Below are 136,193 nucleotides of genomic sequence, written 5' to 3' on the forward strand. Positions count from 1 at the left end.
CCACTTGATACCATTTATAATGTGATTTAATTTAGTAATCAACGTAGGTGTACAAAATAATGTAGTTTTGAACGTTATTGTTAGAAACAGGTACTGTAGCAGGTAGTCCTGCCTACCTTCTCTTGTGAGAGGGGTGAAAGCACCCACCCTTATTTAAGTCGAGATATAGCGGTAAAAACCAGAGTCTACCACTATCCTTGGTACTTAACACTTGTACATCAACATTTTGTCATACAATAAAGTTTTTAAGTAGTTATACAAAGACGACTATATCATTTGAACGGCTAATATCACCACCCAACAGTGATTAATCGTTCAGTAGGTATGTAATTTGGCTAAAAATGTCACAATGACGTTTTCCTGTTCTGATTAATGAAATCAAAAATTAAATTCATCAACTGTCATTTTGACATTTTTAGCCAAATTACATACCTACGTGGATTACTAAATAAAATCACATTATAAATCGGTACAAATTAAATGATCAGTATTTAACTTTTACGGACAGTACACTTTTCAGTTATTTTATTTCAAATGGTCAGTATGATAATAAATGGACGGTGAAAATAATAAACAGTCAGTAAATTAAAAAATTGTCAGTATAATAATAAATTGTCGGTGAAAATAATAAACGGTCAGTAAGATAAAAAAAAAACAGTTCAATTAATACATGATCGGTGAAAATAATAAACGGTTAGTAAGATTATCAACTGTCAATAAAATGCATAATCGGCCAGTACAAATTAATAAATCGTCGGTAAAATAATAAATGGTCACATTTTTTTCCTATAAATACAAAAACATATAAAACAAAAAAAAACATAAAGAAAAATATAAATGAAACAATAATAAAGCACAAATTAAGTTCAAATATTAGACGGATTTATAGAACCTATTTTGCCAGATGAATTTCGATAAAAGAGTTGCAGTTAAAAAAACTAGACCGAGATTTAAATTTATAACTCTCTTGTACCTACATCACCGATGACGTGCCAGTCTAAGACCTTAATAAACCTATCAGTGTCAGATCGTGAGACCCATTTTATAATTGCATATTGGGTACTTTTAACTCAGTTCAGATTTTTAAACAGCATGAGTTTGTTATTTTATCTTAATTTTTACTAATGTTATAAATATCAAAACCGAAACACTGTAGTGACCCAGTTTAAAATTTAAAATTTTTAATTCCCGGTACCGCCACGAGAGCGCGCCAAATGGGAAGGTACTAGCGGCTAGACTAGGAACTAAGGGATGGGGTTGGTACTCTTGGCGAGTTGGGGACGCTGTTGAAAAGCGGAAAGATAGGGGGGATGAAACGGGCTCGCGCGGGCGGTTGAAGGGGGTAGGTCACTTTTGTTTAGTTTTTCGAAACGAACACACCTTGCGAAGAGCGATCCAAGTTTCTCAAATTTGTAAGTTAAATCTGAACAATTACACTACCGTTCCGAGTAGATATTTGTGTCCCCGTGAGGAATTCGACATTTTTTGTATTCACCTGGGTAATTTATTCCACTTTCGTTGCTTTTTTTTGTGTTTTGTTTTGGGACCAGGACCACGTGGTAAGGGTATGTTGTAGATTTCATTTTGTTGCATGCTGTTCCTTTAAGAAAGCGCCCATTTGTTAATTTTAAGCGTTATCTTTCTCCCGGGAGGTTCATTTTTTTTGCAATCTCGTTATTTCGAAAATTCGGAGCCGTCGTCCAAACCGCGTGCGTCCATTTTGTTTTTTTTTCTTCACGAACATTTTCTAACGGCACTCGACCCGCCATTTTCTTTTGTTTAACATTACCAGCGATTATTGTATTCGTGATTTATGTTGTTTACTTATATTTGTGCCATTTAAAGTGGTTTTATTTTATCGTTATTTAACTTCACGTTTTGTTCTCTTTTATTTCCTCATTGTTTAATGTTGCGGTTTGTTTTGCTTATGTTATCCTTGTTTAATGTTGCGTTTTGTTTTGTTTATTTGATCCTTGTTTAATGTTGCGCTTTGTTTTGTTGGATTTTTTCATCGTTTAATGTTACGCTTTGTTCGATAGAGTTAAACTCGGTTTTTTTTTCCTTCGTGTTGTTGCTAGATTTCGGAAAAGTTAAAGTAAAATGTTGTAAGTGCGCCCCTGTGGGAGCTAGGTGACAATCAGGAAGTCGTGGGGTTGTTTTGTAAATTTCTGTGGAAGCTACGGTTATTTAGAGCCGTTAGCGGGGACGGACCTTAGTCTTTGCGGGAACGGCGTCGGGATGTTTTCGTGAAGCTTCCGTCGACGGTTATAGAGACTTCAGGGTTTTGTCCGGAAACGGTTGGTTGGGGACGGCGGACCTAGGTCTTTGCGGTTGCGGTCTAGGAATGCTAATCGTACGACCCCGAAACGCTCTGTCAATCTTGCTTGGTCGGTGAAATAGTCTGACGCTCATTAATACCCCGAATATCTATAAACGTCGCTTGATTTCAAGATGATTCAGATTATTCTTCTGAGTCCCCCCGCGGCCGAAAGTTTGTTACCTCCAGCTCTAAGCTCCCGTTGGCGTACCTTGACCGCGTAGTTTCAAATAACCATTGTTTTTGTCGTTAATCTAACTGTGAAATATGAGTAACACCTGGGATACGGTTTTTGAAGAGGGTTTTTCATCCGTCCCTGTCTGTAATAACTGCCTTATAATTTGTTTACTTGTTTTGCAAGCTTTAACTGTCATTTTGTCTGTCATGTGCCCGTTTTTCTGTTATTTTAAATATTGTTGCATTCATCTTGTCGTTTATCTTTGTGATGTACTCAACTAGTTAATTTCTTGTACCTCGTTAAACTTAATTTCTGTCCTTTGTATTAGTTTCAATTTCTTTTTCATCAAAGTTATTACAGGCATTTTTAATAAAAGGTATTTTGCGTCCCTCACATGTGTGTTTTATTTGCGGCACTCTTCCAACTGGAACCCTCATCGTTTGCATTCCGAACCTTTTTCCGCCAAAAGAAAGACACAACGTAGGGCTCCTCCGCTTCGATGACGATCACGACCACATTTGTTACCGTTTTGCGCAGGTTCAAATATTTGGCGGAAAAAGTAATGTATTCAAATCATTACAACACACATAGCCATAACCGACAAGCGTGAAAACGCGAGAAAAGTAGCAAGCAACAAATTAGTTAATTAGTAGGTACTATCGGTGGACATAAAAAACTGGGACAAACATGACAATTGTATAAAGTCAAAAATCACAAATATACATCAGGTAAATTTGGATTTTTACAATTAAAAATTGTTAGATACTAATAAGGTAGGTATTGTCAGAAACATTAAGGTAAAGTTCTGTTCTTTGATGTTGTCTACATTTACAAAGATTTCATACAGAACACAATTAATCTAGCATCTTTTAGGTTCAGAGAGTTAATTTTAAAAACTGACAATTTTTATTTTGAGTGAATTCAAAAGGCTGATACACAATGGGCAAATTTTGGATTTCCCATCTTTTAATGTTCACCGATAGGAGAATTTGAGAATTTTTTCCCGTGTGAATGGATTTTCATAAATGTCAAAACTTGTCAAAACGAAACGTCAAGCTAATTTTAAAGATTTTAAGCGATTTGGAGCTTTTAAGGGGCTCGTCGAAAAAAAAACGTTGTATTTACCTCGTTCGTATGTAAATTGGAACGAGCGTTTTAAAAGCCCACGAGTGCCAAAAAAAGCCCAATTTACACACGAACTCGTTAAATAAACTACTAGTTATGTAATATGAGTTTCCTTTTTTGTAAATTTCTCCAAAGGGCAGCGAAGTGGTTCACTCATTTATCAAAAAAGCGCTTCGTTGATTTCGCACACAGGCGCTTGCCATGGTCGGCGCGGCACTGCAAATAATAGTATTTATGTATACCACATTTTCAAATTTATTACCCACTAATGCATACTGGCCATTTATTAATTCTTACTGTAGATTTGCAGATTTATTACCAGCCAATTCATACTGATATTTTATTAATTTTTACTGCCAATTATAGTCACAATAGTGAACATAGAAATACTGGCCAAATAGTTTTTTTACTGCTATAAAATCTCATTTTTACTTATAAAATTTTATAAATTTACTGAGTCTTTTACAATATATTACTGACTGTTTGTAATATTATACTGTACATAATGAATTAAATACTGTCCAGTTTATTACAACCCATTATAAATGGTATCAAGTGGTCAGTGTAATTAGTATTCTTGGTTGCGTACAAAATAAATTCAGAAATAAACCTTATGTAACTTGCCCTGTATAACAGATCTTCCCACCTATAAATTCATTATACAGTTCAGGATTTCATCGAATACAAATTCATTGTTCTCACATTGAAGATATCCATCAATCTGTTCTAGCTCTTCAACACACCACGTTTTGTCTCGACAAACCCAACTTTTGGGATTATGCACTTGTAGTAAACCCTTTAAATTATTACTTTGTGTTGTCTAATTTAAAATAAACTAAAAAAACGTCAAAATGACATTTATTGATAACTTTATTTACTTTTTGTTTTAGAATCATCTTGCAACATAGCACTTCAAATTTAGTTACAAAAGATTTACAACCAAAATGAAATGAAATATAACTACTACTTTCCTCAATACTGCCAATTTAACAAAATTAAAGCATGGCAACCTATCGTTTTTTTAAAGATGGAATAGATTATAGGAGAAGATTCTCAAATTCTGACAGTGTCAAACAAAAAACATGTTTTCTGTACCTTTAATTCAGGATAGCGGCTCGCGCTTACAACCCCCAACCGCGAAAATTTGTATGTTTTATCAGGGTCACTACTCAAACAACATACATATTTCAAAAACTACCTTACCTTTTATAAGGCAACAACCATTTTTATTCCCCACTGACTGGACTTATTACGACAATTTCAAAATTATAACAATTGTTTTTACAGTATTTGATTTGTTTATTTTTTTCAGTGATTGATACTATTATTACACTCCACTATTGTATCAGACAAAAAAGTTATTTCTTTATTATCTTGTCCTGCCGGTTTATCAATTTATTTGTTTATTTCTAGTAAACTTGATGACCTTCTGTTCGGATTGTTAGTGCAGAACTGCAGTGTAACATTTTCATTCTTGTTGTGCAGCTTAACCGTCAGACATTCTCACTAATACATATATATTACGAAATTTTAGTTTAAGAATGAGTGTTTTTACTGAAATAATTTTGTCGTTTGGACTTGTAACGTTCATCCTATGGTTGTTGCATCACATAAATAGAAACAAACAATTTTATAAAAACATTCCTAGAGTTCCAACAGTTCCCATTCTAGGCAATGCTCTGGATTTTGGATCCACAAAAGGTGAGATTTTTTTTTTATTTTACAAACTCATTCGTATTATTACAGCATTGTTGAAAACATTGGTAAAATATACGGAAGAATATGGAGAAATCGTTAAAGTCCAAATCGGTCCCTTACGTAAAATTATACTAGTGTCCGATTATAAATTTCTGGAATGTATTTTGAGCAGTACAAAAATATTAACTAAATCTGACGATTATCGGTTTATGCAACCGTGGTTGGGAACTGGTTTGTTGACAACTGACGGTAAAATTGTTAAATTATTAATTTTCTTAAAATACAATGAAAAATAATAGGTGCAAAATGGAAAACACATCGCAGGGTTTTAACTCCCGCTTTTCATTTCCAAATTTTGGAACAATTTATCGACGTTTTTGAGTCTTGTGGAGAAATTTTTGTTAAAAAGCTTAAAAAACAAGTTGGAAAATGTAGTGTTGATATTTATCCATTCGTGACATTGTGTACTCTAGACATTATATGCGGTAAGATGATAGTGTTAACGAAAAGTATTGGTTTTAGTACATACTCGTACTATGTTTTAGAAAGCACAATGGGAGTACCCGTGAATGCCCAAATTGACGAAAATTCTGAATATGTTCGTAGTGTTAAAGACATGTGCAAAATTCTAATGGATAGGTCCATTTCACCTGTACAAATGTACGATTTTTTGTTTCCTTTGACAAAAAACTATTATATCCAGAACAAAGCTTTAAACATTTTACATACTCACACTAACAATGTCATTACAAAAAGACGAAATAAACGAATAATGGAAACAAAAGATCAGGCTAAAAAAGAAGATGATTTTGCAAGTAAAGAGAGAAAGGTGTTTTTAGATATTCTTTTGGATGCGACGATCGATGGAAGACCACTCACTCATGAAGAAATCAGAGAAGAAGTTGATACGTTTATGTTTGAGGAATCTATTACTGTATACTTAATTAATGTATACTTGTTTAACAAAATTTTTTACAGGGCCATGACACTACCGGGTCGGCTGTAAGTTTTATATTGTTTTCTTTGGCAAATCACCCTGAAGTTCAGGTAAAATTAATTTTTATTTTATTTAATAATGCAACAAACTGTATCTTAGGCGACTGCGTTTGAAGAACAACAACAAATCTTTGACAACAATAAAAATCCCGAAGCTACATATGCTGATTTACAAAAAATGAAATACTTGGAGCAGGTTATCAAAGAGAGTTTAAGACTTTATCCGTCGGTACCGATGTATGCTCGACGAACTACTGCAGACGTGGAATATGGTAAAATCTTGTTCAGTTTAATACCATATTACTCTTTCTCTTCTATTTTAAGAGAATACAAGTTTACCGGAAGGTGATACAGTTATCGTGTTTGCATATGGCATTCACAGAAATCCGAAATATTTTGAGAATCCAAATGAATTCAACCCCAGCAGATTTGAAAGTATAGACGGTTCATTGCCATATGCGTACATACCCTTCAGTGCTGGACCAAGAAACTGTATCGGTAATTTTTCATGTTGTCCTTTAGTCGTTGTCTTCATTGTTATGAACTTCAGGTCAAAAATTCGCAATGTTAGAAATGAAAAGTACCATTTCCAAAGTACTCAGAACCTTTGTGTTGGAACCAGCCACTCCCGAACATAAATTAGAACTGATTTCGGAAACCATTTTGAAGTCTGCTAACGGCATCAACATAAGTTTAAAACTGAGATAAATTATATATTTGAACTGTATGGGTAAGAAGAGGATATAGAAAGTTATATCGCGAAAAGGGTTAATTGGAATTTTAATTTAAATTGTAGATCTTATTATGTTATTTAGAGTAAACAATAGTAGTTTATTTAACGAGTTCGAGTGAAATGAGCGTTTTAAAGACCCACGAGTGCCAAAAAAGGCCCAATTTACACACGAACGAGTTGAATACAATGTTTTTAGAATTTGCGTCTCTAATAGGTCTATTTTTGTATTCAATTTGGAGTCGTTTATCAATATTTCAGTGTATTATTATCATTTACACCAAAAAACTTCCAATATTAATGCTCAAACTCTACTTTCTAACATCTGTTGCAGATGTAGTTGCATCCATTACCTTGAATTACCAATTAATACAAAATACCCTAGAATTTGAAAATTTGATTTTTTTATTTAAAAATTAAAACAAGGGTGCAAATTCTGAAAAATAACATAAAAAACTCGTTTTATAAGGGCATTGGCGCATTCGTACCATAGAAAACTCCTCTACGGCAAATTTTCTACACTTGGGACTCGTGCGCCAAATCAACCCTTATAAAACTCGTTCTTTAATATACTATTTTTTGTTCGACAAGCCCCTTAAAGGCTCCAAATTGCTTAAAATCTCTAAAATTAGTTTGACATTTCGTTTTGACAAGTTGTGACATTTATCAAAATCCGTTCACACCGGAGAAAATTCTTAAGTTCTGACAGTGTCGAACAAAAAAAATGTTCAAAAATCTTCGTGCTTTTAAGATTCTGCAGACCTGAAGCACGAATGAAGATCATCCATAGGAAATAACATACTCTTTAAACTTCCTATCGTTTTCTAATACATGTGATTAAAAATATTTGTTGTGCTTAATTATGGTAATCTGAAGTTACGTCACTTCACTTGAAAACTATAATAGAATTAATTTTAGTTGCTAGAAACTTGATGTTTTAAACATATTGTTACATTATTTATTTTCCCTGATGGTGAAATTTTCCCAAAATAACGATTTAAGGTTGTACAATGCCCAAAAATATTACGTTTCACCAACGCAAGATGGCTCTGAAGTTTTACACTCTGATAGTTGGCGTATAGGCAACACACCAACCTTCTATCTTTCCCTTTACAGATTTCAGTTTCCTTATAGAAATAAGAAGGGTTGATGTCCAAGCACAATTGTTGTTATGTCTATTGACCGGTAGGTGGATTCAAACTCGACCGCTTCCCTTCACCTCCTTTCCGCCCGAAGCTATGGGTATAATTTATATTTTTACTGTGGGTATAAACCTGTTAACACGTATACGTCCAGCTTCAGTTGGCCCACTTACACTCGCTCCAGAGAAAACTAAATTATATTTTGATATAGGTATTTTTTTCATCACCAATTTAAAGATTTTTAATACAACCTAAGACCTACTAATATAATTTAGTATAATTAAGATGATAAATTAAACAGAAAATAAAAAATATTATTCAGAGTATTTAGACGAACGTGAATGTATTTTTAACAACAATTGGCTAGTCTTTTATCTAAAGTAAAATATTCGTTCTGAAAATTCCAATAATAAATTTTGATTTGTAAATCTTTCTTTAAGGATGAACTGGAGTAACATTGAAAAATGGCGAAATTTGCTTAAAATTGGTACAATAGTCCTTTCATCCATTCTAAAGTACTGTGCCAAATTTAAAAAAATTTGGTCGAGGAATTTTAAAGTTTCGGGATATTTTACACGTGTTCTTATGAGAAATGGAGCAATGGTCGCATAAAAATTGATAAAAAACATATTTCAAAAAGGCCAATTTTTCTTAAATTTTTCACACATAAAGTATCTATGTCGTAGAATTTTCTAATGAATTTACAAAAAAAGTTGGTGGAGGATTTTCCTTGTAATCGCTAATTACATGTGGAAAAACACGATTTTTGAGGTTATGTATCTGTTTTAATTTCAATAAAAGTGGACAAAATGCATATAATTGACGTCGGTATGCAACATTATACTCATATCGCACGTTTTACTGCAGTTACGTTAAGAACTTTAACAGAAATCAATGAAAATTGAAATTCAGTGTGCTTTTGTTTACTTTCACGTACAGTCTTAGTCAAAAGATTGTAAAATCACATGTAAGTAATTAACTAAATATCAAGAAAATAAACACAAAATTTACTTGCAACTCATTACAATTCGTTTCCAAAAATTAAAAACTATTTTTTCAAATATTGATTTCTCGTAATAAACGTTTCATAGCATTATAAGAATTTCGCAACTTTTTGCTGAGATTGTTACTACAGTTCATCCTTAATGTGCAACTCCAAAAACTTTCCTTTTTCTGTTTAATTCCTCGTTTACTCCCCGGCAAATTTTCAAAACCTTCTTTCAAAATTTTCCGTACTTCCCCTTCAGATATATGAAAGAGATTGAAGCTAACTTTAAATAGGTCAATTTAAATTAAAAGTGGATTTGTCAATTTACGGCAAAAATCTCCTCAACCATTCGGTAAACTAGCATCTTCCCCAAAGTTTGACCATTTACTTTTTACAACACCAATGAACACTTTATTTTGTCTTTAAAGTGAGGCATTTTCTCTTTATAACCCTGCCTGTGGCCTCCAGGATATCGTTACTTAATTACTTAATCGTATTTTTTTCATATACAGTGTGGTGATAAACCAAGGAACAAAATTTATAATAACGTTATTTAATGTTTTCAGGCAAAACGCTCGGACAAGTCAATTTTATTTTTTAATTAGCCACCTTATGACATAAAAATTTTACTTATGACGTCATGTATTTTTGCACAATGAAGTCCTGATTGTTTTTTTTAATTTTTAATTAAATTTTTTAAATTACAATCTTCACTTTTTTCTTCTCTTTTTGATAGACCATCCTACTACTACCTAAACGATGAATAAAGAAAAATTGTTGCCTTACATAACATTTTTTTCGAGAAAATGACAAATTTTACTCCAAAATATTTAATTTAGTTTTTAACGTAAAATTGTTTTTTATACAGGGTGTTAGGGAATGGTCTCCCGAGAATTTCAGGGTGAGTTTATCAGGGAAAATGTGGTCGAAAACCTTTATACCGTTTTTGGATAAACTGGACCGTTTTCTGAAAATGAAATTGTTCCCTGCTGTTTTGGGACTGCTGCTTTGTGCACAAAAAAATCTTGTATGTTTCGATTTAAAAATGATTGCTTGGTGACGATTCCAAATTTACTACTGTCAAAGTCTCCACTTCACTCAACCAACAATCATTACAATCGTTTATAATGCCCGAATACTCCATCGAGGAGTATGCAGATATGCATTTTGTGTATGGGGAATGTAGCGGAAATGCCAATGCTGCTGTCCGAAGGTATGAAGAACGTTTTCCTCAGCGGAGAATCCCAGACAGTAAAACCATTCTTAGTGTAGCAGAACGTTTGCGTACAACCGGTTCTGTGTTACCTAAAAATCAAGACGTAGGTAGAGGACGGAATGCAGGAATGGTGAATGTGGAAGAGGACATTTTGCATCAAGTTGATGAAGATTCCTCAATAAGTACCAGACAAATTGCTAGGGAATTTGGAGTTAGTCATTGGACAGTGTGGAGAACTTTGAAGGAATCTCTTCTTTATCCGTATCATTTCCAACGAGTTCAAAGCCTAAGCGAACATGACTTTCCTCAAAGGCAAAAATTTTGCGAATGGTTATTGCAAAAGTTTAACCAAGATCCTTTATTCCATAACCAAATTCTTATGACTGATGAATGCTGCTTTACCCGGGGCGGTATTCAAAATTTTCACAATACTCACACGTCATTCACCAAGGCCGTTTCCAGCATCGTTTTTCCATAAATGTTTGGGCCGGGATTATTGGAACTCATCTGATAGGACCGTTTGTGTTACCAGCAAGTTTAACAGGAGAAAATTATTTAAATTTCTTAAATGTTGATCTGCCAGGTCTTTTGGAGGAAATTCCTTTGGAGATTCGGAGGGCCATGTGGTTCATGCATGACGGTGTAAGACATTTTTTAAACGTTTCATACGGACCCCAATGGATTGGACGAGGCGGACCAACTGCGTGGCCTCCTCGTTCCCCTGATCTCAACAGTTGCGACTTTTATTTATGGGGTTATATGAAATCTATGGTGTATAGAACTGCAGTAAATACTCAAGACGATCTTTTAAACAGAATCATGTTGGCTGCAGAACGAATTCGCAACGATCAAGATGAGTTAGCACGGGTTAGCAGGTCATTATTAAGACGTGCTAATGCTTGTATTAGGGCAAACGGGGGACATTTTGAACATTTTGAACAATACAAATAAATAGTTTATACAGAAATTAACGAATCTCATTATAGTTGAAGGTACCTAGATGTTGTATCACAAATGAAGCTGTAGAAATAATTTCAGTTCTTTGCAGCAATAAAAGAGGACTTACCTCAAGGCTGTGGTAAATACAGATAAATATTTTGAATATACTAAGATATTGGTGTAAAGGAAAGGAAGGTGGCTAGAAGTCTCAATTTTATATGTAGTAAAAATTTAATTTATTTATAATTAAACAGTAACTACACTATTCTTTTTATATACACTGTTTGCACTTACATGAGTCCCTCTTGAGAAAACCGATTATTGTCATGACCGCGCGGTTTTATTGTTACTAGAGATTTTTCTTTGAGATCAGTGAAAATTTAATCTTGTTCACCCGTATCTGTTGTTGACAAATGGATGATGGAGTCTTTCTTACTGACACCTCCTCATGAGGCGGAAATTTCAAACAGAATAACATGAATTTTTGATGAGATATTATCCAAGGGGACTTTTAAAATTGAAACGTCATTGTGACAGTAGGTACTCGATAAAATTTGACATAGAGTCATTGTTGTTTTTGGTTGCTAAGCAATTAACATTAATTACAAAACGTTAACTATTTATTTAATTATCACAACAATAAAATGGTGCAAAAGTTCCCAAACAGTGGGGCACCGTTTTAAATTTTTATTTTTGAGAAAACCATTCATGTTAGGAAAAAATTGTACTAAGGTTTTCGACCACATTTTCTCTCACAGACTCACCCTGAAATTCTCGGGAGACCATTTCCTAACACCCTGTATAATTGATTCAAAAAATTGAAATTCACGCATAGTTATCTGTGCCTGAAGTGGGTAATTTTCTAACGTGTATTTTTTTTGCATTGTTAGTAAGATCGAAACCATAGAAACCATACAAAACAGTGTGTGAAATGCAATTTCACGCATACGACTATTTCTGTTTTTCATTTCACGCACTGTTTTTTTATTAGTTACCTAGCAACATGGTCACTGCATTGAAACTTCAGAGTTCCTTCAAAAATTTGAATTTTTAATTTCAATTTTTTGAATCAATTATATAAAAAATATTGTTTATATTAAGTGCGCGAAGAGAGTGTTTTTTGTGCATGAAAAGGTCTTTTACGCCGAGACGAAGGTCGAGGCAGTATAAGCCTTTGAATGCACAAAAACATCTTCGCGCACGAAATTTCAGTGTTTTTTTGTACCGTTGATTTTTATACATACATAACCTACAATTTTGTCGCTGTTGATTCCACGTCAAATTTCTGTCAAATGACGTATCCGGTTGCAGTATTGCAAACAGCCGAATAACAAAATTCTCTTAATTGTATTGCCAACTCAAACAGTCTTTTTTGATCACCCGGTACATATATTGAAAATGAATAAACTTTAACTATAATTTTTTTACAAGCGTCAAAAAACAATGACATTTAAGTTTCAATAATCAAAAAATTAATTTGAATCTCGTAATTTCATATTACGTTCGTGTCTGCTGTCGTCCAGTTCGGGGCTAGTGCTTCAAGCGTTTTTGAACACGTGACCGATAAACAGAGAACGAATCTCTATGCTCGTCAAATCTTAGATGGCCGCTAAGGATGCGCAGAAGAGGGAGTGCGATGCAAGATGTGGAACAGTGATGCGACAAGGTGAAGCGGTAAAGTGGGGTAAAATTCTGAAAAGTACACTCAGATACAGAAATCGACTTGTTCTAACTCCGCGTTGTCGACGAGATTTTAATCCTGTAATCTGTACTGACGTATTGCGGGTCTTCAACGCATTTGTGATCGGCAATTTTTAGTAAATAATAATTGGTCAGTTAAAAATTTGTTTCGTACTTTGCTTTTAAGAGCCATGATTTGGAGTGTACCAGTGTTTCCACTGCTGCGACGCTCGAACAAGTGACGTCCCCACTCCTACCGTTACCATTGCGCATCCGAATCTCAGCGGCCATCTAATATTTGACGAGCAGTACAAGTTTCAACTCTGGAGATCTGCACTGGACAAAATATTTGGATGGTATTTATACATTTCCAGGTAGCCGGAAGGGCCCGGCACCGCTAACTCGGGGTAAAGGAAGGTATCTAAAGATTGAACAGTGCTTTTAAAATAAAAATGTTTTCATTTTGGAAGGATATTTTTGATAAATTGATCACCTACCACTATCGTTTCAACAGTTTCAACGTTGATTCCTTTTGGAGTCCAAACTATAAAATCGCAGTATTTGCGTTGGGTCACAAATAATTGTCCCTGAATTTGAAAAAAAAAGTTTTTTGTTGAGTTTTAGCTTTTGGTCATTTTCTTTCTGCGAACCAATCGTCGCATTAGTGTTTAGGTTTTTTTTTTGAATAATTTTCTGCTCATCAACAGACACATTTAAAAGTTTTATTTGTTTATCAATTAAAAAATTGACTTCGCTTTTCTGCATATCAGGTTTGGCACAGGATAAACCGTAATGCGAATCGTTGCCTTGATTTTTTTTAGAAGTATTTCTTTCAAAAGACAAGTGTGATTTTTTACTTGGTTTTTCAGTCGTTAACCAGGTGTTTTTTGTTTAACAGACTTTTAAAAACCACTCGGGTGTAAACTGATAGGCGCCTTGGGATTTTATGTTAGCCATTCCTTCTTTGTCTTTCATAGAAAGTTGCTTTGGTCCCATTATGTCCTCGTCCTCAATGAATTTGTTTAGAATACAAAGGGCCATAAAGCAATAAACAGTACCCAGTGGACGTATTTTGGGAAAAACCCAATCCATTTTACAGTTCCTTGAAATAAATAAACTGTTTGTCTATCTATCAGTTTGCAGATGGCACTGATGATATTGGAGGTAGTAGTTGAGGAGATATCCGTCCAGGCTATGGGGACGCTACTGTGCAGTGTTGCATTAGTAGTGTCGCATTTTGAAATTACCGTGTGAGCAACAAGTACTGATTGAGTTGGCAATAAATTCTGGTGATTTTTGGTGACTTTTATGTCATGTTCCAACGAGAAACCCATTTTATTAATAAAAGATTACAAAAACCAAGACGTTTAAATTTGAAATGTATACCAGCTGTCAATAATATCAATAAAAGAAACCGAAATAGGTACAATTCAGTCTTAAAAATTTTATGTAAAATTTTTTTTTGCCAACTGTAACAGTTATTGTTGCTCACCCTGTATAATCTCAAAATGCTTTTTTTGAGGAAAAAAACATTATTGCAGCCAATCATTTGACTTACATCTTCTTTTCATTGTATTTACAAACTGTACAATGGGTTTTTAGTTTTAATTAATGTATTTTAGCTTGATTTCGAATCGTCGTTTTTTTAATTTTTTTATGCAAAAACTGTACATTCAAAATCACTCAAAAAATTGGAACATCTACAGAAAAGCTATTGTAACCTGATGTTGGATTTTCATATATAATATACCAAGGGACAGATATATTGCCGGAAATTTTTTCGAGCAGTCCTCACACACGAATGTTTGTAGCAAGAAAATTACACGAGGGCGCTAGCCCGAGGGTAATTTTGAGCGACAAACACGAGTGTTGGACTGCAAGAAAAAATTTCTGGCGATATATATCTGTCCCGAGGTATATTCGGAAGAGAATCGCCCGAAAAAATTGTTCCCTAGGTCAATTATATCGGAAATTTTCCCTAGGGAAAATTTCCGCTTAATTAAATTGTGATTGGTTGCTATTCAAACAATTCGGAGTTGTGATTTGTTGTCATGTGACATTTGAGGGCGATTCTCATTAAAATTTATCATCCCATTTTTAATATAAAAAATAAAATGTGGTTAAAAACATGGTTTTTCTAATTTTTTTAAGAAACTGTACGGAAGATTTTTTTTAATTAATCTTATATTAAACTTGAATTATTTGTAAGCGCTGGTAATTTTTTCAGATTTTTTGAATGTAAGGTAACTTTTTTCTTGACCATAGTACAACCTTAACAGACTTTGGGTCGAGATGCACTGGAGACTGCTCGAGAGTACAACCTAAATGTGGGGGTGGGTGGTGATAACCGGAAGAAAGAAAACCCCGAGTGGTTTTAAACCAAATGAATATATTTATATCATCCCCTGTCGAACTTTCACCCCCCGCCCCTAGCGGTCGCTGACGGTACCAACATTGCTTTTTTTTTGTCGGCGGTTGGTTTGAATTCAAAAGCGGTTACCTCAACATGTATCTTTTAAAGTAAGTAAAAAATAAATAATAAAATACGTAAACAAATAAAAAATTAATCATCATCTGAATCAAATTCACTAGATGATTCACCAGTATTGGCAACAAATGGTAATGGTTTCATTTGGTCTTCTAAAAGTTGATCTCGATCCCACCATTCTTTAATTTTGGACCCGAATATATTGAACATAGTTTTAGATTCACTGAGTTTCGGACAAGTGTCAAAGCAGGCAAGTTTTGTTACAAAACCCAACATTTAAAATGAATGCACTATAGTTGAATGTTCCTGCACAAAATGCGGTTCTTTTAGAGCCTGACGGTCCGGGCAAACCGGCTGGGTTACAGAACGGCCATCTTCTTCGACGGGATGCATCTGCTATACAGGGTGGTCCCGATATAACCTGCCAAAAAAATTCTGGGTCATTAGAAGGATCAAACAAGTCCAAAAACCCCCCTTCGTTAGGTCCAAAATAATGGGGATAAATTAACCCCTATCCACACCCATTCGACGCTGCTGACCACAAAAATACGTACCTACTCAGGAATTAATTGTTGGTGTTTGTAAGGATGACAGTATCTAAGCATCATAGGTACCTGAATCGTTTATGATATGACAAATCTCAAATCTGACAAACTAAATCAAATTAATGACATTTATTGAAAACGCTGTCCACTGTGTGCGTTAATTCACCAGCTTATTTAGGTACAAAAGCTGATTTTGTAGACTGAGATGAATGAGTAATAAATAAAGTGGTGTTCCTCAATGTGTAAATAAATGTAGAGATAGTGTGTGCAAAATTGTGGAAGAACTGTGCAATAAGAGTATAGTCTTAATTGTGGTTAAATAACCAAAATAATGTATTGAATACTCGTAAATTTATTTACACTTATACATATTCGTACTTTCAACTCTAACTGAGAATATCTACTAACTAATGAAAGGTAAACTAGACTAGAAAAATTATTTTATAGTAAATGTTGTGTGTCTTCCGTTGGCATTTAAGCACATTTGAGTACGCCGGTACCAATTTTCATAAACAGAATTCAGCATTTCTGGGTTTTTACGAATCCGGTTCGCGCCGTCTGTTACGCGTTTCTGGAGTTGGCCTTTTGTATTTATTTCAACTTCGTATACCAAATCTTTCGTGTGGTCCCAAAAATTAAAATCCAGAGGGGTTAAATGGAGGATCGGGGACGCCATCGTATTGGAATTAGTCAGAACCAATCTCACATAAATGCAGATGTAGCTCCACAAAAGTACAACGAAACAGAAGGACTCCTTCAGGAAAACGCTCGCCGTATGGTCGCCTTGCCGGTCTTGAATTACCACGCGTTTCGCCATAAAGTAAATGCAAATCGCGCGTATTCTTGTTTTGTGAATTTCATAACTTTTTGAAGGATTCGCAAATTTAAAATTAAACTTGACAAATGTCATAGGTGTTGCAGGTACCGTTGCTAAAGAAATTGCAGCCAAGTAACCAGAATTACCTTTTTAAAACCGATTAACTCATTAGCGTACAGCAAATTTTGACCAAATTTTCAATTATTTTTATCTCGAAAACGAAAAGACTTTTATTAGAAACTTTTTTTGTGTATGAGTTCTACTCATCGTCACCTATTACTGGATTTCTTCTGGCAGGTTATATCGGGACCAGCCTGTATATACCCGCGTTAATAGACATCAGTCAACAAATTTCGACACCGGCCTCGAAGATGGACTCGACAGTTCGACCGCTCCAGAGGGCCAGTGGCAACACTATGTCAAATTTCATATTTAATAAATATCGATTTATTTAAGGAAGTTCTGGAGATACAATCGGAGGCAAAAGTGATTATTTATTGATAAATTAATGAAAAATTTGTTTAATATGCATTCTTTTTTATCTTAGAAATTTAATTATGTAATTTTAAAATTCATATACAGGGTGTTTCTGAAATAAGTACATTAATTTTAACTGGTAATAGAACTCATCAAAAGGAACAACTTTTCTCTCTGCCATTTTGGCGAAAAACGTTGCGTAGTGGCTTAAAAAAATAGGAAAAATAGGAAAGATTTTCCTAAAACCGTTCATATCTCCAAAACTAAGCTACCTAAAAACGTGAAACAACCAGATTCTTACAAAGTGGATTTTTTGCTATACGGGTAGATTTATTTGAATTTCGATTTCGGCGTTAAAACACGTTTTCTGGATGAAAATGGATGTTTTTTTCATATTAGCGCTGATCTCAATTAGCCATTGCAGTATTTAGTGGCGTAGAGTTATTTTAGTGAAAAATCTCTCCAATTTTTTTTTGGAATTAAACATCGTTTTTCGGCAAAATGGTAGATAGAAAAGTTGTTCCTTTTGACGAGTTCTATTACCAGTTAAAATTAGTGTACTTATTTCTGTTACACGTTGTATTACATAATTACATAAAATTTTTGTTTTAACTATAATACAAAACTGTATTTTCACTCAGTTCAGCACACGTACAAATCTGATTATTTGACAACAAAAATGTTTCTCACACTCAATAATTAGGTACAAAAATGAAGGGTAGTGCCCTCGCCGCGACAAAAAAAAAGAAAAACTCTCGAAAAGTAAATTGAATTCAAGAACGAAATAAAAAAAGGGGGACAGCCGAAAGCGAAGCCCGATATCGTCCTCGACGCTATTCTTCTACGCCGCCCACGATCGGCGGGACCGTTCTCTCGGGTCTCACCTCGTTTCCCAAAAAAAAAGCTAAATTCAAAATAGAAAAGGAAGTCGCGCGGCGGACGAGGACACAAAAGATAATGAAATAAAATAAACAAGAACTCTTACAAAAATAGTTATTTGTATAGCAAGGCTGCGAAATCTTACTTTGACGAACCGAGAGAAAAATTGTCGTCAAGGCCGCTTTGCGGTCGAGACAAGACAATCTCGAGGTCGTCAAAGGATTTCGTAGCCAAGGTGTACACAACATTTTGTGTGCAACCCGAAAATTTGTAATTATAAAATGAACAAATAAAATTTCCTTCACTGTCAATAAAAATAAAGTCGGTCTACATGTCGCCAAGTCGCTATGGAAACGACATAAATAAAACAATTCATTTTGAGAAAAATTGAAAAAATGTCGCAAGAAAATTACAACGTTTTTATTCCGTCTACTTCCCCGGAGTTAAAAAATATTGCAGATTGTGCAGTGTCCAATTTAATACCAGAAAAGTCCAAACGGCACACAGAGGAGTATTAGACGCAGAAAGTTGATCAAAAGTCGAAAATTTAAAATTTAATTTCATTAAATTGAACCATATACTGGGGTAGTAGATAAAATATGTTGTCATTTGCCAGTTTCAAAAAAAAAAATGCACGATGGCGGACGCCCAGACGAACCTTATTGTTTCTCAGGGCTGCGTTCTGACCTGCTACGTTATTGGTTATACAAAGTTTCAGTGTCAATTTTTTCTGTATTTATAAAGTTTTCTGTGATGGACTTGAGTCAGTAAGCATTTTGATAATTTTTTTAATACCATTAACACAAAGGAACTGCAACTGGAAGTTATAAATAACGTATGTTATAAAAGTGGTGTGTTTTAAACTAATTTCCAAGGTCTTCCAAGGCCCACTTCTAATTTTTACGTGTACTAACCTCTATACAGAAGTGACTTAAAAAGAAAAAAATCACCAAAACACACCAATTATTTTTAAATATACAGGGTCGCTAGAGGTATGGATACAGCTAAATATTTTCAGAACGGTTTAGCAGAGCTCCTTGAAATTTGGCACACAGTTAGAAGTGTTTAAAATCTATCATCTAAGATTTTTTTCAATTTTTCAACATCATTTATTTTGAAGATACCAGGCTAACTTGATTTTTTTTAAATGGCATGGGGGGTCAAATTTAATCTTTTTAAAAAGAGTTTAAAGAGCGGTGTAATAAAAATAATGTGAAAACGGTAGCGGAGCACATATTCAATGTTGAAGGTCACGCTGAACATACGGGATGGCATTGATGTTACGAAGTTTCTGAAATTGGTACCTTTTTTGAAAAAAAGGTCAGTTGGTTATCAGGCGAAAAAGTCTAAGGTATTGACACTTTTTTAGATCATTTTAATCATGGGAATATCAGGAGCCATGCGAAGAGACGAACTAATCAAAATGTCTATCGATGACATCAAGGATGAACATTCTGTATTAATAGTGGCCGTTCCTGACACAAAAAATGGCATAAAACGAACTTTTACTGTCACCAATCCAGTATTTGTAAGATTATACCGCAAATATGCAGCTCTTGTTCCGTGTACTCATCCACAGTTAAAAAAACATTATAAATTATGCAGTGTTGCATTTGAAACCTGAAAAATCAAAACAGCAATAATATAAAAAATGTTACAGTGACTTTGAGACTGATGTAACAAGAAGAATGTGAAAACCGTGTCGGATAATGTTGCATTGGCTTACCTATTTACTGGAATTTATTTATTGTGGCAGGTAAATGTTAAGTTCTGTTATGATAAAAGTTGTATCATCTGCTCCCTTTTAGGTTATTTTAATCGTGGAAATATCAGATGCCGTGCGAAGAGACAAATAAACCAAAATGTCTGTTGATGCCATTCAGGATTCAGGATATGTTAATAGTTACTAGATATTTCCTTTTTTGAGCGGTGAAAAATTAACCAAGTTCACACGTGTCTGTTCTAGATCGATAATGGGGATCTTTTTTACCGGCTCGTCATTGAGGCGACCACTCCATTTGAAATTGGCGGGAACTTCAAACCGGATGAAAATTCTGTACTAATAGCGGCTGTTCCTGACACATAAAACTGGCATAAATCAAACTTTAACTGTACCTAATCCAGATTTTGTAAGATCACACCGCAAATATAGGGATAGATATGTTGTAATTGTGATAATAAATAAATATTGAAATGACTTTTACTTTTACGGCCGTCGTCAAGGCAACGGCTGCGAAATTCAATTTCGCGGCCTGCTCTAGACACGCGAAGTGCTCATTTCGCGTACGGTTGCACACAAAAACTGTTATCGGCCTGACCGGCCGTTTGCAGGCGAGGTCACCAGCAGACCAATAACTCAACCCGAACAAAAAAACCGTTCTGCCTGAAACGACGCACTGGCTTCGCAAAAACTAAAAAATGTTTCTATCGCGCTGGCCTTGATCGTCACGGGGCGATCGATGTCTCTGGAGACCTGAACGTTCCTCGGGGACTTCCTCGGGCCCACGGTGGACGACGAAATCCAGGCGTGGAATTGGACACTCCGCACTCCGGCGTTTGGTTTTCACAAACCTTTCGTCGGGGATCCGTAAATCCGCTCCTCGGCGTCTGGACTCCTGGACTCTTCTTCCAGCCTCACCCTTTTCGGACCCTCGCCGTTTCAACCCCTTTCACAGTCCCGCACCGATCTGACCTCCCTGACCAAAGACCAAAGACAAAAAGCCTCTTCCCGCACTCCCTCCTGTCTTTTATAGTTTCGCCCTTCTCAATTCGGGTTATTATTATTTTTAGCGGAAAACATCGTGCGCACGATGATCGAATCATGTAGAAAAGTTTTTTTTTTTTTTAAATGTAACACAGTATAGGGACTTACACAGCTGCAGTCTCTACAACTTATGTTTTGGTGTTAATTAAATTTTTTTGACTCTTGGTAGGTAGGCATTTCGTAATAACTCTAATTATTATTAATATACAGGTGATTCAAGTAGCCCGTTCGCTAGAAACTTTCTAATTTCACAAAATCGTATTAATATGAAAATTGGTAGCCGTCAAAAATCCACTGCTCCCAACTTCAAATAAATTATTTTCAAAATGGCGACACTTCCGGAAATACAGAAAATTGACACCATCTTTGTTTTTTTAAATGGAAAGGCCCCATTGTGATTTCAAACGTGGATTTAACGTTAAATTTTGATTTTGGAACGACCTTTTGTCACCACTTATCTGTCATCATTTTTGACCTATGTCATCCTTTTTATAAAAACCGCGGGGTTGCAAGACTTCATTAAAAAATTTATAAATCCTGCACCATTGGAAATAAATAAATTTTTAATTGAATTCTTATAGGTTTGGCCTATCTTCTGTGTCATTAATGATGTTTTTTTATGTTGCATACGCCTACTGCAATTTTTCAAAAAAATTTCGGAAACTTCATTTTTGAATGGCAACAACCATTTTTGATACTACACATTAATGTAAAATTTAATTCTAAGGGCACTTTTATTAACATTGTGTATGCATAGTTCCAGCCGTTTTGGCGTAATTTCCATTTTTTTTGAATAAAATATTCTTTTTTTTTTTAATCAAGCAATTGTTTTATTTGAATTTTTATTCAAAAATCACATAGCAATAAATAGTAGATAACAATGAAAAATTAAAAATTAGGAAATTAACAAACAAATACACACACCGGCACAAAAAACGACTCATTATGATTTCTTTAATAAATTATCTTGAAATTATATTTGTGCTTATTTTTCTTTATTATAGTTAAATTGGGATATTTTCAATGATCGGGAGTGCTATGGTCACCATGGCAACCGAATTGTTTCGTTTAAATAAATTATTAGAAAATTTGCGTCACTTCCACGTTGTGTTTTTGTCGGTTGATTTACGTGTTAAAAGATTTAATGTGACAATACGAGATACTAATTCAAAATGCTGTTCAAATTTTGGCAATTTTTCATAACATAATTTTTTTTCTGAAAAATTACTTTTATTTTTTTTTTCATTAAAATTTTATTTGCTGTGTTTAATGTTTTGTTTGTCGGATATTCTTTGGCAAAGAATAACTTAAATAACACTTATCAATACAACATGATATCAAAAAAATTTTCTAAGACAATGAATTACTCAATTATATTAATACAATTCAAAGTGAGTCGTTTTTTGTGCCGGTCAGTGTATATTAATCCAAAGCTCACTGTGTAGTAGAAATGTGTGTATAAATGAAATGATAAGTTAACAGTTTTCAATCAGCTGATTTCAAATGAAACTACATTAAAGTGAGACGAAGTGAGGTGAGGTACGATTATCTAAGATTCAGGAGTGGCGGCCCTAGCTCATTTCTTAGGTGGTGCAAGATCCTGTAATAGCGCCTCTACTGAAACTTTTTTGGTGTATTATATTATCTTTGAAATGTACATTGAAATCATTTGAATTATTAGGAAATTAGGCTTATAGTGCAAATAGAAGATAAAATAATTATAATAGGTGTGTCAAAAAGGATGGACAGCAAAGTAGGTACAAAATTTAGGGTACCTAATCATGGAAGAAGAAATTTTTTTTTTGCTTTTGGGCTTTTGTTAACGCGCAAGAGCTTTTAGATTTTTAGAAGCTAAAACTAAACTACCTGTAAAACTAAATAATCCTGTTATTGATGTGCGACGATGTGGGAACATAATTATATGTTTCAACTTTCAAAGGTGCTATTACAGTTACCCAAAATTCCTTTCACGAATATACAGGTGTCTCAAAATTGGCGTACAAACTACTTACTACCTTATCGAGGATGCTTAAAGGGTCGTTTTCATGATGGCTTTACAAGCGTGGCTCGCTTGGCTTGGAAGCCGCTCGACCAATGGGAGCACAGCTTTTAAAAAACGCCGCGGCGTGGCTCGGACTTTGCTAGAATAGGAAATATTTCTATTTTTCAAAGCCACGCTCAGGCTTTGGAAGCTTGCGCATGCGCTCGAACTCGCAACTACATAATCAAATCAGCTGATGTGACAGTTCAACGCTAGCTCGCTCAATAGCGCATGCGCGTTGGCGTGGCTGTCTTGAAGTAGCAAGCCACCATGAAAATGATAATGACTCTTCCAAAGCCAAGCTAGCCGAGCGAGCCACGCTTGTAAAGCCACCATGAAAACGACGCTTAAATGTACTATCGGTGGACATTAAAAGCTGGGACATCCAAAATTTGCTCATTGTGTCTCAGACTTTTGAATTGTCACTCAAAATTAAAATTGTCATTAAAGAACTGAACTTTAACTTGATGTTTTTGACAATATGTCATAATTTTCATAACCTTATTTGTAAAAAGCCAAATTTACACAATGTATATTTTTGAATTTTGACTTTATACAAATTTGATGTTTGTCCCAGTTTTTTATGTCCACCGATAGTACATGAAAAAAATATGGAAAAAATGATTCCGACAAAAAAATTAATTATTTTTATTATTCTTATTAACGGTAATACAATGTAAACAAAGATATATTCGTACATCGTTACCGTAGTAAATTTAAAATATTTTTTTCGATTTTCAAAGCTTCTAAATTCTCTATTATGCAGGATTAAATATTGGTAGTGAGTGATCTTGTACTTTGTGATAATATGTACGATTAGAGGTAGCTGTCACGACAATTTCATACATACAGGCTGTTTGATGAAAAACGCCTCAACCCATAACTTTGTTATTTATTACCCGATTTTAATGAACAAAAAAATCCAAGATATGGTTTTTCAAGCGCTACAAAACAGCCGTAAAATGTTTTTTTTGGCGTTATCTTCAATAGCTAACGATAGTCAACTTTTTTTTTTAAATGGACACATGTAGTTTTTTAGGCTTGGTCTGGTAAAGTTTTTTTTTCTGGATATAATGATGTATTGAAAGTTATCATTTGGTTCATAGCAAACTGAAAAAAAAACCATTTTTTTGTGGTTCAGCTTATTATAAAATTTTTAAGAGTGCCGTGAAAAACAATCTGAATACAAAGTACGATAAATGTCAATCTAAACATCAGCTTAGAAATTTTCATCTGCTTTTTTAAACTTTTTTTATTTAAGTATAAAATAACATTGTCAGTCATGCAGGATAGCAGTCATTTGACTATTATTTTATGTTCGAGTGTAATAAAAAATCGTAATTAGTCAAAAACAATAAAGTTAATAGAAAAAATAATAATTTTTATTTTCCTGTTCTGAATAATGAAATCAAAAATTAAATACATCAACTGTCATTTTGACATTTTCAGCCAAATTACATACCTATAATGCATTCATTTTTGTAATGACGAACTAACTGGAACATTTTTTTTGTTAGATTTTTTTACAAAATAAATGAAAATCAGACAGTTGGCAATGATTTAAATTGTTATATTATTGTCACTGCCAAAATGAATGAATTTCCAAAACGGAGTAAGCATCAATAAGCAAGTAGACAAACCAGCACATTTTAAAGGCTTTCAACAAAATAAAAGAAATTACTCATGGAGATAATGGAAACGCAAGTACGAAAAGTACAAAATTGTAGAAACAGCGGCGGATGTTTTTTCGGTAAATTCTAATCTAAAATAAAACTGTTCCTAAGTGCTGTACAGGCTTCAGTCCCAGAAGTATGTACAAAATTTTAGATGAAGGACAAGAACAAGGCTTATGGGAAACTTTAGCATCCATGACATATCCCCAATTAGGTATTGTTAATTTGGTTGAAGATTCCGATTCGGACTTAGAAAACAGCGACGATGACGAGGATGAGTGCAAAATTCAAAATTATTTCATTGTTACGTAGGTTCAACTGCCTTTTCGTATTTGTTTAGTGCAACTTTGCTTTTTTTTTTCAAAATACATAATTAAACAACTTTAATTTCACTATGCTTTGATTGGGATCAGTTTTGACAGGACAAATGACGTGACCCATAACCTAACTTTTTAAAAGCCCAAATTCGCGGTAAAAAGATGTGTTCACAAGACAAAAGTTACTAAATTTAGTAACTTTAGTTCGTCATTACAAAAATGAATGGATTATACGTTGATTACTAAATTAAAACACATTATAAACGGTATCAAGTGGTCAGCGTAATTAGTATTTTTGGTTGCGTACAAAATAAATTCAGAAATAAACCTTACGTGACTTGCCCTGTATATAAAAATGAATCGCCGTTCGTTAGTCTCGCTAAAACTCAAAAAATCGCAAAAGTTGCCCGGAAAATTAGAAAATTCGGGAAAAACTGAAAGTGTTTTTTTCTGTGGGAATGGCTGGAACGATTTGGCTAATATATTTTTTTTAATGTTTGTAATAATCCGTATGAGGTTTTTATGTAAATAAAAATTGGAAAAGTTACCCGGAAAATTGGAAAATTCGGGAAAAACTGAAAGTATTTTTTTGTGGTGGATATGCATAATTCTTTTTTTTTTGTTTTGTTCGTTATAGTCGTGAAAAAGTTTTCAGGAAAAAAAAATCGGAATAATTACAAAGGAAAATCGAAAAATTGGGGCAAACTGCAAAAATTATGATTTTTGTATGCATTCTCGATCATAACTGACGATAGGAACGATGTATTTAATTAATTCTTTTTTTTTTGTTCGATATGGATGGAAATAACTCAATTGAAAGTTTTTAATAGAAAAAAAAATCTGGAAGATTTGGAGAATAATCTGGAAAAACTAAATTAAAATAATTCGAGGAAAACTGAAAGTGGTTTTTTGTTTGAACTCAAGACCATAACTCAGGATTCGAACGATGGCTATGCGTAATTCTTTTTTGGTTGTGTTTGTTGGGGTTTTGGATAAGTTTTCGGGAAAAAAATTCGGGACAATTACAAAGAAAGTCGGAAAATTCGGACAAATTTAAAAAATTATAATTTTTGTATGCACTTTCGATCATAACTGACAATAGGAGCTACATATTTGCTTGATGCTTTTTTTTTTGTTTTCAATTGAAAAAAAACCTGGAAGATTTGAAGGAAAATCTGGAAAAACGCTATCCAGTAAATTAAAATAAAATTACATTTGCTTTTACTTTTGTGTTGTTACGCGATCTGTCCGACAAATAATGTAGTAGTTGTTTTATTTCTATTCCAATTTATTTGCCTACATGCACAAATATCATGTGACAGCTGATTGTGAAATTGGGAATCAAACCAATCGGATTGTTTGCTTGAACATCGATCTTGCAATCGAAATGTAAATATTGGGTGATTCAAAATAATTGTGGATAAATCTGGCAACTATGTAATAATAATTTATGTGTTGACATTTTTTTGACAGTTCATAGTCGCGCAATTTTGAAAGTTGTCAAATCAATGTGTAATGAAATTTAAAAAATCAAATGCACGCTTATGAAATTTTATACAAATGTCAACTCTATCCCATTCACACAGTTGCCACATAAATTTTCGTACATACTCTCGTGTCAAAAATGGATTACTCCCTAGGATTTAGGGATATTCGTTACTAGGTTGCCATAAATTTGGTTAGGTTGAAGGCTATGTGGTTTCTGGTGACAAACAAAAGATATCCCAAAAATGTAAGACAGCAAATTAATTGTAATAGTTGCAAATGACTAATTTCTCGCTAATTGATAGATGATTTTTCGTTTCACAATCAATTTTTGTTACTGGCGGCATATTTATTTGGATTTAATCTCTCAATTTAAAGTAACCAATCTTAGGCATTCAAAATAACTTTTGAAAATTCTAGTTAGACACAACATGAAAAACGTTATTTCCCTAAAAGTTGGAATTCTAGGGAGTAATCCATTTTTGACACGAGAGTAGTTGCAATACTTATTCATAATCATTTTGAATCACCCAAGAAAACTGCTTGAGATTCATTGTAATTTCAAATTTAATGGAAGAAAATAAATAATTAGTTTGGACATGAAATTCTGACTTAATTAAATTGTGACTTAAATTCTGGAACAAAACCGCATGGTTCCAACTCGATCACATTCCAGGCACATCACACATTTCCAGCATTTCAGCAGTGTAGAATACTGCCGATAGAATTCATCTCCCATGTAAAATTCCTCATTTTTACTTTGTTTACACATTTCCAATAGCTTTTCACAAATTCACAAAACGATCACAAACAAATTTAGGTATTGAAATTTGGACAAGACAACGTCGGTCGAGTCAGCTCTTCGCGATGTTATAATATTGGGTTACCCTCCGCATCGACCACTCTTCTTCTAATTTGGAAAGAATGATACCACGTAAACGTCAAATTCGCCTGTCAACTCTGTCAAAGCTGACAACCGGAAATCAGAAATGCGTTTAGATCACAGTGGTACCAATTGTATTTATATTTCATGTACATAAAAGACATCAAATTCATTGGAATTGTAAACAAGTTTCATTTAATAACCGAACGAAATTCAAACCGTATAAGATATAGCCAGTACTATTGATCTCAATGAATTGAAGTTGAAAGGTTGATTAGGATTGATTATGGCTAATCAAAATGTTACAAAAAAAATCACTAGTGTCTTATAAGTAATATAAGACACCACGACCTGCTAGATAGTCAGAGTGTCTCTAGCGGCCTGGGCGTAGACCGAAAAATCCTATGTTCTCATGATTCTGACGTTTAGGGTTGATTTCGGGGGTTGCTGTTAGCAACTAACTGTCATGCTATCACATCGTCATGTGCATCGTGACAATTTTGACATGCAGTCCACACACATGTATCTGCATGATGCATGCAGTCATGTGTAGTTGTCCAGTGATAAATGATACTTTACTTTAATTGTAATTACAGTTTGGATATTCCAAATGGCAAAAGCAAAATGTTGCGCACTGGTTCGGTTGTGCGGGAGGGACAAAGTTTCGGCGCCGCGTTTTTTGAAAATATCTCGGTCAGTGGCGAGTGCAAATTCATAGAATAATAATTTGCCCAAAATGATATTATATTCAAAACTGTACAAAACTTAAAATATCCTTTCCACTCACTTCCACCAAGAATGGCACGGATTAATTAAGCAAATGTAGGTAATTCTTTTGTTGTGGATCCATCTTTATCTGAAATGACCCGCTTAGGAAATAATGTAGGTACTGCAAATCCAAGAATGAGATTATAATTTTAATATTAATCTAGAAATAGGTTTACAACTAACGGAATTTGTTATTGCTGCATATACCGCAATATCAGTTCTAATATGATAAAAAAGCCAGTTCATAAACACGAACAGCAAAATTCTAAAAACCAGAAACACCACACAGAACTAGCATCAACAAAATTAATGAAATTTTGGTTATTAAACCTACTTTTAAACTGCGACACTATTTGACACTGCATTTTGACAACTTCACTGAATTCATTACATTTGTTTATGAGGTTATGAATTATGATTATTTAGTGACATTCCCCCCTAAAGTGGCGCCGTGGAGATCACAGGCACTAAAGCTTCGCCCAGGCAGATGTATAGTGAAATATGCCAATCATCCAGACGGCGGTGTAAGACACTATAGCGCTAAAGTCAGAATAACTTTATTTAGATCTACTTAAGATTTACATTAATATTCACATTAACAGACGGAACATTGGCGTTGTTTCCTTTTAAAAAAGAAAATATTATCGGTCTTTTTTTTGTTTCATTGGCGAAGACAGATTAACTGCAATAATAGATGGAACTGTAGTCTCACCAGAAGTTTCGGTGACCTTCAATGTTATCTTTAACATGGAGACATTTGTCTACGACGATGAAGGTACTACACACTTTTTACTGACATTGAAGAATTACGCCGATAGGAGCTCTGCGGTTATCACTGATGTTACATTTCTTTTTTTCTTTCTAATTAATAAAGTTTGCAAATTTTTGTAGGCTTTTTTCTCAGTAATGACTCTGAAGTCGCTTATTCAGTTTCTGCAAGTATTTCCGCTGAAATATTCTGATTTTTGCCAATATTTTCTATTTTTCAAAAATGAATGTTTGCAAATTACAAATGGGGTCGACAAAACAATCGGAAATAAATAGCAACCGTTCCATGACTTTCTGGTATAAATTAATTCATCGTAAAATGACAAACGTTATTTGAAAATATCAAATAAAATTTTTCCAAAAACATAAAGGAAAAACGTGATTCTTTGTATGTACTATTGGGGAGAAAATACTTTGGTCGTTATTTTTCTGTCACTTCAAAACAAATTAATGTAAACCAAGCATTAACGTCAAGTCAATAGTGATGAGACAATTTCAAATTATTGACTTTTCTCTTGTCAAAAATATGGCACCATCCACCATTCAAAAATTTAGAAAATCATCTCCCTTGATTCTGGGGGATTGTCCATGGGCCAAATTGCCTTGTGGAAACCTTTTCAATTTTTCCTCTTTGAAATATCTCCGTCGGTATTTCGGTATTTAACATTTTGCAATGATGAGTTTGACACTGACAGTGGTTGACAGTAGTAACAAATAAAGTTAACCGTCCTAACGCTTGCTTTACAACTTTATGTCAGTCAACTGACTTTGACGACCAAAGTAATTTGTCCCCAATAGTGGATAAAATTTTGTATTGCATTCGTTGTCTTATTAGCTTAAAACACTCAAGAAAAGCGTAAACAGCTCGAGTTAACGCTCTCGTGTTTACCTTTTTCTTTCGTGTTTTATATGCTTAACAAGACACTTATACAGGGTTATTTTAAATGATTGTAGTCGAAGTAGGCCATGCCCATGTTATGACAGTTTTGCCGCTTTCATGTGAACTGTCAGTTTTGTCGCTGTCACTGTCATTTTTAGGTGAAAAGTGCGGTGATGACAAATTGATTTATTTTTGTTAAATTAACGATTGAATCCAGAGATATTGAGTTGTTTTGCAACCAATTTTAAAAATATTGAGTTGTTTTGCACCCAATTTAACTGCCGTGTGAGAATGGTGTGTCCTATGGCGGACAATAAATTTAGGCCGGCCTGTCATTGGCTTGACATCAAAATGTTAAGCTGGAATTATGTTCAACTAACCCCATTTTCGATTTTTGTCATTCTTGTCATCGTGACAGCAATAATCAAAATTAAAATTGGGAAAAGAAGCGTGCACCAGAGAGAAGTGCTACTACAAATCAGATATGCTAGTAGGTCATGATCTGTAAGTTACGAAAAGGGCCAAGGAAATGCCAAACAGCTTGAAAACCTTCAGTTTGACAAACTGACACATCAGTCATAATGACAATAAATGGTCGCTTGCATTGACTTTTTTGAAATGTCAGATATTTGTCGGCCTAAATTTATTGTCCGCCATAGTCAAGGAGGTTAAAGTAAGAGGAGGGAAAGCAAGTTTGAAAAAGTGATGCCACCCGCCAAATCGTGCAGAGCCATAAAAGGTTGCTAAACAAGGGTGGTTGGTGGGGATGGTACCAGTGGCGTATAAAAGACGGGTCGCACAGATGCATTTATTGTAATTTGTAACATAAAGTACATGAAAAAAATTAACAAAAATAAAAGAAGTAAATTTATAATTCAGAAAAAACTATAAGTACATGACGGGGCGCACTAGAGCATTTGTTGTAACATAAAAACGCTTAACCCTTGTTGCGGGGGTTAAAGGAACGCCACTGGCGCCAAAGCGATGCGATACCCGGTGGGCCGTTCAAGGACGTTCGCGGTCATGAAAGGTTGCTGGAGAAGGAACGATTGGCATCACTTTCAATGCATTACCAGCATAGGGTGCTTTCCCTCCTCTTACTTAAACCTCCTTGGCCATAGTACTCCTTATTCACATCATTTTGATGTTTTTTTATGTGGAGCGGCAACCATAAATTTTACATTCAGTTTTCACGCCTACTTCGACTACAATCATTTAGAATAACCCTGTACAATAAATAACTAATTTATACGACCCAGTGATACTACTGGCAGATAGGATTAACAGTAGTTTTAACTGATTTGATTAAGACCCACTTGATTTAATTTTCTTGAGCATTTGCTCATACAAGTGAGGTATTTCCTTCGAAGTAAAAGTAAAAGATTATTCATACAATCCGAAGCAGATTATTTTACCTTTATCTTCTACTTCGAGCATTTGCTTTAACTTTATAATTATACTTTGATCAATTGCTTTAATTTTATTCACACGACTCAATGACCCACTTCACGCGTAGATCACTGTGCGTGAATATCAATTTTTTGAAGCAATTACAGAAAAACAAATAAACATTTAAGATTTACAATAAAATTTAAAGTAAATGTTGAAACTGACCCCCGCCAACCTTTTCACACTTACTGACACGAATATAAAAACTTTGTATACTGCGCTTAATAAGGTCAGGGCTGATTTCTTCTATTTCAGCACGAATTCTCAGCCGTAAGTCGTCTAAATTGTTTGTTCTGTTAAAATAAACCCACGATTTTAAATAACCCCATAGAAAAAACAATTACATTAAAAATTAAATACATTTTTGAAATAAAATTTATCATTTTCTCAAAAAAATTGTTATGTAAGGTATACTTCGTGCAGCAGAGATTGGGAGATTTGTATCCCAACACTACAAAATGCACTAGAATAAAGCATAATTTCAGGCCAAAAATGTTACTGCTTCAAGGATATATTTCAAATGTTACGTGCGCTAGGTACTACGGGGTCATTATAAATGATTGTCTCATCGCAGTAGGCGTTCGTGACGTAGTTGAATGTGCCGCAAGCTTTATAACATGAATGAGACTAGCATCGCCGATAGGTAGCGCTGCTGGCGGTAGTGTAAATTTTTCTACTAGTTTGTCTAACGTTGCGAAGCTAGCGGCACATCCTAAATTTGTGTGGGTTTTCAACGCCAACTGCGGTGGGACAATCATTTATAATGACCCTGTACTTTCTCTACGTAGAATTTAGTGATTTTTATGTCAACCAATCTCTCGCTGGACAAACTATACCAAATATTTTGATTCATCGTTTAAGGAGTAGGAACAATAATATTTTAGTTAGAGTAAAAATTTCGTTAAATTGCATCTTTTCGTCCATTGTATCTCAGTCCCTATTAAACTTAGAAGAAAAAATGTAAATACAAAAAACTTGCCCAATTTTATCCTTTACAACTTTTATTTATACATTTTTCTCATATAATGAACACTTATCAAGTCATTCTGTGAAAACATGTTTTCTGTACCTTTAATTCAAGATGGCGGCTTGCGCTTACCACCCCCAACGTCGAAAATTTGTATGTTTCATCAGGGTCACTATTCAAACAACATACATATTTCAAAAACTACCTCACCCTTTATAAGGCAACAACCATTTCTATTCCCCACTGACTGGACTTATTACGACAATTTCAAAATTATAACAATAAATAATTGTTTTTTACAGTATTTGATTTGTTTATTTCTTTGAGTGATTGATTATTATTATTACAACACACCACTATTGTATCAGACAAAAAAGTTATTTCTTTATTATCTTGTCCTGCCGGTTTTTCCATTTATTTGTTTATTTCTAGGAAACTTGATAACCTTCTGTTCGGATTGTTAGTACAGAACTGCAGAGTAACACTTTCATTCAAATAAAACAATTGCTGAATAAAAAAAAAGATTATTTTATTCAAAAAATAGAAATCACGCCAAAATGGCTGAAAATAGGCATACACATTGTTAATAAAGGTGGCCTTAAAATTAAATTTTACATTCATATCTAGTATCAGAGATGGTAGTTGCCATTTGAAAAAATGAAGTTTTCTACATTTTATTAAATTATCAAATTTGAAAAATTGCAGTAGGCAAATGAAACATAAAAAAATGTCACTAGTGGCGTAGAAGATTGGCCAAACCTTTAAAAATTCAATTAAAAAAAATCAGTTTACCTACTATTTCCAATGGTTCAGGAGTTATAAATTTTTTAATAAAGCCCTGCAACCCCGCTTTTTTTTTAAAGATTACATGGGTCAAAAACGATAACAGATAAGTGTTGACAAAAGGATGTTCTAAACTCAAAATTTAACATGGAATCGAAATTTGAAATCAAAATGAGGCCTTTCTATTTAAAAAAAACAAAGATGGCGTCGATTTCCGGTATTTCCCGAAGTGTCGGCTACCAATTTTCATATTCATACGATTTTGGGAAATCAGAAAATTTCTAACGAACGGGCTAGATGAATTAGCCTGTAGGTAACGGTAAATGACAATTTAATAAAAACTATCTCAATGGCAAGTACCAGTCAAGAACAAGAGGCGGTTGTCGCGCCTGTTAACGTCGATGTTAGAAATTCGAAAGATATTTTTGATTTTTTGATAAATAAATGCCGATTTTGTAAACTTTGTTACGAACATAAGTTTTACATTAAACAATAATTAAAGAGACCCTGTCCTGATCTAAATAAAACTTTGGTAACTACTGGTAAACAGAATAGGGCTTTTGCTAATTCGTGGTATGGGAATTATGATTGGCTTGGAAGTAAATTACTTAAAAACAATTTTTCTCGAACATGTATTCTGTTCGTTACAAATAGTGAGATAGTTTGGACGGGGTATTCTGATTTGAAAAATTTAGGACGTGCATTAGAGACTCACAATAAGAGTAAAGAACATATTGCTTCTGCTTGTAAATTCGTTCTTTTTGGTAAACAAAACATTGCCACCGTAATGGACATCGTTCGGAAAATAGAAATAGAAAAGCTTAATAATAATGTACGGAAAAATCGTGAAATTATCAAAAGTCTAATTGATATTGCAATTTTTTTGTATAAGCAGGAGTTGTCGTTCAGGGGATACGATGAAGACGAAGGATCTTCCAACCGCGGAAATTTTAAAAGATTAGTTTTATTTTTTTATTTCATACTGTCCGGTAGATGCTCGATTGCATCATCAATTTGAGTCCGGTAGGTGAGTTATAACAGTATCAGAGCCGGAAAGTGTCACTTAGCAACACCTACCGGACTGTTTTCCTTTTATACATCAAATCTGACATTGAAAAGTGAAAAAGTCAAAAAATATTCGATCTAGAAAAACAATAGCAACGGCCGTTGCCACAGGAAAAAAGGTGATGCTATTTTCACAATATAATGTGATTTTTTAATTTTTGAAATAAAATGATGATGCACAAGAGACTTCCAGTATGAAATAAAATACATTACGATATACATCCGGTAGTACTTGTAACAGGTACTCGTTTAGACATTCTAGACTCGGCTCCTAACGTCGCCTCGTCCATAATGTCTAACTCGTACTGTTACAAGTAACCTACCGGACTTATAACGTAAATTACTATAGTAAACGTGATGGTAATTTAAAAAAATTGATAGTAAATCTGTTTTTTGTCACTTCTAAAACTATTCAAAATGAATTAATTGACAGCATTAATTATGTTTTAAATACAAAAACTGATAATTGCGAAATCCGAAAAGACTGACCAAGTGTACTTAAAAAAAATTGCTGGTGCCTACCCGGTTGTGATCTTCACGAGCCGCTACTGATTGAAAGTGATGCCAATCGTTCCTTCTCCAGTAACCTTTTATGACCGTGAACGTCCTTGAACGGCCCATCGGGTATCGCATCGCATTGGCGCCAGTGACGTTTCTTTAACCCCAGCAACAAGGTGTTAGTGTTAAGCGTTTGACAATAATAATTTTTCATGTACAGTCGCGGAATCAAAATTTTGGCCAGCATTTTTCTGTCATTTCAACAAAATCTCTGCAAACCACCTTTGGTCATTGTTCACTTTAGCTACTTCTCGAATTTTCCCGTTATTTCTGGCTAGACAGCAGACAGCCTCAAAGCGTCCTCCTGCATCGTTTTCCACCACTCAAATCTTGTGCAAATGAATTTTCCTTACCCTTTAGTTATACTGAGACATTGGCGCGACCTTGACGCTACCTTGAAAAACAACAAGAGAGAAAAAAAAGGCATTTGCACAAGGTTTGAATGGTGGGAAACGATCTAGGAGGACCCCCTGAGGCTGTCTAGCCAGAAAAAACGCGAAAATTCCAAAAATAGTTAAAGTGAACAATTACCCCACCTTTTACTGTCATCATGACTGACATTCAAAAATTAAACTTTTCTGTGTCAGTCACGCAGTCACATTTTAAATTTTGGGTCTTAAGTTAATTGCAATGGGTGTAATGAAATCATCGCTTTCACCTGCTGCCTACCCGTTATTATGCCACAAATCACTATTTTGTAATGCAAATAAATCAACATGACAAGAGTAAAAAATGAGGTTATATTAACGTAAAGGTTGTTTTAGAGTTTAGGGTATGAAAATGACGATACTGCCCGCAACTATACTTATCGTTTTTTCTGAATTATAAATTTCCTTCTTTTATTTTTGTTAAATTTTTTCATGTACTGTCGCGAGCAATAAATTTTGGTCGTCAATGTCATTTCAAAATTTGCTGAGATTGTCACAAATTAAAAAAAATTCCCTGCCTGATTGTGCCCACGTCAACAAATTGTCAATAAATGAGAAAAAAATGAGAATTAATGTCATACAACATGATGATAGGTTATGAAATTTACGACCGTTTTACAATGGAGCATTTTACATTGCGTCAAAGAATGACATTGACGACCAAAATTTATTGCTCGCGACTGTACCTACTTTATGTTACAAATCACGATAAATGCATCTGTGCACCCTGTTTTTTACAGTGGACGATACGCCACTGGTAACATCCCCACCAACCACCCTCTAGGGCTCTCCACGCTTTGGCGGGTGGCATCACTTTTTCAAACTGATTTTCATGATCGAAGATTTTCCCTCTCCGCTCATTTTAACCTCCTTAGCAATATCCTAATTGAGAAGGCACACGCCGGTACCTCGTATAAACGGTATAAACACAATGTTATCAAAGTTCAAGGAAGTTGTTCGTATTTATTGCGTTCTTACTATAATCTAAAAAACATTGTTTTGTATCTGATTTATTTATTTGTTTGAGTGATTGATTATTCCACTCCACTATAGTACCTACCTATGAGACTACATATTTATTTCTTTATTATCTTTTCCTGCCGGTTTTTTAAATTTACTTATTTAATTACTTATTTTTAGTAAACTCCTAAAAAAACATCTCGATAACCTTCTGATTCGGCTCGTTAGTGCAGAGTAGGTACAGTTTAATTCTAGCAGCGCAGCTTAATAGTCAGACAATTCTCACTAATACATATTACAAAATCATAGTTTAAGAATGAGTGTTTTTACTGAAATAATTTTGTCGTTTGGACTTGTAACATTCATTTTATGGTTGTTGCATCACATAAATAGAAACAAACAATTTTATAAAAACATTCCTGGAGTTCCAACAGTTCCCATTCTAGGCAATGCTTTGGATTTCGGATCCACAAAAGGTGAGGATTTTTTTAAATTTTACAAAATCATTTGAATTTTTTCCTAATCCTCCACCACCCGGCGGTACGGCAATTTTGCCGGAGTACATACACTATTACGGATAATACTATCAAGTAATAGTGCAGAGCTAATCAACATAATTACCGGCTGCTAATCAACATAATTACTAAGGCTGGGACTTTCTTGGATTTTGGTATTCAAATAGTCAATTGAATATTATTATTCGAATAGTTATACAGCGTTCACGTTGTATTGAGCGTTGCTAAATTTGCATTATGTTGGTTCCCTGCATGTCATTATTTACAAGACATACCTAACCACATAGCCAAAAAATAAAATTATTTGACATTGAAATTCCAAATCCATACTGAATGTACTACGCTAAATTCGCATTATGTTGGTTTCCTGCATCTCACTATTTTAAGAATCACATTGCCAAAAAATAAAATTATTTGACCATGAAATACCCAATTCATCCTGAATTTACTTTATTCGAATATACGAATAGCTGACTATGTAAAATTCGAATAAGTGTAAGTTCTAATACTTATTCGAATAAAGAAAATTCAGGATGGATAATTCGAATACGATTCCCATCTTTAATTATTACAGCATTGTTGAAAACATTGGTAAAATATACAGAAGAATATGGAGAAATCGTTAAATTCCAAATCGGTCCCTTACGTAAAATGATTGTAGTGTCCGATTATAAATTTCTGGAATGTATTTTGAGCAGTACAAAACTATTAACTAAATCTGACGATTATCGGTTTATGCAACCTTGGTTAGGAACTGGTTTGTTGACAACTGACGGTAAAACTGTTAAATTAGGAATTTTCTCAAAATACAATGAAAAATAATAGGTGCAAAATGGAAAACACATCGCAGGGTTTTAACTCCCGCTTTTCATTTCCAAATTTTGGAACAATTTATCGACGTTTTTGAGTCTTGTGGAGAAATTTTTGTCCAAAAGCTTAAAAAACAAGTTGGAAAATATAGTGTTGATATCTATCCACTCGTGACATTGTGTACTTTAGACATTATATGTGGTAAGTTGATAGTATTAACGAAAAGTGTTATTTATAGTATGTATTATGTTTCAGAAAGCACAATGGGAGTACCCGTGAATGCCCAAATTGACGAAAATTCTGAATATGTTCGTAGTGTTAAAGACATGTGCAGAATTCTAATGGATAGGTCCATTTCACCTGTACAAATGTACGATTTTTTGTTCCCTTTGACAAAAAACTATTATACTCAGAACAAAGCTTTAAACATTTTACATACTCACACTAACAATGTCATTACAAAAAGACGAAATAAACGAATAATGGAAACAAAAGATCAGGCTAAAAAAGAAGATGATTTTGCTAGTAAAGAGAGAAAGGTATTTTTAGATATTCTTTTGGATGCGACGATCGACGGAAGACCGCTCACTCATGAAGAAATCAGAGAAGAAGTTGATACGTTTATGTTTGAGGAATCTATTACTAAAATGAATGTATACTTGTTTAACTAAAATTTTTACAGGGCCATGACACTACCGGGTCGGCTGTAAGTTTTACATTGTTTTGTTTGGCAAATCACCCTGAAGTTCAGGTAAAATTAATTTTTATTTTATTTAATAATGCAACAAACTGTATCTTAGGCGACTGCGTTTGAAGAACAACAACAAATCTTTGACAACAATAAAAATCCCAAAGCTACATATGCTGATTTACAAAAAATGAAATACTTGGAGCAGGTTATCAAAGAGAGTTTAAGACTTTATCCGTCGGTACCGATGTATGCTCGACGAACTACTGCAGACGTGGAATATGGTAAAATCTTGTTCAGTTTAATACCATATTACTCTTTCTCTTCTATTTTAAGAGAATACAAGTTTACCGGAAGGTGATACAGTTATCGTGTTTGCATATGGCATTCACAGAAATCCGAAATATTTTGAGAATCCAAATGAATTCAACCCCAGCAGATTTGATAGTATAGACGGTTCATTGCCATATGCGTACATACCCTTCAGTGCTGGACCAAGAAACTGTATCGGTAATTTTTCATGTTGTCCTTTAGTCGTTGTCTTCATTGTTATGAACTTCAGGTCAAAAATTCGCAATGTTAGAAATGAAAAGTACCATTTCCAAAGTACTTAGAACCTTTGTGTTGGAACCAGCCACTCCCGAACATAAATTAGAACTGATTTCGGAAACCATTTTGAAGTCTGCTAACGGCATCAACATAAGTTTAAAACTGAGATAAAATTTTATTTGAACTGTATGAGCAAAAAGGGGGTATAGTTATATCGTGGAAAAGGTAACTAACTGGAAGTTTAGTTTAAACTGTAGATCTTATTATGTTATTGAGATTAAAAAACAATTTTCATTGATTTTTATATGATTATTCCTTTAGACTGACAAAAAGTTTTAGAACATGGCCACACAAGTTGAAGAAACTGACAAATGATGTCACAAAGAAGAGTAAAATTGAGTAGATACGTTACGAGTTCAGAAAAGTGGAAGTTTGCTAGACGAGAATGGCAAGTTTAAGTACGAGTTCAGTAAAATCACTTTTCTGACGAGGAGCGTATACTATTTTGTCGCATTTTAAGAATAGTAAAAATTTGTTCGTAAAAAAGTTGAATTTTACTCAAAATCGTACAGTAATACTGTATGCTTTAAAGTGACAAATTACTGCACGATTTTACAAATTCGTACAGTAATGGTTGCAATGCTGTAAAGTGACTTATTACTGTACGATTTTGAGTACAGTAATATAGTTCTATAATGTACAAAATGCGAAAAAAAAAAACGATTTAAATGAATATGGTGTAAACTTTCTGCGGAAAAGCGAGAAATTTAGAAACCCATTTATTTTTCCAATTGTTGAGGAGTGTAAGCGGTATTAAAACAATTTTGCCTACACCGCAAATGCAGTGTATTAAATGCCAACGAAGTACCACTGATTTTGGTACAGATTTTAGCAACATGGATGTTCGTTATATGTTTAAATTTTTATTGAAATAAACAATATTGATAAAGTACCTCTATAGCGTCTCATTATGGAAAACTGCTGTCTCATTGTGGAACAAAAGTTTCCACAATGAGACAAATTATCTTCAAACGAAAAAAAAAGCTGTTAAGATACAAAATTGCAAATACCTAAGAATGACCTTTCAAGAAAGAAATTTGTAGCATTTAACAGATCAGATTTCAGTGAAATAATTGTGAAATGAAAGCAGCTTGTAGGATTTGAAAAAAGTAAAAAGGATTTCATTGTGGACCACCCTCCCCTACTACTAAAAACAAATTTCTTGAAGGAAAATTACCAAACCAGGTGTAGTATACTTATCATACGAGTATATTATGCAGCGCAGACTGCAAATATTTTTGTACTCAGCCACAAAACAGGTATTTCCCGGTTATTCTCGAAATGAGAGAAAACGTTTTTTACTTTGCAACAGAAACTAGAGTAAATTGGTTTGTAAGGTTGATGTTAAATGATAAAAGACGGAAACGTTAATTCATTCGAAACAATTATTATTATCGTTTTCAAATTAGAGAATCAGCAAATAAAGCATTGTCGAATTTGATCCCCTAGCTCAGGTGGTCAAAATACGAGGTGATCAGGAAGGACTGTTTGAGTTGGTAATACTGCATTTTATTTTTAAATGATACAACTGGAGTAACTTGCAGTTGTTGTATTTCAAATTTAATCTCTTTTTACCGTTAATTTTTACACTCATAACATAACTTACCATTTTGTAGCTGTTAGGCTAGGGCCACACTACAGACTTTTCATCGGCCGACAATTTACTTGGTTCTTAATAAGTATGAGGATTTATGTGAGTGCGCACACTAAAGCGATTGTAGTCGGCCGACAGATTGATCGAAAAATAGTTGGAATTCCCTTCCAACAAGAAAGTTGGCCAACTATTGATAGAGCATGGTGTACAATGCGAGTGCGCACATTCACCGACTATCCGGTTGGTGATCCACACATATTATGCGTGCAGTGGCTCTCTGCAGTGCAACAATTTTGATTTTTAATTTAAACCAAATTTAATCCAAACTATGATTTTCAGGTCCCTTTGTGCCTTTATTTGGTTCAAAAGTATTGAAAAAATGCTGTTGCAAATGACAACTGGTTTTTTGCAACTTGAGTCAACTATATGTCAAATCTTATATGTATTTAATTAATATCGCGTAAGATTTATTAAGATACCGACAAAAGTAGGAAATATTCCAGCAAAACATGAGACGTGATTTATTATTTAAATATCTATAATTCAGAATACCAAAAATGAAAAAAGATCATGAATTCGAATGAACTTTCAAATTCTATTAGGACCCCTCATAAAGTTTAAATTTTTGTTTTTTTTTACTTTCTCCTTTATTGCTCCGACACGTTTTTTTAAACCACCTTTGCAATCCCTTTTTTATTGCTGTCTTCTCCGCCTTCACGTTACCCTTATTCCTTAATTAATGACTCGTTATTAGAATTGAAGAAATTGAAAAAAGACCAGCTTTATGTAGTAAATCAGCAGTGACTCCTCGCACAGTGCAAAAATTTTGATTTTTATTTTATGATTATGAAAGTTGTTCAATATGTTGAACTAAAGGATATCTTTATCATATGTCAGATGTCATATTTATTTAAATTGTGTTGATTTTATCAACTATGCATAAGCAGTCGGCCGATTAAGAGTCGACTGTCTGCGCACCAACGCCACCAACAGCCAACCAAACAGTTTAGTTTGCGTTGTGTGCGCGGAAGCTACCCAATCGGACTAAATTATCGGCCGATTATTTAGTATGTAGTGTGGCCCTAGCCTTAATGTTATATGTAGGTATATCTGGTTGCAGTGTTGCAAATAGTCGAATAAAAAAGGTTTTTATTGTATTGCCAGCTCAAACAGTCCTTCTTGACCACGCCGTACTTTCGTTGGAGTCGCTTATTTTGACAAAATTATAGCAAAAAAAAAAAATGGACCAAGATGAACCGACACCACCGACGGTTTAAATTTTAATAATCAGCATGGAAAGTGCTATAAGTAGAAGTAAAAAAGTTACTAATGTTAAATTATTTGTTTTTTAATATCATTTTAAAATATTTTTGAGTTATTCGTTATAAAATAGTTATTTTTATATTAAGTGCGCGAAGAGAGTGTTTTTTGTGCATGAAAAGGTCTTTTACGCCGAGACGAAGGTCGAGGCAGTATAAGCCTTTGAATGCACAAAAACATCTTCGCGCACGAAATATAAACAATATTTTTTCTATAATTGATTCAAAAAATTGAAATTAAAAATTCAAATTTTTGAAGGAACTCTGAAGTTTCATTGCAGTGACCATGTTGCTAGGTAACTAATAAAAAACAGTGCGTGAAATGAAAAACAGAAATAGTCGTATGCGTGAAATTGCATTTCACACACTGTTTTGTATGGTTTCTATGGTTTCGATCTTACTAACAATGCAAAAAAAATACACGTTAGAAAATGACCCACTTCAGGCACAGATAACTATGCGTGAATTTCAATTTTTTGAATCAATTATATAAAAAATATTATACATAACTTTTGAGGGAAAAAATTTCTCGCGTTTGGACTAAACAAAGTGGTCGTGCGGGAAATTTACCTTCCTGCATACGTTCGTTAGGTAAATAACTGTTACAGTTAGTAAGTAGGTACTTCAGTCACGTTGTAAAATTCTTTACCGGTTTCAGTATAGTAAGCCTCGGTTTTCATTCACAAAAGTTGGATGGTAAGTGAGTCATAACTGAACTAGTACAGTTATGCTGTAGGGTAATATTGCCATAGTGACATATCAACAACTGAGGACAATATCTAACTTTATTCATCATTAATTCAAACAGACGGAATTAAAAACAACAATAATTACTTAAATGGACGGAACTCTGCCATAGTAAAAATGAACTGCACTTCGTAGCATCGGGCATCGGGTATTCGGGTAGTACCAGTACGTCCATAATTATGAGGGATGCGGGGCTATATTTCTTCGACTCTATAAACAAAAAGATGTTACGGAACTAACACTATGAGCACTTACCAGTTCATGAAAAGATGCCACATCACTTTCATTTACAGTTGTAGCCTTATTTAGATCCTGCCGTTGTTTGAATGTCTCTATGATTTCAGATAAGTACCTGCCGCTGCCTTTTGATTTTTCCGGTATTAAGCTATTTTTTCTAACACTAATATCTTATACTGTTTCTATGGTGCATTTGAGCTCACACCTTATGTTTCCCATAAAATACGCTTTCCTCTATAAGACACGTCGTCAATAGCAACGTATCTTATAGAGTCATAAAATACGCTCACACATATTATTCAAGTAACATTTTATTCATCATTTTTACAGTAATTATCACAAAAGTGAAACGTACAATTATTGAATTGGAACTGCCACATTAGTTTCGTGCTCTTGTTCCTAACATCTTCTTCTAACTTCTGCTGTTTCATCCAATGCAAGTGCCCGGCCATCGAAAACTGGCAATCTTTACATTTTCTTCAAATGATTCTTGCCGTAATGTGAATTAACTTTTAATGAAGTTCTACACGCTTACCCTATATCAAGAAAAGCCAAAATGACATCTTCCGTTACCTCCGTGATGCTTTTTTAATTGTTCCGGTCTTGAAACGAAACATACACCTTTTCGTATGCACTTTTAGACTTCATTGGTAACAAATTGCCCCTTTTTTCTTATTTCTTTTGGAACGTTTTGGCATATTTTAACGATGAAAATTGTTTTTTTCCAAATTTGTTGATATTATTACCATAGTACCCACGGCAACCTTCGCATTTTGTGTATTGTGACGCGCCTCGAATAATTTCTGAATTTATTAAAATTTCTGATAAGATGTTAGTGTTAGAAAAAATCTTGAAGACAACGCGTGTTTTATAGTTTAAAAATCTCGATCTATTAAATCCTTGCTCCCTGCGGTCGCTCTGATTTAAACTACGATCTCGATTTTTAAATCGTCTATAAAACCCTTGTTGTCTTAATAGCTAGAAAGCTTGTTCTGCTTCATTTAAGATGTTTTCCGGTGAAACACTATCATTCAAACTCATTTTGCGAAATGTCTGTTTGTACAGGGTGATTTACGAGGAATAATGAGCCCGATGGAATAGAAAATGTAACCCGCAATTCATCAGGAGAAAAACCCGGACATTTACCGCTTCGATATCCGGCTTTTTGTTCCAATGTATTGTGGGTTGCATTTTCTATTCCATCGGGCTCATTATTCCTCGTAAATCACCCTATATAAACAACCAAATGTAATTATGACCTGACCTGACCTGAACATATCATGCAAACGTGATCAACTCAATCCATTTTAAAACGAGTTTTTGGATTTAATTGTTTTAAATTCTCTTCGGCTTATTCTGAAACCGGAAGCCGGTAAACTATTGAACAAACCACGGATGTTATGAATCATAATAACCTTAGATGTCCTAAAATCCTCTCTCTACGAGCTCGGATTTCAAACCGACATCTGCAGTAGTTATGATAGTCATAACATCGCTAGGTATGTTAATAGCTAAAATCTTATTACGTGCATGCAGAATTAGGATAAAATACTAATAATTAGTTACATTCTGAAGCTAGGTATTAAAATTTTTGCAAATATACACGGTGATAATTTTCTGTGGTTTGTGCAATAAAAGAATTCTAATTTACGAATATTAATTATTAAAAAAATTACCGATTCTTAAAGTATTTTTTTGCCAAGTCGCATATTAATATTCACAATTTTTAATTTTTATAAGGAGAACATCTCATTTTCAAATCGAATGTTAATGTCTTAAGGTGACTGTTTAATTTCAAAAACATTTGTAGTTTTTTGTTAGTTAATTAATTGCAGGAAACAATTATTATCTTTTCATATGATATAACACCAAGAAACATATTTGTGTAATTAATAATTATGAGCTAAAGTTCAAGACTGTAGCTAACCTTGTTGGGGCCTCGCTCCGTAGGTAATCATTCTTCCAGAAAAAACAATGAAGACACTGTTGAGAAGTAAGTAATTCGAAGTAGCAATAGCAATTAGTAGCAGTAGCCATCATTACAGAATTATTGAATAATATAAGTACTACATATTTTGAACCACCATTTAAAAAATTGTTGTTTAATGAATATTATGCGTCCAAATTGGGCTTTTATTCATAGAGTAATAGTATATTATTCAATGAGCGGATAATGATGGCCGTTACTCGTGAGAAGGTTTTTGTGTCACGAGCCGCAGGCGAGTGGCGTAATTCATACAAGCGAGTAATAGCCATTATCCGCGAACAGAATATTATACTTTTTCTATGACAATGAAAAGAAATTGATAAATAAGTTTCATTATTAAATAAACTGAAACTGACGTTTGACAATTATTACTTTGTACTCACACTTGAAACCATTGCATTAAAATTTGCAATTGGACTTCATAAACTAGTTGCTATGATATTTGCATTGAGTTTTGAAATTATTATTCAACGGGTCGTGAGTAATGAATCCTGTTATCCAATGAAAAACACCTTAATAGTTACAGCATTATCGAATGGGAGTAGAAAAAAGAAATTCCTATTTTACACTTTTAAACACTTGAACTTGACTAAGTTTAGTTTAATTTGCTACAAAAATTTAAAAAAAAACATAAAGAGGACAAATCAAAAAGAAAACAAGTCAAGAGTGCTACCTTTGTTTTATCGAAAAGTTTGTCTGATGCGTAATATACTGTAAGTAGAGGGTTATTCACGAATAATAATTGGCCTTACAATCATTGACACGCAACCAGTTATACATTTTTATCGCCTTCGGGGAACTTTATATTTATTAAAAAAAAAACATAGTTTGTTTTAGTTTTTTTTTAAATTTGACATGTTGGCATCTAAATTAATGTAAATTTTTTAGGTTATTTTTATTTAAACGCAAATACATGATAGATGTCACGCAATGACAACTGAAAATTGTCTTAATAAAAGCAGTCTTGGATTCACTAAAAAATAAAAAAGTCAATTGGTATCTACTCGTTTGAGAAATATGTAATTTTGTAATTTGCCTCCATTTTGATTCTCTAATAGACATATTAACGAACGCGACGTCATCATCTGGGATGTCCTTATAGCCATTATTTCACGGAACATTTTACGAACATTTTTAGGTTGGCAAAGCTTGATCCGTCATGCGTGTCAGTTTAAATTACAAAATGTGCAAAGAATTATTTATCAGGATTTATCAGGCAACAAATTCGCGACCGTATTTTTGGCAATTTCAAGTATTTCAGCGGGCGTACATGAAAGATTATCTTCCATATTCGTTTTTGTGACAGAATTTGGATAAAACAAAAGGCGACTTTGAAGACTTGATCAAATTTTCACTTTCAAAATTAAGACATTACCAACCGCCACAAAAATCCCTAAATTGAGAAAAATAAACATTTTTGATTAAAAACGGCTTAAAAAGGGCAAATTACAAAAAATAGTATAAAAAACTCGTTTCATAATAACTTGAAGCACTCATTCTTTAAAATAACTCATGGCTACGCCACTCGCTTTTCAATCTTGAATTCGTGCTTCAAGACTGCTCTTATGAAACTTGTCTTTTAATATACTACGAGTATTATTTGGTTGCGTCGGGACGTTGTTAGGCCCATTATTACCTACTCGTGAATGCCCCTGTATATAGATACGTATACTTGCTATGCACAGTCGTTTTATTGGTTGCCTACCTCTCGAAAATTGATCAAAAATTAGTTAATTAGTAATTAATGCTTTATCTTCAATGGTAAAACCCATTTTACCACTTATTCTGGAATAATTGTTGTATACAATTGTTATAGTAAACGCCTGTAAAATCGAATAGTTGTTATCTAAGTCAGCAACAGTGCATTGTTGATGTTTCTTTGACATTTCACCAAAAAATCTGCTTACCAGTGGCGTCGCGTTTGGCAATAAAACTGGTGAATTACACATTCTTACGAACGTAAAATGTTGCTCTTGTTTATTTTATAAATTTTCTCCATTATCATATAATAATAATGAAATGCGCAATTATAATTCCAACGTCTAAAATTCATGAGGTAGGTATGATTTATTAGTAGCGTTTGAGACCACAAATTGTCTACGGCCATGCATTGAATGCTTATTTGCATAGGATTCCACTGAGGGATAATTTGCTGCTCTGCTCTGATTTGTTTTCTTTTTGATCACATTGTAGACCATCAATGATCTATATTTTGAAGTTTTCTTAAATATATTTTCTTCGTAATAATTTTATTTTATAGAGACGATGATGTTGAAAACGTAATTTACTAAGCTCATGTATGTAAACTTTCCACCTGTACAAAAAGTAATACTTTATACACATGTTTCATAAATAACTATATCATCAGTGCCCGACGCTTTTATTAGCGGTATATTTTTTTCCATATTGTACAACAGCAAATATTTTCACTTTTTAGTGTATTTAAATAAAAGCGTTATCTTAGATTTTCTTAGATTTTTATGTTTTTATTAACTAACTGTAATTTACTACAGGAAACAGCCATAGCCTCACTATGTAGGTACACACATCATCTCGATTACACAGTTACTCAACTCCTCAACTTCAGTCTAATTTTTATTCCATTTAGAGACTTCAGAACAGTTTCAGAGACTAGTTTCAAGGTATGTTGAGGAACAGCTGGTTGCAACTCGAACGTCCTTAATATTTTAGAAATTACACTCTTCATCTCCAACATTGCAAATTTCTGACCTAAAACAAGTCGTTAAAGGAAATCTTGATAATTATATAGAATTAATAACGGGTGTTTTTTTAAATTTGGCGTCGAAGTAGGCGTTAAACTGTCGGTTGTGAATGCACTATACAGGTTACGGATCACGGATCAGCTGTTTAAATCTTACGCTTTTACACGAGTGGTGCGATCTCAATCGACTCTCCAACGCTTACTTCGACGCCAAATTTAAAAAAACACCGTTTATACTCATACCAATGCAATTTCGAGGACCGGCGCTAAATGGTATATAAGAATAAGGAAATTTACCATCAATATTGTCAAATCTGTTAGGATCAAATTTTTCTGGATCAACAAAATATTTTGGATCTCTGTGTACACCGTAAGAAAATATTAACACTGTATCTCCTTTCGGAACTATTAAATCGCCTGGAAAGCAAATTTGAGCTAACAAGAACATTAAGTAGAGACTAACGTCATTATTACCACATTGTATATCTTCGATGGCTTTTCTTCCATAAATGGGAACTGACGGATAAAGTCTTAGCGACTCTTTAATAACTTTTTCTAAGTACTTCATGTTTTGTAGATCTGCATAAGTAGGAGTTCTGTTGCCTTCAAAAATGGCTTGTTGCTCTTCAAATGCAATTTTCTGCAACGAGAAGAAATAATTTTCATTTTAATACAGTACCTACATTAGCGTACCTGCACATCTGGATGATTTGCCAAACAATATATTGCAAAACTCATGGCAGAAGCTGTAGTATCATGACCCTACAATACTTTATTAGCAAAGACATGGCACACAAACAATTGTTATTACCGCAAACATGAAGGTATCAACTTCTTGCCTTATCTCTTCTTGAGTAAGCGGTCGACCATCCACTGTAGCTTCCAAAATTAAATCTATAAATGCCTTTTTCTTCTTAATCGTAAATGCCTCCTCCTCAATCACTTCTTTCGGTTTCTTCTCTAATTCTTCACGCTTGTGCTTGATGACACTGTTGGATTTTTCGTGCAATATGCGCAGCGCTTTCCTTTGTATGCGATAGTTCTTTGTGAAAAAATATGGTAAATCAAACATTTGTATCGGTGAGAGTGCTCTCTCCATAATAATCCGGCACATTTCTTTCACACTGTGAACGTACTCTGACGTCACATCATCTTGGGCGTTTATACTTATGCCCATTGTAGTTTCTGCAGAAAACGTGCGACATTATCCTGCAAAAATGATGCGAAACTTACCGCAGATCACATCTAGGGCACATAAAGTAATGAATGGATAGACGTCAAATGAGTCCTTTCCTACTTCTTGCTCCAATTTCTTCAGCAGTGTATTGCCACATGACTCGAAAACGTCGATGAACTGCTCTAAAATCTTGAAATGGAAAGCTGGTGTTAACATTCTTCGGTGTTTTTTCCATTTTGGACCTAATTCGAATTACAGTTGTCACTATGTACAATAATAAGACCTAAGTTACCATCGCCGGTAAGGAGGCCGGTGCCTAACCAAGGTATTGCAAATGCGTAACCCTCAGATTTTGTTAACTCTTTAGTACTGCTCAACATACATTCTACTATTTTATAGTCAGCTACAACTATTGTTTTCTGAATAGGTCCAATTTCCATTTTGAATATTCCTCCATAATCTTTTATACACTTCATCATCCTGTCCAATATTTCTGAAAATGACCAAAATAAAATTTTTAACGGATTAATTTCTCTTACTTACCACTGGTAGAACTAAAGTATAGAGCGTTGCCAATTAGAGGAAGAGTGGGTGGTCCAGAAACATTTTTGTAATATTTTCTATTACTGGGTGCCCTAAGCCATCGCCAAAGCGCGAAAAGTACAATTCCTAACGGAACAATTAAACTTGTCACTGTTAGTTCCATTGCTTTATATTCTGAAACTAACTAAACGAAAATTGTTACGTAACTAAATGATAATACCAACCTGAGGTGTCACTTTGTTTTTACTAAGTAAAAAATTGATTTTAATAAGACCGATCCATTCGTCACATTCTCGCCCAAGCGTATTCTGCGGCAACACAAACACTAATGTGCGTTTCACATTTTCATTTACATCTTCCTACCAATCAGAGTCCTTGAAATGAAGAAAGAGTTGTAGAAAGTAAAATTGCTGTACTACGATAGCTCTGATATCCCGCTATCTGCAGCTTTGTTCTGATGTGAGGTTTGGTGGAACGTGAACAATAAACTGCATTGACGTGCGCGGAATGCACTCAGTAATATTGACTCTACGAAACAGTACTTAACTGTGTTGAATTGAAAGCAGTTATTAATTTCCGGCTATTTTTTTTTATTGTTTTAAACGAAACAGATTGTTAGTTAAGACCTTTTAAATGGTATACCTATCTTATTTGTATAATTTTTCGCAAAAAAAATTATCAATTTGTAAACAGTGATTAAGTGCCAGATACTTGCAAAAATATATGAGTAGTGTGACGAAGCAAAATTGTTTATTTTACAATGATAACGGCAATCACGATCGAATTTTGTGTTTAAAAAATATCAAAAAAATTCTTAAATCAATGTAGGTACATCAAGCTAACCTTGGAAAAAACTGAATAAAAATAATGATGGTGGTGCATACTTGTAACTTGTTACAGACTCCTTGAATTAAAGCACTTGTTTATAATAATTTAAATCTTGTGTACAAGGTAACTCAAATAAAATCTCTCGTAATAATTTCAACCCACTTTCGTGTTTCCTAAAGTGACGTTCTACTATATTTCGCTCGACAGGTATAATAACCTTGTAATAATTTAAAAAATACTATCTCCAATTTAAATTCTTTATCAAGTAATTACTTGATTACTTGAGATTTCATTGATTTCAAATGTTATTGTTGCTGACTTACGCATTTAGTTTAGGTCTTTTTTTCACTATGCGACTGTTCCTTATATTAAAATTACGATAAAAGTAGTCAAAGGAGAGAATTTTCTTAAAAAATAATTTTCACGAATGTTTTACAAAGGGATGGAATTATAATTCCGAGCGGTTATTTTGAAAAGAACTAATTCATATTTGCATTTAAATTAAGAAGTATTAGGTACCTATTCAATGTCGTAATCCACACGTAGGTACTTGTATCGGGTGTTCATTTAAATTCTTCTTCAAAGTAGGCGAGTGCTGTAAAACTCACATTTCAAAATTATTAAAACATGTGAAAAGTGCGCTGCAATATTATAATCTACAGAATACCTTGTTGTTGCAATTTTCCGATTGGTTATTACTCGTGAAATAATAAATAATTACTCACGGCCGTGAGTAATGAAGATAATTATTTAAGAGTCCGCGTATGCATTATGACGAGTGGTAAAAAGCAGACTCCTGTGAAATATAAACCTGATGGACTACAATTAAGTTAATGTCAACTTATTTGAAAAAATTAATAAGCAAAAACTAGTTACTATAATATTATAGGTAATAATGATCACTATACTAAATTACTAAAAATAATCCAACAAATAATAATTGGTTCATAAATGTGTGAGTCGTTTGTAATATGAATATACATCTGTATGGTGTAAAGACAAGACCGACGACGAATGTGATCTTTAGAAATTAGAGCAGCTAATAGAATTACAAATCATGTGAGTCAATGTCTAGGCAATAGCTTTTTACTATGACCGTGAAAGGTGAGGCTGTTAGGGACGCCTATGTATAAATTTTAACGACTTATAATATTTGTGGCAACAATTTTTTTACATTTCTCCAATTTCCAATATGACATTACGAAGATGAAATAATTGTCAGTGGAAATGTAGAAGAAAGGTAAAATGTTTTTCTACGACTGTTAATAAAACTGTATCTACCGTATTTCACGTAAGTGTGCAAAGCATTTGTGTATTGTAATGGCCCGAATAGGTTCGATAAATTAGGAATTTTAATTTTTGAATGGAGATGAAGTACGTTTGTTCCACCCTGTAGGTATATACGTATACACGATCTTGTTGGTTGAGGTTTTGCTTTTAAATATTCTTGACGCAAGTGGTACACGTCTTCCTGTAAAATACTTTAACTGTAAAATTTTTCATTCATTTTGTCTCTTATTCGTTAAGGTACTTCATTAATTAGAGCAAAATTTCAGGGCACAAAGTTTTACTGCTTGAAGAATATACAGGGTGTCTCAAAAATGGCGCCCAATCTCCTAAGGGTCTTAAAGAATAGAAGTCTAGGAAGGTAAATCTCAATACAAAATTTGATCGGACCAACAGATTTTGTATAACTTGTTCTTAAATATGGTAATTTCAAAGAGATGTATCTCCTTTATTACCAAATTTTACAGCTGAATTATAAATTACTTTATCTACGGCTGCTTGTATAAGTCGTTATTACCACACTCATTTACAGTCATTTGAGTTGCGTAATGTAGTTCATTACCGCACTGGTTTGATTACGTAACGCATTTTTATTTAGAAGCAAACAGACAAAAATTTATTGAAAGACAAAAATACAAATGAAAAGCTAGGTACTTATTGTAAATACATAACACAGTCCTTGCATTTTGTTCGCCCAGTAGCCGGCATCGACTTCGTTTCGGTCTTCAATCTCTGGGCTTGGCACAAAAAGACTCATTTCCACTTTTAATGATTTCATCTACTACTCTCTTTTGGGTTACTCGCACAAGAGACCACTTTGTAATACACGTCATACTGGAAAAACGACGCAAACTGCAGTGACACCTCCAGAGACGCTCGTCTCTTGCACTCCAGGCCGTCCTCGAAACAGGATCACACACGTTTCCATTCCAGGTTCTGGTACTTTTCTCACTTGACGTCGGGGTAACCCCAATGTACATTTTCCGAAGTCACTTCACTTCCGAGAGCCGCGATAAGACGTAAACGACCCGGTTCTCAATTATGAAAAATTTAAAACAACGCGTTGTTTACAAACAGCATTAGCTGGTTGTCCTGGTATTGAGAAAATTGTTTCAATCTTGTTGCTTTGATTTTGAATTAAAACGATTGAAACTGACATTTAACAATTATCAAAATATATTTTTGTAAATGTCAAATTTGACGTTTTTGCCAAAAATTGATTTTTTTAATTAATAATTCGCAGCCGTAGATAAAATGTTGTACATAACACGTGGGTTAAAGCATATTACAGGAAACTCGTGTGTTACAGATGAACTCGGGCTAACGCCCTCATCATCTGCAATCTTCACACTCGAGTCCTGTAATATTGCTTTTATCCCACTAATTATGTAACTGTTACTTTTTCCAAGACCCCTTTAGGTAGTGGAACAACACCGAAGTAATTCTTTTTAGAGTAATGACCTACCAAAATACGCTAAAATAACAGTGGCAACATTGACCTCAAAGGAGAATTGGTTTATTTTAAAATGTGTATAACTTAGAAAATAATCAAAGGAAAAAAAATTCACAACGAATTTGAACTCAACTCTTCAAATAGTTTAACCCCTCAAGAGATTGGGCGCCATTTTTTAGACACCCTGTATTTCAAATTTTACGCGCGCTAGGTACTACTTTCTCTGCGTACAATTAGTGATTTTTATGTTAACCAATCTCTCGCTGGACAAACTTTACTACATGTACTACATATTTTGAACCACCATTTAAAAAATGGTTGTTTAATGAATATTATCCGTCTAAATTGGGCCTTTATTCATAGCGTAATAGTATATTATTCAATGAGCGGATAATGATTGCCATTGCTCATGAGAAGGTTTTTGTGTCACGAGCCGCAGGCGAGTGGCGTAATTTATGCGAGCGAGTAATAGCCTTTATCCGCGAATAGAATATTATACTTTTTCTATGACTATGAAAAGAAATTGATAAATAAGTTTCATTATTAGATAAACTGAAACTGATGTTTGAAACTGACGTTTTACAAACTAGTTGCTATGATATTTGCAATGAGTTTTGAAATTATTATTCAAGTAATGAGTAATGAATCTTGTTATCCATTGAAAAACACCTTAATAGTAGTTACAGCATTATCCAATGGGAGTAGAAAAAAGAAATTCCTATTTTACACTTTCAAACACTTGAACTAAGTTTAGTTTAATTTGCTACAACAATTAAAAAAAAAACAAAGAGAACAAATTAAAAAAAAAACAAATCAAGGGTGCTATCTCACCTTTTGTTTTATCGAAAAGTTTGTTTGAGCTGTAGTAATACTGTAAGGCCCGGTTGGATAAAGCGATGTCAATTCGTTGTTAAAGTTAACATAATGTCAAGCGATCTGATTGGGGGATATTTAACATTGAATTTGAATCGGCCAATCAAATGGACGGATTTCCGACTTGACGCGTTGTTAACTAAGCTTTATGCAATCTGGCCAAGTATACAGATACGTATAAATACGGGGTGATCAAAAAGGACTGTTTAAGTTGGTAACACTGGATCGTATTTTAAATCGTATAACAGGAGTAACTTCCTGTTGTTGGTGGCTTGTCGTTGTTAATGCTATACCTACATCAGATATTTGTCAAATAAACCAACAAAATATATTCGGTTGCAGTGTTATAAATAACCGAATTAAAAAATTTTCTTAATTGTATTGCCAACTTAAACAGTCCTTTTTGATCACCCGGTAGATAAAAATTAGTTAATTATAGTATTGTTGTTATAACTTTTTATCTGCTTCGCCCACATAAATTGACCAATAAGAATCAAAGCCAGATTCAATCTGTATTATTTTTCATCACATTTGCCACGTAAAAAAGTTAAAGTTAGAATTTTGCTGTCAAGTCCACAATTATTGTTTTAGGTTTTAAAAAATGAAATATCATTAAGACAATTCGAATGTCAGAATTTTTTTCTGTGTAAATCAGATCGTCTTAACAACCTACTCTCGTGTCAAAAATGGATTACTCCCTAGGATTTAGGGATATTCGTTACTAGGTTGCCATAAATTTGGTTAGGTTGGAGGCTATGTGGTTTCTGGTGACAAACAAAAGATATCCCAAAAATGTAAGACAGCAAATTAATTGTAACAGTTGCAAATGATTAATTTCTCGCTAAGTGATAGATGATTTTTCGTTTCACAATCAATTTTGGTTACTGGCGGCATATTTATTTGGATTTAATCTCTCAATTCAAAGTAACCAACCTTAGGCATTCAAAATAACTTTTGAAAATTCTAGTTACACACAACATGAAAAACGTTATTTCCCTAAAAGTTTGAATTCTAGGGAGTAATCCATTTTTGACATGAGAGTATTTGATTGGTAACTAAGAAAATGTACCTAATGGACGGGGCAGATAAAATGTTACGTTGTCCTTAGTATAGTAATTAATGCTTTATTTTGAATGGAAAACCCATTTTACCACTTATTTTGGAATAATTGTTGCATACAATTGGTCAATTGTTACAGTAAACGTCTGTAAACTCTGCCGAAATCGAATAGTTGTTTTCTAAGTTAACAACAGCGCATTGTTGACGTTTCTTTGATATTTCACCAAAAAATCTGCTTACAAGTGGCGTCGCGTTTGACAATAAAGCTGGTGAATTACGTATTCTTACGAACGTAAAATGTTGCTCTTGTTTATTTTATAAATTTTCTCCATTATCAGATAATAATAATAAAATGCGCAATTATAATTCCAACGTCTAAAATTCATGAGGTATGATTTATTAGTAGCGTTTGAGACCACAAATTGTCTGCGACAACGCATTGAATGCTTTATTTGCATCGGATTCCACTACGACATCTGCGACACCTGCGCTGATTTGTTTTCTTTTTGATCACATTGTAAAACATCAATGATCTATATTTTCAAGTTTTCTTAAATATACACACCGCACAACAATTATCGCATGACTTTGTTTCTTAAGTACTCGTATATAGCAAATGGTCTGCAAACATTTCGTATAAATAGACTAAATTTAATCTTTAAGGAGATTTCAATCCTATATGGAATGATAATTGATTTTTGCACTGCTTGTGTTAATTTTTGTTGACAGTATTCAAGACATTGCAGAACCATCTCGTTTACCACAATACTTTATAGCGAATTAATCAATGACTGTAACTCCTTATGTTGATATGTGCAATATTCTCGGAAGATAACACAGAAAAAAAATTAAGTTAAAGTTCAAATTTTACACGTACAAACATATGTTATGCGATAATTGTTGTGGGGAGTGTATTTTCTTCGTAATAATTTTATTTTATAGAGACGATGATGTTGAAAACGCAATTTGCTATGCTCATGCATGTAAACTTTCCACCTGTACAAAAAGTATTACTTCATACACATGTTGCATAAATAACTATATCATCAGTGCCCGACGCTTTTATTAGCGGTATATTTTTTTTGATATTGTACAACAGCAATTATTTTCACTTTTTAGTGTATTTAAATAAAAGCGTGTAGTGACCCAGTTTAAAATTTAAATTTTAATTCCCGGTACCGCCACGAGAGCGCGCCAAATGTGAACGTACTAGCGGCTAGACTTGGAACTAAAGGATGGGGTTGGCATATCTGGGGAGTTGGCAACTCTGAGAGCGAAAATATAGCGGGGGTGAAGCGGGCTACTGCGCGAGTGGTTGAAGGGGGGTAGGTGACTTTTGTTTGGTTTTTCAAAACGAACACACCGTGCGAAGAGCAATCCATATTCCCAAAAGTTGTAAGTTAAATCTGAATCAATTTCACTACCGTCCCGAGTAGATATTTTGTGTCCCTGTGAGGAGTTCGACGTTTTAATTCACCTCGGGTAATTTATCCCACGTTCGTTGTCTTTTTGCTTTTGTTTTTGGAACCAGGACCACGTGGTAAGGGTATGTTGTAAATATCATTTTGTTGCATGCTGTTTCTTTCGAGAAGCGCCCATTTGTTAATTTTAAACGTTATCCCTAAGTTTTCCCCGGGAGGTTCATTTTTTTTTTGCAATCTGGTAATTTCGAAAATTAGTAGCCGCCTGCATCCATTTTGTTTTGCTTTCACTAACTTTTAACGGCACTCGACCAGCCAGTGGTTATTGTATTCGTTATTTATGTTGCTTACCGATATTTATGCCATTTAGGCCCGTATTCACCAACGCCAGTTAAAGTTAACTGTATGTTAAAATATACGAAAACATTGTTATAACAATAGGTAACTAAAGTAACGAAGTATTTTAACCTACAGTTAACGTTAACTGGCGTTGGTGAATACGGCCGTTAAAGCGTTTTTATTTTATCGTTATTTAACTTTGCGCTTGGTTCTCTTTTATTTGCTCAGAGTTTAATGTCGCGTTTGGTTTTGCTTAATTTATCATTGTTTAATGTTGCGCTTTGTTTTGCTGAATTTTCTCATCGTTTAATGTTACGCTTTGTTCGATTGAATTAAACTCGGTTTTTTTTTGTGTTGTTGCTAGATTTCGGATGAGTTAAAGTAAAAATGTTGTAAGTGCGATCCTATGGGGGCTAGGTGACATTCAGGAGGTCGGGGGGTTGTTTAGTCAAATTTCCGTGGGGGCGACGGTTATGTAGGACCCTATAACGGAGGCGGACGCGGCTCTGGGATGTTGACGTGAAGTCCCCGTCGCAGTTATAGGGACCTCAGCAGTTTGTCGGTAAACGGTTGGTTGGGGAAGGTGGAACAAGTTCTGCTCTACGCGACTCTGGGAAGCTCATCGTACAACCCCGAACGCTTATATCACTTGGAATTGGTCGGTAAACAGTAGTCCGACACGCGATACCCCGAGTACCTATAAATGTCGCTTGCTTTCAAGACGATTCAGATTCCGTCGAGGTTATAGAGATTTCGGGGGTTTGTCGGGAAACAGTTGGTCAGGGACGGCAGACCTAGGTCTTTGCGGCTGCGGTCTAGGAATGTTAATCGTACGACCCCGTATCGCTCTGTCACTCTTGCTTGGTCGGTGAAATAGTCTGACGTTCATTAATACCCCGAATATCTATAAACGTCGCTTGATTTCAAGATGATTCAGATTATTTTTCCCCTCGCGGCCGAAAGTTTGTTACCTCCAGCTCTAAGCTCCCGTTTGCGTACCTTGACCGCGTAGTTCCGAATTAAACATTGTTTTGTCATTAATCGAATTAAAATATGAGTAATACCTGGGATACGGTTTTTGAAGAGGGTTTTTCATCCGTTCCTGTCTGTAATAACTGCACCATAATTTATTTACTTGTTTTGCAAGCTTTAACCTGTCATTTTGTCTGTCATGTACCCGTTTTCTGTTATTTAAAATATTGTTGCATTCATCTTGTCGTTTATCTTTGTGATGTACTCAACTAGCTAATTTCTTGTACTTCGTTAAACTTAATTTCTGTCCTTTTGTATTCGTTTTAATTTTTTCATCAAAGTTATTACAGGCATTTTTAATAAAAGGTATTTTGCGTCCCTCACATGTGTGTTTTATTTGCGGCACTCTTCCAACCGGAACCCTCATCGTTTGCATTCCGAACCTTTTCCGCCAAAAGAAAATCACAACGTAGGGCTCCTCCGCTTCGATGACGATTACGACCACATTTGTTACCGTTTTGCGCAGGTTCGAATATTTGGCGGAAAAAGTAATGTACAGTCGCGAGCAATAAATTTTGGTCGTCAAGGTCATTCTTTGACGCAATAAAAAATGCTCCATTGTAAAACAGTCGTAAATATCATAACCTATCATCATGTTGTATGACATTAATTGTAATTTTTTTTTCAATTTTTTGACACTTTGTTGACGTGGGGATAATCAGGCAGGAAAATTTTTTAAATTTGTGACAATCTAACCAAATTTTGAAATGACATTGACGACCAAAATTTATTGCTCGCGACAGTACGTATTCAGATCATTACAAGCGTTATCTTAGATTTTTATGTTTTTATTAACTAACTGTAATTTACTACAGGAAACAGACATAGCCTCACTATGTAAGTAGTATGCCGGACAAAAAATTTTGAACGACTTGTTATTCCTTTGACATATAAATGTAAAACTGGCTTTATGGTCAACTAACCTAATTTTTTATTTTTGCCTTTCTTGTCATGTCACCAGTGAAAGGTTAGTCATCATCATAGATTAACACAAAAATTTTGGTGTGCCTATGTCGGCTCACGAATGGTGAACGTGGATGAATCTTAATCGTTTCGTCTTTGCCGTCGAAATTGCGAAAGTCGCTGCAGCCCAAGGCTATCGAGTGGTGTAGAATGTAGATACGTACCTATCTAGTTCTTAGAGGTTTAGCATCAACACAAAATCAGGAATGTCTTCATCATAGATGACACCAAATTTAGTTCTATTTACATCAAGACAGAACGACCCGACAGGTTGTATTTTGGTACGCAAATATCAAAAAATGCAAAGTAGATATCAATCCACAATACGAACAAATTATAACATTTATTTATTAAACTTAAAATTAAAAGTTTAAAATAAAAACAACTTTACAAATAAAACTGAAGAAGTCAATATTTGATCATTGCTCCATTTTGTTGTACAACCAAGAGCAATCTATTCCTCATGGACAGGCACAGTTCGGGGGTGCCTCGTTCTGTTCCACGGACGACACCCGCCTTCTTCCAGAACCTGGACGCCAAACCACCGTCCCAGTGTGTTGCCACTTCCGCATAATGGCATGGATAGTGCCCTTCGATAACCCTAAATTCGTCGAAATTTGCCCATGCGACATACCCCTCTGGTGAAGGGTTACTATTTTATTATTATAAACTTGATAGACGTTTACTTCAAACCGTCAATTTTTCGATTTAATTTATGAACGTCATAATAACAGTAAAGGGCAGCTTACAATAAAATTTTTTGATATGCCAAAATTTTGGCCGTCACTTTCTTGACATTCAAGTAAAGTGTAAATAAACCTTTAGGAATCGTAACCCCACTTTCGATTCTTGTCAGTTTGACAATCAATTTAAACTGTCTGAAGCTCAGATATTCCAAAAATCCGACATGAATGAACAAAATTAGAGCAATCGTACATAGATAACCTGAGGTAAACGTTCTGTGTAGTAGAAATGACAAAATAATTTTGAGTTTTGAAATTTACCACTTAAAAAATAACGTTGATAATCAAGACGGTAATCATGATGACAATAAAGTACGGATTACAATGTTTTTTTTTGAATGACAGACAATGACGGCCAAATCATTCGAAACAAAGACAACGTGTTGTGCTCTAATTTTTCAGAAACAGCAAATGCATTTGCAGATTTTTTCGCATCTGTTTACTCATCAGACTCAACTGTATCGCTGCCTAATATCAGTAGTTTCAAATATAAGAATTTATTAACTGACATAAGTATAACTAAAGAGATGGTTAGACAACAAATTAACAACTTGTCTGAAAATGTTGCTCCTGGTCCGGATAAATTAATTTCTAAAGTTTTAAAAACAAACTGCGACCAAATTTTGGAACCATTAACAAAAATACTGCAAACGTCATTTCTCACTGGTAGACTTCCCAAACTGTGGCGACAAGCTATAGTTACTCCAATTTTCTTGTATCTTCACTTAATAGTTGGACTAAGATCTTGGATCAAAAAGGCTCTCTTGATGTCGTATATTTAGACTTTAGCAAGGCGTTTGACAAAGTTTCCCACATCCTGTTGCTGCACAAATTGCAAGCTCTTGGTGTGAGGGGTAGATGCATTGAATGGATAAAAGCGTTTTTGTCGGCGAGAACATTTGTGGTTCGTGTTGGTAGTCATTTTTCTTTAGAAAAGAGTGTTGCCAGCGGCGTTCCCCAAGGCTCACTTGTAGGTCCAATATTATTCCTTGCTTATACGTCTGATTTGTTACTGACACAGCAAACTGGTTATTCAGCATATGCTGATGATCTTAAATTATTTGGTTGTCCAACAGACAAAGAGTGTGACCTACAGTACAAAGTGAATATACTTCACGAGTGGTGCATAAACTGGAAACTCCCACTTAATATAAACAAATGTACAGTGATGCATTTTGGCAAAAAAAAATCCAAAGATCACATATAAAATAGACAACACTGATCTTCCAATTGTAGCATCACAAGTTGATCTTGGAGTGACGGTAACGCAGGATATTTCTTGGACAGAGCAAACAAATAAAGCCGCTAGGAAAGCTGTTGGCACCTTATACCTTTTGAAGAAAATTTTTCCTTCCCTATCACACAGTTTAGTGAGTAATTTATATAGCACCTATATACGACCTCAAATGGACTTTGCCATATCAGTCTGGCGTCCCCTTTACAAGAAAGACCAACTTTTATTAGAAAGAGTGCAACATGCAGTAACTAGATGGTCGCCCGATTTGTCACACCTGCCATACGAAGAACATTTAAAAATATTAAAAACTCCGCAACTTGAAGAGAGATTCGATAGAGCTGATTTGATTCAAATGTTTCGATTAACGCATAATCTTTTTCCTGAAGAAGTGGAAAACTTTTGTTTATTTAGTGATGGAAGACGATTACGTGGGCATGAATTTAAAGTTGCCAAGGAATCATTTAAAACAACTACCAGGCAACATTTCCTAACAAACCGTGCTTTTGGAACTTGGAACGCTCTTCCAAGTTTGATTGTCAATGCTGAAAATGTTAGCCAGTTTAAAAAGCGTTATGATCAACACAAGGGGAATCATGACTAAAATTTGAATATAACCAGCCTCCGCTTTAGTTCATCCGACTTATACTCCATTCTTTATCTTAGTGAGTGGTGTTTGGGAAAATTTCAGCCGTCAAGTTGAATTTAGGGATTTTTGAAAGTTCCACTGGAAAAGTGCGTTGGTAGTTGTTGAAAAATATTCAAATATTACAATAATGTACTTACAGAGACGCCGCAAACTCTTTCTATTTATTATTTTCCGGGTTAAATTGCTCATCATTCATATGCACGATATGCACCGAGACGACAGAGACATAACCTCAAACGTGTCATCTTCCTATCGCATCGTTTTCTAAAATTTTAATAACTTGCTTGCGAATTTCAAAATGTTCTAGACCGGCTACACACTTTCCGGTCAAATTTGGTCGGGTTACTGGTTACTTTCTCACACCCAAACCCAAACTTCTTTGCAATATTGCCCGGCACGGGACGGGAATAATGTTCGGTCGGACTGACTGACGACGGACGCCGATAATTTTCATATCGGGAACGGTTAAATTTAAGAATCGATGTGTACGGCTTACATATTTACATTTCGCGACATAAGATCGTGAGATTTGGACATGAATGCTTGACGAAGATTCTGAATCTGAATGACAGCGATGACAGTTAATATTTGATTTACACGACACACAAATTTGGTGGGAAAAGTAAAACTTACAAAGCTACCCATGGCTTGCTTGATCGCATCGACCACTCACCAAGATAAAGAATGGAGTATAGTAATTAAATTTTACGTTTTAACTGCTTAATCAAAAATTGCGTAAAAGGTTTGCCTCCGCAATTTAACTTAATTTAATAATAATAATAATAATAATAAAATTTTTTGGCTGGCATAGTACATACATCATCTCGATTATACAGTTATTCAACTCCTCAACTTCAGTCTAATTTTTATTCCATTTAGAGACTTCAGAACAGTTTCAGAGACTAGTTTCAAGGTATGTTGAGGAACAGCTGGTTGCAACTCGAACGTCCTTAATATTTTAGAAATTACACTCTTCATCTCCAACATTGCAAATTTCTGACCTAAAACAAGTCGTTACAGAAAATCGTAATCATTATATCCCATTACTCTTACCAATGCAATTTCGTGGACCTGCGCTAAATGGTATATAAGAATAAGGAAATTTACCATCGCTATTTTCAAATCTGTTAGGATCAAATTTTTCTGGATCAACAAAATATTTTGGATCTCTGTGTACACCGTAAGAAAATATTAACACTGTATCTCCTTTCGGAACTATTAAATCGCCTGGAAATCAAATTTGAGCTAACAAGAACATTAAGTAGAGACTAACGTCATTATTACCACATTCTATATCTTCGATAGCTTTTCTTCCATAAATGGGAACTGACGGATAAAGTCTCAGCGACTCTTTAATAACTTTTTCTAAGTACTTCATGTTTTGTAGATCTGCATAAGTAGGAGTTCTGTTGACTTCAAAAATGGTTTGTTGCTCTTCAAATGCAATTTTCTGCAACGAGAAGAAATAATTTTCATATATAATATCGGGTGTCCCAGAACTTGCGCGTCAGCCGTAAACCACAAATTCTGTTCTTCCATCTGATAAAGGATTTTCAAGATTTTTTTTCTTAAACCATTTAGTTTTTAAATTACAGCAATTTTAAGATAGCCAATCACAGAAGAATGATTAGTAAAGTGTATCAGGTGAATTATTCCGTGTTCTGTTGTTACCAGGTAACAAAATTAATGTTAAAAAGTCAATATTTGTCTGGTCAACTATGCAAACGTTTTATACTAACGTCAAAGTGACATTAATCAGTACATTTGAAAAGTGTCGATTTTTAGACAGCAACACAGTAAGAAATATTCACTTCCGAAGAATACACCGAAATGATGATATTCTACGGGGAAAGTGGCAGGAATTCTAAAGCGGCTCCAAGGTTGTATCGTGAACGCTTTCCACATCGTCGGCATCCTAGTTCGGACGTATTTTTAGGTTTAGTGAACAGAACACGAACCATTGGTTTTTTGGTTCCCGATAGAAAACGAGTTGGTGGTGTTGACCGCACGGTTCGCAGTTCTGATACGGAAGGAGTCGTACTTGAATCATTTACGGAAGATGGAACGAGAAGTATTAGAAATGTGGCCGACATCCTGAATCAATCAAAAAATACTGTTCAAAACATTTTAAAAGGTAACCACATGCACCCGAATCATTACACCAAAGTTCAATGTCTATTATCGGAAGATTATGCACCTCGATTGGAACTCCAGGAACACGAAATGTGTTACTTACGGATGAATCCTATTTTTGCCACAAAGGGACTTTTAATAGTCACAATCTTCAGGTATGGTCAGGAGAAAATCCACAATTTGAACATTTACTTTAAAAATGTACTTTTCGTTTAATGTTGTTTCCGTTTTCCCTTAAATGTCAAAGTGACAGAATTTAATAAAAGTTGTCCAAACATTTCATCACACTTTTTTAGCAGCAACATCTAAAGTCATTTCCTCGGAAACGCATACATTTAGTAGAGTTACCTTCGGGAAGGCGTGTGTGATTGGTTATCCTAAAATCGTTTTCATTTCGAAACTAACATACTTCTGGCGTTTTTTGTTGTAGAATCTTTGTCGGATTAAATATTACAATTAGCAGTTAACGGCTGACGCGCGAGTTCTGGGACACCCTGTATACCAAGGGACAGATATATTGCCGGAAATTATTTCGAGCAGTCCTCACACACGAGCGACAAACACGAGTGTTGGACTGCAAGAAAAAATTTCTGGCGATATATATCTGTCCCGAGGTATATTCGGAAAAGAATCGCCCGAAAAAACTTTTCTCTAGGTAAATTATTTCGGAAATTTTCCCTAGGAAAAATTTCCGCTTAATTAAATTATGAATGGTTGCTATTCAAACAATTCGAAGTTGTGATTTGTCAATATAAATCATGTGACATTTGAGGGCGATTCTCATTTTAATACAGTACCTACATTAGCGTACCTGCACATCTGGATGATTTGCTAAACAATATATTGCAAAACTCATGGCAGAAGCTGTAGTATCATGACCCTACAATACTTTATTAGCAAAGACATGGCACAAAAACAATTGTTATTACCGCAAACATGAAGGTATCAACTTCTTGCCTTATCTCTTCTTGAGTAAGCGGTTGACCATCCACTGTAGCTTCCAAAATTAAATCTATAAATGCCTTTTTCATCTTAATCGGAAATACCTCCTCCTCAATCACTTCTTTCGGTTTCTTCTCTAATTCTTCACGCTTGTGCTTGATGACACTGTTGGATTTTTCGTGCAATATGCGCAGCGCTTTCCTTTGTATGCGATAGTTCTTTGTGAAAAAATATGGTAAATCAAACATTTGTATCGGTGAAAGTGCTCTCTCCATAATAATCCGGCACATTTCTTTCACACTGTGAACGTACTCTGACGTTACATCATCTTGGGCGTTTATACTTATGCCCATTGTAGTTTCTGCAGAAAACGTGCGACATTATCCTGCAAAAATGATGCGAAACTTACCGCAGATCACATCTAGGGCACATAAAGTAATGAATGGGTAGACATCAAATGAGTCCTTTCCTACTTCTTGCTCCAATTTCTTCAGCAGTGTATTGCCACATGACTCGAAAACGTCGATAAACTGCTCTAAAATCTTGAAATGGAAAGCTGGTGTTAACATTCTTCGGTGTTTTTTCCATTTTGGACCTAATTCGAATTACAGTTATCACTATGTACAATAATAAGACCTAACTTACCATCGCTGGTAAGGAGGCCGGTGCCTAACCAAGGTAATGCAAATGCGTAAGCCTCAGATTTTGTTAACTCCTTAGTACTGCTCAACACACATTCTACTATTTTATAGTCAGCTACAACTATTGCTTTCTGAATAGGTCCAATTTCCATTTTGAATATTCCTCCATAATCTTTTATACACTTCATCATCTTGTCCAATATTTCTGAAAATGACCAAAATAAAAATTTTAACGGGTTAATGTCTCTTACTTACCAATGGTAGAACTAAAGTATAGAACGTTGCCAATTAGAGGAAGAGTGGGTGGTCCAGAAACATTTTTGTAATATTTTCTATCACTGGGTGCCCTAAACCATCGCCAAAGCGCGAAAAGTACAATTCCTAACGGAACAATTAAACTTGTCACTGTTAGTTCCATTGCTTTTAGTAAATATTCTGAAACTAACTAAACGAAAATTGTTACGTAACGAAATGATAATACCAACCTGAGGTGTCACTTCGTTTTTATTAAGTAAAAAAATTGATTTTAATAAGACCGATCCATTCGTCACATTCTCACCCAAGCGTATTCTGCGGCAACACAAACACTAATGTGCGTTTCACATTTTTATTTACATCTTCTTATCAATCAGAGACCTTGAAATGAAGAAAGAGTTGTAGAAAGTGAAATTGCTGTACTACGATAGCTCTGGTAGGTATCCCGCTATCTGCAGCTTTGTTCTGATGTGAGGTTTGGTGGAACGAGAACAATAAACTGCATTGACGTGCGCGGAATGCACTCAGTAATATTGACTCTACGAAACAGTACTTAACTTTGTTGAATTGAAAGCAGTTATTAATTTCCGGCTATTTTCATATAGTTTTAAACGAAACAGATTGTTAGTTAAGACCTTTAAAATGGTATACATTTGATATTTGTATAATTTTTCGCAAAGAAATTATCAATTTGTAAACAGTGATTAAGTGCAAGAAACTTGCAAAAATGTTTGATTTAAATGTGTGAGTAGTGTGACGAAGCAAAATTGTTTATTTTACAATGATAACGGCAATCACGATAGAATTTTCTCTATCGAATTTTGTGTTTGAAATTTGAAAAATAATTCTTGATGGTTTTGTGATATGTTATCTGACAAAATTAAAATATCATTTTTTTTTAAACCACTGTCATTAAGTTAACGTTGGACAAAACTGAATAAAAATAATGATAGCGGTGCATACTTGTAACTTGTTACAGACTCCTTAAATTAAAGAACTTGTTTATAATAATTTAAATCTTGTGTACAAGGTAACTCAAATAAAATCTCTCTCGTAATAATTTCAATCTACTTTCGTGTTTCGTAAAGTGACGTTCTATGATATATCGCTCGACAGGTATAATAACCTTGTAATTTAAAAAATAGGTATAGTTTTCCCATTTATAATTTGGTTTTATGGCAGTGCAATTGTAATTATTAAGGGCTGGGGTTGTGGTTTTGGCAATAGACGTGAAGATATTGTAGCCTAGTCAGACAACAGACAACCGACCTTCTTTTACAGATTTACGGCGGTAGTTGCCTATTGTCGGGGTATTTAACTCCCTGATAACAGGGCTGGTAGTAAAACCAAATTATAAATGGGAAAACTATACTATCTCCAAGCGAAATTCGCTGTGACTAGCCTCCCGGCTCCGGTATTCAATTATTCATACGAATCCCGGTCACAGATTACTCATATAAGCAGATAGTGCACTTGACCAGCAATGCATTGATTGTAGCGGTCCAAGATTCTTACCGCGGTAGCTTTCGTTTGGTTCGCGCGAATTTAAAATGTGAACCGATCGACGCGGAATTCTAAAATTGTAAATAAAGCAAATAAAACCAATATATGAGTTCTAATCAATTCTATTGATGTTATGTCCATAAAAATTATACAGAAAATAAAACCAGAATAAAATATTAACGTAATATATTTTTCAGAAAAAAAAAATAATGAAAAAAGGTATACAATTCAAACAAATCAATTATTCTAAATTAAACAGTCAAAATGGAAACGGGCTAACCCATACAGACTTAATTGTGGCAAGAAATAAGTTTAAATTTTGTTGTAGTGAATTTAAACTACAGTTTTATTTATACCAATTAGGTAATTGTAAGTTATTATTAGGCTTTGGGTCATTGGTTCTAAAGATATTATGTTATAGTCAATTATAATTATTATATTATAGCTATTAACATACCTAGCGATGTTATGACTATCATAACTACCGCAGATGTCGGTTTGAAATCCGAGCTCGTAGAGCGAGGATTTTATGACATCTAAGGTTGTTATGATTCATAACATCCGCGGTTTGTTCAATAGTTTACCGGTTTCAGAATAAGCCGAAGAGAATTTAAAACAATTAAATCCAAACACACAAATAGATTGAGTTGATCGCGTTTGCATGATATGTTCGAGTGTCATAGTTACATTTGGTTGTTTATACAAACAGAGATTTCGCAAAATGAGTTTGAATGATAGTGTTTTACCGGAAAACGTCTTAAATGAAGAAGAACAAGCTTTAAATAGCTTAATACCGGAAAAATCGAAAGGCAGGAGGTACTTATCTGAAATCATAGAGACACTCAAACAAGGGCAGGATCTAAATAAGGTTACAAGTGTAAATGACAGTGATGTTGGCGTATTTTCATGAACTGGTAAGTGCTCATAGTGTTAGTTTCGTAGCATATTTATCTTTTTGTTTATAGAGTCGAAGAAATATAGCCCCTCTGCCCCTCATCATTTTGGACGTAGGTACTACCCGATGCCCCATGCTATGAAGTGCAGTTCACTTTTACTATGGCAGAGTTCCGTCTATTTAAGTAATTATTGTTGTTTTTAGTTCCGATTGTTTGAATTAATAATGAATAAAGTTAGATATTGGGTAGTATGCATAAGAATAAGCATTTGCTTTTACTATATATTTGTCTTTTTCTAACTAATAGAGTCCATGTATTTCTATCTCTCACTAATACAAGTAAAAGCATTTGCTAATGGTTTATGCATATGACCCATTGTCTTCATTTGTTGATTGTTGTTGACATGTCACTATTGTCACTATGGCAATATTACCCTACAGCATAACTGTACTAGTACAGTTATGATTCTTTAACTGTACTAGTACAGTTATGACTCACCTACCATCCAACTTTTGTGAATGTAAACCAACGCTTAACTATACTGAAACCGATAAAGTATTCATAAATGCTTACTTGATCACATTAACGGATTTATTAGGGAACCTAACACATTTCCAGAGTTTTTGGCCCATGGTATAACATATCTGAAACCAAAAGATTCCGATACTAAAAATCCATCAAAATATATGCCAATCACATGTCTTCCTACAATTTATAAACTTATGACATCTTGCATTAAAGTAATAATTTACGACCATTGTCAAAAATTAAATATACTTAATGAAGAACAAAAAGGTTGCGTTAAGGAGTGTTTTGGTTGTAAAGAACAACTCATAATAGATACGGTAATAATGGAACAAGCTAGAAAAAATAATAGAAATATTTATACCGCATTCATAGACTACAAAAAAGCCTATGATTCAGTACCACATTCATGGTTAATTAAAATTCTTAAAATTTATAAAATTAATTTGGATTTGATTAACTTTTTATCCCATGTTATGACATTTTGGAGAACTACTTTAAATTTATCAATAAACAATACTAAATTAAAATCCGAGCCTATTCAAATTAAACGGGGAATTTATCAAGGAGATTCTTTAAGTCCTTTATGGTTTTGTCTAGCCATTAATCCTTTGACAAATCTATTAAATAGCACTGGATATGGTTTCAATATTAGACTTAATAATACCACACTATCCAAATTAAATCATCTTCTTTATATGGATGACATAAAACTTTATGCATCTAAAAAGAATCACATTTTATCTTTACTAACAATAACTGAAAATTTCTCAAATGATATTGGCATGAGTTTTGGTATTGATAAGTGTAAAACGCAATCAATATGTCGCGGTCATTACGAAAATTTAGAATATATAACTAAAGAAGGAGAAATCATTAAAAATTTAAATAAAGGAGAATTTTATAAATATTTAGGTATTAATCAATCAAATCATATTCAACATTCAATTATAAAAGAAAATTTAGAAAAACAATTTTATTTAAGAATTAAATCTATTTTAAAATCAAAATTAAACGGTAATAATTTAATTAAAGCAGTTAATACATATGCTGTTCCATTACTGACCTATTCTTTTGGTGTTATAAAATGGTCAAAAACTAATTTACAGAATATAAATATTCAAACTAGAGTTCTCTTTACAAAATATTTTAAACATCACCCCAAATCTGCCATTGAAAGATTTAATTTACCACGCGAAAATGGTGGTAGGGGTTTTTCAAATCTAGAAATTCTACAACATAATCAAATTGCTTCACTAAAAAATTATTTTCTCAATAGAGCTCGTGATAACACTTTTTTTAATGCTTTGGTTTCAGCGGATAAAGGTTACACACCTTTAAATTGAAGCGATAAAATAATTTCAGATATTGTTGAACCAAATATACCTGACACTATAGCAAATATAAAACAAAAGTCTTTACATGGGAGATATTTTAAAGAACTAGAACAACCAGAAATTAATATTCAAGCTTCTCATGCATGGCTTAAAAAATCAAATATTCATCCTGAGACTGAGGGTTTTATATTTGCAATACAAGATCGTGTTATAAATACAAGAAATTATAAAAAACACATATGCGGATTACAATCGATCATTGATAAATGTAGGATTTGCGGAACTGAAGGGGAAACCATTGAACACATCATTTCTTCTTGCACCGTTTTGTCTCAAAGCCAATATAAAAAACGTCATGATGTATTCGCAAAAATTATACACATGAATTTAGCAGTTAAATTCAACTTATTAAAGGATACACAACCACATTATATTTATAAACCCGAAAGTTGTTTGGAAAATGACAATTACAAATTATATTTTGATCGTACAGTTTTAACCGACATTCATATTCAGCATAACAGACCAGACATTATTATTTTAAATAAACAACAAAAGCAAGCATATCTTTTAGATATAGCTGTTCCAAATTCACACAATATAACACAGACATATAATACAAAAATTAATAAATATTTAGAACTCTCCGTTGCTATGAGAAATCTTTGGTGTTTAGAAAAAATTTCGATTTTACCATTTATAATTTCAGCAACAGGAATAGTACCGCAATCTCTTTTTAAAAATTTAAAAATTTTGGACTTAGACAACAAATTGGTGGTTGAAATTCAAAAAGGTATATTAATATTATACTCATGTCATATCGTGAGGAAATTCCTTAACATTGACACAGAACATAAAACACAAAAAAGTCAAAATGTGGAGGCGAGACGCCGGTAATTATGTTGATAAGCACTGCACTATTACTTGATAGTATTATCCGTAATAGTGTATGTACTCCGGCAAAATTGCCGTGCCGCCGGGTGGAGGTGGGATACGTAGTACATAATATATTTCTTTATTTTCTGGATTAGGCCGTTTTATCTTTTACACTACCTCAAATAAATGCTTCACAAAGTCACAAATGCGATACATTCGATAACTTTCTGTTTTTAAGTGTTGGGCAATTTATGTTGCGGTTATTAGTTATTTACACAATTAGTGGGATAAAAGCATTATTACAGGATTCGAGTGTGAAGATTGCAGATGACGAGGGCGTTAGCCCGAGTTCATCTGTAATCACACGAGTTTCCTGTAATATGCTTTAGCCCACGTGTTATGTACAAAATTTTATCTAAGACCGCCCCGAATTAAAAAAAAAAAGCTAAATCTTATTTATTTCCGCCAGTTTCATTACACCACTCAGTGGAATAATGACTTACTTATCCCACTGAGTGGGGTAATGAAGCTCACTTATCCCACTGAGTGGAGTAATGAAATGCGTCCGGTAATGAAGTTCCTTATTCCACTCAAATGAGTGGGATAAGTGTCATTTATCCCACGGGATTAGATAAAATATTTTAATGCATAATAAATTCTCATGTGGAGATACAGTTTTAGAGAATAATCTAACGGAAAATTCTTCTTTATCGTATTTATTTACAAAACCAACTAAACAGGTTTTTAAATTCGTGCGAACCAAAAGAGAGACTTGCGCACTGAAACTGGAAACAATTCGAGGTCCGAGCACAGATTACTTATACCAGATCGGACACTCTTGTCGGAACCTTTGATGAATTGCATTCGCCGTCAATGACCTTCACTAGCGTGGCCCTTTAAACGGGTTACTGCTGCTGTTGCCGTATTGAACAATATGTCAGCGATACAGTGTTGCAATGGTCGCAGATTTAAAATAAAAAAATGGAAAAAAATCCTAAAGTCTAATTCCACAGGTTTATTCGAAACGTCGCGTCGGAGTGTTAAAAGACAGGTTTAAAAATATTTTTTAATCAAAATATGCTTAGACAAAAGCGGGAGAAAGAGTCCTCCCTCCTTAACATTTTAAACTTATATACCTACTACCTCCATTCCCAATATTTTACCCACGTGGGCCCGTGGCCACGTACACAAAAATGTTGCCCAGGGCAGGGAGATGACCATTATTTATGGTCATAACAACTATCACACCACCGTGTTTTCCATCACTTGGGCCGGAAGGGGTGAGGTGTTTTCGCATCATCTTCCACGTGGACATCCACGTCGACTTGATGACGACGACGAATTGTGTTGCATTAGTCGAAGATTTTCTTACAGATATTATGCTAAACAAAAGTGCGAATACTGCGATAAAGTAAGGATAGATCGAAATTGTCGTCAGACGCCGACGGTTTTTCTCGCTACGGATTTTCACATAGCACATGATCCGAACATGCACGATGTACTCGTATATTATTTTGGGACAAGCGGCTGTGCTGCGCATGCCTACGGGACTTTTAAATTGGTTAATATTCTATCCTTTACAAATTTCTTAACATCTCTCTCGAGTGTCCGATCTGGTATAAGTAATCTGTGGTCCGAGTGCACTATCTGTTTATATGAGTAATCTGTGTCCCGGTTTTATGCAAGTGACGTCATCGACGACCGGTATCTCGGCTGGCGACGCAGTGCTTGTTTTCACGTACCTAATTATCTGTTGAAACTAGATCGGAAATCATTCCTCATGCGGGCAAAAAAAGTGGGACATCAAATTTCTGTCAGTTTTGAAAAATTCGATGTAGCGCAAGCTTTATTGTAATTTTTTTTGACACAATTCCGGCTGAGAGTTTAAAAATTTATTTTATACTCGTATTTTCCTTTTCCAAATGCCCTCTTCTTTTGATAAAGGTAGATTTTGATTGGAACTTTGCATTAAATAAATTTCACTACGTGCGTACTTACAATCATTCCCTGCAACCTACAATACTTAATGACAACGTCAATCAATTCAATGTAGGGTTAGAATCAGATAAGGGTTATTTCACATTAAAAGTCAAGACAATGACGTTGATGTCCCACTTTTTTTGCCCGCAATAGTAACGTGCCTTCAAATAAATTTATATTTAGAGCAACCTATGAAAGTTCAATTGTTTGCAACATTTTTACAACGTAGAAAATGACACAAGAATCGTCTGGTCTGACATTTAACGAAATAAAATTAGGTTAGAAAATATTTTTAATTTTTGTAGCGCATTCATCTCAGATTATTGAAATTCACATTAATAAATAATCAAACATTATTCCAATCACAAATTATTTGCTAACTAATGGCTTTTCGCCAATATACGGAAGATGATGTTTCAGCTTTCGAAATCTTTGCGAGGCATTGCTGCAAATTTTAGTTAATCTTCAGGAGAAAAATACCCCAAATTCGAATGGAAAGTCGAATAAGATCGCAAAAGTTCAAAAGCACCAAAGTCAAGTAACTGTTAACATAAAGGGAACAAGTAAATGGGATGTTACACGGTTAGTTCATATTCTCCATTCAATTTCAGTATTTATATTAAATGAAAACTCAAACTGAACATGGAACTAAACAGACAGTCTGAAAGTACCCACCTTAAGCAAAGTGACAAATAGTTAGTCGTATCAATTAATTTATTTCTTTAAACCATAAAAGAAAACATAACATTAACATTGCTGTGAACACTAATAAGAATTGTAAATTATAAATTAAGTATTGCACATAACCTCACACAATAGGAGATAACAATTTTATACATAATTTAGAATAAGTGTTGAAAATGTGCACCCTGTTCTTGTAAACACAACCTAGTCCTTCACCTAATTGCATTAGTTACATTTTCTAAAACAATAGGATTATTATTAATTTCATTAATTTTCTGTGTTATCCTATTTCGTAGTTCTGCCAAATCATTTATGGGTGTTGTATAAATTCAATTTTTGATGTGTGGCAACAAGAAGAAATCACATGATCTAGGGGGCCAGTTGTTTGGTGTATTACGGCTTATAATTCTGTTGTTATAAAAATGGAGTCAAAAATTCATTTCTGTATCTTGCAGCATTGATATTTCCTAAAAAACATTGATTATTATTTAATTACTAAAACACTATTACAATTGTTACCTTCAAGAAAGATTGGACCAATAATTCTGTGTTAGCTAATAGCAGCCCAAATGCCTACTTTCTGGGGGTACTGGGGTGTTTCAATGAAAAAATGTGGATTTTCTGAACTCCACATTCTTGTATTTTGAGAGTTGACATATCCACTAAGATGGAAGTAGGCTTCATCAGTGTAAAAGGTTTTATCAAGGTAAACATCCAAAGTATTCAGAAACCATTGACAATATTCTAATCTTTGGGGGAGATCAACTGGATGTAATTCTTGAACAGATGTGAGACGGTAGGGAAATAGGTGAAGATCTTTTTTCACAATTGAATGACAGGTACCAACAGACACACCAAGTTGTTGTGATAAATGCTCAATTGAAGTGCCTAGGGCTTCTTCCATTGCTTGTCTCACCTCTTCAATCACTTCTGGAGTTCTTTTCTTTGGCCTGCCGCTTCCAGGTTTTCGTCCCACAGATCCATTTTCTTGAAAATTCTTTAAGGAAACGTTTAAAGTTTGTCGAAACTGTGTATATTCCACTGCAATGTCTGCAATGAAGACTTTATGTTGTTCAGTGAAAGCCATTGTTCACAAAAATGTCGGAAAACAGTAAAACACTGACGCAGATTTCGTTTTAGTTCTGACAAGAACTGATTTTTTGTACGCAAGACGAGGAATAAAACGAATAAAAGCACAAACACAACTCAATTTGAAAACGGGAAATAGAACGAATGTCAAATGTCAAAATTTTAATATGAAATTGGGACAAAACTTACTATGCAACCTGTGTAACTCCGGAGAATAATTGATTGCCTACGAAATTATCTACACTGTTAACAGAATTAAAACGTATTCAACGCCTACTCTAAATATAATTATTTTTGAAGGCACGTTACTATGGCGGACAATAAATTTAGGCCGGCCTGTCAATGGCTTGACATCAAAATGTGAAGCTGGCATTATGTTCAATTAACCCCTTTTCGATTTTTGTCATTCTTGTCATCGTGACAGCGATAATCAAAATTAAAATTGGGAAAAGAAGCGTACACCAGAGAGAAGTGCGTAGTACAAATCAGTTATGGTAGTGCGTCATGATCTGTAAGTTAGGAAAAGGGCGAAGGAAACATCAAACAGCTTGAAAAACTTAAGTTTGACAAACTAACACGTCAGTCATAATGACAATAAATGGTCGCTTGCATTGACTTTTTTGAAATGTCAGAAATTTGCCGGCCTAAATTTATTGTCCGCCATAGTACTACAGCGGACAAAAATTTTTGAACGACTTGTTATTCCTTTGACATAAATGTAAAACTGGCTTTATGGTCAACTAACCTAATTTTTTATTTTTGCTTTTCTTGTCATGTCTTGTCACGTCACCAGTGACAGATTAGTCAATCATAGATGAACACAAAAATTTTGGTATGCCTATGTCGACTCACGAATGGTGAACGTGGATGAATCTTAATCGTTTCGTCTTTGCCGTTGAAATTGCGAAAGTCGCTGCAGCCCCTAGGCTATCGAGTGGTGTAGAATGTAAATACGCACTATTACGACCCAAAAGACCTAGAAGGTCGGGCCGGCCACAAAACACAAATCAGGCGTCCAGATTGGGGCGCGGAAGGGAGAGAGATACAAGTTTTGAAGGACAACACAACATTTATTTCCGTCCGAGATGTACAGGGGCGGTTTGCCCGGTTCCTGCACCTCGCAGGGTGCGATGTCGCGCAGGACTGGTCACTCCTCGTTTCCGGTTTTTGATGATCGAGTCGTGGTTCAGTGGGACCTAGAGTGTGGCTCGAGAAAGACCGTCCTGGTTTTCGGGAAAGTGTGTCGCCGGCGGAGCTCCTCCGGAGTCTAGGCTCGCTTCCTCCCTGGCCGGGCTTCACCGGGTGGTGCCTCCACGAGGTGGTGTGGCTGGGTGAATGATGACGAATGAACAGGAAGAGTCCTGGAGAGTTGGGTTGAGAATCTTGCTGGTCGTCTTGCTGAACAGTGAAAATTTTTCAGCTGCGAGAGCCGCCATTTTGGTTTTGGGGTCGTCCTTACTTGCGACGCTAGTACCGAGATTTATCCGTCTTCGACGATTCCGGTTCCGATCCCTAACTAGATCGCGAGCCTATCTTTTCGCCGGTTAATTTTAATCGGTCCTTTGACCTTCGCCTCCGGGACGTTATTACCTTGAACGCTCGGACACTAAATTTTAACACGGCGAAACGGTACTATGTGCTGTTCGGTGGACCTTTGCACGGAAAAGAGAACGAGTTCTTCCGTTGCAGGTTTTGCATCGGCTCTCTTCACTAATTAGTGGGGACGAATTTGCGGGTGGTTTTACCGACCGATAAAATCGTCACAGTACCTATCTAGTTCTTAGAGGTTTAGCATCAACACAAAATCAGGAATGTCTTCATCATAGATGAAACCAAATTTAGTTCTGTTTACAAGACAGAACGACCTAACAGGTTGTATTTTGGTACGCAAATATCAAAAAATTCAAAGTACAGATCAATCCACAATACTAACAAATTATAACATTTATTTATTAAACTTAAAATTAAAAGTGTTGGGGCTCGTCTTCTTTTGCTCTCCTGTCAGGCGGCTCCAGTTGTGATTGGGAATTTAAGAAAATTCTTGAACAGTTTTAGTATAAAGATATGTATTGCAAAAATGAGGGAGGTCACAATAGTTCATCTGCACTTGGTGGTCGTTGCTGGAGGAAGAGGCCGCAGTCCGGTCTTGCACCGTCCAGCTGCGGTTCTCTCTCCTACAAGGGTAGGGGTGGTTCGCTCTGTGTCGCAGCCACATACCACCCGCACTACTCCTACTAGCTAACACAGTTGCCTAACCTACATTTCTTAAAGCTAACAAAAGTTTAAAATAAAAAAAACTTTACAACTAAAACTGAAGAATTTGATCATTGCTCCATTTTGTTGTACAACCAAGAGCAATCTATTCCTCATGGACAGGCACAGATTTCGGTGATAATTCGGGGGTGCCTCGTTCTGTTTCACGGAAGACACCCGCCTTCTTCCAGAACCTGGACGCCGAACCACCGTCCTAGTGTCTTCCCACTTCCGCATAATGGCATGGATAGCGCCCTTCGATAACCCTAAATTCGTCGAAATTTGCCCATACGACATACCCCTCTGGTGAAGGGTTACTATTTTGGCTTTAGTAAATTTAGATACGGCTGCCATTGTATCACTAAATTATTATTATAAACTTGATAGACGTTTACTTCAAACCGTCAATTTTTCGATTTAATTTATAAACGTCATAATAACAGTAAAGGGCAGCTTACATTGACATTTTTTAATATGCCAAAATTTGATCGTTCAAAATTTTTTGTAGAACGGCAGATCGTATTTTTACAAGGGTAATGCAAAGGTAACTAGATGAAGATCATTTTGTTCCACACTACCACACTGTAAAACTGTAGAATTTAGTTTTGTGCTGCTGAAGATCTACATATAAAACTTTTTTGTTTGTTAATGATGTCTTCTGAGTTAAAAATTTATTTTTATTTTCGAATTGTATACTTAATTCATAATGTTTTATATGTATATTTTTCTAGTTTTAGTATTAAGATATTTACCGTTTTTGAATAAACATTATACCGGGATATTAAAAATTATCTTGGTCAAAGGTGGTCATGGATTGGAAAACGTCCGTCTCAATTTATTTAGTGTGACGATTTCTTCGGTACGAACGATTGGCCTACCAGCACCTTTTTTATGAGTCACAGAGTCAGTTTCGCGAAACACATCAACACAATTTGTAAAAATCCTTCGACATTACTGCAAAGTATGGGAAAAAATAAAACTATCTGAGAGATCTTGACATTCAAAAAATGATTGACACAAATGCTTTGACAATTATTTGAAAATCCATGACCACATCTGACCAAGATAATTTTTGATATCCCACCTAAGACTTTCGAGCCTAATTGGTTATTTGCCAACGGATTTTTATGAAATTTAAAATGCAGATATTTTAGACAGTGAAGAGTAAAATCCCACCCAAGTCTTAAAAACGTAATTTTTACATGCCTTTTTAAAATGTTAAATCACTTAAGATTTATATCAAAAAATTGATCGTCAATAAAAAATGCTATGAGGAGAAACTCGTCCTTGAAAAAACATCTGGTTTGCAAAAAAAAAAAAAAATTTTAAATAAACTAGGCCAAAATGAATAGGGAATTCCACAATTTTTCTTGGAAAGCAAAATAATTGCCCCAATCCTCCTACGTAATCTTAAACACTGGATAAATTTAAAATGTTACAGGTACTTGAAACATTACATTTAATGTGTATATATTTATATTTCTAACACATTTCATTACAAATTTAAAACTGCATTTATAAAAAATTCAAAAATGCAAAAATTCCCTATTAATTTTTGCCTAGTTTATTTTCTATAAATTTATACAATTTTACTTTTCTAATAAAGCGCGCCCACTTTTTACAGATTTTAAGGAGTGTACAAAATGTTGCTCATCAATTATTTCAAAAGATGACTGCTCAAATACCTTCAAAATTTAGATCAAATTTTTAACAAAATCTAATTTTTTGGTTGGATCAGACGAGCGATTTAGTTAATTGTTTGTGTAGACATGTATTTTTTAATGTTTAACAATTTAATAATAATCCGCTTAATTTTCAATAAAGAAACATGTGTTAAAGTTACATGTTTTAACTTTTAATATCACTAATTGAATCTTTACCGTCTGACATATCTAGATTTCTTAGATGGGACACATGTACTACTACTGCAACTGTTGTTGTTAATGTTATCACCTCTACCTTGCATATTTGAACTTCACTGGGCCGAGATCCGTATATAGGCGAGTATTGCCCATCCCATCTAGGTGCAAATATTACGTTCCCAGCCGGGATTTAAATAATCCCGGTCATCGATGACGTCACTTGCATGATGTCGTAACAAAACCGGGATTCGTATGAATACCGGTGCCGGGAGGCTAGCCACAGCGTATTTTTTACTGTTGTCAAAATTATTTTAATCTATCAGTGTCATACAGGTAAATCCCTGCTGCGGAGGCAGGGTTCAAAAGCAAAAGATCAACATGGTCGCGGTTTAGACAACCTTCAGAAGCAAGTAAGACGATTCTATATTTATCAAAAACTGAAGGTGCCATATTTTTGACAAGAATAATTCGAAATTGTCATGTATATTGTCATTAATACTTGATTTACATTTGAAGTGTCAAGAAGTGACGACCAAAGTATTTTGGTCGCGATAATACACAACGTTCACACACGAGAGTTAAATTGTTTGCAAAACAACTCAATATTTTTAGAATTGGTTGCAAAACAAACTCAATATTTCTGGATTCAATCGTTAATTTGACAAAAATAAATAAAATTCACATCACCGCACTTTTCACCTAAAAAATGACAGTGACAGCGACAAAAATTGACAATTCACATGAAAGTGGCAACCAACAATACACCAAATAAGGGAGAAAAGTTAAATTTCGGGAGAGTCAAGAAAGTCGAAACGTTTCAGTACATGGCCATCGTGAAAAAAGGAAAGAATGGTGAAAAAATTGCTCTATCAATCTATCATTATTTCACTCTGGCGTTACACCAATACGTGCACCAAAATATCTGAATCATAAGAGTGTATTGAAAACAATTGATGTTGTTTCGCAATCTTGGCTTTAGAAAAGTCAAATTTTGATGTAAGTACATATTTTGATTATTTTTGTAATGGTAACAGTGACTTTTCAAAATGTTTGATTTAGAACATAACATTTTTCTTACTAAGAGTTATTTTAAAAACGCTAAACGACAAGAGAATGGCGAATGGAAGTATTCTCTAGAGCACTGCGTTGATAATTTTCAAAACGCATTCCCTAATTTTTCTGTAGATTGGTCCAACAAATTTATAAATGTGTGGCGAAATTTCGTAATGGAACTGTTGGTCTAAAAACCGGTAACGGAGCGCCCAAAAAAAGAACTCCTGAGATTATGGCAGATGTTCCAGCAAGAATGGAGCAGTCTCCTAAAAAACCTCTCCACAGATTAGCCCCAGAGATGGACCTCTCACATGGAATTTGTCACAAATATTAAAACAAGATTTAAATCATCATTCCTATAAAATTATCGTCGTTCAAGAGCTGCTTCCAGAAGATTACTGTCGGTGGTTTTTGAAACATCTAAATTTCTAATTTAGATTATTTCTAAGCAATTTCTAATGCATGCAACGCTATAACCGTTCAGATGTTGGAAAATATTCTTTATTGCTTTCATTTCCTTTAAATTAAAACGATTGAATATGAGTACCATAAACGGCATAACCTCACAATTAGTCAATTGGCATTCTGGGCAAACGTATAAAAACATCCCGCCTACTTTAATTTATAATGTAAATGATCGCACGGTAGATTCTTTTGCTTTAGATTCTCGCTGCGATATACTCTTACTGTCCTATTTCAGCCAATTAGAATCGTTGAAACTGGGTCATCTGACACATGAATTAAGAATAAAATTATTATTTAATTTTATTCTTAAGTATTATTACTATTATTATTATTATTATTATTATTATTATTATTATTGAAGTGAAACTTTTTATGGGAGGGTCTTGAAATTCTGATCGGCAACCTTTTTGTGTGACGAAAAGTGGTGGGGGTAAACACTATTGGATCGAGTGAAAGCAGTGTCTCTGTCTTTGTCACACTCACGGCATTTATCGATAATGTGATTTGGAGGCTTAAAAATGAACAATGAGTTATGCATTTCGATATTGTTTAGTGTTATCGTTGTTTATAATTTATTTTCTTCATTAAAATATACAATTTTGTTGTGAATATGCTATTTAAAAGTGATTGATGGATAATTACAATGTTTCCCTGTAATACAAAAGTTTCACTTCTATCGTGCGTCTTTACGACACATTCTGGTTTTTATTCGTATCCCACCTCCACCCGGCGGCACGGCAATTTTGCCGGAGTACATACACTATTACGGATATTACTATCAAGTAATAGTGCAGTGCTTATCAACATAATTACCGGCGTCTCGCCTCCACATTTTGACTTTGTTGTGTTTTATTATGTTCTGTGTCAATGTTAAGGAACTTCCTCACGAGTGACATGAGTATAATAATATACCTTTTTGAATTTCAACTACCAATGTGTTATCTAAATCCAGAATTTTTAAATTTTTAAAAAGAGATTGCGGTACTATTCCCGTTGCTGAAATTACAAGTGGTGAAATCGAAATTTTTTCTAAACACCAAAGATTTCTCATAGCAACGGAGAGCTCTAAATATTTATTAATTTTTGTGTTATATGTCTGTGTTATATTATGTGAATTTGGAACAGCTATATCTAAAAGATATGCTTGCTTTTGTTGTTTATTTAAAATTTTAATATTATTATTCAAAGAACCCAACAGAAGAATTCCAATTATAGAGTTCTGTTAAAATTTGATGACATCAAGAGAATAGAAAAGTACCTGTATAGCCCGAATGCTCTAGATTGACATCAGTTGCATATGCAAGTGTATCAGATACTGTTAAAGTTTCTCGATTTGACGCAGTTCAAGGTACAAGAAAATAGGTCCAATTGGCAATGCAGGTCATTTGCCAATCTGCACATGTTGCACTATGGTGAAAATTTGACTACGTCTGTTCTATGAGCTGGCAGATAAAAGAGTCTATAATGCCGCGATTTCGTGCCTCGAGATCCAGCATTAAATGCTAACTGGGATAAGATTTCCGAACAGTCTAAAATATTATGCAGGAGTTTGAAAGCAAGTTAAAAGTAATTCGACTAAATTGCTCAATGGGTAGGTATAAGTAGGTAGTCCAAAGTTTGATGTTAAAACGAAGTTGTTGATTAAATGTAAATATGTAACTAAATTTCGTCGGCAAAAGAAATTTCCAATTACAATACTCCTCACTTCGACATTATAATTTTTTCAGAAATAAGACCAAACCAAATGTGAGATTATTTTTGTTTCAGACCCTAATTTCTTTTCCAACTGATTTGTACAGACATCTTCATCTATCAACACATGCACAAAACATTAGTCTCTCAATTTTAAACTAATTTTAACGCCATTCGCCGATTTTAAAACGGCCTCTAACGACAACTGCACTTTGTGTTCAGGTGTAGATGGCATTAATTCGAAGTGTCGAATAATTTTTGACAGAGTACTTTTCAGTTCCAACATTGCAAATTTTTGACCTGAAACTTGAATTATTAAGAAATTCACATCGTATAAGTATGACACCCACCTATGCAGTTTCTTGGTCCAGCACTAAAAGGTATGTAACAATAAGGAAGTGTACCATCGATTATTTCAAATCTGCTAGGATTGAATTTTTCTGGGTCTTCGAAGTATTGAGGATTTCGATGAACTGCATACGCACAAACAGTAATCGTAACACCTTCCGGAATAATGCTACCATCTACAATGTCTTCGTTAGTTTCAAAAAGTTGCACAAGCTGTAATCTTACTGAATTCTACAGGTTCGTTAGTTTTTCTGGCGTAAAATGGTACAATTGGATACAGTCTCAGAGCTTCCTTAATAACTTGTTCCAAATATTTCATACTTTGCAAGTCTGCATATGTGGGAGATGGATTTTTGTTTGAACCAAATAACTCTCGCTGCTCTTCTAATGCTTTAGTCTGAACTTCAGGATGATTTGCAAGACAAAATATAGTAAAACTTATAGCTGAAGCTGTAGTGTCATGACCCTAAAATCTGTATTATTTTTAAAGTCACAAGGACGTCCCCTTGTACCTCGAACATAAATGTATCGACTTCTTCCCGGATTTCCTTTTGGGTAAGTGGCCTACCGTCCACCGTGGCGTCCAACATCAAATCAAGAAACGCTTTCTTAGTCTTGGGACTAAATTCGTCATTTTGCGGTTCTTTGTTGGTTGGTTTTGTAATTCCCTACGTCTCTTTATAATCATACTATTTGTATGTCCATGTAAAATTTTTAAAGCTCTTTTTTGCACGTAATAATTTTTCGTCAAAGGATAAGTCAGATCGAACATTCCCAAAAGAGAAAATGTACGTTCGATTCCTATTCTGCACATGGACTTTACGCTCCGAACATATTCGGAATCGCTATTCTCTTGTGCATTTACTTTCGTACCCATTGCAGTTTCTAAAAATAAATTCAATAGAGTCGAGTACCCGTCAAGTTTTGCATTGATTATTATTCTGAAGCCGTTAAATGCAAAAGTGCCAAAAGTGGGATAAGTCAATGTTTGAGCAATGCACTTCAACACCTCATATGGAAAGCTTTACCTCCATTCTGTTTTGTGCAAGAGTAGTGCGAGGCAAACTCCAGTACTTTCTCACTGCATAACATAGATATGAAATTCATCGATCTTATTGCATTTGACAGAACTCTTACATTAACCCTCATTATCTAGGAATCTACTTATTTGACTTACACCAGATTCGCATTAAACAGCTCAATATGAACGGAGAAACTCGCTTACCACAAATAATATCCAAAGTGCATAGTGTAATGAACGGATAAATGTCAAAACTCTTTTTTCCCACTTCTTTTCTGAGCTTGTTTATTAAAATGTTTCCTGATGATTCAAAAACGTCAAGGAACTGTTCTAAGATCTGAAAATGGAATGCTGGGGTTGCAATTCTTCGATGTTTTCTCCATTTTGGCCCTAGAAAAATTTTAACCAATAGATAGGTATGTTTACTTCTATTTAAAATTTGGTTTTATTACCGTCACTGATTAATAAGCCAGTTCCCAACCATGCGCGAAAGTAGTTGTAGTCGTCAGACTTGTTTAATATTTTCGTAGAACTTAAAACAAATTCCAGGAATTTGTAATCGGAAATCAATAATGCCTTACGGATTGGCCCTAAATGCAGTAGTAGTACTCCTCCATATTTTTTTACATAGTTATGCATAACATCTATGAAGGCTGGGAGAATGTGAAACGTTCAATTATTTTATTTCATTTAGAAAATATTGTTTATGTACAGTTGATTACAAGAAAAAACGGTAAATGAAAATTTTTCTAGTGTAAATTTGGTTTTGTCCATTTGTCAATTAATTGTCTACTTGACAATACCTTTCAAATAATTTTTTAAAATGTCATTGAATTGTGCCCATAATTCTAACCTATATCTCGTAAACAGATTTTACCCTATGCACAAATTGTAAAAATATGTCAGTTTTATTCTGACAGTTTCCGATGTTTTTTGCAACCAACTGTATACAAGGTGAAACAAGAGTATCAAATATTGGCTGTAACGTTTTAATTTGACAATTTATGAAAAAATGCTTAATATGAAAGTTGATTGGTGTATTATCCTGCATCATCTGGTCTTTCTAGTTTGTTCCTATGTTCTTTTGTTTTGCTACTATGGCAACCAACTTTGGTTTTAAATAGCACCCATACATTTTTTGTGTGATTTTCAAACAAGCGTATCTTTCTGTATTCATAAATACAGTTTTGCCATTATGGGGAAAAAGAATGAAATTAAAAAAAAAAACAAAGGTGATAAAATTAACTTACTAAGTAATAACATGCAATATCAAGAATGTTAACAATTTTTGTTGAACGTCATGCATGATAATAAATTTTTATATTAAACGTTTTTTCATAATTTTTCAAATTAAAAAGTTACAGCGATTATTTGATACTTTTGTTGTTCCACTCGGTACGTAAATCTTTGTAAACCACCTTGACTGGCATTCAAAAATGAAACTTTTCTGCGTCAGTCACGCTGTCAGTTTTTGAATTTTGAAAGCTGAGTTAATTGCAGTGAGTGTAATTAAATCATCGCTTTGACGTGTTGCCTACCCGTTATTATGCCACAAATCACAATTTTTGAATGTACTGTCGTGAGGAAAAAAAAACCTGGTCGTCAAAATCAGGCTTTGAAGCAATGGGAAATGCTCCATTGCATGGAGGTCTATGGCTCCATTGTAAAAACGGTTGTAAATATCATAACCTATCCTCATGTTGTATGACATTAATTGACATTGATTAATTAATTTTTTTAACACTTTGTTGACATGGGCATAATCATTAATCAGGCAGGGATTTTTTTTAAATTTCTGCCAATCTAACTAAATTTTGAAATAACATCGAAGGCAAGAATTTTTTGCTCAAGACACTAAATAAGTCAAAAAGACTAAAATATGACAAGAGTAAAAAATGAGGTTAACGTAAGGGTTGTTTTAGAGTTTATGCTATGACATTGGCAATACTGCCCGAAATTTTATTTCCGCAACTGTATGTACATGTTCTGTAAACAATCATCGCGTATCGTTTCATCAGCTTCTTCAGGACAGTTTATTAATAGTTAAATAAAGAAGCAACTTACTTGTTGTAGAACTAAAATCGAGAACGTTGCCAAATATCGGATGAGGAGGAGGTCCAGGAATAGTCTTATAGAAATCATTATTTTTATTTTTCTGGCGGAACCACACTATAAGAATACCGATTATCAGAAATGATAAAAATATTTGTAATATGAGAGTCATTTCGCAGCATCAGTATTAATCGAAGTTACATCAACTGTTGTATTTGAGCGATATTTTAAGTTTATATAGAAAGTAATGTCACGGCAAATTTAACCTTTGGTATGTGGTAAATAAAATCAGACGATCTGAATAAATGACGAGTCACAAAAAGTTCAGTGATAATAAACTGTTGAATTCTCAATAATTATTATCAATTAAAACATTTTTGAAAAAAATTTAATGTTCTCCTGTCAACTAAGGGGGTCATTCACGAAACCCGGTAAGGCTCGATAGGACATTGCAATTTCAAAACCATGACAACTGATATTGTTGAGGTGAGGAGGTAGTTCAAGGGCCGAGGCGGCAGCTGAGGTCCGTGAAACCTCCGATGTTAAAGAAGAAACGTATGCATCGTATATTGTATTAAATTTTTCCTACTACGAAGCACCAACATTTTATAATGTTAAAAGAATAGCAAAAATCGTGCCGTGTCACGAGCGTGCCTTGGATCTTGGAAGCAACAGCTTTTACAAATATTTTATTTTTTGTCTTCAAACAGCGTGAACTGTGTAAGTGCATGGTGCGTGTAATTAGTGATATTAGTTTGATAGTTTGTGGTTATTGGTACATATTTATGCAACAAGCGAAGAAACCTTCCCGCAAAATATGGAATGTAACGGAATTGAAAGAGCCGCTGGAATTGCGAAGCGGCTCAATGTGATTTATTACTAAAAATTGTAGAAATAAGTGTCAAGTGTAATACGAATTACAAAAAAAAAGTATGGATAACGAGCATAAATCCAAAAAAAATAACGAAAGATGTGATTTTTAAAGCCAGTCAAAAATCGCATTAACCCCCAATTTCATAATCAGCCTAAAGTTACTTTAACATTAAAGTTTACCATTTACCATAGAAACATATTGTTGCAACAATCCACTAAAGTCACTTTAAGCTAAAGTCGACTTTAAGTTTATTATGAAACTCTTAGTTCATGTTACGAACAACACTGGCGATTAAGGAAAATATCTGGAATCTGTGTTTTTGTACAATTGAAAGAATAAATAATTTATTTTTTAGTAACACGATATTGTTTCTTTTCGTCATACCAGGTGTATTATGAAAAACCTTTGGTGCTATAACTTCCTTATTTTTTAACCGATTTTAATAAATGATATGTCAAACAAAATCGTTTTAAATGGGCTACAATTTGAATTGATCCAATATTTGTTCTTGAGTTCTGTTTTTGACAAATGATAGTCAACTTTTTTTTTTCAAATGGCACTGTTAACTTTTTCTGCTCAGTTTTATAGAGATTTTTATTTTAAATATGAAAATGTAAACAACCATGCTCATGAATAGAAACAAAAAAAAAGAAATTAAAAAATAATGTATTTTTTTTAAATCAAGCAGTCACATTAAACAGTAATAAAAGTGCATTCTAATTTTGCAAAGTGACTAAGACAGCTATGGACATTCAAGACAAGGTCTATTTGACTCCGGCCGATAACAGAGATGATTTAGGAATAAAAATAATCGTAGCAGTATGTGAACAAATACCACCAGAATTTTTATTAAACGCCGCAATGGGCGTCAGTGGAAGGTGTCGAATGTGCCTTAGAGAGAATGGAGGTAATTTCAAACATTTGCTATAGTAAAGTTATGGTTACTTGATTTTTGGAAATTCAATTTTCTTTATTAAAAACAAATTTTTTATTTTTTATTTTAATGTTTGTGTATTCAGAAGATAAACATCTATCAGAATAAAGATAAAAAAATATACAGTGCAACTTAAAAAAACAAAGTTAGCTGCGGTCTGTGAAAAAATATAATGTTAAAAAAAAATCATAGCATGTCGGGCTATAGCGTTTCTAAAACGATTTTGTTTGACGTATTATTTTTTAAAATCGGAGAAAAAATAAGGAAGTTATAGCACCAAAGGTTTTTCATAATACACCCGGTATATACAGATTGTGAAAAACAACTCATATCTCCCTTAAGATTTGTCAAATTTTTTTGCCCTCCACATTGTTGACAACAAACTCATGAGAACGAAACTATAGCAACCACATATTCACGCAATCTTCCCTGCTAAATATTTTAAATAAAATTTTAACTTTTAAGTACAGAGACTAAAAAATAAAATATTGTATGCACCACGGGAGATATTCATGTTTTTCCCCTCGGTTGACTTATAATTCCTCTGGCCAAAGACCCTCGGATTATAACCACGTCAACCTCAGGGAAAAATCATGTTCATCTCCCTTAATGCATAAATATATATTTTTTTTAATCAACCTTTCTACAAATTATTCAGAATATTATTTTTTGAGAAACGAAATGCTTATGTTAACTTTTACTTTATAGCTATTTATGCACCAAGAGCGTTACAACGATGATTACGCCCGGAGAACGATGAATCCAGCTCGAGGGCTTTAGCCCGAGAGATGGATATGTTCGATGGGCGTAATCATTCGGTGATGCCGTGGTGCATACAAGATTTTATTTTTCACTATACGTGTTCTTTAAAAAAAAATTGACATCTTTGCATTTATGAATTGATGAGGGCGTTATGAATTCATTACGCCCGCTTATTCTTATTACGCCCTGTTATTATTCCCCGGTTGTTATGGCATGTTTACGTATTTCGTATCCTAGGAGTTATCATGCAATTATACTAAAGTGAAAAATAATAGTATTCACATTCAGCATAACAGACCAGACATTATTATTTTAAATAAACAACAAAAGCAAGCATATCTTTTAGATATAGCTGTTCCAAATTCACACAATATAACACAGACATATAATACAAAAATTAATAAATATTTAGAACTCTCCGTTGCTATGAGAAATCTTTGGTGTTTAGAAAAAATTTCGATTTTACCATTTATAATTTCAGCAACAGGAATAGTACCACAATCTCTTTTTAAAAATTTAAAAATTTTGGACTTAGAGAAAACATTAGTGGTTGAAATTCAAAAAGGTATATTATTATACTCATGTCATATCGTGAGGAAATTCCTTAACATTGACACAGAACATAATACACAACAAAGTCAAAATGCGGAGGCGAGACGCCGGTAATTATGTTGATAAGCACTGCACTATTACTTGATAGTATTATCCGTAATAGTGTATGTACTCCGGCAAAATTGCCGTGCCGCCGGGTGGAGGTGGGATAGTCGAAAGTATATTATACGCCAAGGTAGAGAAGACATTTTTTCAAGCCGAGGTAGTTTATTCCCCGAGAAGCGAAGCTTCGAGGGGAATAAAGAAGCGAGGCTTAAAATTGTCTTCTCTAGCGTGGTGTATATATTATTTTTTTCACTACTAGATCCGTTAAAACCCTTTCTAATAATAATTATTAATTAAATTTGTTTGTCCGATGCGACGATCCGAGTTCTCATTTTTCAACGGTTGCTATGAAAATTGAAAATCGTCTGTCTACGTTAACCAATAAAATCAAAGAAAATCTTTCGTTGCTAAGTGACGGCTGTTCATTGTTGACCTTGGTTAATAATGAAAATTATTATTAACCAAGGGAGAGAAATTCTACTTCTGGGGTCGGTTCGAGAGACTGAGACTAGTAGTGAAAAAACATTTTTACTTTAACTTTCTATCAAATAAAATTATTTTTACTTACTAGAGAGTACCCTAGGGAGAGAATACTATACTCGTACACTTTCGACCCAGTTAAGGCGGATGTCATTCAAGATGTCACGCTCGCCATCAATCATGAATCTATTTTAATTTTTTTAAATAAAACAAATGGCAGTTTTGAAAAGAACCTTGTTTATTCTAATGCACGTGAACAGGAGAAAAGGTATAACATAAACCAAAAGGGTTCATGAAACGAAAAATAAATACAATCAGAGCAAGTGGTCAAAGTGGCCCCCATTCATTTGCAAGCATAACCGTGCCCGTCGCAAAACACGCAAAAGAATTCGTAACCATTTCAGGAGTAATTGTAGCAAAAGTTTCCTGAATTCGACCCCTGAGTTGTTCTTCTGTAGCAATAGGGCTCCTGTATACAATATTTTTAACATGGCTCCAAAGAAAGAAACCCAGATGATTTAATTTGGACACGCAGGCCAGTGTCGTGGACCGCCACGACCTATCCATCCAGAATTTCTCAACGAAGACACAGCATTTTTTCGGCCTCCGTCTAGAAACACTGATTTTTCATTCGTCTAATCGTCTGGAAACTAGCATTTTTTTGTTTTTGTTATAGCCTTTCCCCTTTCACCACTTGGCCTATCAGGTACCTTTCACAACATCCATGGGAGGCCCATCCGGCCTGGGATTCGAACCCTGCTGACCTCGCGGTGGTGCCGGAAGAGTGTCGCTCTTCCTTCCACCACCCTACCGTCAGCCCTTGATAGACATCCATGGCCCGGCGGAGGTTCCTTCCTTCGAAAAAATCCTCCCCCTTCGGTGGGATTCGAACCCACTAGCGCCGGGACAGCGACCTCGGAGCACTGTCTGCGACAGCCATGCGGCCACCAAGCTACCTGGAAACTAGCATTTTCCTGCCTAGGCAAGAAAGTGGACACAGGAATTTTTAATGGAAGATTTTACGTTGGCAGCACAAAATGTCAGTGTCATGTGGCATTTTTGTACAATTTTTTAAGTGTAAAATATTGATGTCGGGCAAATTTGTATCCTTTATCGCAAGCTATACATTGTGTATAGCAGTAGGGGCCGAGGGGGGTATCAAGCGATGAGTTAGGAATAACAGAAACGACGACGACGGTTTTGAATATTTGAGGAATTGGTTGATTTTTGTCGTGACAGTCGTTTCTTGAATCGTTTATGTTGCCAATGAAAGAAAAATAAATTCCCTATCTGGTACTTGTTTAACAAAAATGATTATATTTTGCTTTAAATAAATTGTCAGCCGAAACATTTTTGTGTATTACACGGGTAGAAATTGTTTTGCAAGTGCTTGCACTTGCAAAATGGCATTTTCTAGCCTTGTGATACAAATAACTATTTTAACACCTTCGGTAAAAAACTTTACGGACGTTTACTGACGTTAATTAAGCAAATTAAGGGGAAAAGATATGAACGAGAAATCGGACCTCCATCGCAACATGCGCCTGCATCTTCCTTTTTGTCTGCATCTTTACAACTCCAACCCCAGAATACCTGCCACAATCCAAGGATTATAGGCAATTGTAATAGAAGTATGCCATTAGTGTGTTATTAAGTTGTTACCGCTTTGTTGTTTAGAGAAATTATATTAAAAAATAATAAATTTCACTTACCTTAAAGTAACTGCTAGCATTTCTTTAGGAGGAATAGATAACCTCATTGTTGCGTTTTCTTTCCGAATATATTCTGATAAACGTTATAGCAAAAAATTAAACAATGTCGCTTAAAGTCAGGATTGACAAACCATCTAGCCACCCCGCCCATGAGGGACATTTTGGGAAAGGAGAAGCATTTGGACCATCGTGGTGTAAGGACCGACAATTGTATGGTATTGTGTCCTGAAACCCACTTGCTAGAATTGGTACCCATTTTTGTTGATTCAACCCATACCGTCTGGTCCATGGTCTCTTTGCGGTCCTCATTTAAGGTAAGTCAATCTTGATTTAACGAATTGTAGATGAAAATCGAACAAAGCTCTTCGTTTAGGTAGGCTTAAATCAAGTAAAACTGATTTAAGTGCCCTGGAGATAAACAATAATGTATCCAGTTTTGTCCGAATTTCATGGTTAAAAGAGAATTATATAATTATATGAATTTAATTAATTTATCTTGTGTTTTCATTTACAAACTTATCGGTGTCTAGACGTAAAGGTCATCTAAATATTTAGATACTTCTCCATTGAGACCGCTACATTAAAGTGTATGTAACCATATGTTTACAATATTATTATCACTTATTTAAAATAGGACCAAAATAGAAAAAATATTGTATTACACTCGTTTTATAAGCCATTTTGTCGCACTTGTTTGCTTTATAGCACTCCTCGCTGCGCCCCTCATGCTCAAAAAAAAACGCCTGCGACAAAATGGTGTCTTATAAAACTCGATAATAAATTACTATTATCAAACACTATTTAAGTGAAATACACTAGCCTTCATGATAATTTCATTACACATCTTTACCTACAACGAATACTGCAGTATTCTGTTTGTCCATATAATAATGATTAAAGTTTGCAGCAATAATAATAATATACTCGTACTTATTAGGCATTCACGATCTTTTTGGGACCGAGTTGGCTATGATTTTTTCTTTTCATGTTGGTCTAACTGATTCAGTGATGCAACGGATGCAACTTTTTATTCTGTCAGTGTCTATTCGACATTTTGTTGCCACCGCATTGGCAGATTTATTATTTTAATATTCTTAAGAAAGTAAATGACTTATTAAGTGTGTAAAAATAATTTTAATTTCCGTAAAAGGAAAAGTCAAAATTGCCAAAATAATTTTGTTACGACAAAAAATTTCCATTAAACGATGCTACTTCCAATTTAAAAAGGACAGACCGGATTGAAGAGATCCGGCAACAATGTACCTATTCAGAAAATATAACTTTAAACTGAAAACAACCTAACCGACCACGAAAAGTGTCAATTTCCTTTAGGGAATTCAGTTATCACCGAGGTACTGCCAACAAAAGCACTAGATGGTCATTGTCAATTCGGTCCCAAAAAGATCGTGAATGCCTAATATATACTATGTATAACTACATAACATCACCTGTTGATTTTTCATATAATTTAGCAATGTGTAACAGGTCCGGTTGATTGTAAAATGGCTTTTAGTGAGAAATGTGAAATTTTTACATTTTTTAAAAATCAAGATTGGCAATAATAGTCAAAAAAATTACTAAACATATTTGCCGCGTTGCCAAACTGACAATCAACAGCCTATAATTATCATAATTTCAAAATTAATCATTAATCATGGTAGGTTTGAATATAGAGGTGTCCCAGAACATGCGGATCAAGTTGAAAGTACATAATCCTTGGTGGTAATGGGGATGAAAAACGTTTAGAAACATTCTCAGTGTGCAACATTTAATTATGAAATATTCAAATTGATCAATAGAGTTTGATCTAATTTTCCCTTTATAAGGTGAATCGGGTATCGAGTGTTTTTTTTATCTAATCCCGTGGGATAAATGATACTTATCCCACTAATTTTGAGTGGGATAAGAACTGCATTACCTCACGCATTTTCTTTACCTCACTCAGTGAGGTAATGAGTTTCATTACCTCACTCAGTGGGATAAGTAAATTCTTATCCCACTGAGTGCGGTAATGAAACTCATTTATTTCACTAGCGAAAATCAATAGATAAGATTGATTTTTTTAATTTGGGGCGGTCTTAGATAAAATTTTGTACATAACACATACATATTACAGGAAACTCGTGTGATTGCAGATGACGAGGGCGTTAGACCGAGTCCTCTAATATTGCTTTTATCACACTAATTATAAATAAATGAATAGTATATTATATCATTAAGAGTAGAAGTGTCTTTTTTTGTGCTGACCCCAGAGATTGAAGACCGAAACGCAGTTGAGGTCGACAAATGGCTGAAACACAAAAAGAGCTTCTACTCTGAATGATATATACTATTTTTTTTGTTCGACACTCCTATGTGGGCGGATTTTGGTAAATGTCACAACTTGTCAAAGCGAAACGTCAAGCTAATTTTAAAGGTTTTAAGCGATTTGGAGCCTTTAAGGAACTCGTCGAACAAAAAAACGTTGTATTCAACTCGTTCGTGTTTAAATTGGGTCTTTTTTGGCACGAGTGGGCCATGTTAAAACGCGAGTGAAACTCGTCAAATAAACTATTACCTTCAAGCGGATCACAAAATACGATACGATAGTTCCTATAGGTAACTCAAAAATTTTACCTTTGTAGCCAGATACTTTTCATCATCATTCATGAGCATTATTATACAATGTGTTACAGAAATGCACGGAAAAATTTGAACCACGAGCTACTAGCTTCATGTAGAACTCGGAAAAAATATTTAAAAAATTCTATGTCAAAAATAAAATGACATTTCATTTTTGAGGTACAGGGTGAGCGAAACTCGATGTCTCAGCTCTATTCATCGATTTTTTTTTCCAGAAACATACCTATATTTTGGCATATTTAAAAAGAGATAATTTTTCTGAACAAATTTTGTAAAGAAAAAAATTTGCTATCTTTTTCCGTTAAAAAATTATAAACCAATTTGTAAAAAAAAGTACATATTATCAAAAATTCGCAATCGTCGCAAGTTAAACAAGATATCAAATTGTTTTCTTTAGCTTTTTTTAAATATGTCAAAATATAGGTGTTTCTGGAAAAAAAAATCGGCGACGTCATTACTTCAGTTCCCAAATATGGAAAAATATACAAATTTGGTTTAAAATGGACCTTACTCAATCCCATTTAAGAACCTCTTTTCAGATTTTTTCTTACGTCATTCCTTTTCTTTAATAGACCTGAGACATCGAGTTTCGCTCACCCTGTACAATTTTTTTTGTTGCTTTTATTCTTCTACGTTGTCCCACAACTTCGTAGGTAAAATTTCGGCACATTTTAAAAATACACCCTTTTACAGGGTGATTCACGAATAGTGCCTGATTTAGCGCCTTTATTCCTGCAACAAAAATTACTCTCTCATAGATACTTCGGTGTTTTTCAATTTGAATAAAATTTTGTGATCACAGTATAGGTGCACCTCGACCTATCCACGAATTTGGACATCTTCTGTCAAGTATTTGCCACACTTGCCTAGAGAAATGTACCGGAGCTCCATCGTGTTAATTCCGACAAATCTTGTTCTAGGTAATTCATATAAATTTGTGCGCGCAGGAAATTCAAATGGTCCAACTATTGAATCCCCAAAAATACCTGCCCATAGATTTATGGTAGACCTATGTTGGAACCGCCCGATATGTTTTGCATGAGGATTCTCCTCGGCCCAAATGTGGTAGTTCTGACAATTAATCGTTCCTTCTCAAAAAAACACTGATTCTTGGAACCATATTTGTGACAGTTCTTATACTTCTTTTACTCGTCTTCAAAGCACTGAATAACAGCATCTTCCGTCTCTGGCTTTCTAGCTTCTCGCGTAGGCACCCAGGACCCAGTGTCCTGAGCACGATTGACCAACCGAAGAAATATGTTATAGTTTGGATGTGGCAAACGTTGTGGGAAACGTATTACGTATTCTCTTGCAGTCTCACGTGCACTGCGCCCGCACTCTCCATAAAGTATGAGTGTTTCAGCATACGCTGCACAATCTCCAATCAAATTATAACTTGACATTGTAAAAATGTTCAGTTGCCCAAACATTTACTGGAAATTCCATACCATTCTTATTAGAATCAAGTTGCTAGGCAATTTAAACTGTTGGTTAAATTGACCTGAAATTCAAATTAACAGGGCCCTTCTGATTGGTCAACTTTAATTATTCATTCCAAAAAAATCTATAATCCTCTGAATTTTTTTAAACACTATTGCTTTCAGTTATCACTAAGGAAAACGCATTCTAAAGTGGAGTCCATGTCTCAGGTGGTAATAAATTACCAGCAGAGACGCGTTCAGCCGATCTATATAGAAGGACCCAGCATAGGAAAGGCACGCTGACAGCAAGTACATCAGCGTCAAAGGATGGACCTTCCATACATGGCACAAGGTGTTCGGTATTGGTTGCTTTAGCATAGCTCGCCGATAATCGAGCGTGTTTAGGCATGCGATCATGAATCCTTGCGTCACGGCTTTTAAGTCTGCCGATTTCAGGAAGGCATACATCAGGTCGCTCGACAGGTTCTGTTCCCTGAGATGCTTTAAGAATCCAGAGTGTACGACTTTACTGATGTATTGTCCAAGCAGACGTTGGTCTTTAGCCTTCCTGATATAGCTGTTGATCTTCCGGAGCTGCACGAAAATCAAAGGCTTCCACCCCTTCCCATTCATAGACGGCAATCTGAAGAATCAAAGGATCTAGATCTCTCAGGACTCGAGCAGTTACACCCAGGACGACGCGATCGTGTAGGTTCTCGAAGTTCGTCAATTCCCTTCTTTCTTGTTACCTGGCGTGATGCACCCGCTGGACGAAGGATTTAGGGTGCAGACTCCGGTTCACAGTCATCAATTTCTTGGTTTCCTTGGTCGGGATGTTTTAACTCATCGACGCTCCATTTCAGAAGGCTGAATGAGTAAGACAGGACTAGTACGGTAAGTTCGTTCGTGGCCACGGCTTGTTACGGTTCGGAAATTCCGTTCCGTTTGCGATTTATCGATTTTTGCGGGTTTGGCACGAGTGGAAGGCCCAAGGGTTCCAGTAATGCTTGGGGACGCACCATCGTCCACCATCGCACTCGAACACCTAGAAAGTAACCTCGAAAATAACCAACTCGGCAAACGCTCGCTCACAGTTAGGCCGAGAGTAACCGCATATTACCGTGACCGCTTTGTTCGTGTCCCTATTCCTTCCCGATTCCCCATTATCCCGTTCGTTTATCGTGATCGTTGATTCCTCTTTCTACCTGCTCTTCCCTTTGAATTTTCTTTATCTTTTACTTTTGGCCCCGGCCAATGAGGCGGCTGGAATTGTGCCTTTTCCCTCAAAATTTCAGCGGGACGGTAGCTACATACCGTCAGGTTTGTCAGGTCGCAAACCTTGTCCCTGTGCCAGAAAAAAAATCATTCTTTCCTATCTTCTTCTCTCTTCACGACCTAGAGTTTATCGGAGTTTGGGCAAGTCGCTTGAACGTCCCTTTTCCCTTTTGGACTCCAACCCGATAAATTCCCTTCACTTTCCCGACCCTCGTTTCCTTTTTCCTGGACTACTCAGTTTCACTTCTGGGCGTCGAAAATTCTAGAACGCACCTGCCGGTTCTCGATTTTGCTTTTGTCGTTTCCTACGTCAAGTGCACTTCACCGCCATTGTCGCTTGGACGTCACCGATTTCGGGATCTGGGCGAAGTCTCCTGTACCCTGACCCAAAAGTTGAGTGGTTCTCCGTTCCGTTGCCGTAGTTGCCGTTTGTGTACCTTGTCCCCCAAAAAAAGACCTCACACCAACTGAGTAAGTCACGTTTTTCAACCCTGTTCGGTTCTAATTTGCGTCTCCTTTTTCACGAAAGGGTCTTTTTTTTCTTCTCTCTCTACCTCCCGTCTCGTCATGTCTGCCGTACTCTTTCTTCCCGTCGCTTTGTTGTTCGGGCGAAAAGGACTGTAATCTGGAGAACCCCTTCACTCCTCCGGAGAACAGCAGCGGAGATCAGGCTGCAGTCGCCGAAACACCACGGTTGCGAGGATCTACTCCCTCAGGACGCCGCGAACCCCGCTGGCTCCAGGTCAGAACAGTCCAATTCTCCTCCATCTTGTCGGCCCTAAGGTGTGAGTTATCTGCCTCCGCCGTGGCTTCCGTTCTTTCGCGGGAAGATAACTTTTTGCGGCGGCAAATTTCATTTTCTCTCCTGTTTTGTGTTTTCTCCACCTTCGGTGGCAGTTTTTTGTGTCGTCATTCAATTTTAGAAATTATCTAATTTTATTTTATTTTGTAAATCCGCCCCCGATAATAATTATTTGAGTTTGTGTCGTGGGTTGAGTACAATTTTTTTTTCTCTGCGGTCGCACCGAAAACTTGTACGAGTATAAGTCTCGTCGGCGACTGACTCGGAAGTCAGTTTAGTTTCAGTTAAATTACTCCTCTTATATTGCCGGACCGGACCTCATTTTCTTTATTTTTGTATGTACATTGTTACCTATTTAAATTATTTAATTGCCATTTATTTGTACATATCACCTTCCCCTTTCATCTTTGAAGGGGACATCAAACAATTTTTTTTTAAATTTTATTTCATTTCAAGTTATCACTTGTATCAAAGAATTAATTTTTAATTAAACGGAGTAACCGAAGCAACTCGTTTCATTTCGAGTATCGGCTTTGGAGTATCTCTGGATCCGGGTACTCCCGTCTCAGCATTGCCGGAGTATCCTGGCGCCCTTTTTCTTCATCGTTTTGGGTCGAATTAACTTTTCCCTTTGACCCCGCCCCAAGACTGAGCTACCGGCGACTATTGCCAGCAGCCGACCCAAAAGAAAAAAATTATCGTGGCAGGCTTTGTTAACTTATTATTAATATTGTACTAATAGCACAAATAAAATGCATTCAATTTCTTATTTAGCAAGATTTTCTTGTGGCAAAAAAGAATGAGACAGTCCTGAAGGAAATTTTTTTCAGGACATCAAAAATAGTACGAAATACATTCGGAAAAAATTGTAATAACAGCGCGTAAATGAAGCCATCAAATACTAATTCCCTGTTTTCCAAGATGTCAAATAATGTTTTGTGTGAACAGAAGATAATTATATTAGGTACATTATATTTTCTTTAATAATCAAAATCCTTGATTTTTTGCTTTATTTTTGTAATCTTATGCATTTCTTCATTTCGAAAAAGATTTCGTACATTGTGGTGTACTTCAGTCCATTTATAGAAGACTAATCTCTCAATTTTAAACTTATCTTTACTCCATTCGCTGATTTTAAAACAGCTTCTGCCGCCAATTGTAATTTATGTTGAGGTGTAGATGGCATTAATTCAAATTTTCGAACAATTTTCGACAATGTACTTTTCATTTCCAACATTGCAAATTTTTGACCTGCAAAATTACATGGATTATTCATTTATTCAGTCCGTACAACACTCACCTATGCAGTTTCTTGGTCCAGCACTGAACGGTATAAAACAATATGGCAATTTACCATCGATTTTTTCAAATCTGCTAGGATTGAATTGTTCTGGGTCTTCGAAGTACTTAGGATCTCGATGAATTGCGTACGCAAAAATAGTAATCGTAACACCTTCCGGAATAATGCTACCATCTACAATGTTTCCGTTAGTTTCAAAAAGTCGCAAGAGATGTAATCTTACTGAATTCTACAGCTTCGTTAGTTTGTCTGCCGTAAAACGGCACAGATGGATATAGCCTCAAAGTTTCTTTAATAACTTGTTCCAAATATTTCATACTTTGCAAATCTGCATATGTGGGAGATGGATTTTTGTTTGAACCAAATAACTGTCGCTGCTCTTCTAATACTTTAGCCTGAACTTCAGGATGATTAGCTAGGCAAAATATGGCAAAACTTATGGCCGAAGCCGTAGTGTCGTGACCCTAAAATCTCTACTATTTAACAGCGGCTAATAATAATGTGATATTTTACCTCGAACATAAATGTATCGACTTCTTCACGTATTTCCTCTTGTGTAAGCGATCTGCCGTCCACCTTGGCGTCCAGAATCAAATCAAGAAACGCTTTCTTAGTCTTGGGACCAAAATTGTCATCCTGCGTTTTCTTTGTTGCCGGATTCTTTAATTCACTTCGTCTTTTTGTAATTACGCTGTTTGTGTGTTGGTGTAAGACTTTTAAAGCCTTCTTTTCCACGTAATAATTTTTCGTCAAAGGATAAGTCAGATCAAACAATTGCAAAAAGGAAAATGAACGTTCGATAATAATTCTACACATGTCCTTTACACTGCGAACATATTCAGAATCAGAATTTTCTTGTGCATTGATTTTCGTTCCCATTGCGGTTTCTAAAAACAAATTTTAGAAAGCCACACGTCTGATAATCTTTTCACGTGATGACAATTATTATGACAACTTTTTGAGTTTCTGTTTTAATTATAATTTTAAACCATCTATCTAATAACTAACTGATCAATAAACCCACCGCAAATTATATCCAATGTACACAGCGTGACGAAAGGGTAAATGTCAACGCTCTTTTTTCCCACTTCTTTTTCGAGCTTTTGAATCAGGGTGTTCCCTCCAGACTCAAAGACGTCGATGAACTGTTCTAAAATTTGAAAATGAAACGCTGGTGTTAAAATTCTTCTATGTTTTTTCCATTTGGGGCCTAGAAAAATTTTAATTGTTATAGTCCATTGTTCTTTAAATTATGTTCAATTACCATCGCTGGTTAATAAGCCAGTTCCCAACCACGGACGAAAGAAATTGTAATCCTCAGTCTTGTTTAATATTTTCGTAGAACTTAAAACACATTCCAGGAATTTGTAATCGGAAACCAACAAGGTTTTACGAATTGGGCCACCATGCAGTAGTAGTATCCCTCCATACTTTTTTGCAAAATTTAGCATAACATCTATGAAAGCTGTTGAGAGAGTGAAAATTCAATTTTTTTGTCTAACGTGACTAAGTGACAATCTATGTGACTTCATTGAGAAGGTAAAATATCACTTTATCTGATTAAGCAGATAAAGTTGCTACTTTATGTGCCTATACATATAAAAAAAATATCCTACACCTGCGGTTTATTTCAATTTCAAGATCTTACTAAATTATTGTTTTCTAGTTTCTATGTATAATCTGTTTCAAAATCAAAAATCCAGCAACACTGCATTCTACCTCGAAAATACAACCGACAACGTCGCCAACTTTTTTTTTTAGTGTGTCTGCATGTTAGAAATAAGTGGGGTTATGAAAGAAAACTGTTGACAGTCGTTTTGGTCGTAGTTCATCCTGTTTTTTTATTCTCACTTTATTATTTTACTCAAAAGGTATGATATGGTAGCTACCACCTTTTTGCACATAATAATGTGGTGGGTGGTGGATTTTTGATTTTGAAGCAGATTATAGTTTTGCTGCGATTTTCGCCATATTCGTTTAAAAAAACTCTACAGGGTCTATCAGAACTGGCGGACCAAAATAATACAGTGAAATCATCTTCTGGGAATAATAGGAAAAATATTTTAAAAAATCAATCCTCATTGGATTTTAAAATAAGAATGTTTTTAATTGACCAATCGCGTGTAGATATAAAATTACCTTAAAAAAATATATTAGTAACTATCGAAACAAATTTGATTGTTGCAGAGACATAATAATTAAATATTATGTCATAATAAATTATTTCCGACAATTACGAAAATTATTAAATTCATTGAAGTCATTATTATTTTGGTCCGTCTGTTCTGATAGACCCTGTATATTATTCGGAGAAAAAAAATGTTTAACTAGTCTTTCGGATGTGTACGAATCAGTAATGAGTAATCGTAATAAACATGTATTAAATCCAACTTACTTATTGTGGAACCAATTTCCAGAATATTGCCAAATATCGGAAGAGGAGGAGGTCCGGGAATATTTTTGTAAAAATCTTTGTTTTTATTTTTCTGACGAAACCACAATATTAGAATACCGATTACCAAAAACGATAAGGATATTTCTAATATAAGAGCCATTTCACGGCATTTAAACACTAATCAAAGTGAAAGATGTCGATGTATTTGGTCTATTTACAATTTTTGTCGAAAACAATGACCTGACATTTCTCTGTATTTATCAATTGTACTGATAACTCTAATATCAATGTGAACTCGACAAGTAATTAAATATTATCTATATAAAGGCTGAACGGTTAACATAACACTTTCGCAAATAAAGAAAATGCTCCGGCTGATTAACGACCTTGATTCAAATTCAATGATGATAAATTGATAATAGTATACAGGGTATTTTCGAAGTTGAGACGTTCCTTGTAACACGAGGTACTATACATTAATTTTAAGAATTTTAGCCTAAATCTTCTTAGTAAAATGTTTGTATTGACGGAGATAATTGATTGTATATTTTTATTGTTTTCTAAAATTTTGAGTTCGGTCCTGTCTATTTCTCCGCTGTAATAGATTAATAACTGACGTGGCCCAAGATGGTGTCTTTCTGGAAATCGCTCTGCGTACCCTCTAGATGCCCCAGCTGCATTCTGATAACGTGATAACTGATAACATAGCCCATACTCCATACATTAGCAACATATCTGTGAGCTCACTATTTTCGTAATGATAAATCCATTCCGACGTGATTCCGACTAATCAGATGACAACTCTGACAGTATTTTTGATTAAAGTTCATGCTCATTGGATTTTTTTTATCAATTCTAATTTCTAACAAATCAGCGCAAATTCGAGCAGGACCGATTTCAAAAATTTCAAAAAAATTAACTTATTGTATCTTCATTGCCGTACACATTTTACTAAGGTGATTTTGGCTAAAACTCTTTAGAACAACGCATACTATCACATGTTAAAAGGAACACCTCAACTACGAAAACACCCTGTATATTATACACCAAGGTGGAGAAGTTCATGACTATAGCCAGAGCGCCAAAATTAGATTCCGAGGCGTTCAGAGGGATGTAAGGCGGGAAGGCTATAAGGGACTTCTCCACCGTGGTTTATACAGAGTGATCACAAAAAACGCCCCAGCTTATATCTTTCTTATTTGACATCCGATTTCAACGAGCAATACATCAAATTAAAGGGTCTAAAAAGTACTATAAACTGGATATAAAATGTTGGCCTTAGCGACCCTCCCTCGCAAGGGTCAAGGGTCAAATTTATTTTTTTTAATGGCAATATACAATTTTTTTGGTACAGTTAGATTCATTATGTTTTTCTGAGTTCAAAAATATAGCACACCCTGTATATTTAAATATCATTCTAATTTCTAATTCTAATAGGAATAAGTAGAACTTTATTCGTAACAGGCCATGAATTACTTATGAAGACATTTTTGTAGTCATGGAAACAATATTTATTAAGTAATACAAACAATAAAAATAATAGAACTTTGAACGAATTTGAACATATAGAACCATTTAATAGACCACTATTACCTAAACAACAAAGCTCCAAAAAATTCTTTGCAATGATTGAAATTTTAAATCAATTCATTTTACTTAAATTTGTAAATAACACGACAAGTTTTAAAAAATTACACAGTATTATATATAGTGGAGCTTTAACAATTATCAGATTAAATGGTTCAAAAGAAATTGACCAGACAAATAATATAAAAACTAAAGAATTACCAAAATGGGAACGAAGACTAAATAAACGCATTAACAATATCAGACGAGATTTAGGTAGAATAACTCAATATTTAAAGGGTATAAATTCTAATCATCTAATCGATTTTAAATAAAAACAGAATACATTGTTTAAAATATAACGAATATAATGAAACATTAATAGAAATTAAAGACACTTTATTACAAAAATTGAATATTTATTCTAAACGATTAAAAAGATATAAAAATAATAAACAACGGAAATTTGAAAACAAAGTATTTAGAAATAATGAGAAGTTGTTTTACAAAAATTTAGCAGATAATAAAACTCAAAATAATAATGGTATACCAAATATAAATGAAATTAAAGAATTCTGGTCAAACATATGGTCAAATGAAGTTCAATTTAATAATCAGGCAGAATGGATTCCTAATTTAGAAAATGATATACCAGATAGTAATAATCCACATCATATTCAAATTAGCCTTGAAGTTTTAGTTAAAAATATTAATAGTTCACATAATTGGAAATCCCCTGGAGGTGACCAAATTCATAACTTTTGGTTAAAAAAATTTACTTGTATTCATAAATGCTTACTTGATCACTTTAACGGATTTATTAGGGAACCTAACACATTTCCAGAGTTTTTGGCCCATGGTATAACATATCTGAAACCAAAAGATTCCGATACTAAAAATCCATCAAAATATAGGCCAATCACATGTCTACCTACAATTTATAAAATTATGACATCTTGCATTAAAGTAATAATTTACGACCATTGTCAAATAGTATATTATGATACAAGTTTATAAGGCCCTTGTAAACGTGTATCATACGCTATTTTTTATTATACCTGCACTAAAATCTGAAAATTATAACAAAAAAAGTAAATTGAAATACCTTTTCCGAAGTAATCTGTGTCATTAATCGTTGATATAGAAATGGTCAATTGTTGTTGTTTCGTTGCTATCATAAATTGTGTATAATGTCTATTTATCATTGTTCAAAATGTAGGTGAATTTGTTGTTACCTAAGCAACCCTTAAAGCTTTAGTGTTTTAAAGGCCCTTTTTCGCACGCATTTTAGTGTCAAAAACGGGGATTATGATTCAGGTATAATAAAAAATTAAATATACTTAATGAAGAACAAAAAGGTTGTGTTAAGGAGTGTTTTGGTTGTAAAGAACAACTCATAATAGATACGGTAATAATGGAACAAGCTAGAAAAAATAATAGAAATATTTATACCGCATTCATAGACTACAAAAAAGCCTATGATTCAGTACCACATTCATGGTTAATTAAAATTCTTAAAATTTATAAAATTAATTTGGATTTGAATAACTTTTTATCTCATGTTATGACATTTTGGAGAACTACTTTAAATTTATCAATAAACAATACTAAATTAACATCCGAGCCTATTCAAATTAAACGGGGAATTTAGCAAGGAGATTCTTTAAGTCCTTTATGGTTTTGTCTTGCCATTAATCCTTTGACAAATCTATTAAATAGCACTGGATATGGTTTCAATATTAGACTTAATAATATCACACTATCCAAATTAAATCATCTTCTTTATATGGATGACATAAAACTTTATGCATCTAAAAAGAATCACATTTTATCGTTACTAACAATAACTGAAAATTTCTCAAATGATATTGGCATGAGTTTTGGTATTGATAAGTGTAAAACGCAATCAATATGTCGCGGTCATTACGAAAATTTAGAATATATAACTAAAGAAGGAGAAATCATTAAAAATTTAAATAAAGGAGAATATTATAAATATTTAGGTATTAATCAATCAAATCATATTCAACATTCAATTATAAAAGAAAATTTAGGAAAACAATTTTATTTAAGAATTAAATCTATTTTAAAATCAAAATTAAACGGTAATAATTTAATTAAAGCAGTTAATACATATGCTGTTCCATTGTTGACCTATTCTTTTGGTGTTATAAAATGGTCCAAAACTAATTTACAGAATATAAATATTCAAACTAGAGTTCGCTTTACAAAATTTTGTAAACATCACCCCAAATCTGCTATTGAAAGATTTAATTTACCACGCGAAAATGGTGGTAGGGGTTTTTCAAATCTAGAAATTCTACAACACAATCAAATTGCTTCACTAAAAAATTATTTTCTCAATAGAGCTCGTGATAACACTTTTTTTAATGCTTTGGTTTCAGCGGATAAAGGTTACACACCTTTAAATTTAAGTGATAATTTAATTTCAGATATTGTTGAACCAAATATACCTGACACAATAGCAAATATAAAACAGAAGTCTTTACATGGAAGATATTTTAAAGAACTAGAACAACCAGAAATTAATATTCAAGCTTCTCATGCATGGCTTAAAAAATCAAATATTCATCCTGAGACTGAGGGTTTTATATTTGCAATACAAGATCGTGTTATAAATACAAGAAATTATAAAAAACACATATGCGGTTTACAATCGATCATTGATAAATGTAGTATTTGCGGAACTGAAGGGGAAACCATTGAACACATCATTTCTTCTTGCACCGTTTTGGCTCAAAGCGAATATAAAAAACGTCATGATATATTCGCAAAAATTATACACATGAATTTAGCAGTTAAATTCAACTTATTAAAGGATACACAACCACATTATATTTATAAACCAGAAAGTTGTTTGGAAAATGACAATTACAAATTATATTTTGATCGTACAGTTTTAACTGACATTCATATACAGCATAACAGACCAGACATTATTATTTTAAATAAAAAACAAAAGCAAGCACATCTTTTAGATATAGCTGTTCCAAATTCACACAATATAACACAGACATATAACACAAAAATTAATAAATATTTAGAACTCTCCGTTGCTATGAGAAATCTTTGGAGTCTAGAAAAAATTTCTATTTTACCACTTATAATTTCAGCAACGGGAATAGTACCGCAATCGCTTTTTAAAAATTTGAAAATTTTGGACTTAGAGAACACATTGGTGGTTGAAATTCAAAAAGGTATATTATTATACTCATGTCATATCGTGAGGAAATTCCTTAACATTGACACAGAACATAAAACACAAAAAAGTCTAAATGTGGAGGCAAGACGCCGGTAATTATGTTGATAAGCACTGCACTATTACTTGATAGTATTATCCGTAATAGTGTATGTACTCCGGCAAAATTGCCGTGCCGCCGGGTGGAGATGGGATACGAAAAAACAAGAATGTTTTTTCAACTGATCTGTTCAAATTAAGCACCATTTTGTTCGAGACACTTCGCGTGGCATTCAGAAGGCTTTCAGGTCGCGTTTCTCTGCAAGTAGTAATTTCTATTATATCCGAAATATGCTTGCATCATATCCACAATTTCATTATTTAATTATAATTATAATAAAATTTTATTGAATAACATTTTTAATTTACAATGCGAAAATTTCCGGTAATAATGCGGAATCTGGAAAAGTGCCCCGAACGCTTGCAGCATTTCCACGTTGAATGGCAAGGGAAATCCTCTCAAAAAGGAATTTCTTAGATTTTGAATCTCCTGATTCCGCGATAAGTCGGTCTCCGATGACATTAATGAAATCTATTGTTTCTTTGCACCAAGGGCCTAAGGTTTCAAAGGCTAAACCTTTAAATATGTAGTTTGACGAAATAATTGAACTATATTTGTTATGTTTGCGTTTGCAAGCCATTTCAGCGGCAAAACCTGAGACTTCAGATGTTTTCAATACGTAACTGTCTGCAAGTGTATCTACGACAGTAACGTCCCAAACCAAAGGTTGACCTTTATTCCACGGTCTAAAGTCATCCCATCAGGGCGTTTTCCGTCATCACGAGATAGTCCGTTTGGTTCTAAAGTTGAATTAACATGAATAGAAGTCAAAGACCGGTTGATAATAGAATTAATTTCAGTGTGTCTTGAAAATCTACCACTGCTTTTGGAACAACTTAGACCGTGAATACCAATTTCATCAACTTTCGCATTGCATTTGCTAATATGAGGTGTACAAAGGTTACAACCCAATCTTAAACCAAACAATACAAATAATAAAATAATAAAATAATACAAACTTGGAAGGAAGTGTTATCTAAAAGAGTACCAATATTAGGAGAATGTATTGCATGTAAACAAGATCCTGATTCTCTGCATTGCAAAGCCTTAAAACGAGCCAAGTCCCTAGATGAATTAAAGATTAAGACATTGTCAAGTATTCTTTTGATATTAATATTATCCCAATTCTTCTGAAATTTTGGAATTGTTGGTCTTTCGTTCTCATTTCCTACATCCTAGACTGCTAAAGCTTCATCATAATGGTGAATAATAAGCTCATTATCCTTTGAATTTAGTAATTGAGAAACAAGCTTTTTAACATCTTGAACTGAAGATAGGAAAGCAGGGAGGCAAATATCGGAAATGCGGCGAATTCCCAGTCCACCAAATCTAATCGGTAAAGTGGACTGACACCGTTGTAAATCAGTTAAACGTAAATTAAGTATTTTTTCTAAAGAAGACTTTAAAGAAGAATCAATGGAATTAACGTAATTAGAAAATTTCCAAAAAGGAGTTGTTCTTAATAAAAAATTAAATTTTGGTATGAAAAGACAGGTCTTGATTAAAGTATAAGCCACATGTCTGCTAAGGGATTCAGCTTTGTTTAAAAGATTTTCAACTGTAATTATAGTTTTTATCTAATCCCGTGGCATAAATGACACTTATCCCACTCATTTGAGTGGAATAAGGAACTTCATTACCGGACGCATTTCATTACTCCACTCAGTGGGATAAGTGAGCTTCATGACCCCACTCAGTGGGATAAGTAAGTTATTATTCCACTGAGTGGTGTAATGAAACTGGCGGAAATAAATAAGATTTACCTTTTTTTTTAATTCGGGGCGGTCTTAGATAAAATTATGTACGTAACACGTGGACTAAAGCATATTACAGGAAACTCGTGTGATTACAGATGAACTCGGGCTAACGCCCTCGTCATCTGCAATCTTCACACTCGAATCCTGTAATATTGCTTTTATCCCACTAATTGTGTAAATAACTATTTCGACAGTGTTTTTGAAGCCTTGGTCACAGATTGGAGAGCCTAAAAGAGATAAACTTCCTCGGTCACAAATTTTAATACCTGGTGCTAAATTTTGAAATTCCTTTATGACTTTTAAATCTGTGTCTCCAGAACAGCTGAAGATCTCGCATTTGTTAAAGTTTAATTCAAGACCAATTGTTCTGGATAAATTGATAACTTTCTTAAAGTCGGACAAAACTACTTCTGGGTAATCAGTTATGGTTCCATCATCTAAATACCAAATATTCGGTTCAGAATTCAAAGGTAAAATAATTGGTTGAATGGCAAGACTAAAATTCATAGGACCACAAGGATCTCCTTGTTGAGCTCCAACAGAAGAAGAAATTAAATGATCACCAAAAAATAAAGTTGAAGGATTCCTATAGCATTGATAAAGATAAGGGTAAAGAAGTGGGGTATGACATTGGACTTCTTTTAGAACACAATCTCGTTCGACTGAGTTAAATGCGTTTTTGAAATCTAATTTAAGAACAACTTTGCTACGGTTTTGGTCGTTATTCACAAAGGTACGTGTAGTATGAATTGCTGCTTCGCATCCTAGCTTAGTTGCCACCCCAAGTTGTTGTGGACATAAATACGAATTTACAGTATTACGACTTTGAAAACAAGCAAGCTTTGAAGTCAATCTACGTTTACGAAGCGTAAACAGTTTCCTATAGCGATCGGTCTAATTCCTCCATTTTTCTTATGAAGGGCGCATAAAGACGCACCATATAATAAATGACAAATTTCTGAAGGAAGTTGGCCAGACAATAAAAAATTGCACAGTTTTGTTAAAGCTCTTAGTGCCCGCTGACCTGCTCCGCCCGCTGATAAAGATATAATATCTTTTAAATATTGTGGTCTCATGCCATCTAAGCCTGGTGAAGAAAGGAATTGATAGCTTCTCGAACGTTTTGCTCATTAACTATTAAAGAAAAGTCTCCCGTTTTGAAAGCGTCTGGAAAAAAAAGTTCGCGAGATAGTGAAGGATGTTTTTTTTTTAATTCTTCAGCAAAATCTTCATTGAATGAAGCTAATGAGTCATCCGAGGACAATAATTTAACAGCTCCTTTGATATCAAAATCGGCTACTTTTGCTTCCACTTTCTTAGCTAGTGATAAATGTGTTCGTCTCTTAGAAGATTTTCGTATTTGAGGTACTTCAAAATTAGAAAGATTTTCTTTTATATGCTTATTCAATGACTTATCAGATTTCTCGACTACATTGAAAGCTCTATAGGAGAATAGCAAAAGATTCTCAAATGAAAAGATTGATTCGAGGCGCGTCACAATACACAAAATGCGAAGATTGCCGTGGGCACTATGGTAATAATATCAACAAATTTTGAAAAAAACAATTTTCATCGTTGAAATGTGCCAAAACGTTCCAGAAAAAATAAGAATAAGGGAAAAGAAGTTCGTACGAAAGGCTGGAAGAATAAAAAAGGCATCAAGGAGGTAACCGAAGATGTCATTTTGGCTTTGAAGGTACCTAAGTGTGCAGAACTTTATTGAAAAGTCAATTCACATTACGACAAGAATCCTTTGAAGAGAAAGTAAAGATTGCCAGAAAAGTCTTCGGTGGTGGGACGCTTGCATTGGATGAAACAGCAGAAGTTAAAGAAGTAGATGTTATAAACAAGAGCACCAAGCTAAGCAATAGGGAGGAATGTGGCAGTTCTAGCTCAAGCACAGGCCTGAGTTTTCAATCCAATAATTGTGCTTCTCATTTTGAAATAATTACTGTAAAAATGATGAATAAAATGTTACTTGAATAATGTCAAGGCGGTCTCTATTTTAACAGGCCGTGACACTGACTTCAGAAAGTAGTCTGTGGAATGGCCCACTAACGTCTGGCAACGTTGTTTCGCCAACATTTAAAAAAAGTTACTAGTTTTGAAGTTTTGTCACTCACTATTTTGTCATTGTCAGCTGTCAGTCAACCATCACTGAAATCACTCGTATTGCAATTTTACTTCAGTCAAAATATATCAGGTGTTCAAGTCAAGGTAATTATGTGTATCCTGTTTTATAAGATAGCTATTGTTAGTAAAATTTCATCCTGTATTCTGTATCCTATCTAAAATGAAGATAGAAGTCCTTTTAGTTCACCGTGATTTTGTGATTGCATTAGCTCCAGTCCAACGATGCCACCTGTCCACTGTACAGCTCAGGACAAGATTTTTTTTTAAGTCGTACACAGGGACCATTAAAGACTAATAGAGGTGCAGTATGAATTGTTAAAAATAAATAAGAACTGCAAAAGCTACCCACTCGGGTGTATGGACCCTACCACCAATACAGGTTTAAAATGGATTTTAGATCTAATGGAACGAGCAACAAAGACCTCACTACAGACGTAAGAGTACAAGTAACAAAAGGAACGAAGACATCAGGATACTTAAGGGGCATCACATGGACAAACAAGTATCTAACAACTTCTTAACTTGTTAACGCGCCAGTTTTCTAGTTCCAAAATCCGCATGCATTCTTGCATTCTAATCTTCTTCGATGGGAATTTGAAAACGCTAACGTAGGAAGACTTGCTTGAAGCATAATATGACTTGCAATTGGGCACGCAACATTTATGTGGCATGTTTATTTTTTCAATTACTTACTGAAATTAATTATCTTGTCAAAATGATTTTTTTTGTTTGCCACTGTCAGAATTTGAGAATTTTCTCCTGTGTGAACGGATTTTGATAAATTTGACAACTTGTCAAAACGAAACGTCAAGCTAATTTTAAAGATTTTTAGCGATTTGGAGCTTTTAAGGGGCTCGTCGAACAAAAAAACGTTGTATTCAACTCGTTCTTGTGTAATTTGGGCTTTTTTGGCACTCGTGGACCTTTAAAACTCTCGTTTCACTCGAGTTTTAAACTGGTCCACTCATGCCAAAAAAAGCCAAAATTACACACGAACTCGTTAAATAAATAACTATTGAATGAACCGCCTTTCTATGGAAGTGCCAATATTTTTGAAACTCAGGACGCTCTGGAATGGCCCACTAAGAAATTTGGCAACGCAGCCAGTGTCCTGGCCTGTTAAAATAGAGACCGCCTTGATAATGTGCATCTGCCTATTTTACAATCTTATAAGTTATAATTATAAAATAAGTTGTTATTGACAGCGTGTTTTATAATTTCATAAAAAACGTTACTACTAACGACGTGTTTTATAAAGAAAAACGTCTTTTATAGGTAACATAACGTGTGAGCTCAAATGCACTAAGTATAAAAACAGTTTAAGATATTAGTGTTAGAAAAAACCCTTTCTGATAATAATTATTAATTACATTATTTTGTCCGATGCGACGATCCGAGTTCTCATTTTTCAACGGTTGCTACGAAAATCGTCTACGTTAACCAATGAAATCAACGAAAATCTTTCGTTGCTAGGTGACGGCTGTTCATTAAAAATTTATTAACCAGGATGAGAGAAATTCTTCTTCTGGGTTCGGTTCGAGGTCAATAATGACGCCTTCTGAGACTAGTAGTAAAAAAAAAAACGATTTTCTTTCACTTGTAGCAAAAATTTACAATAAAATATCATATTCCTAGGAATTATTTTTTGTTCAAATAAATTCCTGGGCTGAGGAGGCCTTAGAAAAAGTAAACCGTTTAGAACTGTGTAAAGTTTGAACGCTTTTCCAGCCCAGGATTTTAGTTGAACATGCGATACTATGTCATTCAGATGGCTTTTATCTGTCAACAAATTACCCAATTTCTTCATTTTTGAGAGAATCGATAAGATTAAGATCAAGTTTCAGTTGAACTTTATTTCCTTCGTTGATTGCGTCGTTGTTTAAAAATAATACATAGAACGCCCATTTTATTTGTTCAAGCCTGAAGAATAGGTAACATATTATGTATATATATTAAACATTTCATAGACAACTTTGCGTAAAGTAGATATTTTTTTAAATTAAGTTAAACTCAAAACGTCAAAGAAATTATTGAAATGTCATATTAACTATATTAAAATAATAAATGTTACAAGAATTGCGCGAAATGTCTACCACTGGTTTCTTGACATAATACCACTCTACACACAAAATTTCTTTTGGCTGTAGCCAACATCTCCGATGTTACAGTTCTGCAGGATGCTGAAATTCGTTCTCGCAATTAAAAATGCAAAACAATCTTTCAGTCAAATGTGAAATGTAAGTGTGTAAAAAACATAGTTGATTACGGAATGTTTAATATGTTGCCTATTTCTGAATCTTCAAGCGTGAACAGATAAAATGGGCACCTGCATAAAATTTGGCAGGAACACCATTTTTGCGAGATATAGAAAAAAGTCAAAGCAAAATAACTGTAGACGCCGGAGAACACGTTGGGGCCTATCCCATTCTCGAATATTTTCTTTGTCCTACAAATCTAATCAGCATTCTCGAATATTTTACCTTGACTGACCTTGACTGACCTTGCAACGACCTTGAAATTAACGTACTTCGCACCTTTTTAACATCTTTTTTTTCAGTTTTATAAATTTTATTTGATTTAAATTTGTCTTAACAACGTTCATTTGTTTCGGTTCAATTTATAAATTCCATTTATTTCCATTTCAAATGCACACATGTTTTGTAAATGTCAGAATGTTAAGAGAAAAGAGCCGTTCCCGCGAAGGATTTTCTGGAAATTTTAAAACATTTCCAAATCGCAAATTATTATTATCGTTCTTTCAAAAGCCATGTGGCATTTGTTTAAGTTATCAGGGTGGCGAGACTCCTGCCGGACGCAGATACAGCCGCCCAGTCAAGTCATTCGTTTGCATACGAAAAGGTAAATAATGTAATTGTTTAAAATCGACGAAAATAGTAATAAAGCGATAAAATTTGTTAATTAGTCTAAATCCTTTTAAATCGGCCGAATTGTTTAAAATATTCAGTTGTAATACGACAAGTAGTCAATGTTATGCCAATTATTTTTGTGGTGGTGTTGCGAATGTCAACGGCGCGGCGCTGGGATATGAATTTGACTAGTGCGTAGCAGGAATTTTTTTTTGCACAAATTGCACCTGAAATTATAGGCTCATTTGTCGGCCATCAACGATGAGGAGAGTCGTGGTTCCCGGGGACCCTCTTCTCCAACTTTACAAGGTCTAAGACACTGTGACAGGTCGTAGTTTCCGGCAGTGGACTTAGAATGGGCGTTGTAATTCCCGCTCTAATGGCATGTGAGAACAAACGTGGTAAAATAACCATCCCGGTTACCTGTAATAAATTGGTGTCGGGAAACGGCAAAGTTCTGAACAAGTCTTTGTCTAAGCTCGTGGACGAAAATTTGTGAGAGAAATTACGCCTACATTCATTCGAATTAATTTGCGAGGACTTGTATATCCGAGTTTTGTTCGGAAATTGTGATTGGTGTTTGGGCACCGGACTTTTACCGGAAGAGGTATTTCGGCACTAAGGCGTAATAGTTAAATGCGATTCACGTATTAAATGCCGCGAGCATGTTACCTTCCGACTCTGGTAAAAGTGTGACTTAGTATACGCGATATTAAATGTTGCTTGGGTAATATAAGTTTGAACAAGTTAACTGAAGCATAGGGTAGATTTGCCGTATGTAAATAGGGTTGCATAGGGAAAGGGTGTTAAAGCAAAGGGAAGTTTTTCAAAACGAAGTTAAATAATCAGGTGAAGACTGACGACTCAAACGTTTATGCATCAATCAGCTGTTTAAATTCATGATCTAAATTCCAAAGAAAGGCTCTTACGAACTTAATTACATAACCTCAATAATAGTTTTAACACAGGGCAAAATTTGATCAAACCCGCATAACTCCTACATTTTGTAAACAATTCTTCAAAAGATTTTTGTAATAAAATACTTAATTGTGGGGAAACTTGTGTTTAAATTTCTTCCTCCATGTGTTTTGACACTACTTTGTCTCCGAATGTGTGTTACGACTTCTGAGTATTTTCTAATAATTATTAAAATGAACCATCATCATCACTATAAAAGTGATTATCGACGAAAAATAAACACAACGTAGGCAAGTGAAAATAATAAGCATAAAGGTTGACTAGACGAGCGTTGTAAATTAAATTGAGTGTTTAAAAGAGAGATTAGAGATAAAAAAAAAATGCGATAATTTACGATATCATCACGCTCACAATGGACGGTCTCACTACAGTACTTACTAAAAAATCGGTAAAACCCCGTAAAAAATCACAGCCTGAGGTTGTAAATAGAGGTGCTGATTCCTCCGGCGTCATTTTAGAGTTAAGCTCAGTTAAGATTCCATATTATTAGAAAAAAAAATGAATTATTCTGGAAGTGATAGTGGAGGTGAAGACACGAGTACAGGTGTAGTTGAAAAGAAAAAACATGGACAACGATATAAAAAGAACTGGGAAAATGTACCAGAATTTAAAGGTTGCTTAACTGAAAGTCGAAAAGGAAAGAGTTATGGACGACTTAAATGTAATGATAAACACATCAGCATCAGTGGTAGAAAAAAAGATGCATTAATAAAACACAACAATGTTAGGTTTCACCGAAAAAAAGCTCATACTAAAGCACAACAAAGAACATTGACAAGTTTTCCAATTACTGAGTCATCGGCTAAGAAGTTGGATGAAGACGTTAAAGAAGGTAAATTGAGACATTTTTAAGAAATTATTATTTATGTCATATTTATATTAAGTGGGTGTTAGTTATCTATTATAAAAGACGATAAAATTGTATTTTATCTTCGAGAGCGCTTTTTAGCGTCGAGATGTTAGTCGATACGCTAATTATGCTCGAGAAGATAATTAAATTTTATTGTTGTGTATAATATTCTATTCTATAACAAAAAAATAAATTACTTTATCTACCCTTGCGGTTAAAATGCTACTTGACCTTTTGGTTTGAATAGATAAACGCACACTTTAACATCAGTCATAGAAACAGATATGTATACAGGGTGTCTCAAAATTAGCGAATTCGGAATTCAGAGCGTTGTAGGGGATTACTTCAGTAGTCCAAATATGGAAAAAATCGGGACTCCCCCCACAAAGATACATTGGTGTGAAGGTGCACTCTCTGAACTGCGTTTTCTTCAAGTACAGGCTGAAAAGTTTCAGTGTTTATTGTTATTTATGGTGTAGATGATTGTGGAAAATAATAACGTAAAACAATTTTTTGAAGAATAGCTTTACTTTGAGGTAAAAAAATCTTAAATTTTTGTAATTTTTCTTAAAAATAGAACGGCAACGTAGCTAGAATAGTATTTTGTTACTGTGGATATGTAGGCTGCTATGAATTGAACAAAATTAAAGTGCTTATAAACACGTACTACCTCAGGTTAAAATATCTGCACAACCTTCAAAGTCACTCTGTATAACCATGTACGAGTATCTTCTTCAGGAAGAGCGAATTTTTTTTTATAAGTATTTTAGGAGCTCCACTGGGTCCTTCCCTACCACGCTCTGAATTCGGAATTCGCCAATTTTGAAACACCCTGTATTAGTATCTGAAATATATTTTCATAAATTATTTTTCAGGCAAAATACGACTCACCGCCTTCATAGCAGAGCACAATTTACCATTTCCTGTAATGGACCATTTGGTAAAAACAGTAGCAAAAATTTGCCACGACAGCCAAATTGCACAAGGGTTAGCTTGCGAAAGGACAAAGTCAACAGCAATAGTGAAACATATATTAGCCCAACATAGTTTCGACTTCTTATGTAGGCAGCTTCGCAAAAAAAAGTTTTCTTTAATTGTGGACGAATCTACAGATCGCACTACCGAAAAACATCTGTGCTTAACAGTAAGATATTTAGATAATAACTATTGCGCAAAAGACGATTTTCTTGGATTAATAAAACTTTCAGGGGCAGACACTATTAATTTATATAATCACATTATAGCTATATTTGAAAATAATCATATTCCTTATAAAAATAATTTAATAGGGTTTGCCTCTGATGGTGCAAATGTGCTACATCATTCTTTGATGACCCAATTAAAAAATCACGTACCACGTTTATTTGTGATGAAGTGCATTTGTCATTCGTTCCATTTATGTGCTTCGTATGCATGTTTCAAATTACCTAGATTTGTAGAAGATTTAACTCGTGATATTTACAATTACTTTAGTTCAATCCCGAAAAGAATATCTAAATTTACTGAATTTCAAAATTTTTGCAATGTAAAAATTCATAAATTTTTACATCCGTCACAAACGCGTTGGCTCTCTGTTAAGTTTCTTGTATCAAGAATTTTGCAGCAATACAGTACCTTACAATTATATTTTACAAATGCTGCCGCTAAAGGCGATGTTTTGGCAGCAGAAAATATTTTGAAAAAATTAAATGATCCAACTTCAAAATTATTCTTACAATTTTTAGATTTTGTTTTGGATTTTTTTAACGATTTAAACAGAGAAATGCAATCAGAGTCTCCAAAACTTCATACAGTTTATAAAAATATTTCGAATGTTTTAAAAACAATTTTTGATTGTTTCATTAAACGAGATTATTTATTAAGTACCCCACTCGAAGAGATCGACTTCAAAACTCCTACCAACTATATTGTCATCGAAGAAGTTTATTTTGGAGTAAAGGTTAGTCAAACTATTGCAGATGGAAATTTCTCCGCGAAACAACTGCATTATTTCAGAGATCGGTGTTTACAATTTTATGTGGAAGCTTGTAGCCAAATCACTAAACGATTCCCCTTAAAAGATAATTTTTTGAAATCATTAGAATTTCTTGACCCGGAAATTGTTAAATCAGGATCAATTTCATCCATATCTCACGTAGCTACTAGATTTCCAAATTTAATTGTCAAAGATGTACAGTCATTAGATAATGAATGGCGTTTACTAAGAAATGTATCAGAAATTCAAGCTTTAAGCAATGACTTATGCACTTTTTGGCAGGCTATAAGTAAGCTTAAGTTAGGTGACGAAAATCCTAGGTTTCCTACCTTAACAAATTTTGTTTTCAACATAATTTGTCTACCACATTCTTCTGCAACTGTGGAACGACTATTCTCTGCAATAAACCTAATGAAAAACAAAGAGAGAAATAAATTAAGTAGCGAGACAATCTCAGCGCTACTCCTTACGAAAAGACTGATAAATAATAACTGTCATGAATTTCATATTGGAAAAAAATTAATCAATAGTATGACAAATAAAAATTTGTGTCCAAACACTCTTGCAGATTAAGCCATACTGTAGTTTCAATTTGGTTGTAGGTCGTAAAATTTTATTGGATATTATGAGCGATTAACGGACACAATGGTTGGGTTTGAAAAGGTTGGGAAGCGGCGCGTGCCGTTTGCCGTACAATGCAAATATACCAAATACCAATACAACCCTGCTTAAAATATTACCTGCTAGTGGTAAACTAGGATTTATAAGTCCCGCAAGATCTTTAACTTAAAGTACCATAAAATTTTACGACCTACAACCAAATTGAAACTACAATACTCGTATGTATAGGAATATTTAATATTAAAAGACTAATATGTCAGTATTGTATTTAACTTTGTTGTTGTTTTTATTGTTTATTGTAACGGTAAAGCCAGGTAGTTGTAGAAATCAGATTTGTGAGTGAGAGAGAGCGAATGAAAATTACTAATTAATTAGAACAGTTAGGGAATCAAACCACTGTAGAAGATTTTTAGAAGTAGCAGTTCAACGAAATTTCAAGCCCAATTTAGGTTTTAAAATACATAATGTTAATTTGTTTCATGTTTATTTCTGTTTGTTTCTTGATGCTGATTTTTATTATTGTATAGAGTCAGTAATTGTGTGTCCTTTTTGAGAGTTCTAATTCAACAACAAATTATGTACATTCGGTCTGGTCCTAACAAAAGTCTAACTTTCATCATTTAAAATTATGGTGGAAAACGGAAACTGTTATTTCAAAAGTTCTAGAAATATCGAAAAGGTGTCGCGATCGGCGTAACTAACAAGTAAAGTAGAACCGAGCTGATTGGTCACTTTGGTCAAGTAGAGGTTGTGAAAGTGGGGTGCGCCAAAAATGATAAAACCGAATGCGGGACGGGAAACGGGGCTTTTTTTATTCATTCGGGGTTTGATCTCCAAAGTAGCCGGAGGTACATTCAGTACCGCCAGCAGCCATTTTTGTGACCATGTACTTTACATTTACAAGGTAAATTATTTTTTCTAATTCTTGTACTAGAATTGTAGTCGCGGTTTAATTATTCACACAACATTAGTTCATTATTGTGTTAAAATAAAGATTATATTATTTTCTTTGAGCATTTGATGACTACGTAACTCTTTAGAGTCTTGAATTAAATTCTTTATTGCGAAGTATGTGATCTTCTTGCATTTACCGATTGGAGAAAAGTGCTCTCGCCAAGGCGAACTATTATAAAATTATGATTAAATATCTTCATTAATTATTCGTTGCTTGGGAGCCTTCGCCGTTGGGGAAGCTACCGCCAGGGTCCGTCGCACTCAATTAGCTGTGGTCCGGCGTAAGTGCACAAACAGCCGCGTAAACGAGACAGTGACCAATTTAGGCCAGCTGACACGTGAAGAGAGGTATCCTATAAGTCTGTTAGAACCTTTTTCCCTTTTATTTTCAATCACCGGAGTAGACCAGGCTTTGACTGAAGGTTTTCAGGGTATCGCGTCAGGTTCAATTTAGTTGGGGAAAGAAGTCAAACCTAAATCGGATTACATAATTCGCATCTCAAACTTTTACATATCTAAATTCATGGGACGAAAGCCAAATCTCGTTGAGTTAAATGTCCACCAACGTCTCTATTAAATTCACTGATTTATTCGCACTGTTTGTTGGGACCAAACGCCACCACACTTGATTATTTGTTAGTATTAGTTTTTGTTTTTTTCTCTCTTATTTCTTTTTTTTTGTTAATTTGTTATTATTGTATTCGACTGAGTTAATTATATTTTAGTTAATAATGTTATCCTGTAATTAGTAGTATGTACCTACTGTTGGATAATAAATTATTATTATTATTATTATTATTAAATAAAATTTAATTAAATTAAATTAAATTTAAATTTAATCGTTTTAATTTTATTTTTGAAAACCTTCCGAAGGTACGGTCTCTCGTTAGAACCTCATTAAACAAAATTAAAAATAAAACACAACGTAGGACCCATAAATAAAGAAGGAAAAGTTTCATCGAGGAAAAGTCAAGAAAATCGAAACGTTTCCGTACCTACTTAATATTTATGTATTTTTTGTTTTGTTTTATATTTTATTACTTTGTGTTATTTTTTATTTTCGCGCATTATTTTTGTTTTAACAATAAAACATTTTTTTACATGTTGTTTTAATAATAAAAAATGTGATTGAAAAATTTGAATCTACCGAATTCTGACATACTCGTACGTAATATACCGAAAAGTGCCATGCACTATGCACTGGTGCAACGGTCGTTTACAAGTGTAGATTTGGAGTGGTGTTGCTGGTGCTGCTCGACTCTATTTTAACGAATTACACACAGTCTAAAGTCTGTCTCAATTCTAAATTTCCACCAACACTGCATTCTACGTTGAAAATACAACCGGCAACACTGTTTGGTGAAAAATGCATCAGATTGTATTTGTTAGGTTATCTGTCAATTTCAGCTTTTACAACTCAAAATTTTAGAATAAAGGAAAAGAACGGAAACCTTTTTTAAAATGCAGCAAGTAAGTAGGTAGAAAATCAAATTTTAAAAGCAAAATAAACTTATGAACTAATTTTAATGTTTTCGAATCATGTTTATAAGATAATTATATTGCCAACTTTGGTTATAAGAATCCCCAATTTAGAAATATTTTTATTTTGCCAACATAATGCAACAGGTGGTGGAAATTTAGAATTGAGACAAACTATACGTGTTTGTCGCGTTATAAGTAAAATACCGTGAGATCGAAAAAAAAGGACCAAACATTTAATTGGCAATTTGTGAGATTTCAATTAACAGATGTCAGTCTTAAAAGTTAGGTTAGTGATTTTGAGAATGTTGAAATCTTGATTTTTATAAAGAATTTTGTGTGATCTGTCTGTTGTAAAAGAATTTCCTCAGCTAGTGCAATGAAACAATGAGATTTAAAACTCCCGCACCTTTATTTAACGTCAACGGCGAGCACGGAGCACGCGCACGCCGCTTGTTTTTTATATTATCGATCAATCAATATTACCCAAAGAGGTTGTTGTCGGTTGTGGGGGCTCTTATTGTCAAGGAGTAATTTCATGCACAACAGACACACGATAGAGAAAAAATTGCAAATCTTTTTTAAGGATAAACTGAACTGTACCAAATGATAGGTTAGTTTCTTGGGTTAATCTGTGCAATAATTCTTTGTTCACCCTCTTCAATATTTGCAGCTGATCTTTTGGTCGGTCGTCTACTGCCTTTTTGCGCAGAACACTACCTGTTTCCAAAAACATTTTACGCATTTGTGGACTTTCTGGGCAAATTGTTGGTTAAGTGCCTTGAAAGTCCGGAAACTTTTGTTGAAATTCCTCAAAAAGTCAAGGTGTCGAATAGGACCAAGCCTTTCTCCATTGCTGAAGAAACACTGGATAATGAAAATTTGTTGCTCTAAAGTGAACATATTGTAATAGCATATTTTAATAGTCAATAATTAATAATGACAATTACAATTGTAATGACATTTGAATTAAAATTTACGTGCTGCCAACTGAAGTGTATTAATCATGGCTATCTCGAATTTTTTTTATTTTTGATCGCACGGTAGAATATACCATTCAGAGTAGAAGGTCTTTTTGTGCTTCGCCCAGTTGCGATCTCGACTGTGTCTCGGTCTTCAATTTCTGGGCTTGGTAAAAAAAGACTCACTTCTACTCTTTATGAAATAATATACTATTTTAGAAAAAAGACAAAATCAATCGTCAGAATATTTTTATTTCAGACCGTATTTTTTTTACAACTGATTTGTACAGTCATGTTCAAATAAATCTGGGACAACTTCTTTTTTGGATTTTAAATGTGACTTCAAGCAGTTAATTAATTAACATTTTATTAAAAAAAACTAATTTTGGCTAAAATTAACAATTCAATGGTCATTTTATTATCATTAGGCATTTTGCGGTAAAATTTCTTTGAAAAGTATAATCACTTGTCAACTTTGACAAATAAATTAAACCTACTATTTGTTCTGGCAGCAAAAAATCCATGGAAATATTGTTCAATGTTCAGCCCACATTACGTTACCCTCGAAAATAGTTGTTATTTATACAACTAGTTATGAAAGTCATACCTTTTTTCATGAAGGGGTAGCCCGAGTTAATCAAGCAAATAAATGAAAAAAAGAGACTTTTATCACACTATTTTTTTGCATATCAATGTAAGTTGAGAAATTTGGTCTAAAAGGATTTATGAAAAATTACAAAAAAAAACATAGGTAAGTATGGTTTGACAATCATTTCCAAGAAAATGGAATAAAATGATGCAAAAAAAAGTACTAATTTTACGACGATTTTTCATGTAAAAAAGTGCTACTTTCACTACGATTTTTCGTTTAAAAATGTGCCACTTTCATTGCGATATGCCAAAAATTAAATTGTCCCAGATTTATCTGAACATGACATACATCTTTATCTAGCAACACATACATAAAACGTTAGACTCTCAATTTTAAACTAATCTTAATGCCATTCGCCGATTTTAAAACGACCTCGAACGACAACTGCACTTTGTGTTTAGGTGTAGACGGCATTAATTCGAAGTTTCGAATAATTTTTGACAGCGTACTTTTCAGTGCCAACATTGAAAATTTTTGACCTGAAACTTGAATTATTCAGAAATTTATTTCGGATGAGTATGACACCCACCTATGCAGTTTCTTGGCCCAGCACTAAAAGGTATGAAACAATAAGGAAGTTTGATTGAATTTTTCTGGATCTTCAAAGTACTGGGGATCTCGATGAATTGCATACGCAAAAAGAGTAATCATAACACCTTCCGGAATGATGCTACCATCTACAATGTTTCTATTAGTTTCAAAAAGTGGCACAAGCTGTAATCTTACAGAATTTTACAGGTTGATTAGTTTTTCTGCCAAAAAATGGCATAACTGGGTACAATCTCAGATCTTCTTTAATAACTTGTTCCAAATATTTCATACTTTGCAAGTCTGCATATGTGGGAGATGGATTCTTGTTTGAACCAAACAACTCTCGCTGCTCTTCTAATGCTTTGGCCTGAACTTCGGGATGATTTGCAAGACAAAATATAGCAAAACTCATTGCTGAACCTGTTGTGTCATGACCCTAAAATCTGTATTATTTTAAAAGTCACAATAACGTGACCTTGTACCTCGAACATGAATGTATCGACTTCCTCTTGGATTTCCTTTTGGGTGAGTGGTCTACCGTCTACCGTAGCGTCCAACATCAAATCAAGAAGCGCTTTCTTAGTCTTAGCAACGAATTCATTATTTTGCATTTTTTTTTGTTGGCTGGTTTTGCAATTCCTTGCGTCTCTTTGTCATGATATAAACTCTAAAACAACCTTTACGTTAATAACCTTATTTTTTACTCTTGCCATGTTTTTGTCTTTTTGGAATTCAAAAATTGTCATTTGTGGCATAATAATGGGTAGGCAACATATCAAAGCGACGATTTAATTACACTCTCAAAATTCAAAATTGATTGGGTGACTGACACAGAAAAGTTTAATGTCAGTCATGATGACAGTAGAAGGTGCTTTACAGAGATTTTGTTGAAGTGACAGAAAAATAGTGCCCGAAATTTTAATTCCGCAACTGTACATACAGGGTGTCCCAGAAAAAGTGTAGGAGCTGTTAACCACATTTTCTGCTACGTTAGCTAATACTAATATTGAAAGAAAAAATGTTTAGGGTCCAAAAACGTTTGAGTTATAAAGGCTTGAAACTGACCAATTATGAAAGCCTCGATCATACCTTGCTGCTACCTATTTTTTGATCGCTAGGAAACAGAAGAAGAATAGGGTGATGCAAAGCCATGAATATTCATCTGGTCTACTGTAACTTGGCAACGTATCTTATACCTAAGAAATTAATTAGAAAATCCCTCACGATTGGCCAATTTAAAATGTTAATCATTTAAATTCTATTTGAGATCGAAATTATTTTCTTTCAAATACGCCATTATACTTCGCAGAAGAATCTGCAATCCTCGGCTCCTACACTTTTTCTGGGACACCCTGTATATCAAACAAAAATTAATAAACATAAAAATGGTAATGGAAGTTATAATTTCTTTGATTTTGTGAAAAAGATGTCCTATTATTTCCGTTATAATAAACAAATAAATATTATTTATAAATATTTGGAGTACATTTTTATAGGTATATTTGTATTCTTGAAGTTGTATTTTTTATTGTAATTTTTGGTCAGCGCCTATTCTATTTTTTTTTTCGATCTCACGGTACTTACTACCTTAAAAATCTTGGTAAAAACTAAAAAGTGAAATATGCAGGGGCTGTGAAGTGAATCAGAATCACAAGAAATTTGTCCTGACTGCTGTGCACACATTCTTCATCTGCAACGCATTAACGCAGAGTTACACGAGTAGGACGCGTCATCGTCGAAATGAAAGAAAAGCATCCTTGACCTTGCAAAAAGCTAGAGTTACACCTAGGTTTGAACAAAAGATGAAGTTCTGATCTGAAAGACACTAAAGACAGAAGACAAAACTGAATTTAACTAACCTATTTATTTTAGTATCATTATTAGTACAAATTTAAGATAAAATTTTATAATTTAAACAATGTAACAAATGAAATAAGAAACATATAAAATAAAAAAAAGGTATGAGGACGAAATTTAAAGCACGAGTGCCAAAAAAAGCCCAATTTACACACGGATGAGTTGAATACAACGTTTTTTTTTTGTTCGAAGAGCCCCTTAAAAACTGCAAATCTTTAAAATAAGCTTGAAGTTCCTTTTGATAAGTTGTGACACAGGAGAAAATTCTCAAATTCTGACAGTGTCCAACAAAAAAGTAAGTTATAACATAACAAGTGTTCCAAATGACCGACCACCTTCCATGTGAAGGCATAGGCGAGCTCGTTTTATTAAATTTTCCCTTGCCAGTCTAAGCATATTAGGAATAACGGTAGCCAGTGCTTCATAAATTCGGTCAGTCAGTTCTTCTAAATTATTGACAGGTTCGCGGTAAATATAGTTCTTCAAATGACCCCACAGAAAATAATCCAAAGGTGTGAGATCCGGCGATGTTGCAGGCCGATTTATAAGTCCACCTCGACCTATCCACAAATTTAGAATTCTTCTGTCAAGTATTTGCCGCACTTACCTAGAGAAATGTACCGAAGCTCCATCGTGTTGAAACCACCCATTGAAGAAATGTTGTACATAGTGGTAGGTACATCTTCCAACAATTCCGGCAAATCTTATTCTAGGAAATTCACATAAAGTTGTGCGTTTAGGCGCGCAGGAAATTCAAATGATCCACCTACTGAATCCCCTAAAATACCTGCGCATAGATTTATGATAAACCTATGTTGGAACCGCCCTTCATGTTTTGCATGAGGATTCTCCTCGGCCCAAATGTGGTAGTTATGACAATTATTAATCGTTCCTTCTCGAGAAAACAGTGATTCGTGGGTAAATAAAGTATTATTTACAAAATTAGGGTTGGCATCCTGTTGTTCCAATAACCAGGTACAAAAGTTGACTGGTGCTCCATAATCTTCTGGCATTAAATTCTGCGCACGTGTATAATGATATGCATATCGTCTATCTATTATCCCGTAAAATGCGTTGAACAGTGCTCTTGGAACCATATTTGTGACAGTTCTTATACTTCTTTTACCGTCGTCATCAAAGCACTGAAGAACAGCATCTTCAGTCTTTGGTGTTCTAGCTTCTCGTGTAGGCACCAAGGACTCAGTGTCTCGACCAACCGAAGAAATATGTTACCCATAGTTTGGTTTTGGCAAACGTTGTGGGAAACGTATTGCGTATTCTCTTGCAGTCTCACGTGCACTGCGCCCGCACTCTCCATAAAATATTAGCGTTTCGGCATACTCTGCAGCTGTACACATGATTTCAGTAAGAAATTTTACAATTTCCAATCAAATTATAACTTGACATTGTAAAAATGTTCAGTTGCCCAAACATTTACTGGAAATTCCGTACCATTCTTACTAGAATCAAGTTGCTAGGCAATTCAAACTGTTGCTTAATTTTACCTGAAATTCAAATTAACAGGGCCCTTCTGATTGGTCAACTTTAATTATTCATTACAAACAAATCTATTTGTAATAACCCAGATATAGCCAGTCTTCCGCCAAAATTCAAACATTTGAATTATCGAAAGAAACCCGCGAAATTGAACAACTTGGCCATGTCGTGATCGTCATCGAAGCGATAGGACCCCTACGTTGTGTGTTGTGTACAAAATGGCGGCAGACTAGCTCGGGATGCAAATGGCGGGCCTGCAGGGTGGACAAACTTCGAAATAAAAATGCATAAATCGGTGGCAGGACGCCTGTATTTATTTTATGCACACATGAATAAATACATTATCGTTTTCATTTACAGTGTTATTTAATCTGGGACAAGATCGCTTAATAAATTGAACTATTTAACGGTGCGACTTTACATGACACAACAAGAAATACATATCAAGACAATAAAGTTGTCTACCGACCTCTTGAGGAGGGTATAAAAGCAGTTCCCCCTTGGGTTGGAACCAAAATATATAACTAATAAATAACAACAACCTAACCTGAAATACAAGATCAAGGCGGCACCGTGAAATAAATGATAGTTATGCATGGCATTACGAATAGACACTTGTAAATGGGATGAGTAAAGCCCCCAAAAATCATTCACAAACGATGGCGCACCATAATCTTTTCAATCTCTAAAGTTACACAACATGTTACCTCAGATTGCGCAGCAAGGCTCAAGATTACAATGACAGACAATCTAATTCCCTAAATGAATATTACGCACCTCGGACTCTCAGTTCTTCAAGATAGCACGCGGTCTCCGATCGTGAAGTTAACCTAGTTCTCGCCCCCCCCCCCCCCCCCGTCTCGTAATTTCTACCCTAGTAACGTCGGGTCGTCCACGTCCCTGCGACATCTAACTCGTTATGGGTACAGTGCCCCGGCTTGTGTCCTCCGAAACACCCTTGCGGATCCCACACCAGATGAAACAGAGGCTTCCACCAAGGGCGTGAGAAGCTCCATGGTCAAGGTCGCACGTCATCAAAAAGCCTCGTGGGTCCCACGTGGGCAATCTCACCTCGGCCCTTTCGATGTGCTCTCGTTTTTCATTGCAACGTGGAAAATCTGCCCCACGCTCGACACCCCTAACTTCGGCCAAACACGTGCCCCGGTTTTCCTTGGGGCAAATGGATGGCCGTTCCCTAAATGGACTCCCGTTTCCCTCTTTACATGGCTAACGCAACATCGTCTGTTAACAGTTCCTACCTTCCTAGCCCTACTTTGAAAATGGACTCGTCCAACGGATTTTAACTACCGGATAACTTTATTGCAACATTCCCCAAAGAATTTCCCCACACTCTCAATTCCTAATTCTCCCGAGCTTTTGGGAATAACAAAACGAAATAACATACCTGCTAGAAACTACTTGTTGTCGGTAAGATCATACTATCGCGGCCAAAATACTTTGGTCGTCAATATGACATAAATGATATTCAATTGTAAAGCAAGCTTTAGGATGTTCAACCTTATTTTTTACTGTTGTCAAAATTATTTTAATCCATCAGTGTCATACGGGTGGGGTAAATTCTAGGTGCGGAGGCAGGGTTCAAAAGCAAAAGATCAACATGGTCGCGGTTTAGACAAGTAAGACGATTCTATATTTATTAAAAACTAAAGATGCCATATTTTTGACGAGAATAATTTGAAATTGTCATGTATATTGTCATTAATACTTTATTTACATTTGAAGGGTCAAAAAGTGACGACCAAAGTACCGCGTGAGCAACAAGTACTGATTGAGTTGGCAATAAATTCTGGTGATTTTTGGTGACTTTTATGTCATGTTCCAACGAGAAAATCATTTTATTAATAAAAGATTACAAAAACCAAGACTTTTAAATTTGAAATGTATACCAGCTGTCAATAATATCAATAAAACAAACCGAAATAGATACAATTTACAGTCTTGAAAATTTTATGTATAATTTTTTTTGCCAACTGAATCAGTTATTGTTGCTCACCCTGTATTTTGGCCGCGATAGTACTATCTGAATTCCAACGCGCAAAACGTCGGCGATACACGAGGTTTGCACCTGTAAGAGATCAACAGGCGATTGGGGAATCTTTACGCAGCACGGCTCTGATTACATTGTGACAATACACAAGCAAATGCACGACTCGGGATTCATAACAGGGAAAATCACATTTTCAACTAAAATAATGAAAGCGACCGGTTAACCAAACACCACCGTTCACTTCGAGGGTTGAGAGTTGAGTTGAGTTTCCGGTACCAACACTTCGCAATAGAAGAACTAACTGGTTCCTTCTGTGTTTGTTTCGGCGGCGACAATTTGAATTCGAATCGGGATATTACATATTTATTGGATTTTTTTAATCACTATTGCTTTCAGTTATCACCAAGGAAAACGCATTCTAAAGTTGATCCGCAACCTCTGGGAGCGTCTCCGGCAAATTCCTCGAATGCAGTTGCTCGAAATCAAATGCTCGAAATCAATTGCTTGAAAATGAAATTGCTCGATTGTAACTTTTCTCGAAATACAAGTTCCTCGAACTGCAATTTCTCGAAAATGTTTTGCTCGAAATTATATGGTCGAAATTCGAAAATATGTAACTGGAGTGTAATTAGTAATTAGAAATTACGGATTAGTCGGAATACTATTCTTCAGTTCACGATTCCTCAGTTCTGTAATTTGTAACAGGAATAATAAAAAAACACAAATTACAAATGATTACCTTTATTGACAAAAATATTTACGTTTACGAGCCTGCATCGAAGTGGAAGTACATCATTTTGAGCATTTAATATAAAACTTTTTCGCGCAATCGTGTTGTTATAGCTACTTACAATTGTTGTTGACACAATCTGAAAGTTGAACTTAAAAACCCTAATGCTGCAAGTAAATAACGATACCGATACCTACTGAGGTAAGTCATTAATGACATTAATGTCTTCAAAATATTCCTGTCAAAAAATTACTTCGAAGCGATTGTGGGAAAAACGTTGTGGGATAAGTGCCATAACAGAATCTCGGAAGTTGAAAAATTTTCGACTTCGTCTCGATTTTTCAAACTCTTTCTCAATTCTGTTATAATGCACTTACTAACCTTATATCCCAATATACTATTATTGCCTAAACTTATTGTTTTATTAAAAAAAAAAACTGTTGCGGCCTTGGAGAAAATAATAGAATCTCAAATGCCTGTACCCGAAGATCTCTAACGGCTGTAAATCTTTACCCTTACCGCAATTACAAATCCCACATCATTAATAAAACCAATCTTCAGATTTTTAATATCGTTTGATTTAAAATCTAATTCATTTTTTCTTCGGTAATTTCGTCTATAAATTTTAGAAATGAATCCTCATACATATTAGTGTAAAAATCAGAAGTTAAATATTTTGTGTAAAACAGTTTTTTTTTAATGTATTCAATGCAATACGGATGTGGCCTTTGTAATAATAATCACCTTCGAGCAAAAGATTTTCGAGAAACTGCCGTTCGAGGAACTTGCAATTCAAGCAAAGTCATATTCGAGCAATTGACTTTCGAGCAGCTGATTTCGAGCAATTCGTCTTCGAACAATTGCATTCGAGCAATTTACCTAGATTCCTCTGGGAGACCTGTATATCAATTAAGAGAAGATTTTCTATACATACTAAACTACATACACAGACAATTAAACTATAGTTTAATTGTCTGTGACTACATACTACATATAGACGTTTTCAGTGACATCCGTGCTGTCAATATGATAGTATGTTGGTATTACTTGCTGTTTCAGTTTAGTAATTTTGAATTTCCTAATTTGGCAATTTACCTCGACGCGGAAAATTGACAACTTCAAATTATTATCTATCATTTCCGACAAATCAAAGAAAATATAATCTGTTTCAAAATCAAAAATCCACTACCTGTTGAATTATGTTGGCAGAACAAAAAATCTCTAGAATGAGCTTCATTTTTTGTTTGGCCTAAACTCTCATCAAAAATTGACATTGAATTGTTGAGTTTATTTACGTAACACAAAATAATTATTAGGTATGTACAGTTAATTTCAAAATTATAGAGTACACCAAATTTTCTACAGTGTGAAATTCACTTACATTTTTTGTCAATGTCAATTTTGACAAACCAAATGCCTAATCTAACCGAAAACGCGAAAGTGCTCATTCTTTCCAAATTAGAAGAAGCGTGGTTGATACGAAGTATAGCCCAGTATAACATTGCGAAGAGCACGTGCACGAGGATAAAACAGACAATATTATGGTGTTCTAAAATATCAGCGACGTTTTATGTTGTCAAACTTATCTACCCTATATAAAAAATATGACGTTCAAATTTCAAAAAGGCATCTTTACATGTGGAAAAAACTGTAATAAATCAACTTCTTGATTTCTCAGGTGTACTCTATAATTTTGAAATTAACTGTACAAAAGGGTCGTAACTACCAAATCATACCTTTTGAGTGAAATAATAAAATAAGAATAAAAAACACGATGAACTACGACCAAGACGACTGTTAACAGCTCAACAGTTTACTTTCATAACCCCACTTTTTTCTGAGACACTAAAAATAAAAGTTGGCGACGTTGTCGGTTGTATTTTCGAGGTAGAATGCAGTGTTGGTGGATTTTTGATTTTGAAACAGATTATATTGGGTGATTCAAAATGATTATGGCCAAGTATGGCAACTATGTACGAAAATTTATGCGGCAACAGTGTGGATGAGGTAGAGTTGTCATTTGTATGACATTTCATAAGCGTGCATTTGATTTTTTTGATATCATTACACATTGATTTGACAGTTTTCAAAATTGCGCGACTATGAACTGTCAAAGAAATATCAACTCTACCCTACCCACACAGTTGCCACATACATTTTCGTACATAGTTGCCATACTTGGCCACAATCATTTTGAATCACCCAATATGTACCTACAGTCGATGGACAAATAAAACTGGGAGAAAAATGACAACCACATAAGTCAAAATTTACAAATTTGCATCGTTTAATTACGGCTTTATCACAAATAGGTTAACTTTGGTATGACATATTATATAGACACTGACAAATATATTGACAATTCAATGGTCTGATTTACATAGATTAAATTTTAAGTGTCCCAGTTTTATTTGTCCACCGACCGTACATAGGTACAATGGCGAACAAAAAATTTCGTCCACAACTGTCATTCTACTCACGTATTCTGTAAAGCCGCCTTTAGGAATGAATAACCTTACTTCACATGTTGACATGCGTCAATCAAATTGTGTCTATATTCTTATGGGTGACCGTAATAAATTTCACATTTTAATTTGCAAACGTCAATCATAATGACAATAAAGGTGGATGAAATTTTTTGGCCGGAATAGTAGTCAGATTCGGATTCTGAAGATCACTTTGTTTAACCATGTTTTACGTCATGTTGGAGGTTGAGTTTTAGTGTTTGTTGCTGATGAGTGATGATTCACGAAATATGAATTTTCTTTCACCTTAACCTCAATTTCTTGTTGGACATTTTTTTAACTAAGATTTGCTGTTGGTTTGAGTACTGATTATGAATTTGTGTATACAATCTGCACCAACATATTAAAAATGACACTGACAGCACGGATGTCATTGAAAACGACTATATTAGTATTAGAATAGATACACACAAAAGTGAAACAAACAAAAAATTTCTCAATTTTTCTAAATCTTAATAGTCTATTCTTTTATTGTATTAATAATCACATAAATCATAACTTCATTTTTTTCTGCCAGACTCAGAAGCTTCTGTTTTGGTTTTTCCCTTCAGCTTCTAATAATAATATTCTCTTCAATTTTTTACTTTTCACTACTGGTTACGAAAGACATTAACTTTTTATGATCTACAGTCAAATTAAAAAACAAAATGGTCGTCATTGTCATTTCATTTCATTCAATTTTATGCCAAAATATGACACCACTTTTTTTTTTAATTTGACTGTGTATTAATTTTTTACAGGAATTTTTCCATTTAATTAGCGTTAATGCTGAATTAAAAAAAAAGAATTTGCCCCTTTTCGTTGAGATACCCGCTTTTGAATTCAAACCAACCGACGACAAAAAAAAAAGCAATGTTGGTACCGTAAGCGACCGCTAGGGGCGGGGGTGAAAGTCGACAGGGGATGAACGGCCATGTTTTTTTTTGGGACACTTTTGTCTTGACTGCAGAGTAGTGCAGAAGTACGATGTATTTTTCTGTGTTCAAATTGTGCAATTTTAGTTGGTTTTTTTTTATTGAACTGTGCTAGAGGTTGCTGTCCAGCTTCTGTTTTTGAACTAGGTATGTGTTTGGGGTACTAAAATTAATTCTGCTTCACGCGAAATGTAGTTTAACAATAATAAGACACAAATGGGTCGCACGTGGGTTTCCACCATGCTTTACAAAATCCACAATTATCTCGACCATCCCCATGTATTACGCTTTTAACATTTATAAGCTTGCGAAGGAGCGTAGGGCAGCTTGGTTCTAGCTTTGCAAATTTTATAAAATCGTCCGGATCACGTTTTTTTTTTTTTGTAAACTCAGGGGTAACAATTCACTAACGTTCCTAAAAGAAAAAGGGCACCAAGTTTTAGCGTGGGTCTGTGGTTTTTCACTTTTTATGAGCGCACTCCCTCATTTTGATCCCCTTTTAATTATTCCGAGTGACGCTTTTGGTGTGATAAGTACCTAGTTATTGTTCAACACTTTAATCAAAATTTCAAAGTTTCCACTTTCCATCCCGGTAGCAACCAAATGTTTTATATTTCAGGTGTCTCCGTGGGTTTTCCTTAGCTAGGGATCTACTACATTTAGTCCCGGGGCGCCCTCCATATTATTCAGGGTGCCCCCCTTGGCGGCAAACCGGCTCTAATATGCCAGGGTCGACCGGACTATGTTTTTTTTTATTTTTTTATGTATGTGTTAATGGTTGTTACCACTTTTCCATCCCAATTTGAAAGTGTTCTTAGATAGCTCTGTCAACAAATATTTGTCGCGTTTCTTTTTTTGTTTGCCTTTTCCAGTTTGCTGTAAATGTAAATTCTTGACCTTACCGCGAGGGTCTCCCTCTGTTTGAGGGGTTTTGTTCCTCTAACCTCCAAGCGTTGAACACGACCTCGCGACCCTCATAAAACTTGCACCCCCAGGGAGACCCAAAAACCTAACGCTTGGCAGGACTTGTTGAATGCTGGGTTTTACTCGAGCTCCATGGCACACTTCCGGAAATGTGATCAGGTCTATTTTCCCTGAGTCTGTGTAGCCTGACAAGCGCGTTTTGTTATTCTTTTGCTTTGTAAAAGTCATGTTCACTTTAACCGATGGACTTAGAGTACCTCAATTTGTTGACTTAACGTAAAGCAGTTAGGACTTTTCCCTTAGCACCAAATCACGGGTAGGCGGGAAATGTTAAAGTCGTAAGGATAGGTGCCACAGACCACCGGACCACACAAAGCCCCTCGCTCCTTCTATAGCGTATCTGCCGCACATTGTAAATTAACTTGAAAAAGAGAAAACATGCTAAAGTTCTCGTCTAGTGCCCGCTCCCGCTCGAACGGTCCGAAGTAACTGTTTTGTTTGTAATGTACATGACCCTCCAGTTTTTTTTTTAATTTGAATTACATATGTTGTTTATGAAATCAGTTTTGCTCAATTTTCACTAACTGTCCCGTCTACGTTGTCACTTCGGACTTATTCGTATTTTTAGGAGAGGTTTTAGCGGAGCCTCATTCGGGGGTCTAGGAGAATGGCCAGAGCTCACCATTTTCCTAGAGTTCTACATGAGTAGTCTTCTCACATTTGGGGAGACTTGGGTGCCCTCTCTCGAGACGTTTTTTTATTATTCATTAATCCCGGCGTTGACAAAAATCATAACATTGAATAAATAGCTGGTTATAATAATTATTGTGTTGTTTTATTTGCACTCTTCTGTGTGGTTCACAAACCCTGTTGGAACGAATCTGGTAATGTTTAATTTGTATAAAAAAAATGAGATGGCCGCTTGGTGGGATATTTGAATTACCCACTTGGTTCATCACATCGTTGACAACGAATAAAATAGCGTACAAAAACTGGGAAAGTATCTGTCAGTTTAGGAAAATTTGGAAATACCTGTACAGATATCCCATGTAGATGGTATATCTGTACCAAACAGATTCGATGTCTACCTTAATTAGTTTAATTTCTCAGAAAGAACCGAGAATAATTGCCCTTTTGGATCTTGAAAGCCATCAAGCTGGAATTGGCGGTTGCAGGAAAGTTGCATCCCTTATGATGGATTGCTTCATACCACTTAGGACTTCGACAATCAACTTGACCTTGTATCCGATGCAACGCTCGGCCATGTTATGTTCTGTGGAGCTGAAAAGCTCAATGACCGTGATGGTTTTGGCTCTTGGGCTTAGTCGCCAAGAGATGTCTGACCGTGGGTAATGCGTAGTTCTAGTAAATTTGATACTCTGCACCCTCCATGATAGACTCAATCACCCCTGATGCCCGCGGGTGTCGAGTGGTGTCGAGTCCATTTCTCAGGTGGTAATAAATTACCAGCAGAGACGTGTTAAGCCGATCTATATAGAAGGACCCAGCATAGTAAAGGCACACAGATCAGCGCAAAAGATGGATCTTCCATACACGGCACACTGGTCGGGATGTTTTAACTCATCGACGTTCCATTTCAGAACGCCGAATGAGTAAGACAGGACTGGTACGGTAAATTCGTTCGTGTTCACGGCTTTGTTATTATTATTATTTTCTTGTGGCAAAAAGAATGAGACAGTCCTGAAGGAAATTTTTCTCAGACCATCAAAAATAATACGACATACATTCGGAAAAGATTGTAATAAAAGCGGGTAAATGAAGCCATCAAATACTAATTCCTTATAGTGTTTAACGAACACTTCTAATGAAAAATTTAGTTAAAAAATAACATTAACTGTTTTCTAAGATGTCAAATAATATTTTTCGCGCAATCGTATTGTTATAGCTACTAACAATAAATTGTTGTTGACACAACCTGAAAGTTGAACTTAACAACCTTAATGCTGTAAGTAAATAACGACACCGATACCTACTGAGGTAAGTCATTAATGACATTTATTCTATTTTAGTCAATAATCGTCTTTATACGCCCCCAAATGAGGGCATAAATTGGCCTTTATGGCACAGATCTGTCAAAAATCTGCCAAGCAACGGTTGGTTTAATTATTCAAACAATGGTATCAAACTACATTAAACAAACACAGTGACCCTAACAACATCAAAATAGCAAACTTTCTACACAACACTAAAATTTGGATGGACACAACCTTTAGTTGATTTCCTTTAAGGAATACTAAATATTTGTTTGAATCTTTTAGAAATTATAAAATAGAATAAAATGTTGTACTGTCGCGAGCAAAAAAATCTGGTCGTCAATGTCATTTCAAAATTTGGTTAGATTGTCACAGATTAAAAAAATTTCCCTGTCTGATTATGCCCATGTCAACAAAATGTCTAAAAAATGAAAAAAAAAATGCCAATTAATGTCACACAACATGATGATAGGTTATTATGATATTTACGACCGTTTTACAGTGGAACATTTTCCATTGTGTCAAAGGATGATTTTGACGACCAGTTTTTTTTTGCTTGCGACAGTATGTACCACGGGCATAATTGTCGACTATGGCCCTCGGGAATTTAAAGCCATCGTTCCTCGGGCTTTAAACATTCCCGCGTACCATAATCTCCTGATTATGCCCTTAATAGATTATAGTTATTATTAAGGTATTAAGGGTGTCATAAGGTTGATAACGCGCGAGGTCGGTAGAGTGAAACCCGAGGGCCTCCTGCCCGAGGGGAGTACGCCGACCGAGGGCGTATCATTATAACACCAGTGGTGCCTTCAAAACTTAATGTCCGACTAGTTTCGTGTGTTTTTGGATTGACAATGATTTGATTAATTTATACCAATTAGTCAAAATTTGGTCGTAACTAAGCAACAAAGACGTTATAACGCCCTAGAGCCTGTTATTTGAAGATTATACACTAGGGCATTATTTCTCTAATAACTTTGTAGTGACCCAGTTTAAAATTTAAATTTAAATTTCCGGTACCGCCACAACAGCGCGCCAAATGTGAAGGTACTAGCGGCTAGGCTAGGAACTGCGAGCGGAAATATAGCGGGGGGTTGAAGCTCGCTCGCGCGGGTGGTTGAAGGGGGGTAGGGCACTTTTGTTTGGTTTTTCGAAACGAACAGACCTGGCGAAGAGCGATCCAATATTCCAAAAATCTGTAAGTCACATCTGAACCGATTACACTACCGTTCCGAGTAGATATTTTGTGTCCCCGTGAAGAATTCGACGTTTTTAATTCACCTGGGTAATTTATCCCACTTTCGTTGCCTTTTTTTTGTGTTTTGTTTTTGGGACCAGGACCACGTGGTAAGGGTATGTTGTAGTTTTCATTTTGTTGCATGCTGTTGCTTTAAGAAGCGCCCATTTGTTAATTTTAAGCGTTATCTTTCTTCTGGGAGGTTCATTTTTTTTAACAATCTGGTAATTTCGAAAATTCGGAGCCGTCGTCCGAACCGCGTGCGTCCATTTTGTTTTTTTTTCTTCACTAACATTTTCTAACGGCACTCGGCCCGCCATTTTCTTTTTGTTTAACATTACCAGCGATTATTGTATTCGTGATTTATGTTGTTTACTGATATTTGTGCCATTTAAAGTGGTTCTATTTTATCGTTATTTAACTTAGCGTTTTTGTTCTCTTTTATTTCCTCATTGTTTAATGTTGCGGTTTGTTTTGCTTATGTTATCCTTGTTTAATGTTGCGTTTTGTTTTGTTTATTTGATCCTTGTTTAATGTTGCGCTTTGTTTTGTTGAATTTTCGCATCGTTTAATGTTACGCTTTGTTCGATTGAATTAAACTCGGGTTTTCTTTATGTTGTTGTTAAGCACCGCTAGATTTCGGAAGAGTTAAAGTAAAATGTTGTAAGTGCGCCACCATGGGAATTAGGTTTCGATCAGCAAGTCGTGGGGTTGTCTAGTAAATTTCTGGGGAGGCCACGGTTAAGTTACGGCCGTTAGCGGAGGCGGACCTAAGCCCTGCTCGATGCGGCTCTGGGATGCTGACGTGAAACCTCCGTCGCGGTTCTAGAGATCTTAGGTTTTTGTCGGTAAACGGTTGGTTGGGGAAGGCGGAGCAAGCTCTGCTCGAAGCGGCTTGGGAAGCTCATCGTACAACCCCGAGGCGCTCTGTCACTCTTTCTTGGTCGGTGAAATAGCCTGACGTTCATTATTAACCCGAGTATCTAGAAACGTCGCTGGTCTCAAGCCGATTCAGATTATTCTTCTGAGTCCCCTCGCGGCCGAGAGTTTGTTACCTCCAGCTCTAAGCTCCCGTTGGCGTACCTTGACCGCGTAGTTTCAAATAACCATTGTTTTTGTCATTAATCTAATTGTGAAATATGAGTAATACCTGGGATACGGTTTTTGAAGAGGGTTTTTCATCCGTCCCTGTCTGTAATAACTGCCTTATAATTTGTTTACTTGTTTTGCAAGTTTTAACTGTCATTTTGTCTGTCATGTGCCCGTTTTTCTGTTATTTTAAATATTGTTGCATTCATCTTGTCGTTTATCTTTGTGATGTACTCAACTAGTTAATTTCTCGTACTTCGTTAAACATAATTTCTGTCCTTTGTATTCGTTTCAATTTCTTTTTCATCAAAGTTATTACAGGCATTTTTAATAAAAGGTATTTTGCGTCCCTCACATGTGTGTTTTATTTGCGGCACTCTTCCAACTGGAACCCTCATCGTTTGCATTCCGAACCTTTTTTTCCGCCAAAAGAAAGACACAACGTAGGGCTCCTCCGATTCGATGACGATCACGACCACATTTGTTACCGTTTTGCGCAGGTTCGAATATTTGGCGGAAAAAGTAATGTATTCAAATCATTACAACTTATCAGAAAACTGTGTCATTATCGTTCAATAAAAATTACTTCGAAGCCATTTTTTTTTCGTATAAGCGATTGTGCGAAAAACGTTGTAGAATATACGGTTAGTAAGTGCCATAACTCTTTCTCGATTCTGTTATAATGCACTTACGTACTTTATATCCCAATATACTATTGTGTGGACAGAAGATAATTTTATTAGGGACATATTATTTTTTTTTAACAATTAAAGTCTTTGATTTTTTGCTTTGTTTTTGTAATCTTATACATTTCTTCATTTCGAAAAAGATTTCGTACATTGTGGTGTACTTCAGTCCATTTATAGAAGATTAATCTCTCAATTTTAAACTTATCTTTACTCCATTCGCTGATTTTAAAACAGCTTCTGCCGCCAATTGTAATTTATGTTGAGGTGTAGATGGCATTAATTCAAATTTTCGAATAATTTTCGACAATGTACTTTTCATTTCCAACATTGCAAATTTTTGACCTGCAAAATTACATGGATTATTCATTTATAGAGTCCGTATGACACTCACCTATGCAGTTTCTTGG

At 34.6% G+C, this 136,193-nt stretch overlaps 6 protein-coding genes and 1 pseudogene across 9 annotated transcripts in view; 2 read left to right on the forward strand and 5 right to left on the reverse strand.

Moving 5' to 3' along the window:
- The first annotated feature begins 5,146 nt into the window (after window positions 1–5,146).
- On the forward strand, window positions 5,147–7,042 carry LOC138131569 (cytochrome P450 4V2-like). Its single transcript, XM_069048641.1, has 8 exons — window positions 5,147–5,321; window positions 5,367–5,567; window positions 5,618–5,803; window positions 5,864–6,252; window positions 6,297–6,365; window positions 6,415–6,586; window positions 6,639–6,812; window positions 6,865–7,042. The coding sequence occupies exons 1-8, from the start codon at window positions 5,162–5,164 to the stop codon at window positions 7,020–7,022; spliced, it is 1,509 nt and encodes a 502-aa protein (XP_068904742.1). The 5' UTR covers window positions 5,147–5,161; the 3' UTR covers window positions 7,023–7,042.
- Window positions 7,043–36,179: 29,137 nt separating this feature from the next.
- Window positions 36,180–38,967, forward strand: LOC138131062 (cytochrome P450 4V2-like). 2 transcript variants are annotated; one of them, XR_011159706.1, is made up of 9 exons: window positions 36,180–36,480; window positions 37,094–37,294; window positions 37,345–37,530; window positions 37,585–37,959; window positions 38,010–38,080; window positions 38,130–38,301; window positions 38,354–38,527; window positions 38,580–38,791; window positions 38,906–38,967. XR_011159706.1 is itself a non-coding variant. In XM_069047815.1 (8 exons), exons 1-8 carry the CDS (start codon window positions 36,321–36,323, stop codon window positions 38,735–38,737), a joined length of 1,497 nt encoding a protein of 498 aa, XP_068903916.1. In that variant the 5' UTR covers window positions 36,180–36,320; the 3' UTR covers window positions 38,738–38,864. The 2 variants fall into 2 exon arrangements, 1 of the variants encoding a protein (XP_068903916.1); XM_069047815.1 differs by lacking the exon at window positions 38,906–38,967 and having other exon boundaries at window positions 38,580–38,864.
- An 8,008-nt stretch (window positions 38,968–46,975) lies between these two features.
- LOC138130993 (cytochrome P450 4C1-like) lies at window positions 46,976–49,542 on the reverse strand. 2 transcript variants are annotated; one of them, XM_069047735.1, is made up of 9 exons: window positions 49,177–49,309; window positions 48,953–49,136; window positions 48,702–48,902; window positions 48,466–48,651; window positions 48,044–48,417; window positions 47,926–47,994; window positions 47,707–47,872; window positions 47,476–47,649; window positions 46,976–47,240 (listed from the first exon to the last, which is right to left on the reverse strand). In XM_069047735.1, the coding sequence occupies exons 2-9, from the start codon at window positions 49,113–49,115 to the stop codon at window positions 47,080–47,082; spliced, it is 1,494 nt and encodes a 497-aa protein (XP_068903836.1). In that variant the 5' UTR covers window positions 49,116–49,136; window positions 49,177–49,309; the 3' UTR covers window positions 46,976–47,079. The 2 variants fall into 2 exon arrangements, with proteins under 2 accessions (XP_068903836.1, XP_068903835.1); XM_069047734.1 differs by lacking the exon at window positions 47,926–47,994 and having other exon boundaries at window positions 48,953–49,132; window positions 49,177–49,542.
- A 12,077-nt stretch (window positions 49,543–61,619) lies between these two features.
- On the reverse strand, window positions 61,620–65,447 carry LOC138131911 (cytochrome P450 4C1-like). Of its 2 annotated transcripts, none has more exons than XM_069049177.1 (9): window positions 65,035–65,447; window positions 64,805–64,990; window positions 64,554–64,754; window positions 64,318–64,503; window positions 63,896–64,269; window positions 63,778–63,846; window positions 62,118–62,283; window positions 61,887–62,060; window positions 61,620–61,834 (listed from the first exon to the last, which is right to left on the reverse strand). In XM_069049177.1, exons 2-9 carry the CDS (start codon window positions 64,965–64,967, stop codon window positions 61,674–61,676), a joined length of 1,494 nt encoding a protein of 497 aa, XP_068905278.1. In that variant the 5' UTR covers window positions 64,968–64,990; window positions 65,035–65,447; the 3' UTR covers window positions 61,620–61,673. The 2 variants fall into 2 exon arrangements, with proteins under 2 accessions (XP_068905278.1, XP_068905279.1); XM_069049178.1 differs by having other exon boundaries at window positions 64,805–64,994.
- Window positions 65,448–81,072: 15,625 nt separating this feature from the next.
- Window positions 81,073–84,705, reverse strand: LOC138131909 (cytochrome P450 4d2-like; annotated as a pseudogene).
- A 12,022-nt stretch (window positions 84,706–96,727) lies between these two features.
- Window positions 96,728–99,963, reverse strand: LOC138131907 (cytochrome P450 4c3-like). The gene is made up of 7 exons (XM_069049175.1): window positions 99,675–99,963; window positions 98,544–98,744; window positions 98,304–98,489; window positions 97,793–98,166; window positions 97,503–97,743; window positions 97,280–97,453; window positions 96,728–97,230 (listed from the first exon to the last, which is right to left on the reverse strand). The coding sequence occupies exons 1-7, from the start codon at window positions 99,832–99,834 to the stop codon at window positions 97,070–97,072; spliced, it is 1,497 nt and encodes a 498-aa protein (XP_068905276.1). The 5' UTR covers window positions 99,835–99,963; the 3' UTR covers window positions 96,728–97,069.
- Window positions 99,964–135,869: 35,906 nt separating this feature from the next.
- LOC138131906 (cytochrome P450 4c3-like) overlaps window positions 135,870–136,193 on the reverse strand; it is a 4,315-nt gene continuing 3,991 nt past the window's right edge. The window contains exons 6-7 of the mRNA XM_069049174.1: window positions 136,178–136,193; window positions 135,870–136,128 (exon numbers count right to left, since the gene is read on the reverse strand). The exon at window positions 136,178–136,193 is cut by the window's right edge and continues 158 nt beyond it. Coding sequence (XP_068905275.1) covers window positions 135,968–136,128; window positions 136,178–136,193 — 177 coding nt within the window. The 3' untranslated portion in view covers window positions 135,870–135,967. The remainder of the gene's footprint in view (window positions 136,129–136,177) is intronic.

The sequence above is a fragment of the Tenebrio molitor genome, chromosome 5 (assembly GCF_963966145.1).
Source record: "Tenebrio molitor chromosome 5, icTenMoli1.1, whole genome shotgun sequence".
In the NCBI taxonomy this organism is placed as follows: Eukaryota; Metazoa; Arthropoda; class Insecta; order Coleoptera; family Tenebrionidae; genus Tenebrio; species Tenebrio molitor.

Coding starts and splice junctions, on each gene's coding strand:
- LOC138130993 (XM_069047735.1), bottom strand. CDS start 49,115: ATGGAACTAACAGTGACAAGTTTAATTGTTCCGTTAGGAATTGTACTT. Junction 47,873..47,925: donor CAAATCATCCAGATGTGCAG/GTACGCTAATGT, acceptor TTCTCGTTGCAG/AAAATTGCATTTGAAGAGCA. Junction 47,650..47,706: donor CATCGAAGATATACAATGTG/GTAATAATGACG, acceptor TTTGCTTTCCAG/GCGATTTAATAGTTCCGAAA.
- LOC138131911 (XM_069049177.1), bottom strand. CDS start 64,967: ATGGAACTAACAGTGACAAGTTTAATTGTTCCGTTAGGAATTGTACTT. Junction 64,755..64,804: donor ATACTTTAGTTCTACCATTG/GTAAGTAAGAGA, acceptor GGTCATTTTCAG/AAATATTGGACAAGATGATG. Junction 62,061..62,117: donor TATCGAAGATATAGAATGTG/GTAATAATGACG, acceptor TTTGATTTCCAG/GCGATTTAATAGTTCCGAAA.
- LOC138131569 (XM_069048641.1), top strand. CDS start 5,162: ATGAGTGTTTTTACTGAAATAATTTTGTCGTTTGGACTTGTAACGTTC. Junction 5,804..5,863: donor TACTCTAGACATTATATGCG/GTAAGATGATAG, acceptor ACTATGTTTTAG/AAAGCACAATGGGAGTACCC. Junction 6,587..6,638: donor TACTGCAGACGTGGAATATG/GTAAAATCTTGT, acceptor TTCTATTTTAAG/AGAATACAAGTTTACCGGAA.
- LOC138131062 (XM_069047815.1), top strand. CDS start 36,321: ATGAGTGTTTTTACTGAAATAATTTTGTCGTTTGGACTTGTAACATTC. Junction 36,481..37,093: donor GGATTTCGGATCCACAAAAG/GTGAGGATTTTT, acceptor TAATTATTACAG/CATTGTTGAAAACATTGGTA. Junction 37,960..38,009: donor AGTTGATACGTTTATGTTTG/AGGAATCTATTA, acceptor TAAAATTTTTAC/AGGGCCATGACACTACCGGG.
- LOC138131907 (XM_069049175.1), bottom strand. CDS start 99,834: ATGGCTCTTATATTAGAAATATCCTTATCGTTTTTGGTAATCGGTATT. Junction 98,745..99,674: donor GGAAATTGGTTCCACAATAA/GTAAGTTGGATT, acceptor CTCTCTCAACAG/CTTTCATAGATGTTATGCTA. Junction 97,231..97,279: donor TGGACCAAGAAACTGCATAG/GTGAGTGTTGTA, acceptor GTAATTTTGCAG/GTCAAAAATTTGCAATGTTG.